Source organism: Lontra canadensis, unplaced genomic scaffold (genome assembly GCF_010015895.1).
Source record: "Lontra canadensis isolate GAN:19392208 unplaced genomic scaffold, GSC_riverotter_1.0 scaffold39, whole genome shotgun sequence".
Lineage (NCBI taxonomy): Eukaryota > Metazoa > Chordata > Mammalia > Carnivora > Mustelidae > Lontra > Lontra canadensis.
The window spans coordinates 14,704,999-14,849,177 of NW_022631033.1; the positions used below are offsets into that span (position 1 = coordinate 14,704,999).

General features: G+C 45.0%; 1 protein-coding gene and 1 long non-coding RNA gene across 5 annotated transcripts; one reads left to right on the plus strand and one right to left on the minus strand.

Moving 5' to 3' along the window:
- Positions 1-30,171: 30,171 nt before the first annotated feature.
- Positions 30,172-112,460, minus strand: IRF2 (interferon regulatory factor 2). Of its 4 annotated transcripts, none has more exons than XM_032869884.1 (9): positions 112,252-112,460; positions 70,486-70,578; positions 62,408-62,507; positions 61,025-61,201; positions 60,675-60,721; positions 50,996-51,113; positions 39,858-40,022; positions 32,829-32,875; positions 30,172-31,547 (listed from the first exon to the last, which is right to left on the minus strand). In XM_032869884.1, the coding sequence occupies exons 2-9, from the start codon at positions 70,570-70,572 to the stop codon at positions 31,239-31,241; spliced, it is 1,050 nt and encodes a 349-aa protein (XP_032725775.1). In that variant the 5' UTR covers positions 70,573-70,578; positions 112,252-112,460; the 3' UTR covers positions 30,172-31,238. The 4 variants fall into 4 exon arrangements, with proteins under 4 accessions (XP_032725775.1, XP_032725776.1, XP_032725777.1 ...); XM_032869885.1 differs by lacking the exon at positions 112,252-112,460 and adding an exon at positions 111,833-111,904; XM_032869886.1 differs by lacking the exon at positions 112,252-112,460 and adding an exon at positions 110,732-110,792.
- An 810-nt stretch (positions 112,461-113,270) lies between these two features.
- Positions 113,271-113,873, plus strand: LOC116874872. Its single transcript, XR_004384080.1, has 2 exons — positions 113,271-113,359; positions 113,707-113,873. It is a non-coding gene; the product is annotated as an uncharacterized LOC116874872 (long non-coding RNA).
- The last annotated feature ends 30,306 nt before the right edge of the window (positions 113,874-144,179 follow it).

Below are 144,179 nucleotides of genomic sequence, written 5' to 3' on the forward strand. Positions count from 1 at the left end.
ATCACAGGGGCGAGGCAGCTTGAAGGGTGCAGGAAGCAGCCGCAGTATCTTTAAGTATGAGAACAGGGGTGGCACTGCCTCCTTGGGAGGACCCCTCAGGCCCTCTGATACCATGAGAAGCAGCCACAAGAATGGGAGGTCTGCCAGCTCTGGCCATCATGACTGTGTCAGCCAGTGGTCCCAGAGCCCAACATAGCTCCCCAGAGACGCACCATGTTGGCTGGTGCTGCCATTGTTCTTCTCGACACCCGGAAGTTCATCTATACCCTCCACACTCTTACTTGCACTCCAGGCTCCACTCGAGACCTCCTCCAGGAGGAGGCTTTTCCCACTCCTGCCACCCTTATTGGAACTCCTGGCACTCATTGCTTTTACCCATTATGTCTGCTTTTGCTCAATCTTTCCAAGCAGATCAACATTTGGAAGCAATGAGCAACAAGGGTTTCAGAGTTAAATAGAAAGTTTCAGCACTAAATGAAAACTTGACAAAAAAGAAAGTTCTAAATATCTTGCAGAAGTGTCTCCCATCGGTGCACGTAGGAGCTAGTTTTACAGCTTCAAGGAACTGGACTTTCCAATGTGTCTGGGGAAGTCATGAGTGAAGATGAAGTCTTTGCAAAGACATTTCCCCCAGTGCCTAAAAAGAAACGATCGACCAGCAAGGCTATCTCAAGACTGTACTGTTTATTTTAATGAAGCAGGTCACTATCAGAAACAACGGCCCTATGAACATTCCATTCTTGAGGAGAAAGCACAAGCCTGGGATGGACTGACTGATGGAGATGCCATGCCAGTGGAGGTTAACTGCGCTGACATTTTTATTAGCACTGTTATCGGTTTTATTAGTGCTCTGGTTATAAATTCAATAAGCTTCGAATGATCTACCCCAACCATACTTTCCCTTTATAAGCCCAGTTATTCTTCATGCTTGATTTTTCATATGTAAGGAGTTTTTGTGGGGGAGGGGAGAATATATATATGGAATTATAGTAGAAACCCAAGTATTTGAGAATTTGTGGCTATTGACTCATGACACCATTTTCTAGATTCTTGTATCATTTAACTTTGTTGTTTGTATTAGTTTCTATTGCTGCTGTAACAGATCTCCCACAGGCTTAGTGGCTTAAAAACAACACAAATGTCTTATGGTTTGAAGATGAGAAGTCTAAAACGGGTCTTCCTGAACTAAAATCAAGGTTAGATATTCCCTTCGGCCTTTTCCGACTGCTGGAGCCTGTTTTCATTTCTTGGTTCATAGCCAACACTGGCCAGTCAAGTCATTCTCATAATGCATAACTGACTTTCTTGCCTCCCTCTTTCAGTTAAAGGGTCCATGTGATTACATTGGGCCCAGCTGGATAATCCAGGATCAGTTCCCATCTCAGAACTTTGATTTACTCATATCTGTAAAGTCCTTCTTGTTGCGTAAAGAAACATATTCAGTTTCCAAGGACTAGGGTGTGGACATTTTCGGGGGTGGGGGGCGGTCATCATTCTGCTACAACTCAGTTCTTTACCATTCTGTGTGTTCATACTTAACGAGGGCACTGTTGCTTTGTTATTTTGCCTTTTTATTCCCCACAGCAATTGCCCAACTCAGATAGTCTGATGGCATTTTTATTTTTTTAAAGATTTTATTTATTCATTAGAGAGAGAGCGCGTGCACACGCAAAAGAGAATGGGGTTGGGGAGCAGAGGGAGAGGGAAAAGCAGACTCCCTGTTGAGCATGGAGCCTGACTCAGGGCCTGATCCCAGGAAGCTGGGATCCTGACCTGAGCCAAAGGCAGACACTCAGCCGACAGAGACACCCAGGCACCCCTAGAGGTTATTTTTAAATGAACTTTCCTTCCTGACTCTTAATTTGAATAACACCCAGGTGTACTGCTAGGTTGAGGTTGTGTTGACCCAACCATGGCATCTTACATTCTTCCTAGGTAGGATACAAAGATAATTAACGATTGCCCCAATTTTCAATAAATTTGAAATGTTCGAGATGACTGGTCAGCATCCAGGCTTTTAAAAACAAGAGTAACACATATAACTAAAGATAGAAATAAGTGTGATACAAGATCGAGCACAGGTTTTCAGAGCAGGGATAGAGCTGGAATTAATGGAGCCGAGGACCAGGGAGAAAGAGAGTCAGAGTGGGTCCATTCTCCCCACATTTGGAATAAGGTCTTGGGGGAAACCAAGGCAGTAGGGAGGGGCCAAGATAAAGTGTGCAAAGATGTAATGGTACCGAAATGAGAACCCAAAGGATATCAGAGTATGTTTATGCCTAAATATATCCAAAGAGCAAAGGAGTGCACACTTTATTTAAAGCGATACAAATAAAATGTTAAGATGTAGAGACTCTTGGAGGGAAGGGGAGGGCAGGAGGAACTGATAGAAGCAGCTTCCCCGTCTTTTGCTTTGTCAGTCAAAGGCCCAAATGAATCCAGGTTCCATCAACAGTTCAAGTTTGTCTCCATCTGTCCCTGACCGGCTCTCCAATACCATAGTCACATGATGTACTCACCTTTCCCTGTACTTCCCACCTCCCTGTATTTATGTGTTTATTTTTATTTTAAATCAACTTAACTAACAACTAGTATATTATGAGTGTCAGAGGTAGAGTTTAGTGATTCATCAGTTGCATACAACACCCACTGCTCATTCCATCACGTGCCCTCCATAATGCCCATCTCCCAGTTACCCCATCCCCCCACCCACTTCCCCTCCAGCAGCCCTCAGTTTGTTTCCTATCTTCAATGTCTCTTGTGGTTTATCTCCCTCTTTAATTTTGTCTTATTTTATTTTTGCTTCCTTTCCGCTATGTTCATCTGTTTTCTTTCTTAAATTCCACATATGAGCAAAATTATATATTTGTCTTTCTCTGACTGACTTATTTCACTTAGCATAATTCCCTCTAGTTCCATCTGTGTCATGGCAAATGGCAAGATCTCATTCTTTTTGATGGCTCAGTAGTATTCTATGTATATACACCACATCTTCTTCATCTTCTTTACCCCACCTCCCTGTATTTAAAAGTGCTGTCCCCTCTTGCCTGCCATATCTTTCCAGGTTTAGCTAAAATGCAACCATAGATGAGTAAAGATTCTTCCCCTCCCGGACCCTCAGAGCACTTTCTTTACAAAATGCGGAGCACTGACCACGTGTGGCTTCAAATTCTGCAGCACAAATGCCCACACAACCTCTAAAAGCTGATTCTGCTGTGGCTGTTGGTATTTTCCAAAGATGAGAAGATGACAGCTTCTACCCAGGTACTTCCAGAACTTTGCCACTAACCTGCCAAGAGGTAGTCTAATTCTCTTTCCTTTGACTCTGGGCAAGGGTGTGGCTTGGCTGCAAAAATGGAACGCAGCAGAAATGAGGCCGCAGGACTTCCAGGTCACAAAGGCCATTCACTGAGCTTTGTCTTGCTCCTGAAGCACTTACACTTTGAGCCCTGACCGTCCAGGTTAGACATGCAACTACCCTAGGCTGCCATGCTGTGTGGGAACCACACCACAGGGAGAGGCCCTGGACGGATCCTCAATGAACTGTGCTCATCTTCAAATGCTCCCAAATCAGACACCAGATATGTGAGTGGAAGAGTCTTTAGATGATTTTTCTCCCAATTCCATATCCCCCAATATTATGGAACAGTCATTTCTGCTGTCTCAATTTCAAAGCCCCAGAATCCATGAGTATAATAAGACCATTGTTTTAAGCCACTGAACTTTGGGGGTAACTTCTGTAGCAACAGTGACTGGGTTACCAGGTATGAGCTGTATATGCATTTTCACAGAATTTACTGTTTAGGAGCCTTCCCGAATCCAAGTCATTACTCTAGCCATTTTGTCATCAGGTAGATTAAATTAGAGGACAGTCAGCAACTTCTCCAGAGCCTCGGGCACTGTGAGGGATGAGAGAAAGGCATGATAAGGTTCAAGAAAAAAAATATTTGGAGGGCATCTATCACTTTTCTAGAAGAGAAAAGTGAGCAGATGTGGGTGCCTACAGTCTGCTGAAAATAGGCACAACTCCCTCCCCATTATCTTCCTGGGGTGAACTGTCCCCCTGCTCTCGGGAAGACCACCACCCAGCCTGGGCATGAGTGGTCACTGCGGGAGGAAAGGAGCAAAGGAAGCATCTCAGACAGATGAGGAGTTTCCAGGCAGTCCTGAAAAACGTCCTTTCTGTTGCTTCTCATGTATGCCTTTTTCATGCCACATTGTGAGTGACACACACACATACACACACGCGCACATGCTCCTGCACAGCTGACAGTGCACAAGACTTCCCGGGGACTGGACAAAGTAATTGTTGCTGGGAAGAAAAGGGAAGTGCACGCTTCCGGTGAGTTTTGCCCTGTGTGGCTGACGTGGGAGGAAGTGGGCAAACTTCCCAGCACAAGGAGTCTTTGTGACAGGCTCGCAAAGGAGAGGAGAATTATCCCCAGCGAAGTTACTAAAGTGAAAGTGAGCAGTCCTCACAGGGAACCCTGTGCTGATAGGGGAAAGGGTTGAAAAGAAAAACAAAAGTCAGTAGGCATTGTAATGTTGTCTCCACAGTTAAGGAGTCATCGATCAATATCGTTAAGACATTTAGAAATCCAAGAAATTATTATTCAACTACTATTTTTTTTCTTTGCTTAAGACAACTGAATAATTTTGCCCAGACCAGGACAGGAATCTGAAGTTCTTGGATGTTATTTCCCAATTAAATTAATCAATCAAGAAGTAATTACTGAGCAGGAAACTCCAAAACTGTTCATTTGGATAAAGAAAGTCCAAGAACGAACTTCTTGAAATCTGTAGTAAATGGATGTTTCCTGCTGTATTAGCTGTGGTTTCTTATGCATTATAAATCCACTCAACATTCAAGGCTCCAGACTTACATATTAAATTACCAGGCTTCCCTCCTCTTATCCCAAAAAGCGTAAACACAAACAGAGTATTGGTTTAAGGCACATAGGTGTTTCTTAGTGTAATCACCTATCCTACACCCTCAATTATGTGATTACCAAATAGACAAATCTCCAGCATGCCTGTGCTGACATTCTGGGAAAAGTCAATTACAAATCATCTTATTGGGGCACCTGGGTGGGATCGTCAGTTCATTGTCTCTTAGTTTCAGTTCAGGTCATGATCTCAGGGTCAAGCCTTGCATCAGGCTCCATGCCCAGTGTGGAGTCTGCTTAAGACGCTCTTTCCTTCTGCCCCTATCCCCCACGCTCCCTTTCTCTCAAATAAATAAAGCTTAAAAAATAATAACAACAAATACATAAATCACCTTGTATTAGTTAAGGCGGTGTTGGTTGCTATCACACATAAATCCCCAAAAGTCAGGGGCAACACTGTAGTATTAAATATAAAATTTTACTTACGAGGTTTATTCCCCCCTCATGTGGCATCCAATGGACACAGGGCTCCACTCGACACAGCCCTGTGGAGACCCCAGCTCGAGGAGCAAATGTGTGAGTCCTCAGCACACAGACCCCAGTGCTGCCCTCTGACATCCGACCAACCGCCAGGTTGCGGAGACAAGGAATCATGTTTCTAGAGGCCAACACTGGAATTGTTTACATCCCTTTTGGCTGCATGCTAATGGCCAGAACTCGTCACGTGGCCCAAATTAGATGCCAGTGTTTCTGGGCAGTGTTATCCCTGGCTGAGTGTCCACTTCCCAGCAGCACAGAAGACAGCATAGTTCTTTGGCAAACAGCCAACACTTCTGCCTACCAACTTGTTTCCACTACGCATGCTATCCATCCCCAAGCCCACAGAGTAGTGCCACGGATGATCAGATCAAGCCTAGTCCCCACCAGATCCATGCTTTGCTGCCTTGGTCGGCATTATATTTAGTTTGGAGCAGTGCCGTGGAGCTGGGAGATGGTCCTCCCGTGACGACATGGCACCCGTGGGTGAGGTCGTGCTGTCCAGGTCACACTTGTAGCATGGTGATGCTATGACTCTCCATGTTCCCAGGGTTCATCTACTCAAGGGGTTCTCCCATATGTGCAAGGACTTTGTGGAAAAGGAGAGTGTTCCTTCCGTCCTCAATGACAGATGGACACATTGACATGGTTGGTGACTGTAGGCCAACTTTGGGAAGCCAGCACCAGGCGTCAAGAAGATTTGCTATGGGACTAGGCCCCTGCCAGGATCCCACCACCTAATAAATTCTAGCTGCCCTCATTCTTCTGCGAGCAGCCACTAATGACGTAATGCCCAGGACAAATAGACCTGTGTAAAAACCTGTTCATTTGCATAATAAATTGGTCTACTCTGGGGGCCCATCACCCTCCTTCTATATAGATCTAGGTTATTTTTTTTAAAGATTTTATTTATTTATTTGACGCAGAGAGAGGGATCATAAATAGTCAGAGAGGCAGGCAGAGAGAGAGGGGGAAGCAGGCTCCCTGCTGAGCAGAGAGCCCGATGTGGGGCCCGATCCCATGACCCTGAGAACATGACCTGAGCCAAAGGCAGAAGCTTAAACCACTGAGCCACCCAAGTGCCCCAGATCTGGGTTACTTTTAAGTAATGGCCGTGTAAACCACATTTATTGTTATCCCATTATACTAGGCACTGTACAAAGTACAGTATGAGGCTTTTTATCTATACTAGTAACAATGGTGACATTATTGGTTTTGTTTTTAAAATGAGGTACCTCAGCAAGGTCTAGTAAGTTGTTCAAAGTAAATGAATGGCTGAGCTGAGATTCGAGTCTAGAACTGTGTGACTCCCAAATGTGCCCTCCTGCCACCGCGCTGTCCACCAGCTGCCCCAAACACACCACAAGACGCTGACCACCAGCTGCTGGGAGCACATGCTAAGCACACACAAGGCGAACACCAACCCTTCATCCTTCCCTGGCAAGACTCACCCGCAGAAGGCCTCTCAGACTGTTCGAGGCCAGCCTGTGGCCTTCACCTTGGTTGAGTAACCCCCGTGTACAGGCAGTCTGATGACAATGGGTTCTTCGCAAAGCGAGTGTTCATTGTACACAACCGTGCACAACAGCCTACGATCAGCGGCCACACCCTTTCCTTTTCAATCTCATGCGAAGGGTGAGCCCCAGAGACATAGCGGCTGTTATGGATCATTGTGTTCATGTCATCATTACAAGGCCTGCTTCTCTTCCCCTCACACGTCTGCTTCTTCACCTTCAACAGTCAGGTGTCCCTCCTCCATGATTCAAACAGTGACAGAGGCAGCCTTTTTTGGCAAGCCACGGAATATTCTAAAAGACGGCTCCTAAAGCCAAGAATCCCTATCACTTGGCACCTTCTCTGGGGGCACATTTGTGCGTGTTTCTTTGGAGACTTTAAGCAAAGGCAGAGCCTTTTGGGGTTGGACATCACAAGAAAGAAAAGAATGCCACACGGTCCCTGAGTGCCTTCATTAAAATAATGACTTCATTTATCGGAGTACTTAGGATTGCCAGGCCCTGGGCAGAAGGATCTACACATACTCTCTTATACCATCTTCACAGTGATCCCACAAAGACTGTATTCTTATTTCCATTTTACAGAAGAAAAACACAAAACAAAACCCAAAGTCAGATTAGGTAAATTCATCACGAAAGGGAGCCGCAGACCTGGACCCCAGGTTTGTCTGTCTCTGAAGGCCATGCTCCTTTCCCCGAACCAGCCCACCTGGAGGTCCCAGAGCTGTCTGCAAAGAATACCAGCCCGAAGGAAATCCTGGCGTGGAGCAGAAAGCCTCTCCAGGGCTGTGTGGCAGGGCCTTTGTTGTGCAATTACAAGAAAGGGAACACAGTGTTCTGAAATTGCACAAGGAATGTAAACAAGACAAATGGAATCTCAGAACTGGTGCTAATCCTTTGCTAGAAGTTGTTTCCAGAAAAAAGGTCTTTTGTGTAACATTTGACAAGGAGGATAGGCCCCCAAATTGCTGGGAAAAAAGCGCTGACAGCAATGGCTGAGTTTTGCAAAGGTGTGTATCCCTAAAGGAAATTTATTTCTTCCTAAGCAAATGGTTTCCTTGTTTAGACCAGATCTCAAATGCTTGCTGAGCTATTTAAGAATTCCAAGGAAAATGAGAATTAGCTTTTATAGGGAAGATCCCAAAGCCAGCATTAGTTGATGAAAGTAACTTCAGAAGGTGTGATGGAATGATCTTTGTACTTCATAGTGAACCCCAATGGCAGCCACTTAAGATTCATAACCACTTATGGGGACACCGTGGGAGGGAGTTTTGTGAAGGACCCCTGCCGTATGTCTCTTCATATACAACAAATAGAGAGATCAAGGCCATGAACTCCCCAAGAATTGCTTCAATCGCTTCAAATGAAAAGGTTCACGTAAAAATACCTATCTATTTGGTCATATTTTCTTTGTAGCAGAAGCTTCAGAAACTTACAGTACAAATGAGTTCATAAGATGTAACCATTCATGGAGCATTTGCAATTTGTTAGGTCCTACACATAGTATTTATTCAATATTGAAAATACCCTATGAGTTTGTGGACAAAGGAATTCTCATGTCCATGCTACAGGCCAGGAAACTAAAATCTGGAGAGGCTAAATGATTTTCCCCAATATCAAATGACAAAAATAAAATGATAATGCGTTTGATGTCCTTTATTCAAAGGAAAATGATCCCCAGAATGGGGGAGTACAGTTCTTCTCAAGCAGTAAAGTACTCTTCCCGAGGGAATCTGGGCAAAAATAGATTGTTTAGAGAATAAGACACAGTAACTCAGAAACAGAGCATGATTGGCTAGGAGGTCAGTGACTTCCTTCTAAGGCAAAGAGTTCCTATTTTCAAAGCGAAGGTAGGCTAACGAGGAAGGATTGTGACTGGTGTGTGCTAGGTTTCTTTGACAGTGATGCATTTCCCTTACGTGTGACTGACTTAGGTTTCAGTCTGTGTGGTGGGCCAGGCCACTTGGGCGGCCCCCATTTTGTGAGTCCAATAGAATTACCTTTATCACCAAGATCTCATGGTCGTGGGACCCAGCCCTGCATCAAGCCCCATGTTGGGCTCCACACTGGGCATGGAGCCTGCTTAGGATTCTCCCTCTCCCTCTCTCTTAAAATAAACAAACAAACAAAAATCCAAGGTTTTATATGAGGTTCAAAGATGAAGGAACATAAGACCATATACACGTATATACTTATATGTATATATAGCTCCTTCCCCACTCCCAGAGTTGTAGAGATAGATAGACAGATAGACAGACAGACAGACAAAATGAGATATAGATTCCCCTGAATGAATTTACAAATATTACACAAACTAGTATCTGCCCTGGGGTTTCTTAACAGACCACCATCTTCATGGGGCAGCTCATTCTCACAGAAATACCCAGGGCACTTCCATTCGTAGACTCAGCACCAAACTGAGCCACCACTTCAGAGACAGGGAAGTTGTATCCCTTCATCTCAACCCCAGGCCCTTATCTCCTGCCGTAGAATTTATCTTTTGCCAGGATGATTGCCAGTTGAGATCATGACCTGAGCCAAAATCAAGAGTCAGATGCTTAACAGATGCTTAACACCACTCAGGTGCTCCTGGAGTAGAGCCATGTTAAACGCTATCATGTTGTCTCAGCCATGCCATGAGGAATTAATGAAAATCCAGGCCCATGCAGTTGGTAGAAAGAGTATAGAATGCAGTGTCATCTCCTCCCTCAGGCTGGTACCAGGAGCAATCTCTGGGAAAGGCCAGGTATGCCCAGTAGGGACATGGACATGATCCTAGGGCGGGTCAATTGCAGTGTGACCAGAGGTCAAGACGGAAGGCCCCGAGAGACCTACCCTTGAGTTCAAGTCAGACAAAACTTCGGGAAATAACCATGAATGGCCAGCAAACAACTGTGAAGACAGCCAGTGTGTTGCAATAGTATAGCCAGGGGCCATGTCATTAGGACTGTCACTTGGCTACATTGTGCCCTGCTGAAGACAACCAGCCAAGGGGGTGAGTTTGGGCTGAAATCTAGCCTGTGTTCCACTTACCAAGCATGCACACTTGCATGGGGCTGTGTCCATCTGGCAGAAGTGGGTGCATATTTCCGATTTTCAGAGAGGTGTTGTATGCACTAGGGCAGCCCAAATGCCATTGTAGTTTGAGTTACACTTTAAAAAGTACAACTCTGGGGTATAGTTAACAGAATAGAGTCTATGTCAGGGTGAAGAAGACTCAGGCCCACGTGAATTGACCCATGAAACAGGTTCGAGTAGAGAATTATCAGGGGGCTTGGGCAGTGGACAAAAGCAGGTGGCATATCTCCTGTCAGAGAATTGGGAAGAGACATATATATAGTGCCATTAGCCAGTATTTGGAGTGCAGGGTGCCTTGGGCATTCATATCTATGTGCCACAGGATCCAGGAGAGCTGACCTCAGAGAAAGGCCTGTGCTGTACCTTGGCAGCGAAGACATCTTCATAACCTTTTGGAAAATTCCAGAAACACCTAGACTTGTGCCAGGGAGAGTCAGAGCAATATAAATCTGTGACTACCAGTTGGATCTCATAACCCAACCCCCATCACCATTAGTGGCATAACCTAGGAATCATGGCTTACATCTAAGGTGTGTTGGAAGGTTTTATTTATATACCTTCTCCCATCAAGACTTCCTTGGGTCAGGGATCATGTTCCATTCATACTTGTATCCCCCAAGAACTCCTCTAGTTCCTGATATGCAGTAGATGCTTAATCTATGTTTGTTGGTAGGGCAAAGGATAGAAAGCTACAGGATGTGATCTCTACAGAGCTGGGCATATCGTGTTCCCACTTACTGATTTCTGGCTGCACACAAGTTTGGGCCACCCAGTCTGACACTGCTGCAGGGCTAGGGAGCTCAGAAAAGGCTAAGATGTGAGAGAACAGCTGAACCACTCTTGACAATCATCCTGGGACACTTGAGCACTGAGGATTCTTGACTCATCATCTGCCCAGGCTAGCCAGTTCTCTGACTGACGAGCTGGGTGTAGACAGTTTGCTGAGCCAGGCAGACGACCAATGAGAGGAGAGAGTGCACAAAAACCTGAGTGCCAGAGTCCACTGTTTCTTCTAGTGATGGATGCAATCCAACTTAAAGACAAGAGTGGACTGGGGGCTCTCCTCTCCAACTCCTTGATTTCATGACCAGTGTACCAAAGGAGAAGACACAGTTGGGGGATATGGTTGGTAGGCTTGGCCACAAACTCCTAGTTTCACCTACAAGTTCCAGGAGACCGAGGTGTGAGCTTCATGTTTCCATTAAATATCTTCTTCCCATTCAGTCAGGAACTGTGGGCAAACTTCTCTTTTTGACATTTGCCCTTGGTGCCTGGATAAATGGAGAGTTCACATTTAAGTGAACTGATGTAAACACCTGTTAATTTACTTTAACTGAATTCAACAGGGGTTTAGAAGCAGGAACTAAGCACACAACTCAATTCATCAGTGGACTTATAAAAAAAAATCTAGGATATCAGGGACTTTCACTAACTATCCAGGTACAGAAGTAGAACTTTGGAAAAATCTAGAAACAAAAAAGGCAGGATGTGATCAAGAGTCCCCATGAGTGGCCCAGTCACTGGGGAGGTCTGAGAAAGATCACTGTGGACTGGGAAATGCTCCCTGTGGGCATGAGCCATACAGCCAAAGCTTGGTGGGTTAAGGGAGAAGAAGGGAAGGGGGAAGGCATTTCAAGCAGGTAGAATGGCATGAGCAAAGGTTTGGAGGTATCATAACTGATACCTCAAAAGTGTTTCTGTTAGGAATAGGAAACAAAGGGAAGTAAGGTTGAATGAGTTGGTTGCAAATAGATTAAATGGTCTACAGAAGAGTATATACTTGACCACATGTACAGGCCAGCGTTTGGCAAAATATTCTCACTGGAAGACTAGCCTTGTTATCTTGAACATAAGAAAAAAGTTCCATGGTCAAGTAAAAATCACAGCCCCTGCTATCTTCCCATTGGGTAGTTCACACTGTGCATTAACGTAGTGCTGCAGTAAAGAAAGAAATTGGTTTCGCTTGGTTTAAAGCCCTTTTAAACATGAAAAGATATGCAACATCGTTAGTAGTTGGGGAAGTGAAAATTTAAAACATAGTCCCCTATTAGAATGACTTAAAAAAAAAAAAAAAACCTGGCAATACTAGGTATTAGGGAGGATGCAGAGCAGATGGAAATCTTGTACTACTGTTGGCCAGAGTGCAAAATGGTACCACAACTTTGGGAAACAGTTGGGCAGTTTTTAAAAATAAAGTCAAATACATACTATCTTAGCTCAGGGCTGCCATAACAAAATACCGTACCCTGGGAGGCTTAGCCAACAGAAATTTATTTTCTCACAGTTCTGGAGGCTGCAAGTCCTAGAACAAGGTGCCAGCGTGGCTGTTTTGTGGTGAGAACTTTCTTCCCAGCTTATAGGTGGCCACCTTCTCTTTGTCCTCAGGTTCAGTCTGTCATCTATGCTTACTATACACCTAGCAATCTCACTCACAGGTATTCACCCAACAAGATGAAAACTTACATCCACGTGAAAGTAGGAAACAAATGCTTAAAACATTTTATTCATCATCACTTACTAACAACCCAAATGTCCTCTGAAGGGGACAAGGATAAGCTACTTTGGTATAAGGATTATGTTGAGCTGGAGGCAACTGAGAACGAACAGATGAAGAAAGAAGCCTTCTCAGAGCCGCCCCTGATTAAGAACAGAAACTTCTGAGAAATGAGGACTGCTATAAGTCCCCTCTCCTGGGGGAATTTTATGGCCACAAAGAAGATAGAAAGTCGGCACCAAGATGGACCTGCACAAGCAAGTCGTACTATATAATCCTTATCTTCCATTAGTTTCCCCATATATTTACCTTCCCACAATTTACCACCCCTCAAAGCTCAAACCCTTCTCCTTTGTCTTATTACATCTCCACAAACTTATTGCCCTTTTGCCAAATTGACATATAAACTTTCAGGTCTGACTGCCTCTTTTGGGTTTTGATTTCTGTGAGGCCCTCCTTATGCATATGAAATAAACCTTTTCTTCCCTGTTAATTTGTCTTTTGTCAGTTTAATTTGCAGGCCTCCAGTCACTGAACCTAGGAGGGTAAAGGAAAAAGTGTTTTTCTTCCCCTGCACCTTTGAGGAATGAATGGATAAACAAACTGATACATTCGTACAAAGGAATACTCCTCCACAACAAAGAAGAATCAACTACTGACATGCAACCATATGGTTGAATGTCAAGTACATTGTTTACAGGGAAAGAAGCCAGACTCAAAAGGCTACATATTGTATAATCCTGGAATAGGCAAAATGTGTAAGAGTAGAAGGCTGACGAGCGGCTGCCAAAGCCTGGGAGTAGGGTGAGGGTTGACTAGAAAGGGACAAGAGGGAAGCTTTGGGAGTGAAGGAGACTTTTTACATCATGATGGGGGGTGGGGTGGGGTGGCTACACAATTGTGCATTTGTCAAAACTCACAGAATTGGATGCATTTAAAAGGTTAATTTTATTGCATATAAGTTGTGTCGCAATCATTTCTTTTAAACGAGCATAAAGGAAAAAATGACACAGAATGAATGTCAAACGAGTAAAAAAAAAAAAAAAGTACCTATTCACATCCCTTGGAACTATGTTTACGTGGATCATAATTTGTAACTCGGGTTTGAAATCATAGATGAAGCATTCAGACAGTTACACCAGGATCCATCATTCATTTATTCATCCCACAAATATTTAGTGAGTACTTACATATGTGTTGCTCTAGATGCTGGGGTATTTGAGGGCACATGCAAATTAAAAATAAGAAGCTTAATCATTCTTGTTGAAAATAAGAGAAGAGACACATCACCCTGTTCTTTCAGAATTTCTTTCTCTGTTCTTTGCCACACTATGGAAGAAAATGCAGGAAGGAGATTACAGGATGTGAGGAGTATAAATTTGTCACTGTTAATATGGTGTTGAAAGAAAATCCCAATAAGCAATTGAAATTTAAGCAAAAACTTGTAAGAGATGAGGAAGAAAGCCATGAGGCTATCTAGGGGAAGAAAGGTCTGGGCTAAGGGAACAGTAGGTGCCTAGCCCCTGAGGGAGATTGTACACCTGATCTTCAAATGCTCACATCTCCCTGCCTTTTCTTCTTTTGCAAATGCTGCTTGCTGATCTCCCTATCTGACCCACTCACCATGCTCACAAAACAAAGACTCACCCTTTGGAGGAAACTGGCCTTTGCTTATGTCCATCTGCACTCAACTTTATTATGGTGATTCTATTTCTTCAGCATCTTCTCTAAAGAGACCCAGTAATCTCACTTGTTTGAAGTCATCCCCAGTCCTTCAGCCCATAAATCTCCGCTCAAGCAATCTGAGATGCTATTTCCCCAATTCTGAGATGTTACTGATAGTAAAATGCTCTGGCACTTAATAGCCTTTCAGTGGGAAAAAGAAATGAAAGAAAGAAGTAAATAAGAGAAGTTAGGAAGAAAGGGGGAAGGGAAAAAGAGAGAGAGTGGGGGCTAAATTTACTGTATATTCTCTTAAATTCTTTAGGACTTGCTTATCTATGCAATTACATGGTGCTATTATTTTCCTATAAACCAGCAATGAACAGTGGATGTTGAAATTAAAAACATACTACTATTTACACTGTCACTCCCCAAAGTGAAGTACTTAGGTACAAATCTAACAAAATACGTACAAGATCTTTATGAGGAAAACTATAAAACTCTGAATAGTATTAGAAGAACTAAATAAATAATAAATGGGGGGATGTTTCATGTTCATGGATAGAAAGACTCAAGGTTTTCAAGATGCCAGATCCATAAGTTCAAGGCAATCCCATTAAAATCTCAGCAAGTTATTTTGTGGATACCAATAACCTGATCCTAGAGTCTATATGGAGAAGCTAAAGATCCAGAACCTCCAATACAGTATTGAAGGAGAAGAACAACATTGGAGGACTGACCCTACCGGATTTCAAGTCCTGTTCTCAAGCGGTAGTAAAGAAGAAGGTGTGGTATTGGTGAAAAGAACAAGCAGATCAATGCTCAGCAGGCCAGAGAACCCAGAAACAGACCCCCATCAACATAGTCAACTGATCTTTGACAAAGGAACAAAGTGATACAATGGGGGGAAAGACAGTCTTTTCTACAAATGGTGCTGAAACAATGGATGTCCACAGGCAAAAAAAAAAAAAAAAAAAAAAAGATTCTGGACACACAGATCCTCCACTGTTCACAGTTACCAAAGCCTCACTCTGGCTTATTTCATAATCAGAGACTATTTTTCCAGATCATTTTGGAACCCCCCCCCCAATTATTCATAATCTTGTGGGGACTTGCTGCTTTTCAGCCACACTTAAGACCTTGGCCTTAATAACACATTTAAGATTGATCATGTAATTTGGAGGCATCGTGGAGAATCCTAGGGATGTACTGGCATTCCTCTTTGGTTAAAGTGATAATTTTGTTTTTCCTTTTTTAAAGGTAAACATAAACATAAACCTTCTACCGAAAGTCACTAGAAATTTTCTGTAGATTCTGGATTTTGAATAACAGGGTTTGGTTTTGTTTTAACAAAAAACCGCATGAAGCGGTCATAACAATTTCCCCTAGCTTTGAAAACTTTTTAACCCACTCTGTGTGGTGAGGCAATTTGTAATGTTTGGTGTGTGTTAGGCAATCTTACGCATACATGACGTATGTTTGTTTCAACTCAGTAAAGCAGTGTAATCTTCGTGAAGTCACTTCCAGGGACCATTAGGGACCCACATCTAAGTTAAGAGTATGTGGTGCCACCAAATAAAGAAACAGAAGTGACGAAGTGAAGAGGTACTTGTATTTTGGCTCAGTCTGTGTGGCCATCGGCAATGCCAGCCACACGGGCACCTCACCCTTCTGCGCAGCCACTGGGAAGTATTTTTGACAAAATGTGCAATACAATTCCATAAGAGTTAACGTATAGAAAAAAATAAAGGGAGTCTTGAACTAGAGGGAATATGACAGCTCTCAAAACTCACAAGGCCGGGGGTGACTGGGTGGCTCAGTCAGTTAAATGTCTGCCTTTGCCTTAGGTCATGATCCAGGATCTTGGGATCGAGCCCTGCATCCGGCTTTCTGCTCAGCAGGGAGTCTGCTTCTCTCTCCCCCTCTGCTGTTCCCCCTGCTTTATGCTCTTATGCTCTCTCTCTGTGTCAAATAAATAAATAAAATCTTAAAAAAATAAAATATTAAAGAAAGTCACAAGGCCTTGAGAATTCTCTTTAGCCCACAGAGCTGGAACCTTATCTACCAGCTAAAAAGTTATGTCTACCTCTATACTTTCTGTATTCCCAACTCCCCCTCCAGCTCCAACCCTGGAGATAACAGAATTCAAATCACCCTTTGGAGGGAGAAACAATCTAAAAAGGAAAAAGAAGACAATAGTTAGTGTTTATTTTAAACTTCCTGCCTGAAATACCACGAGACTAATTCCTTTCAGATCAACACTTGGTTTCCTGAAGGCTCCTGGGCAAACATGTATTTTCACGGCTTTGCTAAAACTTGGAGTCTCCCTTTTCTGGGGCATTGAACCTCACTTGACTTAGTGACTTAGTTGTTGTGAAACACCAAGTCACCTCTGATAATAGGAATTAGGAATTCATCCTAGAAAAGTAGCCTGCCTTTTCGTGTGTTCATGTGTATGTTTTGTTTGTTTGTTTGGGGTGTATTTTGTTTCTTCCTTTTTGAATAAAATAAAGCAAGAAGCTTTTAATCATGGTTACAAGCTCTCCTACGGCAAAACCCCTCCCTTCCTGTTTCAGCAGTAAGAGCTTTGCCTTGCTGCCTCTGGAAAAATTCCCAGCTTTTAGAAAGACAAGCCCCCTCCGCCCCGGTCTAGAAATATGTGACAAGAACCTGCACAGGAGGGCAAAACCAAACCAGGACAAGATGCAGGTGTCTGGAAGAAAGAGTCACTTTTGGGGGGACTCAGTGCCTTTGCCTGAGAGCCAGCCCCAGGGTGAGAATGGGGGTGGGGAGCTATACTCTGCAGCCACAGACAGAAGGAAAGCAAACAGGGTCATAGGCCTCCACTCCACCCACCTTGGTAGTGTTTGGTTACTGGATAGAAAAGAACAATGTCTCTTCCGGGGCGGCTAGAAACCCTTTCCTGTCACGTCTGGCCATGAAATCCTTTACATTCGACGCAAGCTCTTGGATATCTCTTACTTATTCCAGTTGATTTCTTTTACGAGAAAAGGACTTCTTTTCCATTACCCACTGTCTCTGCATGGCACAGCACACTCAGAGGTCATGGAATTTTCTGGCCACCGGCACGGCCGAGGCTGAGCAGCAGTGCCACCCCCCAGAACCGATGGCCCTTCCCAGAGGCACCGCCATTGAAAATGAAAAACATCATTTAAGAAGAACAGACCTTTGATGTAAATAAAAAGTCAGCACTGCGTCACAGTGATGTACAGAAACGCATCTTTTGTACCTACTGGTGTTAGATCGCCGTCTTCAAGCACAATCCTCTCAAAATAATTACTAACTTTTGACGTTGATGCTGATCGTTCTTAAGACAATTTCGTCCACAGGTTTTTTTGCGGTCAGTCCCTGGCTGGATGGTAAATGTCAGCAGAAATTTGGTGTCAATTACATTTCATCATAACTTCCTTGAGAATGAGGAAATCACTAATATTTTTTTCACTAAGCATGTACTTTGTAAAACTCCTATTGCTCTCCAAATTGTTTATTATAAAAGAAAAAAAGGAATTACTAAATGTCAAAATAAATAGTTGTGGATTCACAATACAATATGGGACAAAACCACGTGGTCTCTGTGCTGTGGGAGCCCCACTCAGCTTTTGTTTCCTGCCCACAGGACACATCAAACCAACCTGTAGTTTCCCGAGTCTGCCACTGCCCTTGCCGAATGGCAATGGGATGACACCGTACATCTCACCGGCCACAGCGCAGACCACCCGGCACGACCTCGGGAGGTCTGGAGACTCGGAGGAGTCATCACCCTCTACACACAGGTGTCTGAAGGCATTTTATATTCTAAGCATCCCACAAGCTGTCCTTCAAAAGGAGGTATTCGTTGTGTTGTGTCGGGAAAGGAAGAGCTCGTTTCACTGCCCATGCGTCTCACGCAGTAAACGCAGACGTCTACCAGACTTGCCCAGGTTCACTGAACGCGACTCTAAGTAGAAGTATTTGACAAAGTTCCCAAAACAATCCACGTTCATTACGTTTGAAAAGAAGACAGAATCTCTATTATGAGGGCACAGTATTAAATATATATACAAGTTCTACCTTATTATTTATTAAGTTGTTCCAAACATTTATATCTTTATTTTCCTTCCGTTATACCTGTTATGTCGATTGTGTCATGTTAAAATCTGTTTTCCATCTTCTTCTATTCTCATCTCACGTAATTTCTGCTTTATGCTGGTTGTCTTTGTATTATATGGTACATAGATGTTTATAATTTCTCTTCATTGTAAATTGTGGTGATCAGCCTTAAGTGTATTTTTTGGTCTCTTTTAAAGCTTTCTGGCCTGAATTCACTTTAATTATTATGAGTCATTACCCTGTCTTCTTATTGTTTTTATTTTTCTGGTGTATTTTTGGCCATTTCTTTATTTTGGGTCTTTTGAATCACTCTGTTTGGGGTGTATCTATTAAATATAATATGGGATCTGCTTTTGTCTTGTGAGCTCATCTGAGAATTGGCTCATTTGTCCCTATAGCAAGACAAGAGAAGAAACCAGCAAAGTCCATTCTATTACCTAATATGATTTACATGTTTAGTGTCAAGCCTATTAAACTATGGTATAATTAGGTATGTGTTATATTTACTGTATTTCCTACTTAGTTGGGCATATTTTCTTTGCTATTTATTTTCTTTTCATTGTTTTTGCCATTTCACAACGTTTGTATGTTTGTTCCAATGGCTGTCTTTCTATTTGTTCCATTTATGGTGCCCTTAATCTCCTTTAATTTTTCATACTGAGACTTTGCCATCTGGTATGTCCATTTGTATCTTTCTTCACTTATTAACTATACAACTGTCGATTTTACTATTCTACCTTCCTATTTCTCTCCCTTCCCTTTTTTTGGCTGTTTTATTTTTACTTTTCCAAAACATAAAATATAGAGATGCTGATCTTCAAACCATATCCTCACCCTTGTTTTAGTCTTAGCTGTGCAATTAAATATATTACAACATAGATCATATAATAATTAACTAATATTGATAGGCTAATATGATAAAATTACATCATAAAATAGATTTTTACCACTAATTCTCTGGCTAAAGTTTTCCAGTCATCTCTCGGTTAGATAAAACTCTTCCTCTAGGGATGCCTGAATGGCTCAGTTGGTTAAGTGTCTGACTTTGGCTTAGGTCATGATCCCAGGGTCCCTGGATCAAGTCCCACCTCGGGCTCCTTGCTCAGCAGGGAGCCTACTTCTCCCTCTGCCTGCCTCTCCCCTTGCTTGTGCTTGGCACATGCTCTCTCTGCTCTAGAAAAGCCCTACAGCACATGTGTACAGTATTCCATGAGTTACTGCAGGTTAAAACCATTTCCTTTAACCTTGGTATTTGAAGGACAGCTTGGATGGATAGAAAATCTTTGGCTCACACTCTTTGTTCTTGGGTTTCTTAAGAATGCTGTCCTTTGTTGACTGGCTTTATAAGTTGCTCATGAGAAGTCTGATGTCAGTTTAATATTCTTACCCTTATAAGTGATTTGACCATTTAGTTAGGAAGCCCTGTAGTGGATTGAAGAGTGACTCTAAAAAGATACATCTATCCGAGTCCTTGGAACATGTGAATGTTACCTTATTTGGAAAAAGGGTCTTTGCAGGTGTAATTAAGAGTTTTGATATTAGATCATCCTGGATTACCCAGATGGTCCCTAAATTTAATGACACATGTTCTTATAAGAGAAAAGACAGGGACATAAATTTGAGAGGCCGTGGAAGAAATACAGAGGGACAAAGAGGAGAAGGCCACATGAAGACAGAAGAGAGGTTGGAGTGAGAAACACCGGGAGTCACCAGAGGCTGAGAAAAGCATAGAGGATTCTCTCTTAGAGCCTTCAGAGGGAACACGGCCATGCTGACACCTTGATTTTGGACTTCTGGACTCCCGCACCATAGAAAAAGAAATTTATGTTGTTTTAAGCCACCAGTTTGAGGTATGCTATTATTAACACAGGCATATTAATACAGGCTCTGAGGATTGTGTTTCCGTGTGTGTGTGTGTGTGTGTGTGTGTGTGTGCATGCGTGTGTGTGTGTGTGTGTGTGTGTGTCTTTAAAATCTCATGGTTTATTAGCAGCTGTCTCAAAATGTCTCTTTCTAGATAAATTTTCCTAGATATGCAGTAGCCTTTTCAAATACTGATTTACAGTTTTCCTTATTTCTGGAGAGTTTTCTTTAATTATAGTTATGTTTCATTGCTTTGTTTTTCTTTTTTAAGAGCTGCTACTGTATGTATGTTGGACCTTATTTGCCTGTCTTCCATTTCAATCACATTGTCTTCAACGCTGGTAACACCTTTCTTAATTTTATTTTCATTCTCTCGATTACTTATCTGCCCTCCTCCAATGCTGAAATCATGCAACACCCAAATCTGTTTTCTTTTGAGCACTTTGTATTTGTTCTTCATTTTTGAAAAGTTTTTGTATTTTTCTTCAGTTTATTTCCCTAAGTCAATCAACTCTTACTGCATTTCTTCCTATTTTGTACCCATGTATGGCCTTAATTTTAAAATTTATGATTTTGGTGTTTTCCTAAATATCTCCCTTACTGAAGTAAGAAAGTGTTACTGTACAGTTTTCTTCTGCTTTGTGATTGGTTTGGGGTGGAGAATTTTTATCAGTTCAATTGCTGTGATTCTCATTTTCTGTGTTCTTCTAATAGCAACTCTTTACAGAGTTAAGTTGATTTTTCTTTATTTTCCTGGGCATTTTGTAACAGAGTTTCTAATTCAAGAATGTTCTCAGCCCTTAACTGTCAGTGCAGTGGAGCAAAATGTTGTTAGTGGACAGTGAGGGGAGCAGAGCCATCATGCCATATTTATATGTCATTTCTGCAAGATGCTAAGTTTTCTCATTAATTCCTTTCTGTGTCTCTTTACTCTTTTCCCCAGAGATTTTACGTCTCTTCTCTCCTACACTCTGTTCCCAGCTTATAGTGACAAGTGATAGGAACTCTCTTGGGATATGGTGTTCATTTCTCTACTTATCAGTAATTTGAAGTTTGAGGTATTCTTTCTTCTAATGCTGAAGTCATGAATCATGGATGGTTTTCTTTCCTGTTGAATTTAAGGTCTGTATGAAGAGATTTGATTTCAGGTGGCTGCACTTTTCCTCCAAATATGGAAACTCCCTTGATGAGTGCTTCTTAACACCTTTGAACCCGTTTTCTCTTTTTATCATCATAAAATCTCATACACTATTGAAATGTTTATAAAATGCCAAATAGATGAAATCAGGTAACTAAACCAAATCAAAGCTATGAGACAAAGCACTATTTTCTTTCTAGACACACACTTTCCTCTCCTCAGATTCTCGTGTGTGAATATTTCCTCATCCTCTGCTCCAAATCCCTGAACTGAGTAATTTCCAGAGTCATTGTCTTAGTCCATTCAGGCTGCTATACCAAGAATACTATAGACTGAGTGGCTTATAAACAGCATAAATGTATTTCTCACAGTTCTGGAGGCGGGAAATCCAAGATGAAGGCACCAGATGGCTGTGTTTTCCTGTGTCCTCACATGGCGGCAGGGAGAAGGAAGCTCTCTAGAGCCTCTCTCATCGGGGCATGAATAGTATTCATGGGAGCTCTACCCTCATCATCTAATCACCTCCCAAGGCCCCACTTCTCAATACCATCCTATTGGGGGAAGGGGCTTCAGCATATGAATTTTGGAGAGACACAAATACTGTCTGTAGCAGCTGTAATATTGGATCAAGATATTTTGTCATAGTTGTTTTGATGCAGGAATATTTGGATACTTCTAGACTTATGCCTTTTGTAATACTTTTGGTCTCTCTTTTTCTTGTTACTGTCTGATCTGTCCATTTTAAGTGGTTTGATAGGACTTTCCCCCCATAACTATCAATATCATTGATAGAATGACTAATACAAGAGAATGAATAATGAATGCGACAATTGTCCCTTCTCTTTCCCTTCTTCTACCATTCTTCCCCCTTGGCCAGAACACATCCTGTTTACATACTATTATTTGATCACGTCCCCATCCTTGTTTTGGTCTTTGCTACACAATTACATACATTCAATGTTCACCATCAGTGTTTTTGTTGAACTTTCCCCATTTATCCTTTGCTGGAAGCAGCTCATCCTTCAAGAGAGTTCCCTCAGAGAGCCTGTGTGTGTGGTATTGATTCCCTGTAGGGTGTTCAATGTAGCACTAAGAGAAGTATTGCTTCTGGAAGAGAATCAGACACACAAAGAAGCAATGGTGGTCTTTGCAGTTCTGAAAGTGAAGAAAAAGACAAGAGGGGAAGTCTTGAGAATCTTGAAGAAATGAAAGAAATACACTTTTACATCATTATGGTCACACTACAATGTTTTTATCATTCGTTTGTAATCTGAATGTCCCAATGTTTCCCAACCTTTATACAAATGATGCCATATGCCACATAGACTAGCTGTCCTAAACTTGGAAGTCCAGCCTATGCAACCTAAGGCTTTCAGAAGCATAACCCCTGCCACTACTACCACCAGTTTTTGAGGTCCCTCTGGCTCTAGTATCTTAGGTTCTCTGCTTTGTGTACCAATCTACTAAGTACACTTCTGGCATCTTTAGTCTTGGAGCTGCTGCTTCCTGTGCCAGCTGCCAGTCCTACGGCCTTGTGACTTTTAGCCAAATTCTCATTCCTTGGTTATGGCTGCTACATGTTCCACTGATGTGATCCTACTCCAGAGTGTCTGAGAACTTCTCCTGGCCTCCTGCCTCTCTCCTTTCTAGGGTAGTTCTTGTCATTCTACTTGATCTGCCACTCAGGCTCAGGCCACAGCTCCTCTAACCACTAGCTAAGGAAATAAGGAGGGTGATGGGTCCTCAGGTGGTAGCTTTCCACACCTTCACCCATTCTCTCCTTGGGGGACACACACTGCTCAAGCGTGGCCAAGTGTCCTTACAGCCTCAGGCAAGAGTCTTGACACTACTGAGAGAAGCTCACCTGTTCACCTACCACTTTCAGAGTCCTTTTGGCTCCAGCTGGTCACATCGCAGGATCTAGTCTCTGACACACTCTTCAAGCTCTTTTTCCAGAGCTTTCTCAGCCCCAATGTTAATCAATTCAGGCAAAAAGAGGCCCTGGAAGGCAGTACTCCTGCCCTCCTACCTGGTATATGTTTGGGCTCTGACGAAGCATCTGCCATGTAAGTTTCCTTGTCCCATCCGCAAGGCAGGGTAACATTCTAGAAGAGGGTAGGATATATCAAGAAAGCACAAAAGCTTAATTGTTTATTAGGCTGTTTTGTAAGTATGTTGAAGTACACCTACTTTTGAAATTGCTGAGTCAAATATCAAGCATCACATGCATCTTGTGGGAAATACAGAGCACATTGGTCTGTGATGGATGGGTATTATACTGCTGACCCAGAATGAAGCCAATCAGAGCAACCTCAATAACCAAACATTTATTTAATTCCACTTGGTGGTTTTATAAGGCATTTAAAAAATTTGGTTGGGTCTATGTTGTTAAAATTGAAAGTAACTACCAGCAGGTTCTGACCGTTTCAACTTTTACCCAAAAAGAATGTTTTCTTAGCTCCTTCTAAGCCACTAATAGAATTAGCTTGTCCCCAGAAAGGATAATCCAAGATCTTAAAAAACAACCAAACAAAAAAATGAGACCCACTGATTTTAGCTACGTAGAAACTGGGGTCATGCATTTGAGCTCTGGGATCCTCGGTGGCAAATCCTTGAATTAATCTAAGTCTGGGAAAGAATGGGTAATTTGGAATCAGCCCTCCAAAATACAGATATTAGCTATTTTATATACAAGTTGTATGGCTGATAAAATTGAATGCCTACAATATGCCCCATATTTTTATAGCATCATCTTACTTAATGCTTACAACATCCTTCCAAGTGAGGTGCTAATACCCCATTTTATATACAAAGAAGCCAGTTCTCATAGATTTTAGGAGATTGCCCAAAGTCATCAATAAGTGTGAGCTGAACCTAGGTTTATCTGATTTCAAAAACCTAACGTCCTCCCACTACACCATGTTGCCTTCCCATATACCCTGGCTACACAGGATGAAGTCTCCATTCCCTGGACAGTCTTACCTGGGATTTCCTACTTTCTTTGGTGTTCTTGGCAAAGAGTGGCCTCTTCGAGGTGCATAGATGTCCTGAGTAAGCACTGAGTACCCATTCCCAATTCCTTCTAGTATACCTTTCTCTAGTGGAGAGCTTGGAAACCTAGCACCGTGTTTCCTAGTCTTTTTTGTATCTGGGCTTCTAACTGTGAGTGATGTTCAACTAATTAAATCCATTTCCATGAGACCGGAAGTCAGCATGGCAGCAAAATCCACCTTCCTGCTGATTTGGCTGTAACCCTTGGCGAACATGACTGTGGAGACACTGGGGCTTCCGGTCACTAATTCAGTGGGTGCCAGGAGATAGTCAGAATGGGGGTGACAGGAACTTCCTGATTCTTCTATTTCAAGGACATCCATGTGTTTCCAGGGACAGCCTCCTGATCGCCAACCTTCACAGCCATGGCAGACGTGAAAGCAGCCTGAAAGCTGGCTCCTCCAGCCTTTCACACAATGCTAGAAACACCTGCTTCTCTCTGTTCAATGCCTTTCCGCTTAAAATAGCTAGAGTGGTTTCTGTTTCCTGCAACTGAACCCTGCTGATACACACTGTTTCCCTTCTTTCCCACTAACTGCGGGCCTTTGCAACTGCCATCATTTCAACTGATCCTTTAAGCTCTAAAATGAAAGTTTAAATATCCCCCATTCACTCCCTATCTCTCTTATCCAGCTTTATTTTTCTCCATAGTTTATTGTCACTCAAAGATGATTTATGGGTTGAATGTCCACCCCTCCTAGAATTTAAGCTCCACTGGAATAAGGACTTCGTTTTGTTCATGTCTATACAATTCTCTAACACTGAGAACAGCTCTGGCAAAGAGTGGCAACGTAGTACACGGTGTTGAATCTATGAAACCAGCCTGTGATTTCCTTCCCATATCGTGGCAGTGTTGAAAGTGATCCCTGAACCCAGCAGGTGGAATTTGGGCAAAGGCTTTGAGCTGTATTTCACACTTTTACCATGATTCCTGTGTCTATCCCCTGGATGTGCCAGAGCTCAGCCTGGGAAATGAAATCTCTTCTGTATTTCAGAATTGCATTAAAACTATGATTCGTCAACTTCGCAGAGAAAAAAGGTGCTGCAGAATTTACAGCGCGAGATCCCATGGGGAATGAAAGAGAAGTCAAAGTCCATAATCTCTTTGGGAGTCAGAAGAGTGAACTCCAGAGAATATTTTTATTTTATTTTTCCAGGTGTGGGCAGAGGGAGAGAATTATAACCAGCCTCCACATCCAGCATGGAGCCTGACATGGGACTCGAACCCATGACCCTGAGATCGTGACCTGAGTTGCAACCAAGAGAAGGAGGCTTAAATGACTGAGCCACCCAGCCACCCCTAGAGGATATTTGTCAATGTTATTTCTTTTTTTTTTTAAGATTTTATTTATTTATTTGACAGAGATCACAAGTAGGCAGAGAAGCAGACAGAGAGAGAGGAGGAAGCAGGCTCCCCGCCGAGCAGAGAGCCTGATGAGGGGCTCGATCCCAGAACCCTGGGACCATGACCTGAGCCGAAGGCAGAGGCTTTAACCCACTGAGCCACCCAGGTGCCCCTATCAATGTTATTTCTAAGCCATTTCTATTTCCTGATAGATTAGTTCCCTAATGCCAAGGAACTCACCCCCTTTAGCTGCCATGGTTTCCTGAAATTTCAGACAATGGGTTCAAACATAACTTGGGGAGGGGTGCCTGGGTGGCTCAGTGGGTTAAAGACTCTGCCTTCGGCTCAGGGCATGATCCCAGGGTCCTGGGATCGAGCCCTGCGTCGGGCTCTCTGCTCCGCAGGGAGCCTGCTTCCTCCCCCCTCTCTCTCTGCCTGCCTCTCTGCCTACTTGTGATCTCTCTCTCTCTCTGTCAAATAAATACAATCTTTAAAAAAAAAAAAAAAACATACCTTGGGGATTGGAAATGTCAGCACCTTTGAACTAGTGCATTAGAGAGAATCTGGAGAGTATAAGCCTTCTCTGATCTCTGACCCAGGTTCCCGGCAGATGGAACATCTTGGGTATTCTCTTTCCCTGATGATTCACGGGGACGGGTGTTTGGGTGTTTAGATTTTAAAACATTCTTCTCAACCAAAACTGAAACCGAGAGGCGCAATCACTCTGGAATTTTTTGCACCTGCAAAAACAGCCGTGTTACGAAAATCAGCTGCTTTTGCCGTGCAGGCTGCGGCGTGTGATGGTGGTGTTTCTCCAGCCATGTGTGTTAGGGGTTCACCGCGGGGCACTCACACGGTCCCGGCATGGGACCTCTCGTGGAGCCAGCATTCTGTGTTCCTACGCGTTTATCAAGCAGATCCAAAGAAATGGACCAAATCTCCAAAGAGCAGCTCGATTAGAGCAACAGAAGTTCACGTGCAGCTTCTCTCGGTAAGAAATTGGTCAGAGGACTCCAGAAAATGCTTTTCAGACTGTGTGCACTCTGAAATGTCCTACATCTTGATCCTTCCACAGCATGACTCAAGTTCTTGGACTGACTTAACATTTCTGCTAAAACCAGCTATTAGGCCTGGCCACTTCCTTCCTTCCTGGCACTATTTTCAGGAGGAGAGACCCGGAGCCCCTGCACCTGTTGCTGGTGCGGCCACAGGAGGAAACCTCTACAAATCCTCATTTGTCCCCACAGCACAGCCAGGGGTGCCCGAGCTGCAGCAGGGGCCAGTGTCGGTGTCCAGAGGGGCCAGCTGGGACTCCGAGGCCAGGCAGCCTCAGGAGGGAACATTTCCCCAGGCACTTCTGGGTCTGCAGCTGGCCACGTTCCCTGCGGGCGCAGCCAAGAATTCCAGCCCTGTTCTTTTGATACTGGGACGGCTGATCCCATGGAAGGAGGAGGAGGTTTTGGGGGTGACTGCCAACCTTGTTCGTCATGTTGGGATGCAAATGTGACTGAGACGCAGCTCTGAGATGCTTACAGTCCCTCCCTCGGGCCATGATGCTCTTAGGGAGGGGTCCATTGCCCTGGGAACAGATGGCAAGCTGGCTCCTGGCCCCCTTGGCTGGTCAAGGGTCGGGTCCCACTGACTCTGATCATCCTGGCCCTGGATATGCCACTGCGTGGAATTTTAGCATGAGGTACCTGAACACCACCAGGTCAAAACCGATTTCTGCTTCTGTTCTCTTTCCAAACCAAAACTAGTACGGAGACCTCGGATATCTGGCATTGCATGCCAGGGACCCATCTTGGCAACCTCCTTGAAAACCTCTTCCTAGCATGCTTTTTGTCTTTCTTCAGTAGAAATCTGGCAGAAGAGCGGGGTTCTTATTCTCACCTTTTATCTGGGTCTGTTTGTCCACAGCTAGAATAACAGGGGCTTTTAAAAAACCTAATGAATTCAACGTTCAAAGAATGGCCTCAAGCAAATGGAATGTCTAATGGTCCCTCTCCCCGGCTTAGGGCAGCAGGGAGGCCACAGGGGTTTAACATCATTTTCATTCACATTCAAAATATTTCCAAAAGCACAAGGTTTTTAAAATTTAGCATCCTGAGACTGAATCCCCAATAATCTTCCTCATTCCTAAAATGTTTTTCTCAGTAGCGGGTCCCTGATAGTTTTAATATATTTTAGATGTGAAGAAAAAGGGATGGATACCGTTTGGGGGTTTTGATGTCCAGTGGATTTGTGTGTATTTCTTATCCATGTGTATTTCTTCTTCTCTATAAATACATTTGAATAGACTAAACACCTCCTTTGGCCAGCTACTTCATCAAAACATTGAAAAAATGCTACGCCTGAGCACGGATTTATTTAGATATTTGCAAATGGGGTTCTGGAAGCCCTCTGCAGTTCGAGGATGGGCTGGGTTCTCTCAGCCTTCTGACTGGGAGGAAGTTGCTGTCACTGGATTCACAGTTCACAGTTATACCAAGCTCCTGTTATCAGGGGAGAGAACCGAGCGCCAGCTGCAGAGAATGGAGATGATTGTCCCAAAGGTTGCTAACATTGAACTTGCTACTTACACACGCACGCACACATGCCTATCATAAAAGCCTATCAGCTCACACAGACGCTGGCCAAATGAAGCACGTGTCCCTAGTACTTCCTCTAACTGACAACAACAAGGTCTGAGGGTTGCATCCCTGAGATGCCCCATCTCATCTGCCTTTCTTCCTCAGGTCAACACTGGGCTTCGTAGAACTAGCTTGCCTTGCTATACTCCCAGCAAGTAACACTTAGAAATGATGTAGCAGATGATTATCTTTTTAGTACTTCAGTTGTGCACTCCAAATCCTGAATTTTCTTTCAGCTGGTACGCTTCTCTGAGTGTGGTTACAGCCACAGAGGAGGAGGGCGCAAGCGGGGATGGCGTCTGGGAGCTGCAGGGCTGAGGAAAGGGGCAGGATGGCAGGATGTGAGCTGGTTCCTCTGCTTTCGGAAGGGGAAGGGGGCCCGGGATCAGGAGCCACCCTTAACCCTCTGACTGCCAGACCACGTGGCTTAGGGCCACTTTCTGCTATTATTTTTTCAATTTATTTTAAAACAGGATGACTAAATAAGAGCACTTAGAAGTCACAAGAAACCGGGCTTCTTTATTTAGGACTCGGCCAAAGAGCAGGTCTTCACTGAAGAACAGAGGGCTTAAGAGGCTGGGAGCATCTCCTTCCTCTTCAGGGCTTTTTTCACTAAGAAAGTGAGGCTTCCCCATGAAATTGAGGTAAACACACAGTCAACAAAAGGGTTCCTCATGGGGGCGCCTGGGTGGCTCAGTGGGTTAAAGCCTCTGCCTTTGGCTTGGGTCATGGTCCCGGTGTCCTGGGATCGAGCCCCACATCGGGCTCTCTGCTCAGTGGGGAACCTGCTTCCTCCTCTCTTTCTCTGCCTGCCTCTCTGCCTACTTGTGATCTCTGTCAAATAAATAAATAAAATCTTTAAAAAAAAAAAAAAAGGATTCCTCATGGAAGCAGTCAACCATCAAGATATGGCATTTCAACCCAACACATCAACCAGTAAAATGTTTCTGTTAATTTCTGTTCTGAGCTGGATAATTTTATGACCACTAATTATGTCTGCAGCCACACATGGAGAAAGGCATAAAAATAGCTCTCTGTCCTTTCACTGAAAGAACCTTTTCAAAGATTAACTTAGCAGTCTCCTCCACAATGCCCAGGAGTAGATGGGCAGGTAAGTCTTGGTTTTCTGATTTTATAGACATCATGGACGCATGAGAGGTTCGTGCAGTGGTTCTCCCAAGGTCAGGGACACACCTTGAGATGACAAATGGGTGATGGAGTCTGGAGTTCTATCATGCAGAAAGGCATGGCCTAAGAACCAAAGACGGCTTCTCTGGGGCCCTGGGTCCTGGAAAGAAGACTGAGGCAGACCAGAAGCCCAACGTGTATTTCCGGTTACTGGAAACTTCTTGCCAATGGGCCTGCTGTGACATAAATACAAAGTTTTCATCATACATATAAGCCCATGGATAAGAACAGGAAAAGCACAGAGGTGGGTGGAATGTGCCCGCAGTAGAGAAGGACATAGTGGGGTGGCTTTGGACTCCTTCCATAATCACACCAAACTTGGCCTTCACTCACGCCCTTGACTCTTATGACCCAGGTGACCTTGAGGAAAGGCATTTTTTATTTGAAGCCTCCATTTCTTCCACGTGAAATGGAGCTCGGTCCCTATCTGGGACATGACCTTGATGAGTGAAGAAGGTAGCTCATCCAAACGTGCAGCCGAGCACCTGGCTCGGGCGAACACTCCAACACTCCAAACAGAAGGCTATTTGATCTTCGGAGTCAGGACCCTTTCAGGGCTTCTTGTGGTTGAAAAGGGAGAAAGTTTTGATCCCCAAGAAGCACGGACGCTTTGCCACCCCCTGTCCCATCGTGGTACTCTCAAGCAGACACAGACAAAGTCAGGCATGATGCCCATTAAAAATTTAACTATATATCATATTCATTTATTATCAATCCACAGGATAATTTGATTGCTACATGAGCTCATAAAAGCTTTTTCACCTTTACAAAATTAAAAAAAAAAATGTGCCACAAGGATGTAATAACAACTGCTGATAAACAAGAAAAGGAAATCTTAAAATTATAAATTTGCTGTAGAAAAGATAAAAAACAATTATATTTTCTTTAGAATTTTACCTTGAATAAAATATTCCCCTGTATAAAAAATAAAAAAGCTTGCTCTGGTTAGAATTAGAATATTTTTGTCTTCAAATCTGGGAATTTGCATAATATCTCCATGATAGTTTTCCTTTGTACCGCGTGGCATTCAAGCACAGCAGATTAGATTTTCTTTTTCTTTCTTTCTTTTTTTTTTCTTTTAAAGCAGTCTTAAAAATGGGATCTCCGTGGAGAAGCTCCTTTTCTTCTTCTCCTCCTCCTCAGGGATGTGGAACACAGCCTTTGCGGGGAGGAAAAGGAGGAAAGGAACTGGATGGGATGGGCCGGGAAGCGGGACAAAGGGCCATGGTGGGGAGGGGGGGGAGGGGGGCGCTGAATGTGCTGAGAAATAGAGCAAGGTCACAAGAAGAAGGTCTATCTGTAAGTGCTTTAAGATAAGGTGCAGAAGCAGACGGCCGCGTCGCTAGTACTGCCCTATGTACATATTCACAAGAATAAAAAATTCCAGCTAGTTCACATTTTCTCATCCGTTCTGAGGCACCCACTCCACCATGCTGGCCTTGACCGCAGGCAATGCAGCACCTCGCCGCCCGTGAGTGTTGGTCCTATGACGTCCTTGAACTTGAGGGAGCAGCCCTGGGAGATCCAGCAGGCTCTAGAGATACACGTCTACCAATGGGCTGGAGTCCTGAGTTAAGAGAAGCCCCAATACTGGAGTTGGACACAGCAATCAATGTTCTATTGTCAAGGCTTTTTCCCTTAGATTTGTCTAAAATAGGTGTCAGAGAGGAAAAAAATAAAATACAAACAAACAACAAAACAAAGCCAAGAAATCCCAACAACCACTGGGGGAAGTCGAAGGCCTAACAGCTCTTGACGCGGGCCTGGGTGATATCCGATGTCTTCTTGATGACGCTGGCCCGAGTCTCCCGGTCCGGCCGACTGCTGCTGGGCGCTGGGGTCACAGAGGGAGGGAGGGGGAGGTCTGGTAGAGTGGGCCACGAGCTGTTGTAAGGCACCGGACAGCTCTCCTCTTTGATGGTGACCTGGAGGTCAGGTTTGTTGGAAGTCACGAAGGTCGCCATGCTGGGAAGCAGGTAGGTGCTTCGTGTCCCCATGTTGCTGAGGTACTGTTTGCCTTCGATGTTCCTCTTCCGCCAGTGTGGTCGTCCCTTTCAAAGAAAAGAATCAAGAGACATATTTCTTTCCTTTGCCTTCTATCGAATGGCTTAAAAAAAAAAAAAAACCCTGTTCCCACATGTCGGTGTGTTAACTTGAGTTTCTTAAGAGGCGTGGAATGAACAGAGGCTTAGCGACTTCACGTCCCTCAACCGAGACCCACACCCAGCTGCTCACATCCCAAACAATGGTTTCTTTTATCAATTCCCATTAGCTACCTCCCAGAAAAATAGGCAAAACAGTTCTATGAAGGCAGGAAAACAAGGCAGCAAGTTGCTTTCTGGTTCCCCTCTCCTCCGGCCCCCCAGCCTGATCAGGAGGTAGGTGTTAGGTCATCCTGGCTGGTCTGTCATAGAGTCTTGCTTCCTCACTCATGGCCTAGTCCAGTCTTTTGAGTCAATCTGTGCTTTCAGAGAAAGGGAAGTGAGGAGGAACTCAGAGGGCAAATGCCTTCCCACTGTGTTCAAACGGGTGTGGATTTAGAGCTCCAACGTGCCAAGCAAACAGGGGGTCTCAGGGGTGACTTCACTCAAAGAAGGAGCTGGAATTTCTGACCTGGAAGAAACAGGGTTGGAATGTCTGTGAGCAGTTACACTTCCTGTCTTTTCAGAGTTCCTGGACTCCACTTGAAGTGTTTAGTACACCGGGAAATCACGAACTGAAACCACCATCAGTCTCTCTGTCTCTCTCAAACACAGACACGAAGCAGGCGGTTAGAGCCATTTCCTGCCATTGTGTGAGCCCAGCCTAGAGCAGGGGAATGGGAAGCAGGAGACTCTGAATCCGGACTGAACACACACCTAGCCTCTGGGTACGGACCGCCGAGGGAGGGGAGCCCAGGTACACGTGGAGATATTTTTGCTGAACCCTTTCTGACGGTGACTTCCAGTCCCTGATGTTGGCCACTCGGCCCTTCTGTTTCTGCTGGTGAATCGGGATGTGTACAGTGGTGAGAATATCAACAATATCAACAATGGCCTCACTTCAGTCTCCATTTCCTGCCGTCAAAGCCTCTTTTCCTAAAAGGAACACCTTACTGTCTCTCCTCCCATTCAGCCCCCAAAGCTTAAATGTAGAATCCAAAATCCAATATGGCCAATTTTCATGTTATGTGTATTTGATGACAGCCCCCGCCCACCAACACAAATTCTTCTGGTAGAACCCATGATCGGATATAGAGAAACGTAACCAGCAGCGAGGAACCCGAAGTGGTGGGGTGGGGGAACGCTTTTCCACAGCGTCTGTTGGAGCCAAGCGGTGGCCGCCATGCTTACCTCGACGCTCTCTTCATCACTGGGCACACTATCGGTAGTTTCGCTTTCTGTTCACGGAGAGAAAAACACAGGGCCATCATTCCTGCCGCTCAGACCGTGGTGAGGCTTAGGCAGTGTTTAAAATATATATCCACAGTTCTCTTTTTAAGAAAAATGGTCAGTGAACTCATGACCTTCACCCCCTTTGTGAGGCTCAATAAACACGTGTGCTTGGGAGATGCTAGAGTGGATTTTATTTCTCCGATTTTGGCCGTTCATCAGAGAAAGGTTTTAGAGTCGGGGGTAGCTCCCTCTCTGAGGGCCAGGCTATGTCTTCTCATGGCCACTACCTCCCAGGATTGGGGTGTTGGCCCCCGCGGTGCCAATCCGCTCCCTGCTTCCCAGGACCTCTGTGCACCCCCTTTTCCTCTATCCACATACCCCACGTGTGCTTTCTCCTACTTCACATCAGTCCCGACTCAGAGCCTTCCTGGATCACCCCCACTTATTTGGATCCCTCTTTCACCTCACATCCCTTTCATACTTCTATCTCGGGTTTATAAAGTTGCCTCTTCCACCCAGGTTACGGTGGTGGACAGATTCTGGGGGGGCTCCCATGATCCTCCTCTCCTGGTGTCTACTCGCTTGTTGGGACTCTCTCCTCTGGAAGGTAGCTGGGACCTGTGACTCGCTTTGAGGCAACAGAACACAGCGAGCAATGGGATGTTACATTAAGTAACTGAGCCCTGTCTCGTGAGGAGACTTTCTCCCTTGCTGGCTTTGAGGAAATAAGGAGCCATGTTGGGAAGGTTTGGATGACCAAAAAAAAACAACAACAACAACTAAGAGCTGCTTCTGACCAACAGCTGGTAAGAAACCAAGGCTCTCAGTTGGACAACCCACGCCTACGATCTACCCCAAATCATGTGGGCTTAGAAGTAGACCTCCTCCCTGCCATTCTGCCCTCAGACGAGCTAGCAGCCCTGGACCGCACCTTGACCACAGGTCTGTGCGTGCAGTGGGCTGAGCAGAGAACCGCGCTCAGCCATGCCCGCACTCCCGACCCTCAGAAGCTGGGCTGGGATCATAAATGCGTGTTGTCGGAAGCCACAGAGTTTCTGGTTATGTTGTAATGCAGCAACAGATAACTAATTCGCTTATCATCCTGAGCTAGTGTGCCAGCTGCGAGACACAGAACAGCTTCCCTGACTCCACAGAGTGTAGCTTCCTCATCTAAGATGCGAGTATGAACATCTTCCAGAGGATCGAGTGATGAGTCCGTGGGAGGATGTGTGGGAAAAGGCCGAGCACAGGGCCTGGCCCACAGCGTACACTCAATGAGCGACAGCACGCCTTCGTCCTGAGCTCATCGGCCTTGCTCAACATTGGCTTTGCACAACAGGCTAGATGAACAGAGTCAAAGTCAGTAGCTAGTGATTACACATCATCTGTACGTATAATACAAGTGTTTTTAAAATAGAAAATTTTAAGTTAAAATTTTTAATTTTTTAAAATATTTGTCATTTCTTTAGATAAAAAATTGATGGTGGGCAGCTCTTCAGTGTCTACGGCAGTGGGAAATGAAAGCACAGAGGGTAGAGAAATACACTGAGCCTTAGGGATCCCTGAGTCTGGGTCCTTCCTCTGCAGATAGGGCCTAAAGAGAGCATCACGGGGAACATTTATAGAGAGCCGGGGGCCAGGGCTGTACCCCTGCAGAGATCCTCAGCGGGAAGCAGCTCCTACCACCACCCCTGCCCCTCATGCACAAGAGCTCAGGTGCTCTAGCACCTTCTACCTCCTTCCGTCCCAAACCTACGGAGCGGCTGACCTCCAGTCTCCCATCTGGCTGGTGGCACAGCAGGGACCAGACGCCTCGGCCCAGATGGAGCCTTTTCGACCATTCAGAGCACTAGCCCCATAGGACTTAAAGGCTAAAGAACAAATGGCCAAAGTGAGTCCCAGGGTCATCCCTTCAACAATGAAAACGAGAAGGCTGACCATCCTCAGCCACTCTCCAGGGACGTCCCCTGGGCATGAGTGACCCCAGAGGGCCCACTGGGAGCAACCAGAGCTCGGGCCTGTCCTCACCTCTCCTCAGACCTCTCCAAAGCCTCTCTAGCTGGGAGCAACAGCCGCCTGGAGGAGGCTTCGTCTTAGCTGACCATGGCCGTGACTATGCTGACGGCGACAGCAGCCAAGCGCACAGCAAGGTAGGAACCCTGCCCCCCTAACCCTCATGCTGGCCCAGTATCCCACAGAGGCGGCAATCTTCCTGGCCACTCCCAGGAAGAATGAGGAACAGAGATGTTGAAAACCCTGCCAAAGCTGCGGCCTGAGTCAGCACGGAGGACAGAAAACAAAACTGCACGTCCGACTCCAGGGCCCCGGCACAGAACACAACAGCTCCGCTTCCCGCCGCGCTCCTGCCTCCCCGGCTGAAATTTCAAGATCCCCTTTCCATTTTTATGCTTAGCTCTCTCTGTGCCCTAAAGCCAGGGTTCCTCTTCCTCCCATACATGTCTAGACCCTCTTTGCTCCTAATTACCTTCCATAAATACCGTCATCTTCTGTTCCTTTTCCCCCTTTGAATAGCAACAAGCAAACAGACGCCAACAGACATGGTGGGGGGGTGGGCAGGGACAGCTGGAAATCCGTGGAAATGAGCAATTACCACCAAGGTTCTGGGATCCAGCCCCAGCCCCAGCTGCGGGAGGAGGTGGAAGGCAGAGCCCCGGCAGACTCCTTGGTAAGACCCCACAGAGACCATGAACATGACCGGCATGCTCACTGCCCTTAAGGACCCAGCTTTCAAAGCTTCAGGGAACCAGTCTTGACAAAAAAAAGACATACATGTTCTGTACTGACATTTTCGGCTAATGCAAATGTTCGTCAAGAGCGTGCCTTCTAAATTAAGATCACCTGCTTTTGGAGTGACTCTGAAGGCTCTCCACATTAGCAAGCTGAGATTTCCACCTTTCATTGCTTAAAACCATGGTCCTGCATGCCTTTCCCCCAGGAGCACGAGATGCCTCAAGCTCCAGCCTGAGGACTCAGAGACTTCTCTCTGGAGTAAGCCTGGCTCTCACAGTGCCCCGACACCACTGGCTCCCGGGGCTTTGCTGAGCACGCACAGACCCGTGTTCCTCTGTTTCTCTGGTTCTCCTTCACTGTTGCTGTTCTCAACATCCCTTCCTATATCGCACATGGGTTCACGGCAGCTGCTGCGTCCAGGTCAAGGCCACCGCCGAGTATCAGTGTGCACTATTATTTCATTTTCCCTTTTGAAGAGTTTAGATCTGGTTTTTTGTTGTTTTTTTTTTTAATTGATGGTGAGTACAATGGAATAAAAAGAAACTGCAGTTGCTTCCGTAGCGTGGCATGACTAAGCAGAAAAGCTGGTATATTGAGTACCTGTAAGAGGTACACGAGTAGCTCCGTTTTAACACTGTGGTCCCAGTGTCCCTGAAAATGACTGGTGAGAGGGAAGGGGATCAACCCCGGGACTGGCTGATCTCAGAGGTCCTTCTTCCCGAGCTGTGGTTCTGGGGAGACACTAGTCTTCGCTTCACAAGCCCCTTCAGCCCCATTGTTCAACCACCTCAGGAACATTCTGGGGAGGGAGACAGGAGGCTTAGTGTGAAAGCCTTTTTTGCATTCTGACATCCTGGTACATTTTCTGGAAGGCTCTTGTTCAACAAGTTTTACTAGTAAGATTGGCAAGGATTCCTCTCCCTCAGTCCTTTTCCTCAACTCACTAGAAAGTTCAATCAAAAGGTCCGAATCAGAGGCTTCTTTGTTTCAGAGCACTTTTACCTTTGCCCCACCCAGCAAAAGGCAAGGTTTCTCTGGTTTCCATGGAGACTCAAAGTCTTCATTGCTAACTGCTGGTCAAGAGGCAATCTCCACTCTCTGAGTGACAACCAATTAATCCTTTCTACTACGCTCTCTTCTCCATCCCCTCGCCCAGTCCTCCATAAAAATCCTCCTTGGGCTTTCTTTTATTAAACCATCAATAATCTAGTAAAATCTTGGGGTCAGACACACATCAGTCAAGAGACCACCATGCAGAAGACCTTGAAATAGAAAATGACTGTCCTCCGGAGTTTCCCAAGGCTGGGCTCTGGGATATCTCTCTGCAGCAGGAAAGTTCTAATAATCCAATGAGAATCTTAAATTGTCTTAACACATCCCATGCAAGTACCTCCACTCAGGGAAACCTCCTCTCTTCTTGCTCACCACTTAGACCATAGAGAAGATGGACTTGCAAAACAGACTGTGGTTTTGTAATACTACTGGATTATACTTCAGTGATCAGTAAGGATTAAAAAAAAAAATCGCAAACAACAGCCTCCAAATACCAGTTTCCTAAGCAAGTGAATGAAATGGTGAGAGGAAGCTGAAATTCAGTTGAATTTGAGTCCAAACAAAGGAAACTTATCACCAAACAAACAAACAAAAAACCCGAAAAAACAACAACAACAACAAAAACACCAAACAAACCAAAAACCAAGCAACAACAACACAAACCAAAAACCAAAAACAAAAAACCAGACAAGCAGTAAGAGGGGTGAATGACAACCCAAAAGCTGCCTTTCCCAGCAGAAGGCTATAAAGTTCCTCAACCAAAAGACCTCAACCAGCCACGGTCCCTAACAGGTAAACTTCGTGTCTGTAAGCTATGGAAAAGCGGCAGCGAAGAAACATCTTGGCTCCAACCAATAAGCCTCACTCCAGAAGGTTCTGGAGAATTCAGACAATGAAAACAAGGGAGAGAACTAAAGGCCAGACTGAAGAGCCAGCCTCCGACAAAACTCCTGCTGCCTGCCAGGCTGGCACTGCGATCCTTCTTTTCTAATCTATGCAAATGTCCTGAAAAGGGTAATGAAATTTTCATCTCTCTCTGCACGGCTCAGCTGTTCCTGGGATTCTTCTGCTGAGGCAAAATGCCACTGAGGGCAGAACAGCAAGACGACGTCTTTGCAGAAGCCTCCAGAAGGCTTCAGGAAGGCTCTAACAGATACACAGAGAAGTTGGTTCTGAAGCTCCAACCCTTGCAAAAATTTGCAACAGCCACATGGGTTGGAATAATGCCCACAGCGGCACCATGGAGGAGAAAGTCACACATTTCCAGCCATAGCTGTGCAAAGTAGGCAAAATAGCCTAGTGTTATCTCAACTGTAAAACGAAGGCATAAACATGCTACTCTGGCCCCTTTGGTGGGTCCTGAAGATGTGGGATGAGGACGCGTTCTGCACCACAGAGCACTGTGCACGTGTATGGGGAAGGGTAACTGGGGAAGGGTTGAGCACAGGCTTCTGGTACCAGCGACATGTAGGGAGTATCACCGTTCCTCTTCGGACACGCTGCCTTACCCACACCGGCCTTAGCTCCCTGACTTTTAAAGAGGGACTAATGATGATACCCAGGCTGATGGGGCACAGCTCCCAGGGCACCATAACCCTGCAGCAAATAGGAGTTTAGATCTTGGCAAAGACCACCAAGGATCTCAAACAGGTAGGGGCTCAAAATGTGATGACGAAACAACCCGCGACCAGCTTATCCTCTTTGACAGATTATAGGCTTCTGTAGCCAAGAGTCGCTCTCATGTTCCTTCTACGTTCTAGGCATAGAAGAAAGTCAGGATCTTGATGACCTTAGGTAGAATCAGCCCATCACCAAAGGACAAGCACGGTATGATTCCACTTCCGTGACCTACCCAGAGTAGCCAAATTCATGGAAGCACGGTATGATTCCACTTCCGTGACCTACCCAGAGTAGCCAAATTCATGGAGGCAGAAAGTAGAGTGGGGCGTTGCCAGAGGGTAGGGGGAGGAGAGAGGAGGGAATTGGTGTCTCACGGGGACAGAGCTTTAGTTGTATAAGATGAGAAAGTTCTGGAGCCGGACGGTGGTCATGGTTGCACAACAAGGCGAATGCACTTACTGCCACCAAAATGTGCCCTTAAAAATAGCAAAAATGGCAAATTCTGGGCTATGTCCATTTAACCGCAATTTTTAAAAAATCAGCTAAAAATATAGAAAGTTAGTGTTCAGAAAGTTGAAGGTTAGATCAGTGGTTGACAATTCACGAAGACCCTGTCATTTGAAGCAAACTAATTCTGACTGTGTGCCAGCCACCGGAGGGGCACCCAAACTAAAGAACACTGTCTGGAGGCACGTAACGGACACTGGGAAGATTCCTGAACATGTACGAGAGCTGACTACAGTTCCTCGGTACAGGGCCTCTGTTTTCTATTTTTAATGTTTGCAAGCAGTAACACTGACTCAGAATTTATATTTCTAATTATAATCGAGTCCCCAGAAAATGAAGCAGAGATTGTGGGAGAGCATAAGATGACGTAATGGTGGTAGACAAGGGAGCCACTACTTTGTTCTGTGAAGATGCAAGAGCCACCTGAATCCAGTTCTAATCCTAGGGCTGCCTGGGTCGATTCCTGGGTCGTTATGTGGTCCTTCCCAGGGGAATCAGAGCCGGGCCCAGGCACCTGGCCTGATGAGAAGCTGCACTGAATTGAAAGAGAAGGGGAAAGTAAGTGGGAACTAGTAAACAGGGTGGGATGGAATGTGGCTCCGGGTCTCAAGGCTGAGTTCAAGTCCTGACCCAAATATTCACTGGCTATGTGACCTAGGACACCTGCCTTCACTTCCAAAAATTCTGAAGGAGCTGAAGGAATGGTCTTTGAGGTTCTATCCAGCTTGATCCGACTCAGATTCCACTGAAAACACCCTTCCGGATTTCTGATCATTTATGCAAATAAAATAGACATCGATAAACTACTTCTCCAAAGAAAAATTGTTAGTCTTGCATGAAAATGTTATGAGTGACTGAGTCAAGAAATGCTGTGCCCATAGTCTTCTGAGAATACAAGTACCCAAGAAGATGTTCATGGAGAAAATAAAGCAAGAATAATTCCCAGGATGGAGGAAAGGTTCTTTGCTGTGTGGTAAAGCGGTTGGCCCCACGGGAGGGGCTGCCCCCTGCCCCTGAACCTTGCTCAGCTCTAAAGGTTCCCTCCGACCCTCTTACCTGCATAGGAAGACACGGGGGAAATCTGCAGAGGGTAGAGCTCACTCATGCTGACCGGCTGTTCGTCACTCTCGGTGGTCACCTCTACAACCTGGCAGATGTCCGGAGGATTAGCGACAATCTCTTGATCCTCGATGTTGCTATCCAGGTGTGACTGTCCTACAACTTCAAAGACAAAACAGCCATAATGCACTGATGCCTGACTCCCTACACTAGCAGGCACTCTCAAGAAAGACAACCTTTCCCCAAAGAGTTGAAGAGTCAGGAATCAAATTCTCAGTCACCATACATCATTGGCCATGAAACTGAAGAACCCAGCCTTAGCTTTGGGTTAATATCTCCAGAGAAACAGCTTTGCCAGGAACCTGGCTCCCCGGGGCCATTTCCAGCATGCTGGCCCATGGAGCTTACATGTGGCAATGTTCCAAACTCAGTCTGGTATAGCCAAGCCTGCAGGACCAGAGGTTGCACCCAGAACTAGCCCTAAGGCAAGACAGACAGTGCTTTGAATTTGACCCATTTCTGTCCTCTGCTCTTGCTCTGAAGGAAGCTGTTGTGCTGTGTGCCAGGTCCTGGGTCCAGAGAGACAAAATCAAATCTTACTAAGGAGAAAGGACCACCAGAATGCACTCCATTGTATCATTTCCAGCTGTGGGGGCTCTGTTCATGCTCCCAGTCCTTTCCTATCCTCCAGGCAATGTAACCAGGGGAGGAAATACCAGACAATGGGCCAGAATGCTTGCCCGAGCCTCACACCCACTAACTAGGACACTGAGAAGATGAATTCCCACCACCTGGTTCTGAATCCTGCCTCAACTTTTTGTTAATTAAACTTTTTAGTCGTTTAGTTCGTTGTAGATTCACATACAATTGGAAGAAATAATAGAGACAGATCCTGGGTACCCTTCATCCAGTTTCCACCAATGGAAACACCTTGGAAAACTCTAGCACAGCATCAGGGTACTGACACTGGTAACAATCTACACATTTTGTTCAAATTTGCCCAGTCTCACTCGTACTCCTGTGTGTGTATCTGTGTGTGTGTGTGTAGTTAGTTTTATGCAATTTGATCACATATGTCATCTCATGTGTTCACCAGCACAGTCAAATTACAAAACAGATCCATCATCACAAGCATCACCTATACCCACCTTCCGTCGGCCTCTCCTCCCCACGGTCTCCAACCCCTGACATCCACTCATCTGTTCCCCAGTTCCATAATTTTTGTCCTTTCAAGGATGTTTCATAAACGAGCTCACCCAGTAACCTTGAGAGAGCAGCTTTTTTCACTCTGCCTAATTCACTGGAAATGCATCCTTCCTGCCGTGTAGTGCATATTAATAGTTGGTTCCTTTCCACGGCTGAGTAATATTCCCCAGTGTGGATATACCACAGTCTGTTTAACTAGTCAGCTCACTGATGGTCTTCCGGGTCATTTCCATTCTTTGGCTATTATAAATAAGGTTGCCAAGAACATTGGTGTATGGGTTTTGTATAAATGTAAGTTTCCATTTCTCTGGGATCAAGGCCCAAGAGTGCTGGATCACACGGTAACTTCACGTTTCCTTTTATAAGAAACCGCCAGACTATTGCTTGGCGTGGCTACACTGTTTCACACTCCCAGCAATGTATGGATGACCCGAGTCATGCACATTCTCACCAGCTTTTGGTGTGGTCACTATTTTCCTACTTTGGCCACTCTGAAACCTCTCAGAGTTTTCACTGTAGTGGTATCTCACTGTTGTGTTAATCTGAAAGCCCTTAATGCCCTCCCCTACTTTTAAACAGAACTGACCTTATACTTCGTTGGCAACGGACTGAATGAGATATCCTTGAAAACTGGTACCGATAAACAAATGGAAACAACAAAGCAATCACAATGTTTTCCCAAGGGCCTCAAAATACTTGGCCACCATAATCACTGTTTTACTCAGGCCTGTGTAAGTTATTTTAACATTTCGCCCCGAGAATGATAGGCAAGCCATCCTAATCCTTTTATCAATGAAGAAGCTCAGGCACAGAGAGGTAGATTAACCTCCCCAAAGTCACACAGCTCAGGTCCTGAGCAGGGCTCCTCATCCCTCCCGCTTTCTTGACCATCAGGTTAGGCTAAAAGGCCACCACGTCCCTATCTTCTTGAGAAGTCTGCCATCGTGGACAAGTTCTTGTCTTAACCACTCAGTATTTTAATTGCTCCAGTATTTTTGTTTATAAATGAGTTCCTGTTTTAATTGCTTTTTGGAGAGAGATGAAATGACTAGCACGAGGTAAAGAGAACATGACCTGATTCTATTCAGAGAAGCCTTGAGAGGGGAGTGAGAATTCTCGGGTTCTGGAATGAAGAGAGGGAAGGCACCCAAGAGGCTGGGGGAAGGAGATGTGGGGATGTGCTAACCGTCCACAGAGCCACAGCACTTCCTCAGAGAGGAAGGGAAATGGAGTGTTGTTCAGGTTCTCCTGGGGTGCAGGGAGATACAACTAAAGAAAAGGCAGACAGGCTATAAGCGGCAGGTAGTCTCCCAAATTCTTTTTTTTTTTTAATATTTTATTTTTATTTATTTGAGAGAGACAGTGAGAGAGAACATGAGCAAGGAGAAGGTCAGAGAGAGAAGTAGACTTCCCGTGGAGCTGGGAGCCTGATGCGGGACTTGATCTCGGGACTCCGGGATCATGACCTGAGCCGAAGGCAATCGTCCAACCAACTGAGCCACCCAGGCGTCCCAGTCTCCTAAATTCTTATTTTATCCCTTAGACTATCCTACTTGAACACGAAGAGCATCAGTTACACTGTTCACCAGACCCAGACTGAGCGCAGACACTGACCTCTCTCAAGTCTCGTCTGCTTCTTCTCCCATGGAAGATAAAATGGCAGGAAAACAAGATTTCCCAAGTCCTAAAAGCAGTCGGAGGATAGAAAGCAAACAGGGTGTGCATGCGTGTGTCTGAGGAGGGCTTGGTGACAAGCGACACCCTGCCCACTGAGGCGACTGAGGTCTTCTATAAACTCGATTTAAATCAAAGCCGCTCTCACTTGCAACCCTCTAAAATTCACTTCTCTTTTGCCCTGTCATTCCAAGTACGGCAAGCGAGCCAGGAGCACACATAACGGCAGCAACTCAAGTGTCTTCCTATCCTCACAGCCCCTTGCTCTGACCAGGAAGTCTCTCCCTCACTGCTTCTCCTCACAGTGCCCAACTCAGCCAGTCATTCAACTCACGGGAGATTTACTGAGCACTTACTTTGTGAGGGACATTGTTGTCAAGTATGAGGAGGGGCAGAGCACCATCAACCCAGTCAAGGGCCTGGTTTGTGAGAACTCTGGTGGGGCTCTGGGCCAGCAAAGAATGCTCTAGAAGTTAAGTTTAGGACAGTTCTGAAAAGAAGCAGAAGGGAAGGGGGCCAGGGAGAGGCCACATGAAAAGAGTTGAGAAAGTGATTTTTTTTCCAGTCTGAGGACTCAGAGGCTTCACTGAGGCAGGAGCACATGGGCTGGAGGGGGGGGGGCGGTGAGCAACAGGCAGTATTCAGAATGCCTCTGCTTTCTCTTCTCCTGACCACCCCAGAACAGAAGGACTTCTTCCAGAGCGCCTCTCCCTCACTGTCCCCAGTGCTCAGCTGAAACTACAACGTGACACAACCTTGTTCCACTTCTTGACTTTCTGCCTCATCTCAAGTTAATTCTGTATCTCTTCCTGTAGCTTTTTACTTGTGTGCCTCATCTCCCAACCAAGCCTTGGCTCCTGAGAGAGTTGAAAAGCAGGATTAGAACCTTCTGTACCAAGTCCCAGCACAGGCTCATGGCCTCTGCCTCAGGCAGCCCATGAAGCTCTGCTAAACAGACCGACCTGAACCCAAGTCCCGCGGGAGGTCACGGTCACATGAAGACACGTGTAACAATGAAAGCTTCCTAGTGAATTTCAAGACTTCTGGCAAGGGGGCTTTTCAGAACCTAGAGGAAGTGATGGAAACAGAGGGGGCCATAGTAGCCAGAAACTGGGGGAAAGGGGAGGAAATGTTTCAGAGGGGAGGTGATCAAATGTCCTGGGTCTTAAACATAGTGGTGGTTACACAACTGAGTGCTTCTGTCAAAATTCACAGAACAGTACACTGAAAGGGGTTCATTTTAGTCTATTTCGTGTAACATCTGAAACATCATGGGGGGCCCAACTCACAAGCGGCAAGCCCAAAGAAGCAAGGACTTGCCAGCATCTGAGATGCTCTCTGGATGCTCTATAGGCACTAGCCCTAATCATCTGACCGATCTCTCTCTCTCATGAGTTTCCTGAACCACCAGCCTTTGCCCCGAGTGACAACACAGACAGCAACACTGACTCCTGACAGTCAAAAAGACACACGCATCGCAAGCCATCAGCAATCTGCTACAGCGAATCAAGTCAGAACGGACACCGTGTGGGGCGCCTGGGTGGCTCAGTCATTAAGCATCTGCCTTCAGCTCAGGTCATGATCCCAGAGTCCTGGGATGGAGCCCCGAGTCAGGCTCCCTGCTCAGCGGGGAGCCTGCTTCTCCCTCTGCCTGCTGCTTCCCCTGTTTGTGCCCTATCTCCCCCACTTTCAAAAAAATAAATAAAATATATTTTTTTAAAAATGGCACCATGCAGGGCACCCGAGTACCCTGACTGATAATTAAGGGTAACAAAACCAAACACTTCCTGAGCACTTACCTTTGCCTTTCCCACTCTCCCCTGACCTCCCACCTAGAAGGCTCCACAACCCCACAATGATCACCCCCATTCTAGATGTAAGGAAAGGCATCGTGGAGAGTTAAATTTTAATTCAAGGTCAGAGGGCCCGTAAGTGGCAGAACCAGGAATCAAATTCCACTCTCCCTGACTGTGGCTCAGCTCCAATGCTCTGCCGGGCGGTCTCACCCAACCAAAAGGGCTCAGCAAGTTCCCACCGGGCTGCTCCCACCTTTCTAAGCCCATCTGAGGCTAAAAACTGATGACTCTCACCTTCATGAGACTCGGGGCTCATAACCAGTAGGGAAATTGCTTTTTCGGCAGCTCTGTACTGGGTGCCGAGGAAATTCTCTAATGGTTGGAGGGGCTAGGAATCCACTAGAGCTTCTCCAGCACAGTGGGTCAGCCCATCAGGAAAAGAGTCACCCACAGGAATGCAGTTTTATCTGGACCTAGTTGCTAAGAATTGCAACAATATTATTCATGGCTGCTTACTGATGCACCAGTTTGGTTCCTTAAAAGGTCATTCTGACTTTATGAACAATTGCTGACCTAGTGTGGGCCTCCACCTGAAAGAGCTGGTGCTGCCCCATGCCCCACAGAAAGTTCTCAGAGCAGAGACTATTAGAAATGAAGACCCGGGCTCTGGAAGAGGGGAGTGGGGTGGTCCTACCACTTTATAGCTAAAGAAAGTCGAAGCCCAGAGAGGCCAGCCAGACTGCCAAGGTCACCCAGGTCGCTGTAGGGTTCAGCATAAAGCTTATTAGCGGGCATACAAAATCATGCTATCCACGGTACTGTGGAGAGAAATTTCTTCTTGAGCCTATCCAAAAGTTCGAGAATTGAAACTGTTAATATTAGTGCTGACGATGCAGCACAGACGAGGCTACGCTCCCTACTCAAATATATTTCAATATAATTTTGATAATATCATAATCATAATATTATTTTGCCACCTTCTAACTACACAGTGATTTTCCCACTATGCTCATTTTGTGCTCCCAACAACCCTGGGAAGTAGGTAAGATCAGGATTATTATTATTATTACTTCTGTCTTATATTTCAGGAAATCGAGTCTCAGAGAGGCTAGGGAGTTTGCCCAAGATCATGTGGTAAGTAAAAAAATTGTGGGAGTAGGTCTAGAGACTATGTCTTGTGACTCCTAATCTTTGTGCTTTTTATTTTATTTTTTGCAATAAAACGCAGCCATGATTTGGGTTAGATGCCCATAAGCCACGGTGGGAAAGACGGTCACTATGGGGTTAATGGAGAATGGACCTCTGTCCTTGCATGGGCCAGGCGTCCCAGCTGCAGCCTGTGCCCACCTCACCAGGCTGCTGTAGGTCAAGGCAAAGCAAGAGCGTAACTGGGGCAGTATACACTCTTCACTCCCACGAGAAAACAGCGCTGCGTGCTACCGTAACAAAGGGAAGCAAATAATCTGTCCCAGTAAAATCTCAGTTGAGTTAATCAACACATCTCAAGGCTCGATGGGCTGGGAGCGGAGATGTGGATGAGACTTCTTGGGGTAGCAGCTTACACTTCCCAGCAGAATTGCCAAATGTCCATGTCTTTCTGGGTCATGTGGATGAGCCCTCACGGCCACTCCGCAAGGACGACACACACAGCCCACCTAGCTTTCTCAAGGGACAGGCACATGGAAGTCAAAATGTTCAGAATAATTCAAGTTCAAAAACAAATATAAAAGGGGTCAGCAGGGACCAGGTAGCAGGGCTCTGGGGACACAAGAGAGAGTCGGGTCTTTGTCTTGCAGGCAATGGTGACATGGCGAGACTGGCATTTAAAAAAAAAAAAAATCCCAGGGTGCCTGGGGGTGCTGAGCCGGCTAAGCATCTGCTTTTGGCCCAGGTCATGATCTCAGAGTCCTGGGATTGAGCTCCTCCTCGGTTGGGCTCCCTGCTCAGCAGGGAGTCTGCCTCGCCCTCTCTCTCTGTCCCTACACCTGCTTGTGCTCTCTCTCTCACAAATAACTAAATAAGATCTTTAAAAAAAATTTGTGTAATTTAAAAATTACAAATTAAAGAAAAAAAATCTGTCCATGTGGAGAATGAGTGGGGAGGGGCAGAATGGAAGCAGAGCCCCGGCAACAGTGAAGGTGACTGGGGGTGATATCAAAAAGAGAAAGAAGGGGCTGGATTTGGGAAGTATGAGGGGAGACAGGAGGAGCTGATGGTTAATTATAAATGAGGGGGGTAGCAAGGGAGAGGAGAGGGTGAGAAATATATAGCCTCATAAAAGAAGACGGCAGGTTTCTTGGGCAAATAAAAACGTCTCAAGGTTGAAGGGCAACAGCCAAACCACTGGCAAGCCTCATGCTGCACATGGCAACTGAGAGCGTCCCGTGCAGTCCCGCATCTGTGACCAGGCTTCCCCAGGTCCAGTCCCCTGAAGAAAGATAAGGTGCACTATCGGTTCTGGGTCTGGGTCTGGATCTATTGTGACGTTTGGGTTTCACATCTCACATGGAGTTTCATATTGCTTAGAGTTTTCGAGGAGTTCTGGTAAAATTGGATGGGCAGAGAGCTCAGCCCTCCCCCAAGGCGGCACGGGGCATGGCACACAGCCCACCGAGAAGGAGCATGGAAGACCTTCACTCCCTCCCCCTGCTGAGGGGGGGCGCCTTCCATCTAAACATCTACCTCAAGCTATTTTGTATCTTGTAGATGGAGTTTTTGACATGGTACACACCAGGAAAAATAGCAAAAAAGAAGAGTGGACAAAGGGGCTGGAAAAAGACGAAGACACAATTCTATAGCCTAGCAGCACTTCTATAGCCTAGCAGCACTTTTGGCCACCCTCAAATCATTACGAATTCTGGTACCCGAGGCTGCCAACCTTGAGTCACAAGCACGAGGCCCCCGTAGGGACCCGAAGATGGTCTCTACGTTGTGAATCTGTTCTCTTGCAACTGCAAGTCCTCTCTGGTTATACCTGAGTTTCTAAGCTTGTCTAAAAGAGCTACTCAACCTTTACTTTTCATATCAGTCCAACTTGGGAGCTATTACCAAAAAATGTACATCCCATAAGGTGCACTGTGGGCAGACAAAAATCCAAATCGCATTATTTCCTAACGGCTGTATGTCTAGTCACCAAGAATTGCCTGATTGACCTGGGAGTACTGAACAGCCTCCCTGCGTGCCAGCAATCTCTGCGTTATTGAAGGGTGGGGTCACCTTTCACCAAGAAACACAATGGGATTATAAAGCACTGCCCAGCGAGCCTGACAAAGCACCCGCACCTGCAAACTTTTTACCCTGGCCTGGAGATGATTTCCAATCCAGCTCAGCAACAGCTCTGCTAACCCGGGCAAGACGCCAGCAGGGTCTCGTCAGAACCATTCAACATGTTGCTGGCGTCTTCCGCTTCCTAAAAACAGAAGTCACTGCACACAAAAAAGAATTCAATGCTAAAGAAAAGTAAAAATAAAAATGAAGAGGTTTTTCTGCTTTGTTTTGTTTTGTTTTGTTTCTTTTCTGCCACCCTTCAAAGGAAAGCAGGCTTAGGCCTTTGGGCCGGCTCACCCGGGCCGTTTCATCATCCAGGGGAGACGGAACGTTAGAAGACAAGACTTAAGTGCTGAGACACCGCACTCCTCTTTGGGGTCCCAGCACAACTGGCTAAATCAGAAAGTGCGTTCGGCTGTCAAGGACAAAACCAGGGCCCAGCCCACCAACAGCCACAAGCATGCACCTGTGTGTGTGTGTGTGTGTGTTTCTGCTGGTAATTCATGGCAAAAATAAAAGTCAACCACAGCAGCCATCAAATAAGGGTTCTCCAGTCACAGCGACTGTTTCGCTCACTTGCTGAATTCACTCACAGCAACCTCCACCCGGCCTGGAATGAGAATGTACTAGGCAGGCGGCCTCTGCTAGCTAAACTTACTAATTTTCAATCTATTTTCCTCGCTAGGAACCGAGACACCATGTGAAAACCTGCTACCAACAAAACACTCATTTCAGTTCCCAATTTAAAATATTATCCACATATATGCTTATAAAAGCAGAATGAAAACACCCAGAAGCTTCCTTCTTGGGGCCTGAAGACAAAACTGGGATGAACTCAGGGCTCAGAGACGCATGAACTGAAAGCAAGGAACGGTGTCATTTTTAAAAATCAGGCATTTTTAAAAGGTCAAGAGAGAGAGACTCTCTCAAATTCCACCGTGGCCTTGGGAGTCAGAATCCCTGTGCTCTCATCTCGGTCCACAAATCACAAAGGCTGGGGATGGCTAATTAATGGTCATGGCAGGAGTGGACATAAAAGCTCTAGGAAGGATTTAAAAATCCGAGGCAGTGCTACGGTTCACAATGATCACAAATTATCCCCTTCTTTAAAATACTTGCATGGATCTACTTGCTGTATTATTATGTACCTTTGTAAGGGCCACCAGCTAATTAGAGATATTCAAACTCCTTTTACTGACCTCATTATTATTTTTTTATTAGGCCAAGGAAGAGACTCAATTAATCCAGCAGGTGATTTTCTAACCAAACTGGGCATCCGGCTACCGGCTTTGCCCCGGAAGTAAGGACTCATTAAATCAGCACCAACCCCCATAGCAGCAATCATACCAAAGGGCAAAGAACAATCAACCTGACAGAATTTACATGCCAAAGACTCAACCAGATGGTTTGTGTTTTGTTTTGTTTTTTAAAGGTAAAGAAAGATCTGCACTACTGTGACTTTTGTTCACCATTTTATACCAGGCTGAATTCACCTCATAATTGAAGGAGAGCTCCAAACCAACCAGCTCACTCAACAGAGCTGAATCTTAAGAAAAAGTGCCTGGAATCTTGGCAAATATTTTCTTTCTTTCTTTTTTTTAAAGGGCTCATTGGGCAAGGCTTTCCAGAGGCTGCCCACTGAGGACAGGAAGAGCGTTGAGAACCCAGGAGGGCTTGAAGCAGCTCCAGTCGATGATGACCTGAGTGCTGGTCACTCCCCAGGGGAGGTGAGAAGCCGACTGGCAGGCATGGGCTCCCATCCTTCCCTCACACTGCCTCTGCCACAGCCCTCAGCGTTCAAGGGAGTCCTTGCATACACCACCCTACTTCCCAAACTCCAAAACCCAGGGGAAGATGGGGAGGAGGGACTAACATTTGTAGCATCTGAGGGTCCAGAAGTGAAGGCACCTGGACAGGAGGTTTGCGCTCCTAGTTCTGTGTGATCTCACTGGTTTTACCAGCATCAGAAGCTCTGACAGTCTACAAAATGGAGAAGAGTTTAATGAACCACAAGGTGCCCAAGGGCAAAGCCTGATTCTGGATTCTGGGGCTGGCGCTGGAAGATGAGACCACTGTAAGGCCTCCACCGTCCACTCAGAGCCATGGCCCAGTGGGATCTGGCTGAGATGAAATTCACTCTGGTCCCCCTCCTGCCTGAAACCCTGCAAGAGGTGGGGTTTACAGTGTGTGTGTGTGTGTGTGTCTGTGTGTGTAAAACAGTTGTGTACTTGACTGTCTCTCATACTTCAATTAAAAAAAAAATTTTTTTAAACACACCCTCCAGCAGTTAGGGAATAAAACCCAATGTCCTTCCCATGGCCTGAAAAGTCCCCAGGACCCCACCCTTCATCCCTCTCTGACAGACCTTTGTGCCCCTCTCCCTAAGCTCACCCACACTCTTCCATTCTGGACTTCCTTAGCCCTCCAAGCAGGTTCCTATGTGGGGATCCATGCCAGGCCATCCCGGGGCTCCCCCTCACCCACCCACTTCAGAGGAAATACCACTCCTTCCAGAAGCTTCCAGAAGCCTCCCCTCTGACTCTGGCCCCAGATATTCTCCCTTGTTCTCTTCTTTGCAGCATTTCTCACACATGCTAGTGCGGTAGTCATCTGTGGCCGAGGTGTTTACTGTCTCCTTCCACGGAACTAGGGATGGGGCTTGTCCTGTTCCCCAACCTATTTCTAGCACTGTCTGGTCTGTGGAAGGTGCTCAACAATCTTGGTGGAATCAAACTGTGCCATCTGGGCCACAGGTGTCTGTGCCTCAGTTCCTTCATTTGCAAGAAGAGCTCCACCTTTGTGGCAGATTGTGCCACGGACCGGGTTCTGAGAGGACCCTCTCCTTGTTCCCGAGTCCAAAGAGTTAATTATCACTTTTGTCCATGGGACTGCTTACTGAAAGATGGAGAACCACTAATCATGAGGGCAGAAGAAACCCATTTCATCTACTGGAGTCTCCTGGGAAGTCACTCTTGGCCTATTTTCTTGAGGCTGACCCATCAAAAGTTCCTTTATCTGGTCCTCAAAGGCCTTTATTCTTCAGCCTTGAAATCCGGGGGCTGGAACTTCACATTTTGAGATGGTTCCAAGACCTCCTCCCACTGACTATGTTATTTCAAATCACGTTTTACAAATTTTAGACCCCAGGGGGCTGCTGGTGTAGATAAAAAATGAGATGTCAAAACAGTTTACCTATGATGTTCACCGTACTATCCACTTCATTTTTTATAGCTGAAGTCAGGACGGCATACTCAGGAGAAAGATCACTTACTCCATTACTAAGCCCCAAAGATGACTCAACTGGTTCTTGCTAGGAAGAAGAAAAGAAAAAAGAATTGAGAACACTTCTTTCCCCCTCCTTTTTCTTAGCTTAAATTCTACCCTCTGTCTAATTATTATTTATTTATTTATTTTTTTACTGCTATGGTCACGTTCATCCCCTGAATGCATTCCCTGGTAATCTCAATCAGCCTGGAGCTAAAGCAGCACATTTCTGCACGGAATGTCCTGTAGGTATTTCCCTGCTTTCATTTTCCTTGGAGGAAATGGTAGGAGCACATCTGGTCGGCTTTTCTGAAAGGCTTACACCTGTAGACAACAGTCTGGGGGTTCAGCGGGGCTATGCAACTATCTGTGGAAAGAACCCCATGCCCAGCTTCCAGGTGGAGGGAGAGAGTGCTCAAAAGGGTCAACTCCTGGCTTTTTAAGGAAGAAAAGCTTCCGGAAGCTTCCTTTACAACAACTTCAGAGGAAAAGGTCTGCCTCCACCATTGCCAAGAGCAGGAAGCCGGGGAGACTTTGTGAATAACTTTTCCTCAGTTAAGGTTTGCCCTGGACGCTGGCCACCTGATCACTTGTCACTGAGGGGGTGGTCGGTAATGAGCCAGACTGCTCAGAAGGCCACCTCCCCCTGTGGAGTCTAGTTGGGCAACTCCAGAGCCATGGCATCCCGCAAATGCCTTTCAAGTGTCTGAATGTTCCAGACAGCCCAAGAGGCTATTCGTTCATACTAATGAAATGATGCAACAAGTTCCTCATCCTTAGTGTAGCTCTCACTTCTGGTCAAGTGCCCTGGAACCCTCCCACCTCTGAGAGGGTTGGGGGACTTTGAGGGAGCCAGTCCTGAGGTACACATGGACTTTCAGGACGTTGACGAGAAGAGTTTTTCCTCATGGGAAGACTGCATCTGCATCTATGACAGCAATCGAGTCAGACAAAAAAAGCCACACAGGACAGCTCCTTGGGAAACCAAGATGGAGAACGGGAGCAGAAAAGAACACAAGACTGGAGCAGAAGATCATCAGAGTTAGACATGCCTATGATTTGAAAAACCCAGAGAGGTGGGTATCTCGCAGGCATACAGGGTGTTCTTACCATTTATGGGCTACCCGGAATCAGGGATGAGCCCCCAAAATCCTAGGGAAGCCACACAGGAAAGGAGAGGGAAAGCACCTACTCCTTCATGATCCCCACCTGGCAAACTCCCATCATGAGAAAGAACTTCAACTTGGAAGACATCACTTCAATATACAGCTCAGTCCTAAGAACCCTCCCACACGCATACTGACAAGAGGCACCAAAGGGCAGGGGAGGGGCCCAGGACCCAGGCCAGCCCCCCCACCCCCCCAGGTGGAGTCTTTGCTCCTTTCTCCTGCAGCACCTTGCATTTGCCCATTTTTCGAGGACTTTCTGGGGAAAAGTCGCTTGCCTGGGACTTGAGTCTCCATCCTTTCTCCTCCTCCCTTATGCCCCTGCTAGAGCCTGTGGTGGGTGGAGGCCACCACTCTGGCCTTGGCCTCAAGCTCCAGGCTCCTGGGGGGCTGGTATGACAAGCCCATTGTCTGTCAGGCTTTGCTGTCACGCAGGGGTCAGAGCCTGGCTCCTCACCTCGCGCTGGATGCGGGACCTGACTGAACCTTCTTGGAGCCTCTCCCGGGGCTGTGCAGACAGCAGGAACCTGAGGACAGAGTGGACTCCCCTCCCAGGGACCACGTGAAGATTGAGATAAACAGGCACCTGGCACTTACTATCAAGTTAACACTTTCCACTACCCAAGCATAAATAAATGACGCTAATAAAACTGCTCTCAAATACAGGGAACTGTCTTCCAGGTCTGTCACCCAACCCCACACACTGACATCCAACAGGGAGGAAGGACTGCGCTGTCCCTCTTGACAACGCAACTGTCCCATGTTACCATAATTCTCCGCCTTCTCATGGCACCTGCCTCTCTCACTGCCTCCTCTGGGGGCTCCTATTCCAGGCCTCCCCGCAACCCCCCAGTCATGCCCCAGATTTCATTCTGCTACTTCCTTTTCCTTGATGGCCCCAAAGAAACCATGTACAGAACATCTAAAGGAATTGTCGAAAGACCCCCCTAATCTGTATGGGTTCCTTCTGTTGTCAAGTTATTATTTTTTTTAACTCATTCTGCTTCTAGGTTTCTGATAAAAGTCATGAGGCAGTCAGACTTGCATATATTTAAAAACCTAAATTATCTTGCTCTCAGCTGAAGGCCACTGTTTCACATGATCTACCATTTAATTAGTGGCAAGTAATACTTCTATCACTTTCCACTTGAGAAAACTATGACTCAGAGACTAAATTAATTTTCTAAGATCACACTACTTCTAGCCTAAGGAGATACAAGAACTGAGCTCAGTCTTTGGTCACGCGACATGAGCCCATTCCAGGAATTTTCTGCCTTAATGAACCCCGCGTGCATCCCAACAGAAATTCAGACAGAACCATTTTCCATGTCGCTGTCCCCAACTCACCCCGACCTTGTGTCCTGCACTACTTCTCTGATGGAACCCTATGCCCTACCACTGGAGACCGTATTGGACTATTTTGGACAAGGTTTTATTCCTCCCATCCTGCCTCAAAAAATGCCCTGTTGCTTTCAAAGTCTCCGGTGCAAACCATCTTGCGGGTTCTAGCACTCCGGAAGGACTAGTGAACTGTCCCATGAGGGGCAACAGCCAGCATCTCTCCGAAAGTTCTCCACTCAGGGTGCAAAACAAGGATCTTCACTCATCTCAGGCCTCAACTAGACACCTTTTTTTTTTTTTTTAAGCAAGGAACTCAAAATTACAAAAAGGGGCACACAGTTCTCTGTGGAACATGCACACGGAGGTCTCTGTCCCGTGTCTCCCGGTCCTGTATGGTGCCCGCTCCCGCTCTGTTCCCTGCCTTGCCGTACCATGGCCTGGCCTGACCGACCCTCAGCCAGACGCCCTTCTGTTCCCTTTCTGGCTTTAGACATAGGCTCTCCTGTGAATCAACTAGTTTTGGTTTCTAATCCACCCCAGAGAAAGCCAAACCGAGACCATGCGTAAGTTCAGACCCCTCCGTGGTACGTTAACTCTGCCAAATCTTTATGCCCAAGAACCTTCCTTCTCCATGTAGAATCTACACTTTGGCCTACAGTTTAAGGGGTTTGGGGCAAAAGCAAACTGGCATGAGAGAGAGAGTCCAAGGGCAGGAGCCTCTCTCTTTAGACCTCTAACATCTCAAAAGCTGAGCTTGCTGGAGGGGGTTGGGGTGGGCCCGAGTCAGAGGAGAGCAAGGCCACTCAGCCTCCACTCCAAGTCCAGTCCATCTCATCCCTGTGCCACAGCCCCTTGTCTAGATGTCCCTTGCCTAGAGGCAAGATACAGTGGCCGTCTGAGCTTTTCTGTCTACAATCCAGTCCCCTGCTGCCAGAGATGCCCTAATTCATCTATGCAAAGCCGGTCTCTCTGCAGCCCAATTGAAAGACATCTCTAGATCTCTCTACTAACTAAAATTTCAGGCTGCCCGCTGGCCTTCATAAAAGTAGCCTGGGGGTGGGGCGCCTGGGTGGCTCAGTCAGTTGAGCATCTGACTCTTGATCTCAGCTCAGTTCTTGATCTCAGTGTCGTGAGTTCAAGCTCAGTATGGAGCCTACTTAAAAAAGTAAAAAGTGGCCTGGAGGGGTGGGGTGGGGGGTTTGTACACTCCTCACCATGGGGCTACTAGTAAAATAGGTTGACGCCTCCTACCCAGTCCTATGACATCTTCCTTCCTTCCTTCCCTTCCTTCCCTGGAACTAGACTGTCTTCATCTTCTTCCTATTCTCATTACAACCTCCCAAACCTCCCTTTAACTTCTCTCCTTGGCTCCCTTTCCTTTTTATCTTGTCCTTGGGGCTCGTGTTCTTCTCATCAGCTTCTCTTCTTCTTTTTCTACTGTCAAGGCCCCCAGTGTCATTCCTGAGTACCTGACCACACACCTGCCATCCCACACCTACCCGAACTCTGGGCCCGTTAGATCCCACTGTCATCTCACACTCAACATGTTCCAAGTTAAACTCACGTCCTCCTCCACAAAACATGCTCCAGTCCCAACTTTCCCTTCTATAAGGCTTGAAACTTTGATCTGCTGCTGTCTACACCCTCTGTATCCTCTCCAACATCTCCCCCTCTCCATTCCGAGGGCCCCCAACTTCATCTACACTTGCACTGCGCTCTCCTCCCCTCCATTCCTTCCCACCGCCATGAGAAAGACCTCCCCCCCTTAAATATCAACTCCACTGTGCACTGCTCTTACCCAAGGAACTCGAACAAGCCTCGTTTCACATCATCCCCCGAGGTTACTCAGCCACAGAGCCTCCGGACTGAGCTCTGAGCGGTACCCCCAAGAGCCACCAAGAGCGGAAGGAGGCAGCAGCCCCAAGCAGACAGGCAGGCGGGCCCTCTCTCCTGCTCCATCCGGGGCAGCTCTATGTCTGCTTGTGTTTCAAGCGGGCTGCCAGTCTGTGTTTTCATTTGATTAAGGTCTGAAAACTGAAGACCTCTTCCAACCAATGATGGGATCGCTCCAGTACCAGCCCTGAGAGGTGGTCTCTGGATAGTGACGGGGAGCATGTTGCTTTTAATCCAGCTCAAGGTCACCGTTAGAGTCAACAGCTTGATCAGAAAGTTCTGCTAAAAGCCAGGACCTGCTTTTCTGTAACTTCTACCCAGAGGTCTAGGTTCAGAACTAATACAGACCGGGCCTGTTCTCTCCCAGGTGACTTGAGACACCCTCCTAGAATACAGTTCCCAACACAGCACCAATGCTTTGATCTGGAAGCAAGTTATAGGTACAAAGCATGCATGTTTCACTGTCAAACAATCCTAGGAGGCAGGAACTATTCATTTCTAACCCTCCCCACCCACAGTCTTTTGTTTCCCACTGTTGCCTCACACCGAATCCTGCTCTAATTAAGCCAGTTTCCTGACTCATCTCGGGAAGACCAAACAGCAACTCTGACTTCCCGGCCTTTACGTCATGCTCCTGGTGCTGGGCACTGACCGCCATGTTACTCTATCCATGCCCAAAAGCCTGGCTCAGGTCCCACCACTTCCAAAAGGCTGAGAGGCACCAGGTGTGTTGAAAGAGTGTGGGATTTGGAGCTGGATTGACCTGGATTTAAATCCCAGCAGTGCTACCTTGGAGAAAATTACTCAACCTCCCTGTGCCTCCAATTCCTCATATGCAAACAGGAGATGACCCGCCTATCCCAGGAAGAGTGAGATGACATATTAATTAGAGCTCAGAACTTGGTAGGGGCTCAAAAATGTCAGCTACCACTCCTCTGTTTATCCCCTTCTCTCTTTACTGATCTTGGCCTCGGTGACCTTTTTTTGGAAACACACACCGTATGGGACTGTCCACTCTCCTAGGTCTTAAGTCTTATTTCCTTAGATGGGCAGTAACCTCCACAAAGGCAAGGCCCGGCTCAAGTAAAACACAGCGCACTGAGTTCAGAGCATATATATTCACAACAGAGAACATTGAGGAATATCGAGGCAGAGTTTCTGCACCTACTACATGGCCGGTAGGCCTCGGTTTCCCAGTCTCGGGGGAAGCGATTTGCTGAGGGAACTTACAGCATGGAGATAAAATGCCTGAGTGACTTCAGAAAAATTCTGACACTTAGCCCACAGGTTCTAAACCTCATTTGCTAGTTAAAACTTCAACTCGAACTGAATGAAGATTGGGAGGAGTTTGTTGCAATAGCAAATTTTCCCACCTGGTTCCTACACAGAAGACCAACGTTCTCAGTGGGAGAAGCCTATCCAGTCTCCCCTGTCACACACTGGCATGGGACCTATTAACTCAGAGCTTGGGCACTGTGACAACAAAAAGTAATGTATTAATAGCTCGGTAAGGATAAAGTCCTTCAACTGTACGATTCCAGACAAGTTGGAGAGATCCCCTGGGAAACGTTCTACCGAAACATTTTGTGAATGCAAAGGCATTCGCTGTCGGGAGCCACAGAGCTTGGGAAGGCTACTGGCCTTATCTACGTTCAGAGGCCACACTGTGGGACAGATATAAGCAGATTTAAAGTCAGAAGTGAGGCTGTGCTTCTTTCTGATGAACCGCCTGCCTTCTGCTGAAGGGACAATGTCCCTCTGAGGGACCACATTGTTGTCACCGGAGGATTTCATAGTATACACTTTGCTGGGGGCTCTCACTTGCTTCCCTGGGCCACCATGGCCAAGCCTCACCCGGGGATGTCCCTTCCACCCCTTGCTCAACTGTGCGGCCATAGGGAAGACACCGCCACATCCCATGCTTATGAGAACAGCTCGTGTCATCAACTAGAAGAGGCGCATCTTCTCGGATGTCCCCAGCCCTGAAACAGAATGTGCCTTGTCATCAAGTGTGGGCCATGGTCTCACCGCAAGCAGTTTTTCTTGCTCAGACAGACCTAAACTGACGGTGTTCTCTTACTGTGGGATCTGATATTTGATGGGGCATGGAAGGCATGTTTGAGCAAGGTTTGCTGACGGCGAAGGTCGGTTACTCCCTTCTCATTGTCTATTAACTGAGATGAGGAAATTAAATCTGTGCTGCGACGTAACACCCCACTCCGGCCTCACGCATTCTCTCTATTTATGTATCTACTTGGTGATCGAATATGTACTGATTATCTGTTCTGTACCAGGCACTGAGCTAGATGCTATGAAAATAGTAGTAAATACGACACAGTCATACTCAAGATTGCAGCAAAGTCTTCCAAGTCACCTATTTGTGCGGGATGTCATACTTTTCTGACTAAACAATACTCATTAAAGTGTAGGGCCCCGCAAAAAATCCCAACTCTGGGAAACCTGATACAAATAATAACTAATGGGTTTTTTTTTCAATTGCAAGGAAAAATCAATTTTTAAAAAGATTTTATTTATTTGACAGAGAGATAGAGAGCACAAGTAGGCAGAGCGGCAGGGAGAGGGAGAGGGAAAAGCAGCTCTCCGCTAAGCAGGGAGCCTGATGTGGGGCTCGATCCCAGGACCCTGGGATCAAGGCCCGTGTTGGGCTCCCTGCTGAGTGGGAAGCCTGCTTCTCTCTCTCCCACTCCCCCGCCGTTTGTGTTCCCTCTCTCGCTGTGTCTTTGTCAAATAATTAAATAAAAAATCTCTTTAAAAAATTAATAAATAAATAAAAAGTGATGTTAAAGGAGACCTACAGATTAAGAGAAGACTTAAGAGGGGCACCTGGAGGGGCTCAGTCAGTTAAGCATCTGCCTTCAGCTCAGGTTGTGATTCCAGGATCCTGGGATCGAATTCCACATCGGGGTCCCTGCTCAGTGGGGAGTCTGCTTCTCCCTCTGCCTCTGCCTCCCTTTCTCTGTCTGTCTCTCATGAATAAATAAAATCTTTAAAAAAAAAATTAAAATAGGGGCACCTGGGTGGCTCAGTGGCTAAAGCCTCTGCCTTCGGCTCAGGTCATGATCTCAGGGTCCTGGGATCGAGTCCTGCATCGGGCTCTCTGCTCAGTAGGGAGCCTGCCTCCTCCTCCTGTCTCTCTCTGCCTGCCTCTCTGCCTACTTGTGATCTGTCTGTCAAAAAAAAAAAAAAATCTTAAAAAAAAATTAAAATAAAATAAAATGTAAGAGACACAATGTGTGAAACTTACATGGATTTTAATTCCAGTAAATAGACTGTATAAATATGACATTGTTTATGAGACAACTGGAAATCTGAACACTGACTATTTTTTACAATATCTGATGAGACTGAGGAATTACTGTTAATTCTTCAGCTGCAATAATGCTACTGTGTTATTTTTAAAGAGTGTCCATATTCTGAAGGTAATTGAACCAGTAATTGGGGAAAAATATCATATAATATGGGATCTGCTTCAGAATAGTGCGCTGAACCATACGAAATGGTTTGAGTCAAAAAAGGCTGAATATTGGCCACTCTCATGGGCTGGAGGGACGTGGATGGCGGCACCCACTCCCGAAACAAAAAAGTCCCGAGCTATTAATTGGGGTGATGGAAATTGGGGTGATGGCCACAGGGCAAATTCTCCTCAGTTGTCTCCTTCTTGTGCGTATAAAATTTTTCCACAATAAAAAAGTTAAAACAAAATTAGGCCTCAGTACTGTGCTGTATTTAAAATAAGTCGCAAACTAAAAATATTTAGGATGAAACTGGACATGTCACTTCTGAAATATTCTGCTGAAAGTATTTGTTTTCCACTCTGATGGGAAGATGAGCATTTCTGAAACTTTAACAGTCTATCTCAGCTGCCCCTCAAATTCTATCCATCTTCACAAGTCTCCCTTTATCTCAGAAGTAAATACTGTTGTGTTTTGTCTACTGGGACTAACTGGCTTGTTTTTAAACACCGTGCTGTCTGGATAGTTGGGGTTATTCCTCCAACAGCGATTCTGGCTTAGGAATCAGAATAGTTGGCATTGGGCGCCTGGGTGGCTCAGTGGGTTAAGCCTCTGCCTTCGGCTCAGGTCATAAACTCAGGGTCCTGGGATCAAGCCCCGCATCGGGCTCTTTGCTCAGCAGGGAGCCTGCTTCCCCCTCTCTCTCTGCCTGCCTCTCTGCCTACTTGTGATCTTTCTCCGTGTCAAATAAACAAATAAAGTCCTTTAAAAAAAAAATTCAAAAAAAAAAAAAAAGAATAGTTGGCATCACCTTTAAGTTCAGTTCTAAAGGACCATGCCACTTTGGCCACGTGTGCCACTGCCCTTGGACCCATGTCACTCAACTCCCTCGAACCTCAGTTTCTCCATCTGCAAACCGAGTGCCGTGAGCCTTAAGACAATCTGACGATCTTCTCTCTGACGGTCTGTAGAGCTGGGAGTGTAGTCTGCTCTCTTCTCAGCCATCCTCAGTTTGGCACAGGTATCTGGCTATTCTCTGACTGTTTAACAAGGCCATGCCACGTAGGCACAAAGACCCTCACACTGCAGGGGGTTCCAGACCACACAGCCTACTGAAAGGCTTGCACGTGCGTGCGCACACACACACACACACACACACACACACACATATCCGTATGGAAAGGCTTGGGGAGTCATGAGAGTTAGTTCTGAGATGGGACAGAGAGAGACTAGTGAGAACCACACGGACAGGGTGTTGTTCGAACAGAACTCTGTGCCCCCAACCTTAGGGCCTGTCATGGAATATAAGCAGAACACGGAGATGATACATTTTAACATAAGTATATAATACTTAATAGACTTTAAGGTCTGTTTACAAGCCCGAAAACATAATGATATTGTCAGATAGTAGCTGGTTGCTGGAGCTCAGCTAGAACTAAGGGACCAGCTGGCAACAGTAGTGGGGACCAGATGGAGGCTGGAGTCCAGCTCAGTGTGAATTTGCAACTTCATTCATAAACTGCTCAGTGACACTGGATTAAGCAGGGGGTACTGGTACCAGAGTCTGTGCTAGGGGATAAGCCAAAGAGGAGACATGAAAAGCACATACAACACAGGAGCCAAAGAAGAAAGATGAAATACTTCACAGTGATCACGTTGCTTGTTTTTATGAGACAGAATAGGAATCATTAATATGGTCAAACTTTGGCTTTCTCTCTGAACAACAAAGATTACCTTGATGTGCTTAACTCTGTCTTCTTTTTCTGTCTTTGGTTTCTTTCCTGTGGCAACAAAAAACAGTCTGGGGTTAATTCATGAGGAACATACAGAGAACAGTTTCCCCTCAATTCTTTCTGGAACTTTCAATGAACCTGTACGTGCTTTCACCCACACATGGCCAAGTTTCTCTGACTGCCTTCAGCAACCTGATGGTCACTTCCCCCAGCCAGGCAAGGGGAGGACTATTACCCACAGTGTGAACAACTGTTCTCCCCTCAGAGTGACCACAGATGTGGAAATAAAGAAACCACAGAGATACTATAATATATATGACATGACCATTGTTTTAGTTAATAAATATCTACCTTTCTTCGAAGGTCGCTCAGATAAGGGCAACATCCGGTATACTCTGAATGCATTGTTTCCCTTCTTTATACTTTTATCCTTGACTTCTTCAATGTCAGGCAAGGAGTTCATGGCACATCGAAAATTCGCCTTCCATGTTTTGGGATCAGGTTTATCTACTCCGGGCTGATGCTTTCCTAACAAAAGAGCCAAAAGAATGAAGGTTAAGAAAAAGAGCAGGGAAAAATAGAGCGTAGAAGTTTCTGGAAACATATAGGCTTGCTGGCCAGATAGTGCACACATCCCTTTTTAATTCCAGGCTACTACAGTGACCAGCCATGCTGCTTTGTCTGGGACCAAGACCAAATTCCTGGGATGTGAGAATTTTTGTTTTAAAACCTAGACAGTTCTGGGCAAACTAGGACAAACCGGTCACCCCACCTCTACCTAACAGCTTGAGAAAAAAACTAATAATGGTAGAATGGAGAGTCAAGGTAAGTAACAGAGAAAGCTGGCAGGCTGGGGAGGTCTTCAAGCCCAGGTAACTAGAGTGCCCTTTTTCATCAAACTCTCAAATATTAGTAAAAAGTCTAATTCCTGTAAATAGCATTCCATCCTTAAATTCTATTATAAATAAATATATTCTTGACTACATTTTTGAGAGAGAAATTCAAACCAAGTTTACCACTCCAGAACAAATAAGTTTATGGGGAACATGATCAGAACCCCACATTCACAGGAAATTTAAGGACTAAGTGTCACTTCTGAGCAAAGCATCCCTTCAGAGTGAGGAAGTTCATGCCCCCCCGTGTCCTGGCTGTGCCTGGGGACACGCCACAGGTTTTTCAGAGCTGTCTTCACGAGGCCATAAGCCTTATGTGTATAGTAAAAAAGAAAATATTTTCAATGGTTAACACTGTACTGTGTAATCGAAATTTGCTAAGAGAATAGAACATCAACGTTCTCACCAAAACCAAAAATAATAAAAGGTAAATATGAGAGGTGATAGACGTGTTAATTAATTTGATGGGGAGAATCTTGTCATAGTGTAGACGTCAAATCATCACGTGGTATACTTTAACTATCTTACAATTTTATTTGTCCACTATATCTCTAAAAAGAAAAAAAAAAAAAAAGACACTGGGGCGCCCGGGTGGCTCAGTCAGTTAAGCGTCTGCCTGCAGCTCAGGTCATGATCCTGGGGTCCTGGGATTGAGTCCTGCGCCAAGCTCCCTGCTTTATCGTGGAGTCTGCTTCTCCTTCTCCTGCCCCTCCCACCACCCATTTGTTCTCACGCTCTCTCTAATAAATAAAATCTTTAAAAGAAAAAAAAAAAAAAGAAGGCATGAAATCAACAATAAACAACAGTCTGCTTCTGTGCCCCCATGCAGGGGCTTTAATACCTGTGTGGATTGCCCAGTTTCGAAAGAGGGGCGCATCTTTTTCGACATCCCACCCATGTCTAGCCGCGTGCATCCAAGGGATCTGGAAAATCTTCTTTTCCTAAAAAAAAAAAAAAAAAAAAAAAAAAAGTAAAAAGTGAAGGAAAAAAAAAAACAAAACCCACAGCCATGGGGTTCAGGCCACCTTTGCAGAAGGCTCTTACATCCTAGCCAGTAAGATGCTCTCCTATGTGACACTGGGTTTGCGAAGCATCTACAGTAAAATCCACTAGGAACCAAACCCACCTCCCCCACTGGGCTCCAGATCTCGACAGCCCATTCAGAAGAGATTCAGAGTCCTGTGGAGTCTGGCAGAATAGGAATGCATTCCAAGGTCAGAGGAGTTGATTTTGGGATATGCCAATGTGTTCTCTTATCTGTGCCATTTTTTCTTAAAGGACCACAGGGAACTGGCCACTGACTGAAACCTCTAATGCTTATTGTTATCGTTGGTTTCCATCATTTGCTAGAGAGGAACTCCAATTGCCTTAGGTAAATTAAAACTTGGGCAACTTTCCAAAATTACGCCCATTTGTGCTCCTACAGGGAAATCGGGGTTATCCGAGGTCACTGCCATAGAGATCAAACACCTCAATCTGCTGTGCAGCCAAGAGAATGAGACTGGGTCTACTGCCCTGCATGAAACAGCAAGAAATGCAAATAAAGGGGCGCCTGGGTGGCTCAGTGGGTTAAGCCTCTGCCTCGGCTCAGGTCATGATCCCAGGGTCCTGGGATCGAGCCCCGCATCAGGCTCTCTGCTCAGCAGGGAGCCTGCTTCCCTTCCTCTCTCTCTCTGCCTGCCTCTCTGCCTACTTGTGATCTCTGTCTATCAAATAAATAAATATAATCTTTAAAAAAAAAAAAGAAATGCAAATAAAGATGTATTAAATGTTTGGAGATATTACTTTTTTAGAGAAAAGTCTCTTGGTTCAATTTCTACAACAGACCATTTTCCATCTCTTTTACTGCTCAAGAGGTAACTCAAAATAGCTTACATCAGCCCTGGCCTTTAAACACAGGATTAGAAACCAGTGCTTTGGAAACAAAGTCACACTCAAGTGCAACTTCTTCAACCAGCTCTCTCCCACCAGTCTCAGCAGTTAGTGATTTCCCACAGCACTTTACATGTGACCGCCCATGTGTTCACGTGGTCTTGGTTTCATTTTTTGCAAGAATCTACAGAGTTCCATGGACATCATTATCTCTGCCCTACAGGTGAGGAAACTGAGGAACAGAACTAGATTCTATGGCCAAGGAAATGATGGTAGCAAGCATCTGAATTCAAAACCAGGCCACGTGATCCCATCCATATTCAATCACTGTATCACACCACACATTGTCTCCCAGTGATCAGACTGAGGTTTCCCATCTTATGACACATCCGTTGTCTTGACTTCTGTGGAAACCAAGCCCAGGAAAACTGTCCATTTTTAAGCCCCAAAGGTAGTTCAGGTAGTTTCTAGGTATGGGGATCTGGGGGAGGAAAGAAAATGTCAGTAGGGATTTTCCACCACTTTGGTCTCTCACACAACGAAAGACAGAAACCATCCCAACTGACCCCAAAGGGACTTGATGCCTCTATAGAAGCCTGAACTAAAAATATTTCAGAATATTTGAGAGTTCCCCAAAAACCGTTTAAAGGGAACATTCTACTGTATTTAAAACTCAGTTAATAAAGAACTGAAAGCAAGAGACTTTTCATAAACCCCTCCTCGTTCGGTCTGCCTCACCCACCGAGATAGCGTGGTTTCAGGTTAGCCATTTCCAAAGAGCAGTGATCAGCCAAGGGCTGAGGGAAATTTTATTTTTTAACGCAGATGAAAATCAGAGCGCAAAATCATTTAAGGCAGTTTTTGATGTTCACGTGAAAATGAAAAAAAAAAAAATTATTTCCGTGAAAGAAACTTCTCCCGAAAGAGCGACCAGATCTAAAGGTTTACACTTAAACAGGCAGACCCTTTATAGAACCTGCTGTTGCATATTTCTGTAAGTCAGGGGAGTTCAGAGGGGACACAATCTAAAGTCTACCTCATGAAACACAAAGTTGATGCTGGTAAGTAGGTCTTTTTAAGCATTTGCACGTGTGCTATTACATGCACACATGCATGCTCTCTCACACACACACCTACCAAATCAAGTCTCAAAGAAACTGTGCCCAAATCACGAACCCACAAACAGAGCGGCTAAACTTAGCAATTATCTACCATGCATCCACGGATTATCTTTCCTGGGCAAAGGGTCTGAGGGGAACTTTCTCAAAAGACGGTAACTAAATGGCCAATAAGCACATGAAGACGCCCCACATTGCAAAGCATCAGGCCAGTGCCAATCAAAACAACAACGAGATACCATTTCCTACCCCCAGGGTGGCTAGATTAAATTATTTAAATAATTAAATAATAAGTTGGTGGTAAGGATGTGGAGAAACTGGAGCCTCCCTACATTGCTGGTGGGAATGTCGCCCAGCATAGACACTGTGGAAACCAATTTGGCTATTCTTCAAAAAGTTACACACAGAATGCCCACATGACCCAGTAATTTCACTCAAAGACTTATAAACAGGCATTGAAACAAGTATTTATACATGAATGCTCAAAATAGCACTACTCACACTAGCCAAATGTCCACCAACTGATGAATGGATAAAGGAAATGTTGTACATGCACAAAATGGAATATTATTCAGTCACAAAAAGGAATGCAGTATTAACAGGGGCCACAACACGAATGAACCTTGAACATCACGTTCAGTGAAAGAAGCTTTCTACAAAAGGCCACATCGTGAACGGTTCCACTTAAATCCAAAGGGGCAGAAAGCAGATTAGTGAATGCCTTTGCACAAGGAAAGGATGTGAAATGCCTTGCAATGGAAAGTGACTGCTTAATGGCCAAGTGTTTCCTTTCGGGGTGATGACAATACTGGGATTATAGTGATGATGACTGTAGACAACATTGTGAGCAGAAAAATCCACCAAATTGCACATTCAAAAATAGATAAGTGGTAAATTAAACAGAAATCACGTGTAACTTTTTTTGGGGGGGAGTTATAATAGAATTTATTTTTCTTCCTTATCTTTTTTTTTAATTTATTTTATTTCTTTTCAGTGTTCCAAGATTCATTGTTTATGCACCATACCCAGTGCTCCATGCAATATGTGCCCTCCTTAATAAGTGTAACTTTTAACTAGTTTTTCATATTGCAAAAAATAAACTGCTACTAAACATATCACATCTCTCTCTCTCTCTCTCTCTCTCTTTTTTTTTTTTTTTTTAAGATGGTGCTGAAAGACAAAGAAGGTAAAACTGGAAGAGATTCTGAGCAGCAAACATTCTGGTCTTCGATCAGTGTGTCCTATAGGATGGTGACGGCGTTGCTCTGTGTCTGTGTGGACCCCGGGCCATCAGTCTGTGCTACCAGAAGCCCTGGGTGCCTCCTTCACAGAGGCTGTTCACACCATTTGGAGGGACAGCATGTTCTAGACTCAACCCATGTTTATAGAGAGAGAACTGTGCCTACCTGAGGGAAGGAGAGAGAAGCAGTGCTTGAGTTGACAAGAACATTTACGATTATCTTGAGGAATGCAGAACATACCTTGGCCCTAAGTGGCAACTAGCTCTCTTCATTTCCTCTGCCTCTTCTCTCCCCCAGTATTTAGAAGATGTTCCAATTTACTCTGCTGTTTTGGCTGGGGCTCCTCACCTTGTTCTGAGATGACCTAACATTTAGACAAGCACGAGCCTGCTTTCAAAGTGAGCAGAAGGATAAGGTCTGAAACTACCTGGTGACGCCATAGGCCTGGGGAGTGGCCTCGGCCGCCAGGGTCCAGGCCGATCTCCCACATGCAATGAGCACATCAATAACCAGAGTGGAAATCGATCAGAGCTCCAAGAGAAACAATGAACCTGGTTGTGGCTGCCTCCTTCATTCCTCAAGAAAAGGCCCAGAGAAATCACAAGCAAGCATTTGGACCAACCCAGCAAGGACCTGGTCTCTTCGACAAGTCAAAGGCAAGAAGGGGGGAAAAAAAAGGAGGGGCTACTGTTCATAATCAAGGACAATCAGGAGACACTTCAAGTCTCAACAGCCTTCTCTGGATTCTGACTGAACAGATCAATTGTAAAAAACACATTCTGGGGAACACACAAGGCATGCTGAATAGGGACGTGCAGTGATGATATTAAAAGTTATGATTAATGAGGAGTCATCTATGGTTAGTTGATTGATAATGGTATTGTGAATATATAGAAAATGGCCGTAAGTCTTATAGACAGACATATGCTGTCACAGAGTTGCTTTCAAATGCCCCCACCCACATGAATATTCTAAATGTCAATAATCTTTAAATCTGGATGTGAATTTTGAAACCACATGAGAATTTGCTATACTATTCTTTCTAGTCATTGGACAATTCAAACCTGCCATGTATGTTTATAAATACTCATAATAAAAAGTAACGGGCCCAAGCCAAGGCCTTCTGCATGAGCTTGTGCTAATGCATCTTCGCCAAACTTCCTCACTGCTCCCTCAGAGGACACGTGCCATCACCATCCTCCTCAGCATGCAGATGGAGACCAATTTAAGGCATTTATTAACACCTATTTGTCTCTTACTAAGAATGTCCCAAATATAATGGACTCTCCACTTGACAGAAACATGCCAACTGCCAACCTAATGTTCTTAAGTCCAATTATCTTCACAGAACAAAGACATGGTCACCAATGTTGCTCCTCTTCAAGTACACATCGTTCTCCCATTTACTCATGGAACAGTGCTCACCCAGAACTTCCTCAGGTGGCCTAGCACTGAGCCAGCGAGCAGCAACATCCAAGACAGGCCTGGCCCGCCAGCTGGGGCCATCCAGCAGGAGTAGTTCACCCCCAACACCAACACATTCTGAATAAGGCAGCTGAGGCGTAAGTGAGTAACAAAGCCCCACAGTGATTTCTGAGTTATAACCAGTCTTCAATGGGAGAAGAGATTTTACAAAGACTTCAAACCACTCAACACACAATCGGGGATTCTTAGGCAGAATGCTTCTGAATAAGAAGGAAATAATAGGGGGCACCCGGGTGGCTCAGTCAGTTAAGTGTCTGCTTTCAGCTCAGGTCATGATCCTGGGGTCCTGGGATGGAGCCCCACATCGGGCTCCCTGCTCAGTGGGGAGTCTGCTTTCTCCTTCTCCCTCTACACCCCCCCCCCGCCAGCCGCTCTCTCTCATATAAATAAATAAAATCTTAAAAAGAAAAAGAAGAAGGAAATAACAGTAAGGTCTCCAGTGAAATCTTTACATGGGCAGAAGAATGCCAAAGCCAAAGTTAATAGAAACCTATAAAAAGATGGCCTGAGGAGGTGTAGGTATGGAGAGAAAACATCCACAGTGACCGGGACAGCCCTGCCTGCACGTGCAGACACAGCCACAGGCACATTCCGCCCAGGCCTGTGCACGGCCTGCCTGACCGGACCCCCGGCGCCCCAGCCTCCCGGCCTCATGAGACACGTCATCTGCTGAAGCCAAGGTCCGCTCACGTTGAGGCCAGACCAGGTAGGTCAGAGGTCTCCTTTCCCCCACCGCTAGAAGAGACCTCACAAGCCAGGGGCCAGGAGGGCCACCTATGAGGGCCCAAGTGTTCCCACGCCCTTTCCAGTCGTCTATTAGAAAAACAGGGACAGAGTGGACGGAAGAAAAGGTGTCTTAATGGAGAGTCCCGGTGAGGAAGCAACCGTAAGAGGGTGCATTCGTTTCCCAGAGCTCTCCTAACAACTGCCACAAAGCGGGCAGCTTACACCACAGGAATCCATCCTACCACAGGGGTGGAGGCCAGAAATTTAGAAGCAAGATGTCAGCAGGCCGCCTTCCCCTCAAAGGCTGTAAAGAAACCCCAAACCAAGATGTCGGCAGGGCCACATTCCCCTCACAGGCTGCAAAGACAATCTTTGCTGGACGCTTCCGGCTTCCGGTGGTCCCAGGCATTCCTTGGCTCATGGCTGCGTCTCCGTAATCTCAACATCTGTCTTCACAGGGCCTTCTGCTCTTCTGTCTTACGTGGACACTCATCACTGGACTGGCCCAGCTAGATACTACGGGGTAATCCTTAGATCCTTCATCTTTTCCAAAGACCCTTTTTCCAAGTCAGCTCACATCCACAGTTTCCGGGGCCTAGGATGTGGATATATTGTTTGTGGAGAGAGGGGGTGGGAGGCACAATTCAACCTACTACAGTTAACTGCACCGTATCAAGTGCCTTCTCGTGCAGGGGACACGATAACACGGTAAGTTTGCCCCTGCATCAAGGCAGCCAAAATTGGTGGATGTATTTTTTAGAAAGAGAAAAAAAATTACTTCTCTTCAGAAACCAGGAACTTCTGTTTCAATGCCTCACTCTAAATCAATATAGGCAATGCCATTTTGTTCTTTAAACATAATCCTAGTTGGGGCGCCTGGGTGGCTCAGTGGGTTAAGCCTCTGCCTTCAGCTCAGGTCATGATCTCAGGGTCCTGGGATCGAGCCCCGCATCGTGCTCTCTGGAGCCTGCTTCCCCTCTCTCTCTCTCTCTGCCTGCCTCTCTGCCTACTTGTGATCTCTATCAAATAAATAAATAAAATCTTTAAAAATATATATATAATCCTACTTAATGTCTCTGTGTCTTGGCTTCCTTGTCTATAAAATGGAAAACATCACAGCATCTCCCCCATTGTGGGGATTAGGTGAGTCAATGCACGTGTCTCCCTTAAGAGGAGCACCTGGCACTTCATAAGCATTCATTTTTATGATTATTATCATTATCGAGTACCCCATGTTTCTTCAATTCTCCTTGACGACAGTCTCCCCTCCCCTTCCTTGTACCACCACCTGTGGCCTGCTAACCAAGTAGGCCAAGACCCGACCTGACTTCTTGTTTGCGTCTTTGGAGCAGGCTAATTACAAAACCCCTCCAGGATACAAATCAGAAACGCCATGGATATAGCTTGCCTAGAAAAAGAAACTATTTGCCGAGAGACCTTAAGATAAGGGGCCAGTTCCCACGGAGCGACCATATGGTTTACTTATTTCCATTCACTTGTTACCCCCACCTTGTTTCAGAAAAGGACCCACTGAAACCGATGCACTCAAATACAATACCATTACAGTTAAAATAAGTGAAAAAAAAAAAAAGTGGGTGAGGGAAAAAGAGATAAGGCTCGAGAGATATCTAAAAAGATAAGACAAAGCCAAGAGAGAGAGGAGTAAGCACAATGTTACAGGACCCTCCACACTTGTGAGAAGTGGGCCACAATCAGGCTCGAGGTTCTCAAGCATTCCATACGAAGAGAAAGCCTGACCAGCTGAATTATTCATCGGGTCCTTGAGATGAAAATGAGGAGGAGGCAGAAGAGGAAAAAGAAATTTACTCAGAACTGCAATATTCCTGGTAGCGGGAGAGAAACTTCTCCCTTGGGCCCTCTTAAAGAAGGCGTGATATATTAGTGGCTTTTCTAGGTGATAACTATATATTTTCAGGTGTTCTTTATTTTGACAACCACTCTCTCCCTGTTTCACTCCTCTAACAGGTAGGATCAATCAGATTGAGAGTCTGAGGTTGGTAAAGTAAGGGAGGATCTATGTACGTGTGTGTGGTGTGTGTGTATACATGGAGGGTTGTAAATGACAGCCTGCTTTCTTAGGACCACATCACGTGTTTCACGATAAAAAGAGGAGACTTTTTTTTTAAGACGAAAAACCAGAAAGTTCTCTTTACACAGACAATACTGAGAAGAGAGCCAAGAAGTTTCCTTCTCAACACAGAACCCCAGAGTTTCCATGTTCTCCAATCCTAGAAGCCAGGAGAAGCAAGAGAGGAATTTAGAGGAGGAAGGGGGTCAGACTCATTAAAGAATAACACAGATCATTTTAGGTTGGTTGGTTTTGTAATTAACAAGCGTAAGACTTTGAACACAAAGAACACAATTTTACTTTTTAGCCATTTCCAGGCACATCTTTTAGTAAGTATCTCTCTCTCTCTCTCTCTCTCTCTCACACGCACGGGCACCCGCACACGTACCTTGTTAAGCCACTTCAGCCCAGGTATCGTATTCGAATTGATCTGCTCCTCCAGCCACGGGCGCATTCGCATCCTTTCCACTGGCATGGTCCCCTCTGCAGAAGAGAAACACAGCATTAGGTAATTCTGCTAGTGACCGTCAGGTGTGACAAGTTCTACACCCCTGCCTGACCCTCTTCCACGTCCCCTTCCCCAAAAGCGCACAGCTGACATGCACAGGGGATCGGAGGGCCAGGCCGGGCGTGAGGGGTCCCTGCCCGCTGGGGCACACTCAGTCCCAAGGAGCCGTCTCAGTGGGGACGATGGTTCGGGCTAAGCCTGCTCTCAGCTGAGAACGTCCCATGGGTGTAGGTGGCCTGGACTGGCAAAAAGCCTGGACACCCAAGTGACCTGGCCTAAAGAGAGATAGCCCTATCCCAACCCGGTCGTGTTGACAGCAGACCCCTTCGGTGTATCAGGCGGGTATTGGGGGGAACAGAAGTTTACAAGTAACTTTTGGGTGTTACCTTTCCAAGAGCCCAGGGTGGCCCCAGCAAAATAGTTGTGGGAAACAGTGCTTAGAACCAACTCATGGCTCTCAGGCATCGAGGTGACACAAATGTTCTGAACCACAAATGTTCATACTTGAATGTCGAAAAGCATCCATTCACTTGGTATGCTATCTACTTTCAGAGCCCAGCGGCATCTTTGGCCTGGCTTCAGCTCGGGGCTCAGGTTCATGTCCTCTCTTGCTCCCTCCCTCAGGGGTCTCCCTTCATGGCCACCTCCCTCTGACCCGAGATCCTCCTCCCTTTCCTTTAACTAATCTTCCCTCTGGAAATGGCTGCCTGGTCTAAACACGGTTCTTGTACCAGCCTGCCCACTGCCTCTCTTCCCTCCTTGCAGATACATTTCTAGATAGTCTTTCCCTTGGCCGCTCAAATACATCCAGAGTTGTCACTGACGAAGGGCTGTCTAGCACTCATCTTCATCCTATTTGCATGTAATTTAAATGGGATGTGGGATTCAAAAGCAAAGATGAGGTCCATTCAAGCCTCCCCTCTACAAAACTTCATGGGCAGTGGGACATCATCTTCTTTTCAACCCTTAGCTGTGTCTTCCTTCTTTTACTCATTTCTTGCTCTGAAAATTCTATTGGGATGAACTTGGGCTGCAAAGATCAAAGTCTTGGTCACTCTCTCTTCTAGCTTGCAGGAAACTTCTCTCCCCTCTGTGCCTCCCCCAGCTCATGCCAGCGTGCAAGCATCACTATGTGAACCATGTATGACAGCCTTGGCCTCGAGAGCCTGATGACATTCTAGAACTCGACTCTAGAACCTGCGTATCTCTCCCAGTTCCGATCTGTTGCAGGTGCCTCGGAATCCTTGCTCACACGACGCTCTCTGCTCCTCCTTCCCAGGCTCTGCCCCTCCTCCCCCATCCTCCAAGACCCAGTTTCTGCCCTCCTTCTCCACAGGCCTTCCCAGACCACTCCAGCCTGAAGAAATTCTCCTCTTGGACTTCCCCAACGGTCACTGATCTTACATGGCTCATTTGAAAATCAAACATTGCTTGAGAGCAGACATGCCATGCTGTCTTTATTCTGTTCCGACTCTTGCCTGAATTATAAACTCTTCCACTGTGTACACCTCTCTTCCTAACCAAACTGTTAAGTTCTTTGAGAGCAGGAACTCCACCCCTCGTAGATCTTTTTATTCCTATAAAGCCCAAACGCTGTCTTCCACCCAGGAGATATTCAAACAAGATCCAGGCCAGTTCTGAAGGTCAGCCAAGCTGGGCTGCCATTGCTGGTTGGCCTTGTCCACACATGTGGAGGCTTAAGGCCACCATTCTTTGAGGTAAGTAACAGGAAGCTCAGGGACCCCAGGGGGCCCCCCGGCACTGCTCCTCTGAGTGGTTCGCAAGTCATTCTAGTCCCTCGTGCATTCAATCCACCTTTTCAAGATCATTTGTTGAGAACAATATTCTAGGAACAGGAAAAGGCAAGATATCCTCTAGCATCTAAAAACTCCTAGTCTAATAGGGGACAGGAAGGAAGAGATGACCATACCACACGAAGAGTCCTGCATACAGAACGATGATACTAGAAAGCAGTTGGCAACAGGGAGGGTGCCAGAGACAGGGCCTGGAAAGCCATGCCTCAGAATTGTGTTCATCATCCCAAAACTGGAGGGGAAACTGAGGATTGATGAAAATGAATGATACAATCGATTTTGTGGGCAGTAAAGGGAAGTGTGGATGCCAAAATCCAGACCAGTACACCACAGCAATACACCATATTTAACGGGCACACAAATATTGACTTGGCAGGTCTAGGTGAGCCCTGTGATTCTCTACTTCTAATAAGCTCCGAAGTCCTTGGACCAGACTCTGAGGAGCAAGGCTCTAGATCGACTTCTATTTTTAATTACGAGCCACCTGCTCATCTGTGCTCTTCCTGAAGAGTCTGGTCATTCTGGCAGGCAGACCCCCTCCATTATGCTGAAAGTATCACATTCTGTATCACCTGTCGGTCCATCCCTTATTTACATGCTGTGCCTTTCTAACAAGGACACAGCTCAGCCAAACTTCGTGTTCTCACTTACCTAGCCAAAATACCGTGGAAATCATACACGTAAAAAATGTTCTAAATCTTGAGTCAGGACTGTCATTAATCATAAGCAGATTTTTAGGAAAAGCAAAGATAGCAAGTATTGCCTTATGAGAATAGGTTAAGCTCTGTTACAAAGGGCTTATCTTATTTCAGGTTCTACATTTCATCTTGTTTTAAACACCTAGGACTTCCCCCAATATTACACACCAGAAAAAAAAACTAATCCTTTTACATGAAGCTACTTCTTCCAATTATACTTGATCTTACAGCCTGGTCCTATGTCCCACACACTAAACAGGTAAAGAATGACCAGTGGTCTCGCCATATGACACAGAAGAAAACAGGTTCCATCTGACATAGGTCTCCCATGATTATCACAAGTTGAATGCACGTCCTGACTTCTGCAGAAGAAAGCGAAGGTGGAATTCTACACTGAGCCTAGTTCCAGAAACTCATCACTTAGTTTGATACAAAAAGTAAATAAAATTTCCAAAGATTAAAAGGCTAGGAGGATAGTCACAGAGAGTCAGAGGCTAGATACTGAGAAAAGAGGCTTCCTTGGCATGCATTTTCTAGCTTCTGTCAATGAAATTCACGGTGACAGATGGGTCTTCCTTCTGGAAGGCAAGTTTCCCATGGGCACCCGGTTGCATGGGCCACAGGAAACTTGAACAGAGTTGGGAAAGGTGTGGAACAGGTTTAAAAAGACAAAGATGGGTGCCTGGGTGGCTCAGTGGGTTAAAGCCTCTGCCTTTAGCTCAGGTCGTGATCCCAGGGTCCTGGGATCGAGCCCCATGTCGGGCTCTCTGCTTAGCAGGGAGCCTGCTTCCTTCTCTCTCTCTCTCTGCCTGCCTCTCTGCCTACTTGTGATCTCTTTCTGTCAAATAAACAAACAAAATCTTTTAAAAAAAAGACAAAGACGTGCTATTTTTGGCAAGAGAATCATATTCCACCAGAAATCAAAGACACTCGTGTCCCAGTCCTGACCTTGACATTACTGGCATGTTTCCTTGGGCTAGTCACCCACCCTCTGGTCTGCACTTCAATGATGTAGGAAAATGAGAGGTTTCAAAAAGATAATTTCTCAAGTGATCTACAACTCTAGAAATTCTTTTGTGACATGAAGGCTCATAATCTGATTTACCTTTTGTGTAAGCTTCTATGCTTATACACTGGGTTGTTTTTAAGAGTGAAATGCTTGGGGTGCACCTGGGTGGCTCAGTTGGTTAGGCCTCTGCCTTCGGCTTAGGTCGTGATCTCAGGGTCCTGGGATCGAGCCCCGCATTGGGCTCTCTGCTTGGCAGGGAGCCTGCTTCCCCCTCTCTCTCTGCCTGCCTCTCTGCCTACTTGTGATCTCTGTCTGTCAAATAACTAAAATCTTTAAGAAAAAAAAAAAAAGAGTGAAATGCTTGGGGCGCCTGGGTGGCTCAGTCAGTTAAGGGTCTGACTCTTGATTTCAGCTCAGGTCATGATCTCAGGGTCCTGGGATCGAGCCCCACATCCAGCTCCTCACTCAGCAGGGAGTCTTCTTAAGGATTCTCTCTCCCTCTCCTCCTGTCCCCCTCCTGATCGCATGTGCTCGCTCTCTCTCTCTCTCTCTCTCTCAAATAAATAAGTAAATCTTTTTTTTTTAAGTGAAATGCTGAAATTATGGCCCTTCAAGACTAAAATATGAAGCATCTACCCTCAAGCCCAACAAAGACACTTTCTAAAATCACCTATCATTACTCCTTTGAGATGTGGGACTGGGATCATCTTTTAAAACCATGGCATCAGCCTCTACATCAGTTCAGTACACGGTGGGTATTTAGAATATTACTGGCACCGGTGTTGCTGCATGAACGCATGCAAGCTACTCCCTGAGACTCCTAGGAAGTGAACAGCGCCCCGTGAAGTTGAAAATGGTAGGGTCATGCTCAGAGCCAGTAATGGCAGTCATGAATTTTAACCTAGATAACTGAATTTTGGATCTTGGAATCATAACAGCAATGGCTACTATTTACTGAGCACATACTATATGCCAACCCATTAAAACCAGAGTTTTTCTGAGTTTCTTGTGTAATTTTTACAACCCTAGAAGGTAGGGACTTTAGTGTTCCGTATTATAGATAACAGGATAGGTAAAGGAAGTGCTGAAAGGCAATCTGCTAGTCAGTAGGAGAGCCAAGACTCTCATTCTGATCTCCCTGAAACGCCCAAGCTTCAGAAACCCTAACAACCTGCTTTTTTCTTACTCTAGAAAGCACTCAGTTATGTTGGTCTTTTAACTCTTCTACTTTAACTGAGCCTTTCCCAACTCCTGTCTGTTTTGCATACCACTGACATATTAAATTTCCTAAAATACCACTTAAATCATGTTAATGTTCTGTTCCAGAGACTTCTAAACATCCCTGCTGGATTTAAGATAATAAAATCCTTGGCTGGGGGAGGCAGTGTGCTTTTGGTAATAACACAATAGGTAATTCAGACCTAACTCTCAAGGTGAATAACATGAAAACCTACATAAAACATGTTTTTCAAAATCTGTTTAGAAGAATCAGAGAACTAACAAGGCAGTAAAGAATTAGGAGAGGAGGATCTGGGAAAAGAAAGAAACCCAGGAAGGTAAGCCTGACATTTGGCACGTTCTTCTCCCAGCCTTGGGGCATCTGCTGATTCCTCAGTAGGAGGCTACAGGGCATGTAGAAACTGAGCAAAGCTTCTGATATGTTCGTTCATTCGGGGGACCAAGGGGGACAAGAAGTGAAGATTAGGACCTAAGTAGGAAAGGGAGTGTGGGAAACCAAACACACACACACACACACACACACACACTCACTTCATTTGGGATAAAACTAACTGGAAATAGACTAACCGCAAAGACAGAAGCCTAGCTTTGAATCACTTCAATCCCTGATCCAATTAAAATGATCTGAAACTCCCAGAAGTAAACGTAATCATATCTTGAGGAAGACAACATTATCCTAGGATTTATATTATCTCTGGAGTTTTTCATCCACACAATCAATATAGTTGAGAATACAAGGATAAAAGACAACAAAATAAAAAATCAATGAAATATGGACAATAAAAACAGACCCACAGGGATTCAGACACAGGTCTTAAACAGATTTAAGGGATACACAGATACCAAAAGTTTTCAGACACAGTTTTTGAGACAAATATGTCTAACGTGTTCAATAGCCTTTAAAACAAGTACGCCTACATAACAAGACAAGATGGCCAACGTTGGCCAAGAACTAGAAACGAAAAAAGAAATTCTAGGACTAAAAGGCAAATAATTAAAATTAAGAATTCGCCAGATGGTTTTACTAATAGATTAGACACCATGATAAGAAAAAACAAAAAGAAGAAGACAGGTCAGAAGGAAATAAACAGAATGAAGCACTTAGAGACCAAAGGGTGAAAATGTTATCTTCCAACCACAGATTTAATAATTTACTACAAACCCCAAACAGACAAATACAAGTAACACCACACTACAGTACGCATGCTGGAAAACAAAACCGTAGCAAAAAGTCTTAAAGACAGCCAGAGGGAAAAAACAGGCATCACCTTCAAAGAACATATAACAAAACCCCAAGACCCAGAAGCTTTAGGGCGGCTACTCTGCAGAAACCATGGGAGACAGAAGACAATGGAAAGGTGTCTGTAATGTACTGGAAGAAAAAGTTGCTATTTTAAAAATCTGAGCTACGGCAAAAACAGCAGCCCCACAGCTCATCAGTTCCCAGTTGTACGGGCACAGGAGGTGGGTCAAAATTAGGGAAGACGGTAGGCGAGTATGGGTGCTATGCCGCAAAGATGAGGGCTTCAGCCTGAGTCTGACCACAGCAGCGCTCCACCCTGTTTCTTCAGCACCTGAGACATTGATCTGCTCTTATTAGTAACCTGCCAGGGCTCTTGTCACCACACAGCCGTGTGCCCACCCCTCCTACAAGCCTACAGAAATGCAGCCCTTCTAACAAAAGCTAGCTCTAGTCTCTTTTCATCTACGAAACCTCTCACCGCTCTAACCAGTGGACCCTCTCTTCCTATGGCAGCCCAGTCATCCAAGGTATCAGAAATATTTATTATTAAACACACGTTTATTGCAAGGAACTCTGCTAAGTGTTAGGGAGGATTCAGAGAGTGTGAGACACGATCACTAGCCTCAAGGAATTAGTAAGTTAACTGAGGGTATGAGACATAAATTCTATAAAGCGACCTAATAATACTCTAATTACGATAATAAAAGACTGCACTAGAGATCAGAAGGCAGTATACGATTAATTGCCAACTACGTGAACTAGTTCGTGAGGAATCCATAAATCGTCATGGGATGCATTGGTAAGGCAAAGCTTTGTGGCACAGTTAGCGCTTCCAGGATGGGGAAGAACAGTCCAGGCACGACAGGGCGGCAAGCGAGCCAGGCAAAGGCGAAGGCTGGTATAAAGGGCAGAGGCAGGACAGGGTAAGATGGGTTTGCGGATGTGGGCGGAGTAACGGACTTGGGCACCGGTGTGGGCGGAGCTGCGTGAGAATCAGCGAGCAGGTGAGCAGGTGAGCAGCGCGGGCTGGGTGGTTTACAGAAATCATCGCTCACCCACACACCGGCCGTTATCAGTTACATACTATTATCCCCATTTTAGGGAGGAGGAAAAGTATAGCTTGAAAAGGTAACTTAAAAAAAAAAAGAAAGAAAGAAAAGGAAACCATGTCCCAGCCACCTAAGCCCCTAGAAAAGGGACGGAGGCTTGTACCCCATCACCCAGCTTCTGTACAGAGGGTCCAAAAATACTGGCTGTGCGCCTGAGATTAGTCGTGTGCAGCAGTCACACAGGGGCAAACCGAGGCAAGGAGATGAGCCAGAGGCGACTGCTCTCTGGTCCAGGGCGCTGGCCGTGGGAACGCAAGTGGCGACACCCGCGCAGGAATGTACTTGGGACATTTCCTAATAACTTTTCCTGGGCATACGGTCATCTTTCCCCAAATGTGAGTGACTCTTGCATGAATATTCTACACTCCTCACACCGACCTTTGTACCCTTTTGGCAAAAGCTGAAAATTCCAGCTCAAAATTATGTGAATTGAGAGGAAGCTGGCGTTGCAAACTAAAAATCCTCACCATCACCATCATCATCCTTGGCCCCATCACCTGGTCCAAGTGCTTCCTGGGAATTAGCCCTAGGCCAGGGCTTTTCATGCATTACTTCATTTAATCTTCAAACACGCTAAATGAGGTAGAGTGTCTTATCCCCATTTTACAGGTGACGAAATGAAGCTGCTTACCAAGCTGCACAGCTATTAGGCGGTCAAGCTAGGATCTGAACCCGCATCCACCTGATGCGAAAGAAGATGCCAGAAACCCCCCAAGGCCAGTGTTTTTCAAACGCTGTGTCATGAAATCAATGCATGGCACTATAGTTTTCAGGTATGTGAACACACAATACAAACGATGAGAGTTCCCCCAATAAGGGTAAGGTGTTTTATTAAGCTTTTTTTTAAACCAATTTTATCTTATATTATCCTGGTACTATGGTTAAAAAGGGTATATAAAATGCATTTTACTGGGCCGAATCGCTCCCCAACTGTGTATACAGATGTGTGTGCACCTGTGGGTGGCGGGGGGGGGGTCATAGTGGAAAGTAGGAAGCAGAAGAGAAGGAAATAGCAAACCTTAGAACCCTAAAGACTCCTGGAAGAAAGAAGTGAAAAGCACAAGAGAAGTTTAACAGCAAGTGTCCGGCATGAAAAGACTGTGTTCAGAGCTAGGTAACAGACTGGGGTTTGAGACCCACCCAGTTGGCAATCCTTAACACTTGTCTGCCTACAGCATTCCCACCACTTGGCACACTCTGGTGGGACCCTGGAGGATGAAGTCAACAATTCCAGTCATGAAATCAGGAAGACATTTTAACCCTGGTTTGAGCACCAGACCCAGAAAAAATGTGCCTCTCGCTGTACATGTTACCTGCACCAATGCAAAACCAACGTCAAAAGTTGTATTAAACTGCAGGAGTGTTGATATGCAAGGGAAATCAACTGTGGGATGCCTATCGTCAGTGATGTAACCCTCATTCCAGGCACTTACTGTTTTATTTTACTAAACTTTCGAAGATGCGCGTCACAGATTCCTTTAATAATTTTAGTCTCTAAGCCACTTTTTATCAAGGTTTTAAGCATGAATTCTCCATTCTCCTACTATGTGGGTTTTTCAAGAGCTCAACCTTGGAGCACCTGGGTGGCTCAGAGGGTAAAGCGTCTATCTTCAGCATAGGTCATGATCTCTGGGTCCTGGGATCAAGCCCCGCATCAGGCTCCCTGCTCACTGGGGAGTCTGCTTCCCCCTCTCTCTTTCTTTCTCTGCCCCTCCTCCCTGCTCATTCTCTCTCTCTCTTTCTCTCAAATAAATAAAATCTTTAAAAAAAAAAAAAAAGAGCTCGACCTTGAAAAATGGGGGCAGGATTACCAGAAATGGCTACCCTCAATGTATCAGCACCACTCGTTATACTTTTCCATTCACCTATACCAGCACCCCCAAAAATGCCTGTGCTACATTAGTACCAGGGGAATTTTTTTTTTAAGATTTTTTATTTATTTGACAAAGAGAGAGAGATGACAAGTAGGCAGGGAGGCAGGTGGGGCAGGGGGAGGGGAGAAGCAGGCCCTCTGCCGAGGAGAGAGCCCGATGCGGGGCTCGATCCCAGGACCCCAAGATCATGACCTGAGCCGAAGGCAGATACTTAACCTAACCCACTGAACCACCGAGGTGCTCCATTACCTGGGGAATTAAAAAAAAAAAAAAAAAAAAAAGACTCCCTGGCCCCATCTTAGACTCACTAAATAAGAATTATTAGGGATTAGGAACCAGGGATTTTTTTTTTTTTTAAATCCCAGAGCAATTTGGATATGCCGCTACACAGATATCACAGTCATTCAGTCCCATAAGCTCAATGGCCTTCTAGATCCCGTATATATAATAAACATCTCCAAATGAGTCATAGGAGAATGAGGATGCCAATGGTGAATAGATTTCACCATGAATAGAATATAAATACATATGAAATTAGAATTCTAAAATGCCTTTAAATACCACGGAACAAGTTTCCCATACTGAGAATCATCCAAATTATAGTTTTGCATATTCACTGTTCCACCCATAATTTTCTTATTGGATGTGTTTTCTATATCCTTTCAGAAGATATTACCATAGCTATTTTTAAAATATTTCCCTGTCTCTGACCACAAACTACTCTGGTACCTGCAACAGTGTGATTGAGCCTCTGATAGTAACTCTGACAGCATCACTGCAACCGAAACTGACTGATAGCCTCCACGTGTGTGCTCAAAAGACACCAAAAGGTATCACTGGTTTTCCATACTGTTGGTGAGCCAACGGTCATTCTAGGAAATAGTTCTCAGTGCAGCCTAAAGAGAACAGGGGTTCTCTCCATCCAGAGAGCAAGCCTGGAAGGAAACAGGGGACACAATCTATGTAGACCTGTGCTTTTTGGAGAAGGGGCCCAGAGCCCTGCCCTCCATCCCTGCCTAACGACCCCCACTCCCCTGTCCCCTCTCCCCAGAGAACACACTCTCTGACCCCACTCTCTGCCCAACACAGCTACTCTAGCACTTCTCCCCTACAAATGGGTCTCACTTCCTCCCTCTTGCTTGCTCATGTGGCACAAACTCATGCCTGGGCTGAATAAGGCCCAGTCCTGACAGCACCATGACACCTTGATGGTTTATCACCTCACCTGAACATTCAAATTCCTGCACGTCTTTTTTGCTTCTCCCTCATCAGCCCCTGTCGCTGTTCCCCACGGGAGTGATCTCAGATCTTTCCTTCCTCGTGCTGCCTAATTCACCTTCACACTCATTGATCCCAGCAAAGGCTCCTGCCTCTCCCTTCAGAGAGAAAAACAGACGCCACCGGGCTCTTCTTTCTGAATTTCTGACTCCTCTCCCGCTTCAAACTTATCTGGACTTCCATGCCCTCCTTTTTTCCTTCTCAGACCAGGCAGGTAGTGATACCATTCTTTGCAAGGGGAATGTGGAAGGTTTAAGAGGAGAAATAATGAAATTGGTTTGGGTCTATTGGCTTTGAGATATCTTCGGGATATCAAAAAAAAAAACAAAAACAAAAAAAACAAAAAAACAAAAAAACTCTAGCCTTAGTTCCATCAAGGCTAGAGCTCTGGAGAAAGGCCTAGCCTGGAAATAGCCAGCCACCCCACCCTCTTTGCAAACTTCCCTTGAACTCCTAAACACTGCCTCCAACATATATCCCATGCTCCTTTCAAGCTGGACACCTGGGTTAACATTGCTACATATATTAGCATGTACATCTGTGTTGTCTTCTACTTTGCATCCAGCAGGCACCTGATAAATACAGACCAGCCCTATCCTGCAATTCTGCACACGTTCTGTCCCCACACAGTCCAACAAGGGAGCCACCAGCCACATGTGGCTCCGGAACACCTGAACTGTGGCTGGTGTGAATGAGGAACCACTGGTCCCCAAAGACGAACAGGGAGTTTCAAGGCCAGTTCTAGTTTTTCCAAATCACAGTGAGTGCTCAGGTGTCTGGTCAAAACAAAATGTCTGCCTAGGACACCCTAGTGGGGTTTTTGAAGAGGCAGGTTTGCCACCTGACATTGAAACTGCTCTATTTTGAGAAAAGCCTGGGGTTTTTGCTGTTGTTGTTTGCTTGTTTGTTTTTTCTGGTTTTTTGGTTTTTGTGTTGTTGTTTTGGGGTGTTTTTGTTTTTGTATTTGTTGTTGTGGGTCTTTTGTTTTGTTTTGTTTTTGTTTTTTTTGAGAAAATTCTGGTTTTAAAAGGCCTGACTCACACTCTGCAGGCTTAATCACCTTTTGGAAGGCAACCTGTTGGAAAGTGAGGGAGCTTCCGTGTGAGTAATTCGTATCCCTGTTCCGACCTGCAGGCCCCTGGAAACACCACCAGCTGGCAGGTCCAGAGCATGCAGGATCCCATGCTACGGGACAAGATACGAGCAACAGCCGGTGAGTCTTAAGTGCTCAACAATGTCAGGCCAGTTCTCAGCTTATTGTGAGTATTAGTTCATTTGATTTACCTCCATCCTGAATGGCAGGAGCTCCCAGAATCTCCATTTTACAGATGAAGAAACTGAGACACGAAGGTTAACAAGTAACTTGCCCAAGGTCCCAGATCTACGGGAGTGGCTGAGTTCACATTTAAACACAAGGGGTCTGAGGCCCTTACTTGACCTTTGGACCAGGAGGCCAAATTAGGGTCCACATAACGAGGCATGGAGGGCCCAGTACCTCCCAGTCTGACACAGTGTCCGCACTGGGAGCCTGTTCTGAAGGGGCTCCCTGGGCCAAGACAGCCCCGTGGCCAGTAAGCACTGCTCCAGCCACACTGGTCAGTCCGATGCATAGAAAGAAGCTTCCCGACCTCCATTATCCGGCACACCCCCCATTCATCCGTACTTCCTGTCCCTCTTGCTGCCTATCCTGGCTGGTGGAAATCAGCAAGACGTACTGCATATCCTGTCCAGCCAGAGCTTCGTTTTTGCAATTTGTACTGGGCAAACAGTAGTTCGCCACTCCAAAATAGAACCATCTTCCTCGGTTCCACCGTTCACCTCTACCTCCGTGTCCTCTTTAAGAAGCAACAGGAGAGAACCAGAGGGTTTGTTATCTGTGTGTCTGGCACTGGCTGCATTCTCCCGTTGTTTTCCTTTCTGCTTCTGCCATAAGGCAGGGTCACCTGGCCCCAAGCATGGGCCACCTGAGTCCTAGGTGGTCTTTAGAAAAGAGGGGAGGAAGAAAGTGAGCTCTGCCCAGCCTATTCTTTTTCCTTCTTCTTCCTTTTACTTTTTTGTAATCAATTAATTACCATATAGTGTATCCCTAGTTTCAGAGGTAGATTTTAGAGATTCGTCAGTTGTATATAACTCAGTACTCATTACATCCTGGCCCTCCTTAATGTCCATCACCCTGTTACCCTCATCCCCCCAATCCTTTCCCCTCCAGCAGCCCTCAGTTTGTTTCCTAGAGTTGAATCTCTTACGGTTTGTCTCCATCTCTGAGTTCATCTTATTTTTCCATCTCTTCCCTTATGCTCATCTGTTGTTTCTTTAATTCCACAATGAGGTATTCTTGAGCCCCAAGAACTATTTCGGGAGCACCCATAAGACCCACAGACACTCTACCTCAATGCACATTTTGCATGAACATTTCTGTAAGGTCCTGAAAACCTCTCAGGTGGTAAGCATTTGGGGTATCTGTCAATTTCCAAGCTGGCTGTGTGTATGCTGAACAAACATGGGCCATGAAGGCATTTTGCTTCTCCCTCATTTTTAGGATCAGGACCTCTAAAAAAAGTCAATCCTCATGCCCGCAAACGCGATGCCAACCTGCCTACATCCATACATCCCTCCGCACCATGTGTGTCCTACATCCATCCACACCAACTCACTCCCCTCTTGGAATGAAGGGCCAGTTTTAAATCCACCCTTCCCAAAAAGCTTTCCCTGACCAATGCAGGTTCAACTCGTATGGCAATAGCCTTCCTGCTCGTACAGAGAGAACGGCCCCTAGAAATAGCTGGATGTTAATGATAATTGATCTTGTCTGACTCTTCGCTAATTAAGTTGACCTGGAACTTCCCAATAAGTGATTACAATTGCCACAGGACCTAGCACTAACCTTATTTGTCACTGACTAGCACAGTGGCCACAATGCACGGCTGACAGGCACCATGACTCAGGGACAGCATGACCATACGAGTGGGGTGAGACCTGGGAAGGCCTTGGAGGCTCCTGTGTCCCAAGGAGCTAGTGCCACATCCTTATCACCATGCCCTGTATGAGACTAGAACTGAGGAGTTGTGACCCTAACTGAGAATTCAACCTGTCATTCCTCTAAAAAGTCAGAAATCTCTTTAGTCCCACTACTTTCTCCACAATTAGAGGGAGCACACAAATCTAGAAGTAGTTGGCTCAGCAACCCTGGCCATTCCCCAGGGCACTGCCTCAGGAACCAAATGCAGAGGGGAGCAGAACCCCAGATCCTTAAGCCTCAGTATTCTCATCTGTAAAATGAGGACAGTTTGTGGTAGGATTAATAAGATGTATAAAGTGCCTCACCTACTACCCGGTCAACAGTGGATATTTAATAATTAATGGTTTCTACAGACACAAATTTTTGGTCAGGGGTATCTGATGGAGTGTCATTTCCAACACCCAAAAATGTAAATTGATCCAAATACCAGACCGTAGGGACACAGCTACATAATATGCGGTAGACTCAAATAACGAAAAACCATGACTCTAGAAGAGTATTTCATCTGCATGGGAAAGTGATCAGCATACATATATTAACACAGAGCTAATATATTTAAATATATATTCTATGTATTTTTATCTATTCCATCAAAGTGATATATAAGTTAATATAGTTCAGAACATAATACTAGTAAATGGAAAAAAAAGAAGCAAGCAAGGCAGCACACTTCCAGAATATGCTGAGTTGGGGTGCGACACAGGGCACCCCTCTTGACCACAGCCAGAACTCACCCCCCACACATGCTCTAGCCGACTCCTACAGCAGCCGGCGCCTGAGAGAGGACGAACCCTGTGCCTCAAGACACAGCTGTTTGGCCTGGAACTGGGTGGCCCGGGGCCAGGGGAGTCCCCCAACCCCAGCGGTACCAGACCAGGTGAAGAAGTTTGCTCAACAGTGAGTAAAATGCTGTTCTCCATTACAGCACAGGCTGTCTGGGGGCAGGGTACAGAAGGGGAACAGTCCCCAGGAGGAATCCTAAAGCCACATCCTAATGAGTGCCATCCTGTGTTCACTCCAAGCCCTGAGGTTTCCAACAGCCCTGATGGCAGCACACTGCTCTAATTTTAGATTAGAGAATATGTACAGTATGGCAATAAAGAACATTCTTCTCAGAATGACAGGGTTCCCATCTCGCCTTCCTCCCCTCACCCTCCCTTCACAGATGATGTCGTCCAAAACCCTGTTAGCCGGAACCATGCAAAGCAGATGTACTGTGTTGGAAGACTGCGGCCCCCAAATTCATGTCCACCCAGAACCTTACATATAACCTTATTTGGAAATAGGGTCCTTGCAGATATGATCAAGTTAAAATCAGGTCATACTGGGTTAGGATCCAACACGACTGGTGTCCTTACAAGAAGAGGGAAGTCTCAGGGCGCCTGGGTGGCTCAGTGGGTTGAAGCCTCTACCTTCAGCTCAGGTCATGGTTCCAGGGTCCTGGGATCGAGCCCCACGTCAGGGTCCCTGCTCACGGGGAGCCTGCTTCCCTTCCTCCCTCTCTGCTTGCCTGCCTCTCTGCCTACTTGTGATCTCTGTCAAATAAATAAATAAAATCTTTAAAAAAAAAAAAAAAAGAGGGAAGTCTGGACAGATGACACACAGAGAGGGGAGAAGGCCGTATGAAGACAGAGATGGGGGTCAGGGGGAGCCTCCATAAGGCAAGGAATGCCAAAGACCCCAAAGTGAGGAGAGAAGCAGGGAGCAGTTCTCCCTGAGAGGCCCCGGAAGAAACCACCCTGCCAACACCCTGATTTCAGACTTCCAGCCTGAACTGTGAGACCATGAATTTCTGTTGTTTAAATCACCCAGTTTTGTGGTACTGTACGGCAGCCATAACAATCTAAAAACAGACATTTGGGGAGTAGCACAAAAGCATGCTAATGTGGGGTCCTGGCATAAAGAGAGGGTCTCCCCTTGACATAAAGAGAGGAAGCAGTGGCACATAGCATGGGGAGTAATGAAGCCCATGTGGGGCAGCGAGGATAGAAACTGGGGAGGATGGCAGCCTAGAATGGGGTGTCAGGGCCCAAGTGGGGTGACTAGGCTCCTGTCCAGGGGCAGCTTTCTCATCCAGAACAGAGCAGCCTGAGTAATGAGGTGGGGGGCCAAGCTCATTGCCATGGGGAGGCCGTGGGGATGTGCAATGAGATACATAGAGGTAACAGAGTAATTAGTTAACATAGTAAGGATAATAGGAGCCAGGTTTATCACTTTTGGATAGAGAAGTTCAAATATAGAAAGAAATCTAGAATAACTCTGGGTGTTGGAACAGAGTAAGGGCTGAATTCATAGTTCATCATATATCTCAATAAATACAGAACTAAATATAGATGTAAAAATCTGTGTCTGGGGGTGCCTGGGTGGCTCAGTAGGTTAAAGCCTCTGCCTTCAGCTCAGGTCATGATCCCAGGGTCCTGGGATCGAGCCCCACATGGGGCTCTCTGCTCAGCAGGGAGCCTGTTTCCCCTCCTCTCTCTCTCGGCCTGCCTCTCTGCCTACTTATGATCTCTGCCTGTCAAATAAATAAATAAAATCTTAAAAAAAAAAATCTGTGTCTGCATACAGTACATACACTCCCTGTCTGCTAAGAGGTCTGAGGGCGGCAACATACCATTGTTGAGTACACATAATGTCCCAATCTTAGTTTCTAAATAACATTCTCCACTCGAAGGAATCAGGGCTTCTTGGGAAATGGCTGATTGCAGGTCTAGGGCATGGAACGCAAAAGATGAGCGTGAACCATTTTGGGGGACCGGAAAGAAGTGTCCAAAGAACTCTGGGGACACAGCAAGAGGACAGAGCAGGCAAATCAGGGACAATCTGAACATTGAAATTCTCATAAAAGTGTGTTAAGGTCCACTGAATGAAATAGGGATCAATGAAAAAGTAAACAATATAAAATAAAATATAAAGCAGAATGCCAGGCAGTAAGCATAAACAGAGTATGGAACCAGAAATCACCACTTGACAGCTACCAAAGAATAACCACCAGCAAATGCCAACAGATGCTAAAATGAGGGCATGAAAGACTCATGAGGACTGGAACACTTACAAGGTCTTGAAGTACCTCCCACAAAATATCTTTTTATGAAAGGCGTTGGGGCAAAGGGAGAGAATCTTAAGCAGCCTCCATGCCCCCCATGGAGCCGAAGAGGGGTTCGATCTCATGACCCTGAGATCACGACCTGAGCCAAAATCAAGAGTCGGACGCTTAAGGGACTGACTGAGCCAACCAGTGGTGGTGGGTGCTGCCCCATCCACAAAATATTTCTTATTACGAAGGGAAAAAGAGTAACCTTACAAGGGAGAAACCTAAGAGACCTCTTTAAGCCAAATGATCAGATGAGTATCACCAGTAAAGTCAAGGTCATTCACCACCTAGAGGATGCAGTGAGAATGAAATCCCATGTCTTGATACTCTTGCGGAAAACACACCACTCAATCTAGTCACGAGTGAATGTCCAACAAGCCCTACGGACAGGCATTCCGTAAGACAGCAGGGCTGGTCCCTGTCAAAAATCTCAAGGTCACAGGAGTTACCGGAAGATGCAGGGCACAGGACACCTGAGCCTAGGTGGGATCCTTCTGCCATGAGGGTCCCTGTTAAAACAACAGGCAGACCTGAACGGGGTCTGTGGATTAGGCGGCCCTAATGGCAACAGCCTGTTTCTGCCCGTGATCAGGTTGCAACGTGCCCCTGTTTGAAGGAAAGACAGACTCAAGCATCCAGGAGGGATGGGATGTCGTGTTGGCAAGTGACTCTCTTTGGGGGGAAAATGCTTTTTTTGCAGTGTTCTTGCCATCTCAGTGTAAGTCTGAAATTAGTTGGGAGGAAAAAGACTTGGTGAAAAAGACAACAGCAGAGTACATGAGTGATTTGCCGTCCAGAGGGGGAAACAATGGCAAATACATTTTTCTGCAAATGCAACAAATTCTAGAAAGTCCCTCTCTGGTGCTTCAGTTAAACTGTTGGCAGTTTTTTCTCATCCAAGTACCACGACTGGATTAAGGACGCGCAGCAATCATGATATCCGTCCATCCATCAGGGGCAGCGCCATCAAGCACCAATTAGCTCAATGAGGAGCCTGGAAACTTCATTTCCTGGGGAAGATGAGGAGTGATGGTCCATAATTCACTTAAATTGCAAGTTGTTTGGAAAACCAGACGTGACCAGGAGCTCGTCTGCATAGTTTAGAGAAGGATCTCGGAGTTAAGCATGAAACATTGACCTCCTAAATTCTGTACTAATATTTAACAGCAGTTAGCAGTTATCTAAACTCGAAAACACGATGGTGGTGTCCCAGGGACGTGGCCTCACCCCGACAGTGAAGTTAGCAGCAAAGAAAAGCGGTTCGAAGCCCCCAGGCCTGGGCTGCCCCCGACTGCCTTTGCCAGAGAGCCGGCCTTCAGAGACCCCACGCCAGTGTACCCTCTGGAGGACATTTCAGGCCCTCGATTGTCACTTGGTGCCCCCAAAGCTGGCATTCCTGGCATAGTTTCATCCCTCTGGCGAGGACGGCTCCCCCTCCCTCAGCCTGTCAGGCACTTGGCTCCCGGAATGCCCACGGTGAGTAAGGGTTTTGCTGCTTGCTTCTCATTGACAACTTTTCCTCAACTTGCAGAATTCAGAAGCGGCAATACCCTTCAGTTCTACTTGCTTTAACTTGGCGGAACACTGCGGTAACAACTTTGGCCTCAGAATCAGGAGCACAGATTTCTAAGAGAGTAACTCTCGCGCTGGGAGAATAGAAAGTGCCACCCGTGGGTCAGGAACAATTCCTTCCTTCAGCAGCGCCAGTCCCAAGCAGCCATTCTGTGAGCTCTGCGTTCCAGCCCCAATGCGAAAGCTACCCGGCAGCCAGAAACACCCCCCCCCACCACGTTTAAAGCCCATTGTTGCCTCTCCCTCCACTGTCCTTCCTCCCCAAACCTCCAGCTAGTGGGGCTGCCCCAAGGCCTCTGCCCCTCCATCTCAAGAGTGTCCCCTTTCACTGCCTGACCTCACATTTTCCCCGTCTTAGCTCCCCAAACCAGCTCCTCCAGCAAGCCTCCAAATCCATGTGGCCCGCTTGATGAGAATCTCCATGAGACCCCAGAGCTCATCATGCTCTATATTCCCAGGTTCTAGACTATGGCAAAGGCTGAGGCTTCATAAATAAACCATGAACTTGGGATGTATGCTGGGCATCATGGGCAATCATGACGGGGGGAACAGAGAGGGGCTTGCAAACTACGAAAAACAAGGCTAGTGCGCAAGCAGTTACAATAAGGGAAGCAAGGATATGCCATAATAAAAAGGTACACATACCTGCTGTGGGGAATCCCGTCTAAGAAAGCAGTGGGGTAGGTATATATACCTTTTAAAATTTTTTCCTTGTAAACAGCTTCAAATTATTGTACAGTTTCAAGATGTAATGTGGAACCTTGTTTATTTCAAAGCTGTATATATGACAGCTCACTAGAAACTGATCAACACCCATCACCTCCGCGCAGCCGTCCCCAGGAACTTGCTGATGGTCGGGATGGCAACCAAATCATTTACTGTTAAAAACGGAACAGTTCTAAGCATGAATGGGGCCTTATTAATAGTTATACCTTGACTCTGAACAGATGTAAAGCGGGGCTGTCCCTGGAAAAACCAGGACATGGGGGTGTTCTTGTTATGGGAGGTCAAGGCTCTTTTATTCAAAATCCTTAGACCAGGCAGGTTTCAGAATTCAGCCATGTGGGGATATTAGAGGCAGAATATGTTCTGCCTCACAGAACCAGAACACCCCCAGGAGTATCTAGAATAGAACCCCTTCATCCAACACAGCAATTACTTCCGCAGTAAAACATGAACGCTCACACTGATTGGATGAGAGAAAGCTACAAATCACTGTATGCCAGATCGGGGCAGACCATCCTGCCAAATGAGTCATGACAGAAACTTTTAGTTTGCAGGGCTTTTTGGATTGCAAATAAAAGATGTGGGATCTGTAATTAATTTCAAGTTATTTCTACCCTTGGAATATATTAGTGTTCCCATATTATACAAGGAAATCATATCTTCTTCCTTAAACTGTACTTACATCATAAATTAATCTGGCATGCACTATGCTTAAATTAGCGAATAATAATAGCACAGTTTTAGTCCTGAAATGGGAAGGTTTCATGCAAACTTCTTTTGCACGTTAAAAAGTAGGGAAATACTTCTGCGGAATATTTTTATAAAATTTGCAATCTTAAGCTGCCATTTAAAAATTATTCTTGCCTTTATGTCAGACCTCCCTGGCAACATGGATATATTTTCACTTTACCACTCTTATATATAAAATATTTATTTGTTAAATAAGAAAACCCTTAAATAAGATGCAAAATGTCTTTCAAATATCCTCCTTAAGCATTTGTTATTTTTTAAGATTTATTTATTCAACAGAGAGAGAGACAGCAAGAAAGGGACACAGGCAGGGATATTGGGAGAGGGGAGCAGCAGGCTTCCCACTGAGCAGGGAGCCCCAAGCAGGGCTTGATCCCAGGACCCTGAAATCGTGACCTGAGCAGAAGGCAAATGCTTAACGACTGAGCCACCCAGGCGCACCCTCCCTAGGCATTTGCAATGACATTGTTCCTTCTCCCATAATATTTTAAATATTTCATTTCCAAAATGAAATTCATGACCAAAAAATACTTTTACGTGTGTCAGGTTAGAACGAGTTTGTTTTATTATTGCTTGTGTCATCTGAGCGAGGACTGCACCATCCATGGACACACATGGGTACAGGAACTACGCTCCCATCTGGCTGAAGCTCTTTCATCGCCAGAACCAAAAGCACTAAATACTCAGCGTGGCACAAAAGCTCATTTACTCGAAGAACTGTCTGGAAAGTTTACCTGCTCCATATTTTTTAATCACTTTAAAATAACTTTGAAGGAAAGAGCCTCACTGTCATGGCCAAAGGAGAACTACAGTACCCGCTGGACTTGGGCAGAAAGTCAGTTCTGAGATCCGGAGGCACACAGCTTCTCCGGCGTGAAGGTTTAAGAGAGGAAACACACTAAGGCTAATGACGGTCAAGGTGAAGAGCCCCCATAGAGCTTCCTACCCTAAGGGCTAAAGCACTTATACCAGCTTTTACATTTACTGACTTGAACTGTTCATAAATTTCCACGATAAAAAGTCAAAACTTGCTTAAAAAAATAAAGCTGTCCTGATTCTTTAGCAGATAACGATGGTGGCGTCAGTGGATGGCAATGACTATTTCTAGAGCACCCACGATGCACCTGGTGTTAAATTCTATGCTTTCTATACATGATCTCATTAACCCTCACAGGAACCCTATGAAGCAGGCGCTGCAATCATTACCATTTTAGGAACAGGAAGATGTGGCTTAGCCCTTCCTAGAGCTGATTCCATCCGTGCCCTCCTCCCCGCCCCGAGCTCCATTATCATGAGAACCCAGCGTCCCAAAATAGGCTCCAACCTTGAGTGGACAGTACTCATCCCCGTGTGCCCTTTCAGTCCTCAAACATAAATGCTAGAAAGCTGGTGTGTTTCCCAAGCTTTCCTTGGGACACTGCCCTCCGTCTGACAGTTGCCTCCTCCAGTCAGGATCGTTTCAGGAACAGGAGCCTTCAAGTCAGTCACCCAGGGCTTGCCCGTCAGAAAGAAAACACAGAGGGGCACCTGGGTGGCTCAGTCAGTTAAGTATCTGCCTTTGGCTCAGAGTGCTGGGATCGAGTCCCCACACTGGACTCCCTGCTCAGCAGAGGGCCTGCTTCTCCCTCTCTCTCTGCCTGCTGCTCTGCCTACTTTAGCTCTATTTCTCTCTGTCAAATAAATAAATACAATCCTTAAAAAAGAAAGAAAACACAGAGCAGAACTGTAGCATTTCCTAACACTTTCTGTTTCACTGGGTCTTTGTTCTGAGCGAGGTACAATTAAGAACACAAATTACCCACAAACAAGGATGGAACAAGGAGATAAGTGAGATGTCTGGAGCTTTTTCTAAAAGAGGGAGCCATTTGGCGCTGTGGGACTCCAGGGCTGCGCTGATGAAAACACTTGCTGGGGTGTGTGACCTATGGCACCAGATCCAGCAGCACAGATAAGCAGGGGCTTAAAACCTGACATCCCTAAACAGAACTTTGAAGAACCTTCCCCGCTCTCCCTGGCGCTGCTGGCAACCACGTGATGACAGAGGCACCAAGAGGGGTCATCAGGGTACAAGATTTCATGCGGCCCTGGCCCTTTGCTTAGCCTCCAGCCTGCAGCACGAGGCAGGGGAGAAATGAGGAAAGGCCTCATGAAGAAAGGTGCTTCCTTCCCGAAAGTGACTGCTTCTGAATTACACACTTTCCTTGAGAATGGATAGACCGGATGTTTTGGTTTAGGGAAATCGTTCTGCACCTGTCCTACCTGCTGCATTAGGAATGAGGGCGAAGGAGATTATAGCCATACCTGGGAACTCCCAGGAGGCTGGAAAAGTCTCATCACAGCATGACTTTGTTCATTTTCTCCCCGCCAGCTGCCATGAAGGTAACAGAGCAGAAAAGGTCACAGTGTGCAGTATGGAGGCTGGCCCAGATGCCTCTTCCCAACTCTAGCTCTATTGCTTCTTATCTGGTTGACCTTGGGCAGGTTACTCACCCTCTCTGTTCTCATAGGCTTTTGCAAGGATTAGATGAGGAAACGTAATACCTCTAGAACAGCTCTTTCTATCTCTCATGGGTTATAGTATAAAAAGCCACAAATTTTCCAAATAGCAGCTTGGCCACAGGTATCAAAAATTTTATTTTATTTTTAAAAATTTTTATTTATCAGAGAGAGAGAGAGAGAGAGAGTGAGAGAGAGAGCACAAGCAGGGGGAGCGGCAGGTAGAGGGAGAAACAAGCTCCCTGCTGAGCAGGGAGCCCAATTCAGGGCTCAATCCCAGCCAAAGGCAGATGCTTAACCGACTGAGACATCCAGGCATCCCAGTATCAAAATTTTAAATGATATCCTTTGACCCAGCCACGCCACTTCTAGGAATCTTTCCCAAGCAATTTAAACAAGCTTGTGTAAAACATGTTTTCTTTAAAAAAAAAAAAAAAAAACAACTACAATAATCATGAAATCTGTTACAGATGCAAAGGTAATATCTGATTCTTACTTAAAAAAAAAAGAAAGTTGCATATGGTTGCACATATAAATTACTCCCCAGATACATCTAATTAATGAACTAAGGGCATTTTTAAATCCATCACCTTTTTCAAGTATTTTCCAGAAGAATTCATAGAAGGACCTCAAAGGACAGAAATCACGCTGTGACTTCTGGGTGTGTTCGGGCCCAGACCCCAGTACCTAGATGGCACTGATTCTGCAATTCAGCAAAGCAAGAATCGTGGACAGATTTCCAAGCATATGGACTCAGGCTCATCCTGCATGTTCAAACCTTCTTTCCATATGGAAAACAAGAAAACAAGCGACCCTAATTTTCCCTTAATCAGCATGTCCTCTGAGTACTGCCTTTGCAGTACAGAAGTAAAGCACTCTGAAAGGCAAGGTTTCTTTGGGGAGTTAAGTAAAAAGTTCACTTAAGACTGTCCCTCATTCCATGAATAGGTTGGTGTCCCCAGGGCCACTGATCTAAGTCAGCAGAACGAAAGCCTGGAAAAGACATCTTGGTCCTCAGGTATGCCAGGAAAGTAGGGAAGACGTTCAAGAAGAGGGTGCATGTCAGAAAAGTGTTGACAACAAAGTGGGTAAGTAGGCCACGCTCACACTCGCTTGGGGAAGGGTGCACGGCAGCAGATAGCAAGGACCTGAATTCACCGATTTATTGCTATCACTCAAGTCCCTGTAACACTCTGCAGACCTCCAGTGGGCATGCTTGGTCCCGACTGGGAATACAGAAAGGTCAAGGAAGGGGACACAAGGAAAGAAGGGAGGGCAACGCTTTCGAGGCTGAGGTTTGAACAGACAAGTCACCGGGATTCTCAGGAGGGCCAGCATCCTGGAACCATCTAAGAAAACCTGTCTGCCATCAAATGACAAAACGGCCATCTGATTTCAAATCCATTTGTGGCGGACTATGTTGAAAACCAATGCCTTCCCAGAAAAAACAGGTGCCTGAAAATAATTTGCTCTGAAAAAGGTTGACTTTGAAGGGCAACTGCCTATCTTTCCCCCTCGATGAGAATAAAGGTTCCCTTCCCTCAGTCCACATCCACAGGCCGTGCCTGAAGTCCCTCTTGCTGCCACTTTTCCTTTGAGGATTTCCTTTGAGTTGTCCCCCTAGCCAGTAAGCTCTTAATAAAGGTTATTTCTTCTTTTTCTTCTTCTCCCTAATATTATTATTACTACTACTACTACTACTACTACTACTACTGCTACTACATCACCTGGTGCAATGTCTTCCAGCAGCTGCAAAAGGCCGCCTGAATAAAATCTGAGCCACAACTCAGCCTGTCCCACCTTCCCGTCTTTGTATCCCACTGATTCCTCCCAAAGCTCACAACCTCATGAACTTGAGAACGGGCGTATCTCTGTATAAAGTCCTTGTGAGCAGGAATCTCATCTTATTCATCTTTAAACCTCCCCAGATATCAAGCGCAGCGCCTTGCAAATAACTTTACATAGTAATCGTTTACTGATAAGTGTTGGAGAAGGTCACAGAAGAGCTGGAACTGCTGGCTGAACTGTGAGCTGGAACCCAGCAACAGGACACTCCTCACCCCGTCCCCTGTCCTCCGAATGTGCATTCTCCTTGCCTTTCCAGCTCCCAGAAGTTCCTCCAAGGTCACAGCCTTGAGATAGTGATGTGATGTTGAGAACACCTGCACAGTGTATGAGACTGAACCCAGTTAAGGCCTCTGTAGAAACATGTAAGGTTTGGTGGGCAAGTGCAGAGATCCAATCGTCGTGCTGCCCGCAAGACAACCCTAATTCCCAAGTTCCCTTGGCTTATTAAAACTGCCACCTACCAACCTGGAGTGGCCTGCTTCGTTCTCCATCTCTCTCTGCCCTCTAAGTAGAGGGGTCAATTTCAGATCACTCCGGGGAAGCTCCCTGGAGAGTTGCAAACCAGCCAGGAGGAAGTGGGAGGATCCCTCCATGGTGGTCAGGGATGGCGGGGGGAAGCAGAGGATATGAACTACATGTTGTGATGGAAAGAACTTATTATATGAGTAAGTGATAAAAAGTAGGGGGGACTAGTGATTACAAAAAGCATGCAACCCCAAAAATAATAATTTTACTATTTTCATGACATTTCCAGAAGAATTGAGCTTTGTATGTTAACAAAGCTCTGAATTACATTTACTCAACTTTTCACTCAAAAAATCTTATTGAGCCAGGTACTATAAAGAGCCCTTTGTACCAAGCACAATGACAAAATTTGGGGTGGGGGGTGAGGAAATGAGGACATGATCTCTGTCCTCAGAGTTGACCCTGTAATGATGGACCCAGGCACATAAGCACCCAACTCCAAAAGGAGGTATCTTGTCCTTAGGTAACACTAGAGAAACAAAAGGAGGACAGTAGAACTTTCGATGATGCACTTCAGGATCTAAAAGGGTCTGTGATAACTGAACAGGGCATTCAAAACCCCTGGGCTGTGGTTCGTTCTCCACATCAGACTCCCCTGTCCCCATCACCATTTCATCAGCCTCACAACAGTGTGACCCTGAGCTTTATAGAGGTGAATTTCTTTTGCCAGGCATTTTGGGGGAGTTCTACTGTATTATGTAAAATCCCCAAAGAGCTAACTCTGGAAGACTTCCAAGAAGAGGGGGCATCCTGGAGAGGGAAGGGATCCTCAGGTGAAAAGCAAGGAAGAACATTCCAGACAAAAGGGGGAATAACAAATAAAGGCAAGAGGGAGGAAGTGTGCATGGCATGTTTGAACCATTAGTAACAGGGAGAAGCTGTGCCCCAGGGAGAGGGTGGAAGTGGTGGAGAAACAGCTAGAAGGCTTGTCTGAGGCTGGCTAATTAACAGAGAGAACCATTTGTCCTCACACCTTAACAAGGGTCCCTGTTGACTGATGAGGGGAAACACCCGATGCACCCCAGGGCACATACAAACATGGCTGATGCACTCTCCACCTGCCGTCTGGTCCTGTTCCTTACTAGGCAACACAGCACATGAGTCCTGTTAGCTCTAAGGTACTACAGATGGGCCCGTGTCTGGACAGGAAATAAATGGAGAACTAGGCCAATCATTACAATTAAATGCAGCCAACATTTACTGAGTATTGGGTATATGAAGTCATCTTGCTGAGCCCCGAGGAACGCATGACAGCACTCCAAAATTTATCAGTGGAGTCGAGAAGGCAGTCATTAATAATAGATGTAGAATGTGATATATTATAATATAACCTAGAAAATTCTAGGGCCTTTGAATAAGATCTTCAAACCTTAGCCCGACAGTGAAGTGGAGAGCCCAGCAAAGATCCATTATATGCTCTCAAGGCAGTCAGTCAACCAGGCTGACGTGGCCTCCACCCCGGATGGAGGGAGCCATTTTGACTGCAGCCGTGCTGAGGGAATGCAGATGGGAAGGAACCTTCCTGTGGCACGGCCAATCTCACCAGTTTCCTCTGGGCTTCCTGAGTCCCTGTAGTTTAGGCCTGACCCTAATGATCCATGAACCAGCCCTTCCATGGCCTTGGCCTTCAGGAGGGGGAACTCAGAGAATGTGAGCCAGTGTACCTCACGCGTGGGCGGGGAGGAGCTTCCTAACCCAACCGCCAATCTCACTCCTGAGGGGAGAGCGAGATCCCCATCACTCTTTGAGCCAAAAGGACACCCTAGCCTGAAAACTTCTGGCACCCTGCCATCCACTCTCTTGGTTCTCTTGGGTTTCTCATCCATATTAAGGACAACCATCTACTGTAAACCTATTCATAATCACTTCCCTCTCTTTAAAAAACAGATCAAAACAAACAAAAGAGAGCACAAAAAAATATTTTCATACCTGGGCATCACTTCCTCTTGGGAACCTATGAAAACACCTCAAAAGCAAGCCTGGTTCTCATCAAAAGCACAATCCGGTCCTTTCTGCAATGCCCTTCATGTGTAGAACGACGCACACACACCCCCTTCCATCTCCTCTCCAGTGGGGCAGGCACACCGCCCCGCCACACCCAGCCAACAGGCATCCCCTACCGCTCTCTAAAATGTAAGGGGGCGATGTTCCAAATCCCCAATCACCTTCCCCCCCACCACAGAAAACTTGGTCTATGCTCAGAACAAAGCCTTTCCTTACTGGAGCACACGACTTGTGGTAGCTGTGGTCCCCCAGACCCAGCCAGTTACTCCCATGATCCATCTGGTCCTGCCCCACCAAACCCCCCTCCACGCACCAAGACTGGAAGGAATCTTCCACCCGTCTTTTCTTTGCTCTGACTGTTCTTTCAACCAAAGACGCCCTGTTCACCCATTTGCCACCAGTGGCCACAGCCGTCCTCCTGTGGTAGGTGCAAAGTCCGTGGTGGAGCACAGCCTCCATTTCTCTGGGCAAAGACACAGATCCTTTGGCTTGCTGGGCTTGTATCAAGCACACATTTCATTCTTCTTGTTACGACAGATGGTTATCTACCGCCTGTCTCTCTAAGTAAATGATAAGCTCTTTGAGAACATGAAATTGTCGACTTTATGTCTCCACAACCACCAGGCTTCACACACACCGGTTCTTAAAGGTCTGTTGAAGGAATTAATTCTCCTGAGAGTTTCATTTAAAATATGTGCTTGCAGAAAGGAGCCTTCAACTTTATTTCATCACGACCGTATTTGTTTTCATAGTCCTGGAGGCAAATTCTGAGGACTCTTTAGAAAAAGCCTGGGCCCCCAACCTGAAGGGAATATAAATTCCACCACCACCCCGCCCCCCTTATGTCAGAGACATTATGTATCTTCTTCCCAATTAGTCACAAGTTGCTCTTAGTTATAATCCGTATGTTCTCTTGGCGGGCTGTATGATTTAATAAAGACCAACTCCACAGGAGGATCTGTTGAAATGAAAAATCTGAGCACAACGTAAAAGCAAACCAAGAGTAAATTTGCTACTGTACATTTGTGATATTTCACTGAATTTCCTCATCTCCTATCGCTCGCATTAGAACAAATAAACGGGGCGCCTGGGTGGCTCAGTGGGTTATAGCCTCTGCCTTGGGCTCAGGTCATGATCCCAGGGTCCTGGGATCCAGCCCCGAGCCAGGCTCTCTGCTCAGCAGGGAGCCTGCTTCCCCATCTCTCTCTGCCTGCTTCTCTGCCTACTTGTGATCCCTTTCTCTCTGTCAAATAAAAAAATAAAATCTTAAAAAAAAAAAAAGGAACAAATAAATGGTTCCTTATTTGGTCGATAATTCTCAATAAATATACAGATGCTTTCATTTTACTTTACAGATCTGTTATTAAAGCAATAAATTTATTTTTCATCCACACAAATAGTAGTATTAAGCCATTACTGGGTGCATTACATTTAAATTCTCATGCCCCAAGTGTTAGTCTAAGGCTCCTTTTACTCACTTTTATCCTAATACCACAGTGATGATGAACCTGAGCGTTTGTTTACTGAGCACCATAGGAAGAGCCCACTACAATTAATTCATTAACGTGTTCAAGCACTGCTATGACTTTCCTTGTACCAGAAATCTTAAAATTCAAACTACAACACTATGAAAAGTTAATTCTTTACTACAGAGTTCAACACGACATACCAAGTACTTCATCTGGCCACAAGATCTTGGGCAGGTCATTTGAAGTCTCTTTTTAAAAACCTAAAGCAGCAGACCATAATCGCTAAGGAAACTTCCAATTCTAGTACTCTATTAAAAGATTAAATACTTTTATCTGATTCCCTGTTTACCAAGCCACCTTGATTTACTTCATGCAATGTAATTTAATTCCTCAATGAGCACATTTTATCAACTTTACAACATCGCAAATATTACAAATGATCTTATGCCCCATACTATATATACTATATGAGGAGGGATCGTTGTTAGCTTTTCAGATCATCTAGCATGTCATTTTGGAACCAACAGGAAAGAATGACATAATCCTACAACTCAGCAACCAAAAAACCCAAATAACCAAATCAAAAATGTGCAAAAGATTTGAATAGACATTTCTCCAATGGAAATATACCAATGGCCAAGAACTTCATCAGCTATTAGAGAAATGCAAATCAAAAGCACAATGAGGGGGTGTCTGGGTGGTTCAGTCCATTAAATATCTGTCTTTGGCTCAGGTCATGATCTCAGGGTCCTGGGATCAAGCCTCATGGCAGGCTTCCTGCTCAGCAGGGAGTCTGCTTCACCCTCTCCCTCTGCCCCTTCCTTACCATTTGTGCTCTCTGTCTCTCTCAAATAAATAAAATCTTAAAAAAAAAAAAAAAAAGCACAATGAGATACTGCTTCACGGCCATCAAGAGAGCTAGTATTAAAAACAAAAACAAAACCCCTGAAAAACAGAAAATAGCAAATGTTGACCAGTATGTGGAGAGAAACCGGAACCTTCATGCATTCCCAGAAGGATACAAAATGGTATAGCCACCGTGGGAAAGTTTGGTAGTTTCTCAAAATATTAAAAACATGCAATTACCATATGATCCACTGGACTGAAAGAATGGGAAGTGGGAACTCGAACTGGTACTTTGTAGACCAACCATCACAGCAGCACTCTTTACCATAGCTAGATGGTCATGGTAACCTGAGTGGCTATCAACAGGTGCATGGATAAACAAAATGGGGGAATACTATTCAGTCTTAAAAAGGAATGAAGCTGGCCACGCCTGAGTGGCTCACTCTGTTAAGCGTCTGCCTTTGGGTCAGGTCATGATCCCAAGGTCCTGGGATGGAGCCCCACATGGGGCTCCCTCCTCAGCCAGAAGCCTCCTTCTCCCTCTCTCTCCCCCTGCTTGTGTTTCCTCTCTTGCTCTAGCAAATGGATAAATAAAATCTTAAGAAAAAAAAAAAAAAAAAAAGGAATGAAATTCTGGCACCTGCTACAACAGGGGGAACCTGAACCTGGAAGGTGTTCTGCGACGTGATAAAAAAAAAACAGACACAAAGATACAAATATTGTATGATTCCACTCACGTGAGGTAGCTGGCATCATCAAGTTAATAGAAAGTAGACCGGTTGTTGCCAGGGGTTGAGGGTAGCAGGGTAATCGTTTAATAGGTACAGAGTTTCTGTTTGACATGATAAGGACGCTCTGGGGTGGATGGGCTGACAGCTGCACAGCATCATAAAAGCGCTTCACGCCACCAGATTACACACTTAAAGATGTCTATAATGGTAAATTTTATGTTATGTAACCTTTACCACAATTTAAAAAAAAATAAAAAATAAGTAGGCATTTACGAATTCACTGCTGGTTGCACTGCTTCCTTCAGTCCTGTCACGGATGATGGTGATTCTTTGATTCCAGGCAACCGGAAGTTTTCATTAGCCAAACGCGTGCGCGCGCAGCCAATGGGCGCATGCGCACACACCGAGCATGCGAGGAAAGAGAGGGAAGCGAGGGGGGAAATGAGGATTTTCAAAAATTAAGTACGGGCCAATTTCCTGTTCCTGGTGATGACGCCTCAAACCAAGTGAGGGGAAAGCCTCTCCTGGCCATGTGCACGGTCAGCTTCTCCCAGCACCCACCTCTGGGGAGGGAAGAGAGCAGTGAAATTGATTAGCAGTGCTGCTAGTACAGCGCCTACCTTGAAGGAAGGCAAGTAGAGAGCCGAGATAAAGATCAGGACTTCCCCCACGTGGTTTTCCTGAACGATAAAAGATACCAAGCAACAGTTGAATTCTACATGCCAAACGAAGTGTGGAAGGATTGTAGAAAAACAAGAGTGACAACAAAGCAGTATGCTGTTTTGTGCCTGTTATATGGCTTATTATTAAGAATCTGTCTTTTAGGGGTGCGTGGGTGGCTCAGTCGTTAAGCGTCTGCCTTCGGCTTGGGTCATGATCCTGAGGTCCTGGTATCGAGCCCCACATGGAGCTCCCTGCTCAGTGGGAAGCCTGCTTCTCCCTCTGCCTGCCTTTCTCCCTGCTTGTGTTCCCTCTCCCGCTGTGTCTGTCAAATAAATAAATAAAATCTTAAAAAAAAAAATCTGTCTTTTAGGAATTAAAATGTATATACCCGGCCAAAAATGTGTGCTATTGGCGCTGCTGCTTCCCCTAGGCTCTAAGACAAGGTCATGTGGCCCATGAAGACCTCCAGAGGGGATTCACCCATATCGAACAGCTCTTCCGGAAGTGCGGCCTTCCCAACTGCTTGATTCTGTTTTATATAGCTGTTAAAATTAGTGATCTCCTTGCAGTCATATCCTGGTAGCTAGGAGCACAGATCCTCTACCTAGCTAACTCAAATCCAAGCTTATTACCTTGTTACCTTTTTCAACCACCCTCTCCATAGTTAGCACTGAGTAAATAAATACCCGTGAAATACATTAACTGAATGAATGAATGAATGAATGAATAATCAAAATAGTCCACGGTGCCAGTGGAATGCCTCATCTCAACCTAAATTGCAACCTGACTTTAAAGAATTTTTTTTTTAAAAATTCTTAAGTCTTAACGTATGAAAAGCACCTGTAAGAGAGGCAAATCCTCCCCCGCAACATTGTAAATTCATCCTGACTTCTCCACTCCCCAGTATGACCACACCCAGAAGTGGAAATGTAGTTCATCTGTCTACATTCCCCCCTGGGGCCTCCTTGGCAGGCTCCCCATTTCTGCTTTCATTTTATAACCCAGAGGAGAAAGGGGAGCACTGCCATCTGTGCTGGGTCTCTGGGAGCACCCAGAACACCCCCCACAAGCCTACAGTGTCCTTTTGGGGCAAGAGCCTCATGTCTGACTTCTCTGTCCCCATTCTATCCTGAGAACCTTAACTTCCAAGGTCAGCTAAACAGTGCACACGAGTGAAGTTTTTCCATATGAACAAAATCCCAACATTCCCCAAAATGAGTCAATAAAGATTTACCTTCAGGATTACTATTTTTTAAAGTGAGATTATACTTTCCTGTTCTTCTGTCAGTTGCAAATCCCCAAACCTACTAGAATTCACTTAAAACTAATCTGCAGTGTTTTCATTGGTAGAAAGCAATCAGGAAAGCTCTGACCCACTGAGCAGCTGGGAATTTCTATGCTGAAGGTTTGGTTTAGTCTTTATTTTTCTAGCTGCCGGCCCTGCTAACATGATTCAGTGAAGGTCGTATTTAATCTCACGGAGAAAAGCTACCTAAGCAGTTCTTAGGTAGGCTTCAGTAAAAATAAATTGCCTTGGCTCTGTGGAGAAGAAGTCTGTTGCTTCAACCCAACAATTATAGTCAGAGGGAACAAATGAAGGCAACTATAAAATATTGTACTTGATTTTCAAAGAATTTCACTGCTTACACATTATGGCTAAGTGTTCATTAATAATAAGGTTATTGTTAATAACTAACCCACCAAGAAAGGAGCAGCTCCCAAATACCCCCAAATTCCAAATATCTCCAGTTTATCAGTGCCTATAGCTTATTTATATGTACAGGGAGCAATTAGTACACTCGCTGGAACTTAAATGTCAAAGAAAAGGGCTGGTAAAATTGTTTTAAAGTCCTAGGTACAAAGGAGAAGGAAAAAAAACAACTTTTCACCTTCTGGATGTTAAACCCCTAATACAAAGCGACAAATCTCGATGTTTACGTGCCCAGTACATATACCATTAGGTTTCTAACCCAATGCAGCTCTGGCCCATCCATTCTGAACCGGAATTCAGCCTTCTGAGCTAACCTTTGCTTCGGGGCTGAAAATCAAATCAACAAATATTTACCTACTTCTTACTGCGTATCAAGTACTGGTGGGGAACACCACCAGCCTAGCTCACAAATCACAGGCCGTGTAGCTGTTATACATGGAGAAACCCAAGGAATCGAGGATTGTCTTAACAGTTCAAGGGGCCAGAAATGTTCAGGATGTTTGAGGTTGATCGCCAAAGGAATGGCACATGCAGAGTGTTGCTTCTAAAGAAATCCAGAGCGTTTTGGTATCTTAAGCTGAAGAGATCAAGGTGGGGTTTGTCTGGGGGAGGTGGGGGGTGGGGGAGGGCCGTGCAGTTTTCACCGGATGACCGGACCACATCACCAAAATGACCGCTCAAATCTGCTTTCCCTCAGTCCTGTTAGGTTCAGTCCTCCAATAACAACTTTTCCCCATACTTCTCCTCATGTCCTAATCCTGTACCTCACCTAACATGGCAGCCACTTGCGGCCACCGCACTCTCGAAATGCGGCCAGGCTGAATTTAGATGTGCTCTAGGCACAAAAGACACACTGGATCTCGAAGATTCTGTACGAAAAAGGAACATAAATGACCTCATCAGTATTTTCATATGAATCACATGTTGAAATTATAATATTTTGAACATGCTGAGCTATATTAAATAGTAAATCTAATTTTTCCACTTTCTTTTTACTTTCCTAACATGGCTACTAGAAAATTAAAAATTATGTCTGCAGCTCATGTTTTATTTGTATGGGACAGTGTTTTGTTTTGTTTTTTAAAGCTATGCTTTGGTACTCTGCCTCTGCGCCTGGTTATATCCAATACTAGCTCATAACAATCCAAAAATGTCTCCAGGATCTACAAAGGGATGAAAATTATTCTAAACTTTTTTTATTTTTTTTCCAGATACAAGTCAGGGATCTGGAGGTTTCGGCAGTTGTGAGAAATCTTACGCCACACTCTGATGGAGTCGTACACAAGTCATTCTCCAATAAAGGTTGTTGTGTGACAAATAGAACTCTGCCGGATTCCTCAGTGGTCCTGTGAGATACTCCATCCCGAGACCCAGGAACATGGGCAATACAGAGAATGTATAGGACACAAAGATAGGGCATGTCTGCATTCACTTCCCCTAGAAACATTTTATTCTTCAATGGGCCATGAGAATTCGATCTGCAGCCATTTGTCTAAATTAATTGCTCTGATCCAAGAGGATAATTGTACTCTTACCCGCTCCAGGGGGCCAACTGGTTACAGCTGGGACTAGGTCCCTGGGTTAAGTTCCCAGGGTGCCAGAAAGACCTGTCTCTAAGCATGGACATTTCAAATGCAATGAAGCCCAGATCTTAGGAATACTCCTAGAAAAAGCCTGACATTCCAAAAGGTTAGGATGAGAACCCTGAATCCTTTCCATCCACTCTCATGGGAGCGTAACCCACACCCACGTTCCACCTGCTCTCACAGCATCATCTGAGGGTCTGGGAACGGCTGTCCATTGCCACACCACCACTCTGGCTGTTGACCTGGCCATGATGATGGCTAAAGAAGTCTTTTCCCCTCCCCCAGTGTCTTGTTTCTGCCGTATTCATGTACATAAAGGAGGTATCTGTGAAGTGCGATAACATTTGTGACCCCCCCACACACACACAGTTTTTGACAAAACATGTCCCACCCTCACCAAGGAGCCCTCAATCTCAGTGGCTTCAAGTACCAAAAGCTGAAACTGGGACAAACGCATCTCTCAGCATGAGGTAGGAAAGCCCAGCTTCTAGAGCCTGGCTCCATCCATCAGGGCAAACAGAGCTCAAGAATGGCCACATCCAAGGGTGCCTGGGGGGGGCTCAGTTGGTTAAGCCTCTGACTCTCCATTACAGCTCAGGTCTTGATCTCAGGGTCATAAGTTCAAACCCTGCATTGAGCTCCATATGTGGGTGTGGAGCCCACTGGAGAAATAAAAAAAAAAAAAAAGGCCTTATCCACGTACAGCACCCTCCTCTGCAATGGCCCAATCTTAACCTTTATCAAGGTGAGGTCAGATGGCACACTTCAGAGTTGTCGTGAGAATACTTTCCCGGTTATAAAAGCAATTGTACTGCTATATTAATTTGGAAACTCCCAGTGTTTCAAGGGGAGAAAAAAAGCCGAGCACCCTTGATCCTACCATGCAAATATTTTCTGCCAGTTATGTCTTTAATGATGTATATACACATACACACACATTTGTAAAATAAAGTTAGGGTCACAGTTAAGTATCTCTTTTCCTCCACTCAACATACATCACAAGCACTTTTCCATCATTAAATGCAAAAACATGAATTTGATCAGCTATCTGTCCTCATCGTTGGGATGTGCCGGAGTTCATTTACATGCATCCCCATTGTGGGTACTTAGACTGTTTCCAAACTTTCACTATAACAAAAGCTAATTCGATGAACATCCTCACAAAGAAATCTGTCCCATGTCTGGTTACTTCACATGAGTACGTTCCTAGAAGTGGGATTACTGGAACAGAGAATTTAACATTTTTAAGACTTTGAGAATGTAACATCAAACTGCATTCCAGAAGGTTTACTTCAACATACAATCCCAACTGCAACACGGAGTGCTTACTTTCACCATCGGTGACCTGCGGGCCCCAGTGATGGCATTTGGGGTTCAGCCTTAACTTTGCCACCTGTTCTTTGGGGGGACATGGAATCAACCCTTACTGCTTTCCTGATTCCTAGTCTCCTCCCACAACCTGACCCCAAATAGAAGAGCAGTGAGGAAGACCAGCATGGGTCTAAGAGAAGACCAGCATGGGTCTGAGAGAGCGATTCCAATATTTCTAAAAATTTGTATCACCATGTATCTTCCTTTCGGGGCCCATGGTTGCCTCCAAAGGCAATTCTGGACGGAGTCTGAGAGAGGCTGAGGCCTCCACTCGGGATATCAATTCCCCTAGCCACCGCAGCCCCAGCACTCCTACCTCAAAAGGCTTCAACCAAGCCTAAGGGACCCACAACCTCCTGTTCACTTGCCCAAAGTCGGCTGATGCCTAGCGGTTTTCCCATCAAACTCTATGTCCCGCAGGATAAAAAGGCTTAATTCCAAAGTCAGACATGGGGCTGGGGGGGGGGGGCTTTTGTATTTCAACTTGACCTTGCATTCCTGTTAATTAACTACCAACTTGCTCCCTGCTGCCCTGAAATTCCCTCAGTGATACCTGTAATGAGACAGAAAATCTACCTGCCTGAGTCCCTCTTTTCTCTCTCTCCTATTCCAGAATTCAGGAGGCGCTATTCCGCCCTACACCTTATTCTGTTTTTTCATCATCTCCCCCTACAAAAGTGTTACCTTCCAAAGCCCGCCCAGTCCTATCCCACCCATCCACACACCCACTAACACTCCCTATCCAGGTGTTAGGACGCTCATCTCACCACTGTAATTCTCATCCGGTTCAATAATTCTAGGGTAAGGAGAACAAAAAAAGCTCTCTTCAAAAATAACACGTTAGGTATTAGTTGGGGGGGAAAAAAAAAAGCAATTTGTATGCAGTCCCTTCTCAGTCAAAATGTCAACCTCATGAAATGGTAAAGTCAGTAGGATTCTAAGATTATGGGGACAGGACAGTGTATTCTATCTATAAAATATTTCTTTAGATCCTACACAAAGCTGACATTTATCAGCTCAATAAGAACAAATTACACGGGAAGCTCATCTTTCCTTCCATCACACTGGGTGTGCGAGCATAGTAACAGATTGCTCAGTAGGCCTGAGAAGAAATTATTTATGAAAATTACACAGCAAGTACTTAACTCCCAAAAATATTGGTTTAATGAAAATTAGAACTTTATCACACAAAATCCTAAATTAAGATATTTTGGTAAATGACACTGGCCTTGCCCTTGAGATAAACATGCTCAGAATCCCTCATCAGAAAGAACCACACAAGCCTTGTTTCTCATAAAAAGGGGAACGATGCTCGAATCCACGATTTTCTCGTTTATCGGAGCTGAATACCACACTGATAAAGGGGGAAATGAGCTGTAACAGAAACAAACACAAAACAAACCCTTAACTTTTGATGGCCTTCCTAGACCAAGAGACATACCCACAAAACAAAGCCCTTCTTGCCTCTTCAGAATGGAGAATTCAAGGATCACAATCATCACACTAATATCACATTCACAGGACAAGCAAGGTCAACGCAAGCAGGCCAGCGGAGAGAGACCATGGATTCCCTACTCAAAGCCCTGTGTAAAATGTGGGAAACGGGTCTGCATAGCACGGCCCGAGACAATACAAAAATAAACGATCAGGCCCTAAGAAGAGATACCTGATTCAGTGGTTCTCTGCCTTTGCTCTGGCCCATGCATCTAAGGGACAGAGATCCAGGAGGCTCTGGTACATAAAAGGCTTGCTATAGGGGTGGGGGTAGTAGGTTCTTTGGGTGAAAGAATCAAGGAGAGGAAGGCACTGTAAACACTCTTAAGTCTAGAAGTTCTTTGTGGCTTCTGAAAGCCCCCTTTCCCCAGGTGATGTTGAGGCCATACCCCGTAGCAAACAGAACCATGCAGCCCCATTTTACAGATGTGAAAACTAAGGTGCCAAAAGGAGAAGTGATCGGGAGAGTTAATGAAAGGGAGCAAACTCAATTCCGGGCCTCTGGACACTTGAGTTCACTGCACCAGCTCTACACAGACCCTTGAACAAGTATTTAATAAACTAGTGATAGACGGTTACATGTGTGTTTTCATTCAATAAAATAACTGCCTGGGTTACTACAATGGTTCACATCCTGGGATCCCTGGATGAGTTCCCCAGCAGAACTCAATGTTCCTGCCGCCAGCAGGGGTCCTGGGCTAGTTGCAGAACTCAGAAAGCCTACGGGGACTGTGAGTTTTAGATCAACCAGATTTGAGGATGCTCCTCCTCACAGGTCAATCAGGAGTTCTGCCTAGAGTTCTGCCTAGAAGTCTTATGCCATTCTCATAATAAACACAGGCCTCAAAGTCTTCCTAACTAAACACAATTTATTTCAGGCACAGTTTGCCAAAAGATGGAGCTGGTGAGGGGGAAAATCACTCAAAAAGGATGCTTGAAGGCAAAATGCCGGCAGCTAGGGGCCTGCTGCCTATAACCCACGGGGCCTGACGGAGTCCCCAGGACAGGATAGGGCTTGGCATCAGCTGCCCCAGGGCTGGATTTGCTGTTGATATATTATAGGTAATTTATCAATCTTTGTTGAAAAATCAAGATTTATTCAAACTTCCTCACTTCCGTTTCCAGCATCCACTTCCTTGAGTGCCATCCCTGAACCCTGCCTTGGGCAGACATTCTGCACCCAACAGCAATCACACTCAGGACAAAAGCAGGACACATCTGGGGCAAATGAGCAGAGGGCCCTGACCTCCTACCCCATATGAGAAGGACCTGGTGTCCCATACAGACAATGAGAAAAACTGATTTTATTCTTAATAAAACTGACACTTCACAGCAATTTACATTCTGTTTATATATTACTTTATGTACTTTTAGATGTTATAGTTTATTAAAATATACTACCCGTTTATTATATTAAAATTTTCACATATGCAGCGTTGGGCATACAGTAAGCATTCAATAAGTTAAAGTTAACTGAATTCCCTTAAAGATGTTACAGCTAGGAGCGCCTGAGTGATTCAGTGGGTTAAAGCCTCTGCTTCGGCTGGGGTCGTGATCTCAGGGTCCTGGGCATAGGGCTCTCAGCTCAGGAGGGAGCCTGCTTCCTCCCTCTCTCTGCCTGCCTCTCTGCCTGCTTGTGATCTGTCAAATAAATAAATAAAATCTTAAAAAAAAAAAAAAAAAGATGTTACAGCTAGATACTAAAATCAGCTAGGGGCATACCCACAATAAAGATAGTGAATTAGAGAGTCTGAAGCAACTGTGAAGAAAATTCACACTAAAGCACCTTGAGCCTGAGAAGATGGAGAGAGAGAGAGAAAAAAAAAATACATTGGCATCACTGTTATTTCCATATCATTTGGTCTCCATGGATACCATCTAACTTCTCTTCTGACAGGAAAAAATTCACTGACAATATTATATTTCACTATTAAGTTCTTTGAGGCTTTACATAAAAAAGCTATGCTGTGTTAATTCCTTGCCATTATCCATATACTCTCAGAAGAAGTTAATCCTTTTTGCTGCAGTCTGTAAGAGAAAGTCACTGTTCAGTCCTGATTTCCTGGCTTTTTCCACATTAAAAATAATGACAGAATTCTGAAAGTTAATGCCTTACACATTTGTAGATTGCTGTAACTTATATAACCTTCTTTCATACCCAGTATCTCATCTGTTCCCCAAAGCAACCCTATCAGATAGGCATTTAAGTATTATCATCACCTTCCACAGAACTAACCCCAAAAGGTAATCACCAGTTGTGTATTATCAGCTCACCAATTACAATAGAATTTCCCCAGAGGGTAAGGAAATTCTTCTCCTGTTCCAAGCTGAACCCGCAGAGCCTAGAACTGTGTCTGGCGCTTACTGAATATCCCAGGAATACTTATCAAATGAATAAATAAGGTCCTTCATCTGCTTTACTCCCTTTTTTGGTGTAAAGCACAAAACAGAACCATGTCCCAGATACCCCATTTAGAGTTCTGCTCTCTATCAAAAGGAAACTGAGAGAAAATGTTCTAGAAACAACAGAGCTCATATTTGATAATCATAAGAATAAAAGGACAGTGTCCCTGCAAACATGAAGCAATGGGTGCCCACCAAAAGTTAAAAATCCTATATCTCAAATGTTCCACTACTCCTTGTGAGGTTCACAGCCTGAACTCACTTGGTTATATTCAACATCTGCCCAATAAAGGACCTCAGAAGGCAGAGGAAGAGAAAAGTGAGGCCATGGTTCATAGAGCTGTTAGGACCTTAGGACAACCATTTCTTTGCCATAATTTGCTTCCAATTTAACTACAAACTCTAACTCTTGATTACCATGACATTTTTACAGGTAAGTCTGAAATATGCAAAATTATCTCCAACTTGTGAAGATCAAAAGAAAAAAGACAAGTCACTGAGAATGAAGCATATAAGTGTTTAATATTAGGAAGCAATTACAAATCATCACAGAACAGAACTCCTGAATCCAAGAGGCCAAAATCTAACTTCTTACACAACAGGCTGCGTTATAAATTATAATCATTCACTAATTAGGAAATTCTGGACTTTGCCATCCATCAATCAATAGACGTTCCAAGGTTACCCCGCAGAAATGCCCGTTTAATTTCCAAATATTCCATCTCCGAAGTTTCCTTAGAAAAGATAAATTTTTCTAGGATTTTTTAGGTTTCTATTTCTACCCCCTTCCCCCTCCAAAAAAAGAAAAAAAAAAAAAAGGAAGGACATGGCGTTGGGAAAATTAGAGAATTCTGAATCTGTGTGCACCCCGAAGTGAAACAGGGATCCCTTCCAGGTCCTGGTCGGGGAGCGCGCACTGCCTGACATCAAGACGACCCACCTTTCGAACTCAAGTCTGTCACCAGACTTCTGTCTGCACCTGCCCAGCGAGCACCAAAAAGTGCAGGCTCCTAAGTTCCAGTGCCATTTGCAATCGGTCTGAAAACTAATAAATGACGGCAGGCTTGACAGCAGCCTTGGCGATTCCTGAAAATCCACAACAGGAAATGTAACTATCCTCCACCCTCCCTAGCCATTCATCAAAAGCAGACCGAGTCGAAGCAACAGAGGCCAGTGACACAAGGCAAACGCCAGCAGTTTTCCTCCTGGAGAAAGACTCTGCGTTTTCTTATTCCGTGACCAAGGACGGGGAGCCCTACCCACCGGCCGCACCAGAGGGAGGAAGCTGAAGAGGGACGGAGCGGCTAAAAAATGTCCCCAAGTTCCAAACACTCCACTAAGGGGTTGCATACGAGTGAACGCCGCCCCGCTCGTGTGTGGCCACCCCGACTGCCAGTCCCAGGGGGCACATGTACAGCTGATGCCCCAGGCTTCTGCCTACACCCCCGGACCCGGGCGCGCGCCCGGAACACCGTCTCTGCGCCCGGCTCGGGCTGCCAGCCTCCTTCCCTTCTCCCCCTCTAACAGGGCAAGGGGGTAGGGCGGCAAACGTACCGAGACCTGGGGCCAAAGACAGATGCCGGCGTGTCCTGGCGAGGGGACGTAGTTACACCCAGAGGCCCCTGGAACTTGCAGCGGCTTCCCGAGCCCCTCTCGGGGGCCGGCCCCCAGGCCGGGGCATCGAGCGCTGCCGCAGGCGGGCGGGCGCCACGATTGGCCGCGGCGGGCAGCGCTCGGTGGGCGAGCCCGGCCGGCGAGGCGGAAAGGAAGTGGCGGCCACGGCTGTGCACCAACCACGTTCGGCCGGCGGGCGAATGCCACTCGGCGCCCAGAGCGGGGTCGGAGGGCGTGGGGCGGGCACTCGCGTCCCCACCCCGCCGCTGCCCGCGCCCCTGGACCCCCAGGGGACGCCCGCCCCCACGCCTGCCAGCAGGGCGCCGCTCGGTCCCCGGAGGCTCCCCGCCCCCACCTCGCCCGCTCCGTAGCCGAGGCGGGTCAGGCCCAGCGCGCCAGGCCGGCCCGGGGGCGCCTGTGGGTACCCGGCGGCGCCCGGCGCTAGGCCGCGGCCGGGGCGGATGACCCCTCCGCGCGGCGCCCTCCCGGGACGCGCCGCCGGAGCCCCTCCCCGCGCGCCTGGACAAGTGCAGTGACAAAGCCCCCGGGCCAGGCCGGATGATGGCCGGCGGGAAGGAGGACGCGGCGTCCCTCCGGAGCGGCGCTGGCGGCAGCGGCCCAGCTCCCAGGAAGCCGGGCGTGCCGGCCAGGCCCGGCGCCCAGACCGGCTCGGAGCCCGCCCGCCGCCTCCGGCCGCTGGCACCCGACGCCCGCGGCCGCTCCCCCAGTCCCGCGGGCGGGCGAGCCCTGGGACCGCTGCGGGGCGCCCCACCAAGTTTCTTTTGGCCGCGGCGCCAGGCGCCTCTTCTGGCCGGGGCGCGGGGCGCAGGCGGCGGGGCGGACGGCGGGCTCCTGCTTGTTTTCGCTGGGGCTGCCCGGAAAGAGGCGCCGCCGCCGGACACCGAGAAGGACGCGCTCCCCTCCTTCGGATCTGGTGGCGACCGCGTCTGTAAACACACACGCACGCAGACACATGCACACGACAATTTTGTTTTAAAAGGAGGCCCGACTCCGGCGGACCTGCACCCACACACACAACACCTGGGGCGCAGAATCACACAGAGCAGGTCTGTGTCCATGGAGCCACCTCTCCCCGTCTGCAAATCCAAAAGTGAAATTAAACCTCCACCAACCTCCTCCTCCTCCTCCTCCTCCTCCCTCTCTACCTCCTCCTCCTCCTCCTCCTTGCAGCCTCAGCAGCCCCAGTAGCAGCAGCAACAGCAGCAGAACCTGCTTCCCCTAAAATCAGATGATCCATAAGAGCTCCGACCGTTCCTCCAAAAATTGGTATTAATATTCATGAACCCCAGCATTTTCCGCCTGCAAAACAGTGTCAAACCATCAGGACGCGCGCGCGCGCGCACACACACACACACACACACACATCCCCTCCAGTCCTCACAAACATGCCCTCGAGAAAAACACACGCACAGTCACAACTATTATTTGAAAAATGTTACCTCTCGGTGTGCTTTTTCACACTACCAATACAATTCCGCAAGGTTTAAGTGTTGCTAGGGTGTGTGAAATGGAAATGAAAGCCCGTCAGTTGAATAATCGCAGGAGCAAAACTAAAAGTTACTCCCCGGCTTGCCTGAGAACAGTCCAGATCGAAAGCAAAACAAGGAGAGGAAACTGCGAAGAGCTGAGGCTGGAAATCCCCCCACCCCCCGCCCTCCTCCCTGCCTGGCTCCCTCCCTCCCTCGCCTCCCCCCTCCGCCCTCCTCCCTCCGCCCTTCCTCCCCAGTGTTTGTTTCGAGCTTGTGCAAGCGGGAGGTGGAGGCGGAGGGAGGGCGCGCGCGGCCAGGCCGGGAGGTGCGGAAGTTCGCCGCCGCCGCTCATTGGCGGGCCGCGCCGCTTTCATCATTTCTCGGAAAAGTCAATTTCATTTTCACTTCCCCACGTCGCGGCAACAGGAGCAACAAGCGGCTGCTCGTGAGTCTGTTGTTGGCACACTGGGACGCACCCACTAGCCGCGCACACCATCGAGGCTGGGTGGGAGGGGTGGGGGTGGGGGTTGAAGGGGGTGGTCCGGGAGCGACCCGGGCGCCTGCTTTGGTTCAGGCCAGAAGCTAGCGTTGGTAGGAGAGGAACGCAGGTACCCGAGCCGCCACCCTCGGGGTTACCTGGAGGTTGGGAGGGAAGGAAGGAAGGTAGGGGGAGGAGGCGGAGGGCGGCGAGGGGAGCAAAGGGGGCGCTTGCCTTCCAGCTGGTGGGGCAGGTGTGAGTGGTGTTGAGCACCGCTGTTTTCAGGGGGGGTGACAATTCACTCTGTGACATGCCCGCCTCCAAGGAATAAAAGGAACAGTGAACTGACAAGACAGCAGTACTTCGATAGTCACGCAAGAACTGGGCCCGCCGAGGACCGGCGACCTTAACCTTAACTGAACCGTCGTCAGGAGTTGAGGGTGTAACCATTTGGAGGGCTGCCGCCATCTCTGGCACCACCTGGCGCTCTGTTCGGGAGCGAGGGCGATAAAAATGGGTGTCCCCCTGGTCGGTCTGCAGCAGCACACGCGAGACCGAGTTATTGCCGGTGCAACAGAAGTTCCTTTACTGCAGGAGGAGGTGCGCGAGGGTGTGAGTTAATCTTACATCCAGATGGCTTAACCGTGGCCGGTCCAGGAGAGAGGCTTCCTACTGTGATAATGTTCGTTCAGCCAGATTGAGATTTGGCCCCTTTAACTTAGTAGCTGGGCCTGCTCCGTCAAGTTGCTCGACCAAAGGCCTCGGTTTTCAATGCTGTGAAACGGGGATAAGTGATAGAACCCAAGAATACAACTACAGCACCTGTCCCCTTCAGGGTGTGTGAGCTCACAGCAGCACAATTCATTTGAGACCTACCGCTTTGGGGTCCTTTGACTTAACAGTATCAATTCTCATCTAATTATACCTCTTTCTTCCCTCAACTGCAGTTTAACCAGCCTTCTCCCAACTTCTCTCTGCCACCAAGAAAGACCCTTCCTGGGAGGCCGTAGCTATTGCATGTGAACACTTCTAAAAACATAGCTCCAGCATCCCTCTTTGCCGCTGAAGTATTGAATTCTGTGGATTGGAAGAAATAAAAGTCTCAGTGTGCATATGTGATGAGGAGACGGCTGAGTGTTTAGGATTCTGCTTCGTGGCTGTGATCTCGGAAACAGGTGTCACATACGCACATTGCTGCTTCTTCCCTCTCCTGTAATACTGTCTGACACAGACACTTGCTTCCTTATTTCATAGAACATTGACCACTCCAGGCACTGAGAGTCCTTATAGACAAAGTCTGTAGGGCAGCTGTCACCCTTTACCCACCTAGGGACACAAGTTAAAAACCCAGTAGTCATTCGTGATGTCTTCTTTCCCCCAACGTACATCCAATGGGTAGCACCCTACTGACCTGTTGATGCTAGTACATGTGGACCTGGCCCCTTCTCCATCCCCACTGCACTCCCTGTGACCAGTTAAGGCAGCTGTCGCCAACCATGGGCTCCTCCGGGTTAGCAGCCACGCTGTTGCCAACCATGTCGCCAACCCTTGGGCTCCTCCGGGTTAGCAGCCACGCTGCTGTCCAATGCAGTAGAAAACTGACGTCAAATAAAGCATGATTCTAACCCTAACTCTGCTTCTCATAAACCGCTCTGTAACCTTCAGAATAATGTCCATATTTTTTATTACATATTTATTTATTTGGAGAGAGAGAGAGCACAAGCGAGGTGTCGGGGGGTGCTAGAAAGGAGGCAGGCAGAGAGAGAGAATCTATGGCAGGCTCCACACCCAGTGTTCCGTCGGACACAGGGCTCCATCTCGGAACCCTGAGATCATGACCTGAGCCGAAATCAGGAGTGACTTCACCGACTGAGCCCCAGAGGCGCCCCATCAAGTCCATATTATTTAACAAAACCTATAAAATCCATTATGACCTGGCACCGAGCTACTTTTCCAGCCTCATCTCCTGCAACTGCCCCCACCACCGCCAGCTCTCTGCTCCTCCCTTTTGTCTAATCAGCTGTCATTTCTTTCTGTAAATCACCAAGAGCCAGCCTCTTTGTTGTTTTATCCGTCACAGGGTACCCAGCACACAGACACTCAGATACTTGTGAATTAATAATCACCTGCCCTTTTTTTCTCATGAAATATTTTAGACTTTCCAGAGTATTTTATTTTTTAATATATCGTAACTGATATTTATTGTACAGAATGCAGAAAATGCAGCAACGTTGGGAGAGGAAGATAAGCCACCTGAAATGTCACCAGTCAGAAATTGGGCTGTTGATATTTTTATGCATTTCTTCCTTTAATTTTCCTAAAGGGCCATTTCCAGCCCTCGTTGGCACAGTCTCTCTGTATCATGTAGAAATGCCCATTGCGCTGCCTATTTTCCATGATGTCTGAGTGACTTCCCTCTGTCCTGTTCTATTTCTTGGCCGTCTCCTCTTCTGCTGCCAGCCCCCTAAATTATGGTGTTTCCAGACATTCCATCTTAAACCCTTCCATTTTCTCATTCCACATGCTTTCCCTTTGAGAGCTCTCATTCAAGGCCAGAGCTTCAGATAGCTTTATTTGGTGTTGGCTCCAAAATCTGTAGCTTCTGAGGGCTGAATGCATGACCTCCTGGACGGTCCTTGGGTTCAATGAATTATGCACATCTAAAACTGAGCACATCACATCTTTCCCAACAATCTTGTATATTTGTCACCTCGCTGACCCACCCAGCAGACTGGCAGACATCCCTGACTCCTGCCCTTCCTGAGCCCCCTGGAGCTCCCGGAGGCATGGGTACTGTTTCCAATTTTTCAGGCCCCTGAACACATAAAGCATGGGATGAATTTCACTCTGTTCTTATGACCTTGATGACGTATCGCTACAGACCAAAAGTATAAATACGCCCCCCAAATCCACATGGTATTGATATACACAGTCAAGAAATATTTCTTAACCCTTTGATGAGATACATACACTCATAAATCTCTGGAAAATGGATTGATGTAGCAAAATACAATCTTTTTGAAAGTCCCTGAATAAAGTGACCTTTGCCATTCCAAAGAAATTTGACCAGACACCTTGGTCTAATGCAAAACCATTGTTCAAGCAGTCTTCTGTAATGAAATGAGAGTGATCTCCTTAGTGAGGCCTGTTAATGATTCACCTGTGGAATGGAACCTTCTAAAAGATCAGTCTGCATGCATTAGAGCTAATTTCTTTTCAAGGTAGTTGAATAAGAGCAGTGATTGGTTGGGCCTGTAGTGATTGATCTCTGTGCGGTAAAGGATTTCAACTAAGGAAGAAATTTAAAGATACATTCAAGGTTAACCTCTTTCAGATGGGTTTTTCATTTCTTCTTCTAACAAGAATGGTTTGATAAAATAATCACTCAAATAGCAAATATTTATTAAATGCCCACAAACTTTCCTCAGCACTGGGAATACAGTACTGAACCAAAACCATTGGAAATCTTGGCCTCTGGAGAAGGTTTCTTATAGTCTAGTAAATTGGCATGTTAATTTCCATTACATTGTCCCCTCCATCTATAACCACATTAAAGTTAAGAATGTGCAATACAATGGCTGGCTCACTAAAGTGTTAAGTATTTGTAGTTCTGATTAAATCAGTAGTCTCTCATCCATCGGTCAATGGATGTCCCAATCCTCTCCACCTTATCAATGATACCACTCTGTTTTGGTCACAAAGCATCTCCTTCATGGTGTTATAATTCAGGGGATTATAAAATCATAGAAAAGTATTCCACATGTGCAAGAGCAGTTGGACCAATACAGAGTCATAGACTATAGTCCTGAACTCCAGAGAATATTATTGTGAAGTCCATGTTAAATAAATATACAGTCAAGTTGGGTTTTTGTTGAGACAATAGAACTGTGATGACATTGAAAAGCACTCAAAGTTCAAGGATCAGAGGCATCAAGTTGGAGACATTCTTTTGTTTTTTTTTAAGATTTTATTTATTTATTTGACAGACAGAGATCACAAGTAGGCAGAGAGGCAGGCAGAGAGAGAGAAAGGAGGAGGAAGCGGGCTCTCCACTGAGCAGAGAGCCCGATGTGGGACTCGATCCCAGGATCCTGAGAGGATGAGCTGAGCCTAAGGCAGAGGCTTAACCCACTGAGCCACCCAGGCGCCCCAAGTTGAAGAAATTCTTGACTATTACCTCATGTAATGCTTTCTCCCACTTCACTAGAAACTGAAATGAGGTTCATTTTGTTGCAATTATTCTCTGAAAGTCATGAATTTAAATTGAGTGATATATTGCCCAGTACTTAGTAGTAAATATTAATTTTGTCCTGATGAAGTAAGGGAAAAAATATTCTTTAAAATTGCCAGGATAGGGCACCGCACCCTGGCTGGCTTAGTTAGTGGAGGGTGTGACTCTTGATCTCAGGGGGTATGTAAATTCAAACCCCACATTGGGTGTGGAGATTACTTAAAAATAAAATCTTTAAAAGTAAATAAATAAAAGGAAAAAATAGGGTGTGTGTGTGTGTGTGTGTGTGTGCATGAGAGAGCGAAAAGGGGAAAAGAGATTATCTTGTCTAAAACCAAGGTTTACATTTTGAAAACTTCGTAAATCGTTTTTTGCTAAAATTTCTCTATTCCATCCCACATAGCTTTGAAATATTCATCACTTCTTCAAGGTGATAAACTATAAAGTAGTACTTTTATTTTTCAAGTCAGAAGGAAAAGGTGTCAAAAAAAAAAAAAAAGGAAAAAAGGAAAAAGCATCCATGGTTCGTTCTTGAGGTTCTTCAGAAAGAATTACTATAATAATTTCAAGTATTAAAAATATTTTAAACAAGAAATAAATTTCAAGTTTTTAATGCAAACCACACAATTCACTGGATCTGGATATTTAGAGAATTTTTTTTTTTTGTTTTTTGGTGTTTTCAAATGACTGACTTTATTTTTTTTTAACTGATGCTTATTTTTTTATATTTTTTTATTATGTTATGTTAGTCACCATACAGTACGTCATTAGTTCTTGATGTCCTGTTCCATGATTCATTGTTTGCATATAACATCCAGTGCTCCATGCAACACATGCCCTCCTTAATACCCATCACTGGGCTCACCCCCCCCCCCCCCCCCCGCAAAACCCTCAGTTTGTTTCTCGGAGGCCATAGTATTTCACAGCTGGTCTCCCTCTCTGATAACCCTCCCTCTTCATTTTTCCCTTCCTTCTCCTAAATTCAAATCAAAACCACATTGAGATACCACCTTACACCAATTAGAATGACCTAAATTAACAAGACAGTAAATAACATGTGTTGGAGAATATGTGGAGAAAGGGGAACCCTCCTACACTGTTGGTGGGAATGCAAGCTGCTGCACCCACTCTGGAAAACAGTTCTGAGATTCCTCAAGAAATTAAAAATAGAGCTACCCTATGACCCTGCAATTGCACTACTGGGTATTTACCCCAGAGATACAGATGGAGTGAAAAGAAGGGGCACCTGCAACCCAGTGTTCATAGCAGCAATGGCCACAATAGCCAAACTGTGGGAAGAGCTGAGATGCCCTTCAACAGATGAAGGGATAAAGAAGACGTGGTCCATATATACAATGGAATATTATTCAGTCATCAGAAAGGATGAATACCCAACTTTTGCATCAACATGGATGGGACTGGAGGAGATTATGCTATTTAGAGAATTTTTTGTTACAGCTTCCACTCTTTGTAAGTTCCTCACTTCCAGCATATGAAGTGTGATGACACTCAGCGTGTTCTTTCTTGCATTCTGAATGACACCCCTTTGTTCTACTTGCAAATGTTTGGAAATTTGCCAGTCAGACAGGAGAGTGTCATGAAACAAAGGATTGAGAGTATTTTTAAGTCTGACTTACTGGGAAAAACTTCACCTCCGCTAAATCCGACATGCACGTCACAGTTCACACACACACACACACACACACACACACACACACACACCCTTGAAGGTGGTAGGAACAAGACAAGCCCCTGCTCTCCCAGAGTTTACATCCCAGTGGGGGTAATGTCAACAGACAACCCAACCAATAAAAAAGTTACAGATTTGTCTTGGTGTTTTGAAGGAAATAAACAAGAGCTTTGACTGAAAATACCAGTGGATCTAGGTGGTCAAGGAAGGTTCCTCAGAGAAAATGACAGTTAAGCCAAGGCTTAAAGAACAAGAGGATAGGGGCACCTGGGTGGCTCAGTTGGGCACCTGCCTTCCTGATCCTGGGATGGAGCCCCACATCCACATCAGGCTCCCTGCTCAGCAGGGAGTCTGCTTGTCCCTTTCCCTCTGCGGCTCCCCCTGCTTGTGCTCTCTCTCTGGCTTGCTCTCAAATAAATAAATAAAATCTTAAAAAAAAAAAAAGAAAGAAAGAAAGAACTAGAGGATCCTGTGTTAGTTTCCGAAGGCTGCCATAACAAAGCACCACAAACCAGGCAACTTAAATAAACAGGAATGTACTGTCTCCCAGTTATGGGAGCTGATAGACCAAGATCAAGGTGTCACAAGGAAAATGTTGATTCCTTCTGAGGCTGAGGGAGGGATTAGCTCCATGCCTCCTGGCTTCTGGTGGTTTGCCAGGAGTCTTGGCCCTTTTTGCCAAAGATGATCTCTGATCTCTGCCTTTATCTTTACATGGTGTTTGGGAGTGTCTCTGTGTCCAAACTTCTCCTTTGTATAAGGACACCAGTTATTGGATTAGAGGCCCACCCTACTCAGTATTGCCTCATCTTAACTAATGACATCTGCAAAGACCCGTTTCTACATAAGGTTGCTTTCTGTGGTACTGAAGGTTAGGACTTCAGCATATGAATTTGGTTGGGGGGTGGAGGATGGGGAGGACACCATTTAACACATAACAAGTTCTACTCATGCACTAAAGTCCTGGGGCAAGGAAAAGCGTGGGGACAGAGGCCCTAAGAAGCGGAAGGGTCTGGTGAATTCTGGAAAAAAATGACTGAAGATCAAGGAGTTTGGGTTTTATTCTAGGATCAATGGGAAGATTTCCATGGGTTCTGTGGTTTTAAAAGGTCATGTTATAAACTTCCCAGTTGTCGCTTTAGCACTGCAATGCAAAGATTTCTTAATTTGTTGGTTTCTCAGGAGAATTTGCAACTGTTCTTTTTTTGCCCTCTCAATTCATTATGTGTGGAATTTGCTGAGGAAATACAACATATTTATGATATTCTGAAAGTGCTATCTTTTTTATTTTTTTGAAGATTTTATTTATTTGTCAGAGAGAGAGCATGGGCACAAGCAGGCTAGTGGTACCACTAGCCTACCACAAGCAAAGGGAGAAGCAGTCTTCCTGCTGAGCAAGGAGACTGACAAGGGACTAGATTCAAGGACCCTGGGATCATGAACCCGGACTGAAGGCAGATGCTTAACTGAGACACCCAGGCATCCCCAGTTTTGTCTTTTTAGATTCATTTTTAATTTCTCAGTTAAAATATTTATTTCCGGTTAACTTTCTCTCTGATTTTCATCTCCAGAAATGAAGTAAGTTTTTACTTCATTCTTTCTATCCCTAAAGAAACTTTCCTTAAAGAAGAAAGAAAACGAGAAGATATATTCAACTATAGATTCAGGCATTTTCCTCAGACTGTTTTGAGTGAACAGTGATCATTTTCAAGAGATTTTGTCGCCACAAAAATCAATATTCATTCCAAAGTTCAATGGCTCCAAACTATTTCAGTGTTTTGATTTCTAAAAAATTTCAGATTTTTTTCTGTCAGAAACTCCTCATGTAATAAATCATTTTCACAAAACTGAATTTTTGTTGGCAGAACAATCAGCATAAGTAAGACTTCATGGTTTGCCTTGAACGTTCTGTAATTTGAAAGCAAATATTGGTTTAAACAGCCCCTCACGTATTTTCTCAACCTGCAGTTGTGGATCCTGATTTCTGCACCACTCCTCTCTTGGCAACCAAAAAAAGGTCAAGTTTTTTTCTGTTTTATGTATTGAGGTTCTGAGTAAGCTTTAATTTAGGGAAAAGGCTCTGTTGCTTTAAAAAAAATTTTTTTTTCAATTTTAACACTAACAGACACAAAAACTGGTTGTTAGTTTTACTTCGTTTTCAGATAATCGGAGAGAAAAAAGAAAACACAACCAACTGTAAGTGGGAAACCACTAAAGACTGAAGGAGAGAAAGGAATACAGACACCAACTGACAGGAGGCCATTGTGAATGTCCATAGAACAGAGCCAGGCCCCTTAGAGGTACCAATGTTCTAGGTTCATCAACACTTGACTTGCTCAGGTGTTGGCTCCCATTTTTCTTTGTTTTTATTTCCCATCTTGATGAGACCTCTCATGACAGAACAAAAGAATCGTGACCACTTATTTTCATGTATGCAATTGAGGTTTGAACAGACATTTTTCCCTCATTGAGAAACTGGAAAAAAATTACCCCCCTGAGCCTGTCATCTTTCATAATGCTCATGCATGTTTTACCACATATGCACTTTTTCTTTTGTTGGTATATTTGCTTATGATGAACTTAAGTATGATAGTAGGAAATATTTATACCACATTGAGGGGAAAAGGAAAATAGAGTTTATAGGTATGGTATGACCACCCCAAAGATGTCTTATGAATAAGGCCAAATGGAACTGCATCAAAACCTTAACAGTGATTGTCTCTGAGCAATGGAACTATGGATGATTTTTGTTCCTATTGAAAAGTTAATTTTCATTGAGAATAGATTTCACTTTTATTAATGTAAAATTTTAAATACTACTATATAGGTGATTTTGGAAAAGTGTTTTTTGATATATGATGTTTATATAAATTACTTGTGAGTTTTAGCTAGTTTTTCCATAGAACTTCAAAAAAGAAAGCACTGATGAATGTGTCTTATATTTTAGACTACATTCTTTTAAGAATTTTTAAACCTATATCTCTTTAAATTACATGGAAGATAATTTTTTTCCTACAGATAAATGCCATGGAGCTTCTCCTAATCTTTTATTTTATCAAAACATTCATCTTTTAAAACCCATTTGTGTTTTTATCCCAAACAAATAGTTCAAATAGTGACTCTCCCAACAGAACATATATGAACAAGCTTATAATGTGTACCCAGATAGGTAGCTATTAATAAATGATACATCCCATGACCATTAATATTTCAATAACCTTTTGCTTTGATTCACATCATGGCTTAAATATGCTATTTGAAAGCAAATAAGAATTAAGAGAAATCCATAACAACTAAAAGATCTTTTCTAATTATAAATTTTCGTTTCACTTATATGCAAATTTCAGTTACTATATTCTTAGCAATCAAATTCAAATTCTTAGATCTCAAACATGAATGAGGACTAAGAAAAATATCAAACTTCTATGTTAAATTTGTTCTTCCTGCATCTCGTCTTTCTGGCACTTTCATATTTAGTCATCACATTTCCTTTTCTGCTTGCTCAGTTTCCACATACAACCAGATCAGCAGAAGGGGAGGGAAAACATCTCATTTGAGCGCAGTGAAGGAAAGAATCTCTCTTTATCTATCCGTCTCTCTCCCTCTCTCCTACATGCGCGCACGTGTGAGTGCGCGCGCACACACACACACACATAGTAAAGGAAGGTTCTCTGCGTGCAAATGCTCCTTTGGAATTCAGAATGTATTTTACCACAGAAATAATAAGAAACTATAATAATGTAAGTAATACAGTTTACCTTCATTGTGGGTTAAAATAAGAATTTGTAGGCTGGCTTTGGAAGCCAGTTTGACGACACTACATATGGGAAATTTCCAGTCTGAAATCTTAACAGCTGTTTTCCAAGGACGTTGTTAGAGTACTTTGGATTGTGTGGGTCTGGGACTGCCTGCCCTCTGCAGTGCTGTGCTTGGCAATTTGGAAGAGAAGAGGAGGAAGGAGGCCTGGTTCCTGACCTCAAGGCATTTGCAGGTTCCAATGGGAGACAGGGCCTGCAATGAAATTGTTACTTCATCCCAGAAACAGGTTGGTGGCTCCACTCTCAGATATCATTTTAATACATTTATTTGCCTGTTTGTTTAGCAAACAAGTTCAGTGTGTTTCTTGACTCTATATTTGCTTCTTACATAATATTTTCTAATACAAACGTTACGTGATTATACTAGAATATTACAGCAATACAGACCTATTTTGTAGTGACAGAATTGGAAAGCACTTGAATGTCTATCGGTAACTAAATAATGAATAAACCGTGTTGATCTATTCTATGGGATGTTATGCACAAATAAAAGGAACACGTTAAGACTGTCTGTTAAGCTAGGAAGGAGACCAGGGTGGGGTTTTTTTTTAATTTTTTCTTAATTTTTTTATAAACATATAATGTATTATTAGCCCCAGGGGTCCAGGCCTGTGAATCACCAGGTTTACACACTTCACAGCACTCACCATAGCACATACCCTCCCCAATGTCCATAACCCCACCACCCTCTCCTTACCCCCCTCCCCCCGGGCACCCTCAGTTTGTTTTGTGACATTAAGAGTCTCTTATGGTTTGTCTCCCTCCAGATCACATCTTGTTTCATTTATTCTTTTCCTACCCCCCCAAACCCCCCATGTTGCATCTCCATTTCCTCATACCAGGGAGATCATATGATAGTTGTCTTTCTCCGATTGACTTATTTCGCTAAGCACAATATCCTCTAGCTCCACAGGATGTATTTTAAAGAGAAAATGACAATGCAAAGAGCTGTTCATATTATGATCTTATTTTTGCAAAGACAACAAAAAATGGTTTGAATTAAAAAAGGATACAGGTATATATACAAAGCTGTTAATATTGGACAAGTGGGTTACTAATTTTTTTAATTTATCTCTGTGTTGAGAAAAAAATGATATTTTAAAAATGAAAATCTGGAAATACAGAGCAGATTTAAGAGAAAAAGTAAAATCACTTTGACTTCTGATTTTTATTTTGTTAAGGTGGTGTGTGTATGGGAGAGAGAGACAGAGAGAGAGAGAACAAGTCTGGATAATTGATTATTAATAAGTAGATTTTTCTTGACTGTCCACTATGTTTATGTCACTTCAAGGGCCTTCTGGCAAAAGTGCTTTAATCCAAAGCCACCTGTAGACCCAGAGGGGAAATGCTTCTAAGCAGGCAGGCATTTCATTTCCCTTTGGGATCTGCCTACTCTCCCTGTGGGAATGGCCCATCTTAGCCTGTTCTGTACATCTCTCCTACCTAAAGGGAAAGGAAGACTTTCCTAATGTGTAAAACTGTGGGAATAAAGGGTGTTGTTCTCATACCAGTATGAGCCCTGCTCTTGTTAATGGTTCTCTGCTTCATATGATGAATTTTCCAACATCGTCGTAAAGAACCAACATGACTTCCCACCAGGCAAGCTGGATGTACTCACAGGAAGGAAGCAAGCAGATAATGGAGTCCGGTCTGCTAACTACGTTTTAAGAAAATGCTGTATACATTTCTGCTCACCATTACCTTTAAGCCCATGACACAAGTTCAGTGAGCTCTGAAAAAGGAGTAGCTTAGTCCAGTATTCTCTATATTTCTTCTGAAGAATTATTCACCAGGAGGTAGATAACCATTATATCAACATGACACTTTCATCAGTACAAAACTGAACAATTCCAGATAGTAAACAACAAAGCATGGCCAGGATTTCCAAAGGAAAACCTAGTAGGCTTCCCTAAGGTTTGAGCTGTATCTTAAAGAATAGGTTAAAAATAGAGTAATTAAAAATATATATTTGTGTGTGTGATTAATAGCCAGCATTAAAAAGCCTTGACAGAAGCTTTCAGACTTTAAAATGTCCTCTCATCCCACAGAGAACACCCATCTAACAAACTCATCTGGTCCTATAGTCCAAGCTATTTCTGTATTTAAGCCAAAGAAATTTTGTCAAATTATACATTAAATGTATTGATAGGGTTAGGAACTAACTTCTTCCATTAAAAATTGGAGATGTGAGTGGGGAGAAAGATTCCTAGATCCAACATGTGGAAGAAATAAACATGTGTGTTTACTATGATCTCTAACGCAGATCTTTAGCCTCTAAAACTATAGATGGAAAACTATTTCCCTGCAATATTTTAACTGATTCCTCGGGAATGAAAGAAAAGTTACAGTCACCAGATGGTGCCTGTAGATGTGAATTTCTTGGATCCTCTTAGGGCACGCCGCGATGGACAGCTGACACTATGATGGTGATGAACCTATTCATGGTCGTGGTCAGGATGTACAGAAGAGTAGTCTCAGCTTGCTTATCAACTCAGCATTCCACTCACAAGTGGCTTTGATTACAAATCTGTGTCTGTTCCATGATACCAAACAGCTGGTGGAAACTTAATACCTTTTGTCTAGATGTTTAGCTTGCGGTCATATAGGCAAAACACCTGTGCACTAACCTAGCATTTCATCCAGATGTTTGATGGTGTGTGCCTATGACCCTTTCACTATTTGCTTTATTTCTTCCTGTTAGCCAATATAAAGCCCAGATTAGATTAAAGTTCAATTTATCTCCAAGTTTAGGGTTTAATTAAACAAAAAACAAAGGAATGCTAAGAATCCACATATGGTGAGCCATGTTTTCTGCCATAAAAATGTGAGAGACTCTTGAGTTCAGAATAACAGAGTAAACACATAACCCACCCAAACAACTTTTGTCAAAATTCACCAACCAAGAAATTCCAGGGAGAACAGGTAACAGAAATGTGTATCAATCATTAGGAAGCTAAATGATGTCCATACAATATATGGAAATAGATTTTAGAAAGAGGAATAACAGCAAGTAGCAAAGGCTGAGCAAAGAGAAAGAAAGTCAAACCCTAACACCTGTGAAGAATTGGAGGGATTGCTGTGAGAAGTGGGCTAATTTTCCACACAGGACCCAGAAAAGACACAGGAATAGGAAATACTGGGAAGGGGGCAACAGGATTAAATTAAGTCTATCTAAGGAGCAGTTAGATCCTTACACTTCTCCACCTTTTCTAATTCCCAAGCAGTTTGTTGACTTCTTTTTTCCCTTCAAATACTGAAATGGGCAGAGGTAGAGTTCCTTCCAAAGTCAGTGAATCGAGGTAGTCTGTTTGCTAAACAGTGAAATCTCCATCTCCCTTCCAGTCTCAGACCCAGAACACCACCAACATCCAGAATCAAATTCCTAGATTGGACATTGGAGGGTGTTACCCCAGAGGAGATACTGGCCAACAATATTTGGAGAGCCTCAATAGAAAACCAACTGGTCCCCCCAAGTTTGCCTCAGTGAAAATCACCAGCTCCTGTTCAAAGAGCTTCTGGCTGGGTCAGCTTTTTGGTGCCTTAATCTTAAGAGTGAACACCTTAACATAACCACAGTGAAAACAAAAAGAATAAAGAATTTCTGCAACAAAGATGATGCAGGAAAGAAAACATTTAAAAAAAAAGTTCATTAACATCATTAAAGATATGAGAAAAGATACTGCATCTATAAATTAGGAACAAAATGATATAAAAAGGAACCAGTGGAGAACAAGAACAAGTTCCTAGAAATTAAAAATAAAACAGAATGTTTAAAATTCTATAGAATAATTGGAAGACAAAGTCAAATAAATCTTACATAAAGTATAATAAAATAATAAGAGAAAAGGAAAATAGGAAAAATGAATGCTCCCAAGACATCCAATATCTAGAAGAAATTCCAGAAAAATGATAATTAAGATAACAGTGGAGAGAAAATTAGTAAAAGTATAAGAAAATTCCTCAGGACATTTTGAGGAACATGATTTTCCAAATATAAAAGGTATATTTGTCTAGCACCATGTGGGAAGGAAGATACTTGATGATCTATACAAGGATTATCATCACAATGAAGAACCAAAAAGACAGTTTGGCAATGAAAAAGTAACAAGGACTATACCTGACCTTCTGCAGTAAGCAGCTAGAAACCTGGACAAAACATGGAACAACTTGTTTCAGGCATTGACTAGAATCCTTGAGAAAAAAGGAAAAAATAAGCCAGCTCTGTGCTCTCTGTTAGAGGCAATTTCCACACTGTGGTTGCAGTGATGGGTGGGGGGAGGGGAACCAAACAGAACCAAGAAAGGGAGTAAAGAAATAAATAAGATAGGTCAGAGAGGCTGAGGGGCTGGGAGTTGTGAGGCAGAGCTCTCAAAAAAAAGGTAGTTATAGGGGCACCTGAGTGCCTCAGTGGGTTAAATAAAGCCTCTGCCTTCGGCTCAGGCCATGATCTCAGGGTCCTGGGATTGAGCCCCACATCGGGCTCTCTGCTCATCGGGGAGCCTGCTCCCGCCCCTCCACCGCCCCCACCTGCCTCTCTGCCTACTTCTGATCTCTGTCTGTCAAATAAATAAATAAAATCTTTAAAAAAAAAAAAAAGAGGTAGTTATATAGAAAAAAGATTTAGAAATGTGTATGGTTCCCTTTAGTGTTTGCTGACTCCTGAACCAGGCATGTGGAAACTAGTACTCCAAAATGCTGGACAAAGAATGACTGGCAAATTAAATGTTCCCAGAGCTCACACAGACCTTGAAATTGAACATTCAACCCCCAACAAGCAGAATGAAGAGGACTCACTGATCATCCAAAGCATTTACGCCTCTCAGGTTGGGCTGAACAATCCTGGGAGTAAAGGCTACTTTCAGTATGTCTTAGCAAAGCTTAAAAACAGACCTTAAAGGGATGAAGCTGATATGGAAGTAAAACTACCTGCTCAAACAAAGCCAAAAACTCATTACGGTAAGACAAAAATCAAACAAAATCCAGACATTCAACAACATAAAATACACAGTGCCTAAAATCTAATAAAAAATTACTAAATATGACAAGAAGTTAAGAAAATGTGACCCATAATTAAGGGGGGGGGGCGATCAAGCAATAGGAACAGACACAAACAAAAGCCACAGATGATGGACTAGCAGACAAGGATTTTTTTTAAGCTATTAGAACAGTGGACACATTGAAAGGAAAATAAGAACTCAATGAGGAAATACATGGAAGATATCAAAAAGAACCAAATAGTGAAATTTCTAAGATACAGAAGTACACCATCTGAAAAGAAAGTTTAACTAGATGAAACCACACCCAGATCTTGGCTTCTCCAATAGGAGATCACCAACCCTCCTTGGTGATCAAAATTACTATCATTGCTCATAAGTCAATGTGGATAGCATATATCCTTAATATGATGTGATGAGAATGGCACTTTACCTCTGTGGTCTTCCTTCCCCAAACCCATAACTCCAATGTGGCAGACAAAAAAATAGTCCCCCAAAATGTTCACCTTTCAAAGCCCAGAGCCTGTATATATGTTACCTATAGCAAAACAGACTTTACAGATGAGATTAAGGATACAGTCTTTGAGATGGAGAGATAATCCTGCATTATCTGACTAAACACAATCAAATTGCATGAGTCCTTAACAGTAGAGACTCTCTACTGGCTTTGTGGTCAGTAGAGGGAGAGAGAGAGAGAGATGTGACAGTGGAAAAAGCATCAGAGAGATGGAAGGGTCAGAGAGAACTCCTAGGTTTGTAGATGGAGAATAAAACTACCAGCCGAGAATTGTAGATGGCCTCTGGCTGCAAAAGACAAGGACACAGAGTCTCCTGAGAGCTGCCAGAAAGGTTCACAGCCATGTTGACACCTTGATTTTGGCCCAGTGAGACTCATGTCAGACTTCTGACATACAGAATCATAAGAAATAAATTTGTGCTATTTAAACCACTAAGTTTGGAGTAATTTGTTACCTCAGCAATAAAAAATAAGTCTAATCATGAAAAAAAATCAGACAAACCTACACTGAAAGAAATCCCACAAGATACCTCCCCAAAACTGTCAAGATCATCAGAAAACAAAGTCTGAAAAACTCACAACCTAGAGGAACCTCGGGAGACATGATGACTCATGTAATGTGGTATCCTAGATTGGAAAAAGGATGTTGGATAAAAACTAAGGAAATGTGAATGAAGTATGGACTTTTATAATAGTAATGAATTGACGTTGGTTGATTATTTGTAACAAAGGTACCATGGTAATGTAAAGAGTTAAGAATAAAGGAAAAAATATTATGTAGAGAAGAACAAAAACAAAGAAGACAGCAGACTTCTCATCAGAATTTTGCAAGCCCAGAAGACAATGGAATGGTACGAATTAATAATCTGATTGATGAATTCAATTTAAAAAGCAGCACAATGCAAAAAAAAGCATAATTAAACAAGTGTAACTATAAAAAGCTTCTGCACAGCAAAAGAAATCATCAAAAAAATGAAAAGGCAACCTATTGAAATGGGAGAAAATAATTGCCAATCTTGTATCCCATAAGGGGCTAATATCCAAAATATATAAAGAACTCCTATAACTCAAAAGAAAAAAAAAATCAAACAATCAGATTAAAAAATGGGCAGAAGATCTAAATGCATATTTTTCCAAAGAAAATATGCAGATGACCATCAGACACATGAAAAAATTTCTCTACATCATTAATCATCAGGGAAATGCAAATCAAAACTACAATGAGATATCACCTCATACCTGTGAAGACGGCTAGTATCAAAAAAACAAGAGATAACAAGTGTTGGCAAGGATATGGAGAAAAGGGAACCCTTGTGCACTGCTGGGAATGGAAAATGGTACAGCTGCTATGCAAAACAGTATAGAGATGTCTCAAAAAATTAATAATAGAACTATTATAAGATGCTGGAATTCCACTTCTGGGAATTTATCTGAAAAAAAAAAACCCACTAAACTCAAAAAGATATGTGCACCCTCATGTTCATTGCAGCATTATTCATAATAGCCAAGATATGGAAACAACCTAAGTGTCCTTTCTATGGTTGGATAAGAAAATTATGGTATATGTACAATGGAATGCTATTTATCCATAAAAGAGAATGAAATCCTGCTATCTGCAAATCTATGGATGGACTTCAAGGGCATTATCTTAAGTGAAGTAAGTCAGACAGAGAAGAAGAAATACTGCATGATCTCTCCATATGTGGAGTCCAAAGCAAAACAAAACAAAAGAAGACAAGGCCATAGATAACAGAACAAATTGGTGATTGCCAGAGGCAAGGCACGGGCAGTGGAAGACAGAGGTGAACTGTTCTTTGTTTTCTTGTTTAAATAAATGGACTTTGTATTTTATTCTTCTTTAAGATTTAATTTATTTGTTTAACAGAGAGAAAGAGATAGTGAGAGAGGGAACACAACCAGGGGGAGTGGGAAAGGGAGAAGCAGGCTTGCCGCTGACCAGGGAGCCCAATGCGGGGCTCCATCCCAGCACCCTGGGATCTTGACCTGAGCCAAAGGCAGATGCTTAACGACTGAGTCACTCAGGTGCCCCAATAAGTGGACATTTTAAAAACCAGAAAATGGAAATTAAAGTTTTTTTTTTTAAATGATATTGTAAAACAATAAGAAGAAAATATCTTGGAGTGGATAAAATCAAAGTCTTGGAAGTCACTGAAGAAAAAAATTAATAAATTTAACTACATATAAATATTTTTACATTCAACATGAAAAAACAAAGTAATAAGACAAATAGCAAACTGAAAACAAATATTTGCAACATATATAACAAGGTCATGATTTCTATGAAATAAAAAAATAAATAAGATTTCTTCCTAAGTCTACTTATAAAAAGACCAAAACTCCAATAGAAAAAATGACAAGTACATAAACAAAGGGAGATATTTCATAGAAAAAAAATGGGTACTAGACACTTTATAAAGATATTTGATGGCAGCTATTATGAAATAAATGATCCTTAAAGTAAGAATTTTTTTTTAAGATTTTATTCACCTATTTGACAGACAGAGATCACAAGTAGGCAGAGAGGCAGGCAGAGAGAGAGGAAGGGAAGCAGGCTCCCCGCTGAGCAGAGAGTCCCGACGCAGGGCTCGATCCCAGGACCCTGGGATCATGACCTGAGCCGAAGGCAGAGGCTTTAACCCACTGAGCCACCCAGGTGCCCCAAAATAAGAATTTTTAATAAATGATTTTTGGCAAAGATCAAAAAGCCTGATAGGAAATAATTTTCTGCAAGTTCAAGGGAAAGAGATGCTCTCACACACCTGTTGTAGGACAGAAAATGGGTGCAACCCCTTGGGAGCGCAACTTGACAAAACATATCTTATTGTAAACTTCCCATGCCCTTTAACCCAGCGTCTCTGGAAATTCATTGTATTGCTCCTTAGTAGATATAACATTAGGCACTTGGTATTCATTGCAGCACTGCTGTTCTTATAAAAATGTGTAAATAATCCAAAACTTAAAAAATAAGAAGCTCTGTAGTGGACACAAAACTTACAATTTAGTTAAAAAGACAAGATTTGGGGCGCCTGGGTGGCTCAGTGGGGGGGTGGGCCTCTGCCTTGGGCTCGGGTTGTGGTTTCCGGGTCCTGGGATCGAGCCCCGCATTGGGCTCTCTGCTCAGCAGGGAGCCTGCTTCCTCCTCTCTCTCTGCCTGCCTCTCTGCCTACTTGTGATTTCTCTCTGTGTGTCAAATAAATAAAAATCTTAAAAAAAAAAAAAAGACAAGACTTACATACTGGAATCAATTAGAAAATAATCCTAGGGCAATGTATCCGCTTGCACATTGTATGCAGACAAATTATGCTGCTGATCCCCTAAAGTAACTTTTTTAAAAAGTACAGAGTCCACCATTGTCATGGGTTAAATAGTGCCGCCCCCCAAAGACATGTTCATGTCCTGACACCCAGAATGTGTGAATATGATCTTATTAGAGACTGGGCCTTTGTGGACATGGTTAAGTTCAGGAAATTGAAATAAGATCATTTGGGATTATTCTGGGGGGCCTAAATCCAAAGACAGGTGTCCTTAGGAGAGACAGAAGAGAAGACATACTCATAGAACAGAAAGTGTCAGGAAGACAAAGGCAGAGAGAGACTGCACAGGGGATACTTGCAGCTCCAGAAACAGAAAAAAGAAAAAGGAAGGATTGTGCTCCAGAACCTTTGGAGGTCAAGAACTATGGTCATTTTTATGTTTTTGCTATATGTATGACGTTACTAACTACTGATTAACCACCCCTACCTTTCAAAGTCCACAAAATCAAATAGATGTAAGATCCTTAACCCTACAACTGTCCACATTATTCCGCTGAACACCCAGATTCTGGGTTGCATAGAATTTCATCATACCACATCTCAACTTCATGGACCCATGTGGTCCCATATGGGGTTCTGGGTGCTTTGTCCCCTTTCCAAGTTGATCAGTTGTCACTCTCAGACAAATGTCTGACCTTGGTGTTTTTTCCATCTTTATTCCTAGTCAACGCCAGGAGAGATCAAGCTATTGGGAGAAAACGGAATGGCACATAAAGATTAGTTTTTGCTTTGTTTTTTTTTTTTTTCTCTCTATGCTTACAAATAATTTTTAAAAATCTTTTTGCTATATTAATACTTCCAATGAAAACAACTAAATAGATTAAATGTGTTTTCAGAGGAACAATAAGGCCAGTGATCTTGATAAACCCTATCAGTGCACACATTTTAGCTATTTCACAGGGCTCAGTAAGAATAATGAATGCACAACCTTGAGCGCCCCCCGCCACACACACAGGTGTCCTATCGCAGACTCATTAACAAAACTTAAACACTCACTCTAATGATATTATCTGACCTATTTTTCATAGAATGACCCATTTTTCTAAAAGACTTAGACCAAACCAATATTCCCAGGTTTGGGACCACAAAGAAGGAAGGAAGCGGACAGAACTAACATTTACCGAGTGGATGTTACGTGACAGGCTCTCTTCTAGATGCTTACCCACACTCTCACCCTGAGAGCTCATTCCCTTTGAGGTTCAGGCTCTAATTCCATTTCAGTGTTTTATCATCTCTGCCTGGTCGGCTGGAGGAGGCTTCTACTTTGGTTTCCTGACAGCCCATTCTGGACTCGGATGCACCAGAGTGTGATTAAAATAGATCGCATCGCCTTCCTGCCTAAGCCCCTTCAGGCACTTGCCATAGCAATTAGGATGAAATCCACACTCCTTTCAATGGCCTACAAAACCTCGGCTTGTGGTCTGGCCTGCACCCTACTTAGTTAGCCCTGTCTCACTTCATCTGGGACGACTCTCTTCCCCACTCACTCCCGAAGCCTCAGCTCTGGGCTCACTCAGCACAGTGCAGCCCACAGGCAAAGAGCTGACCACCAGTCTCTGAGCGGTCCCTGAGCTCAGAATGGTTTTTCACATTTGTAAAAAGTTGGAAAGAACCAGAGAAAGAACACGATTTGGTGACCCGGGGAAATGACAAGCAAAAAAAAAACACATCAGGGGCCATAAATAAAGTTTTATTGGAACCCAGCCATGCTCATTCGTGTATCCATTATTCAGGGCGGTCTTTGTGCTACAAAGAGCTGAGTAGTTGGAACGAAGACTGAGCAGCTCACAAAGGCTTGAAATCTCTACTAGGTGGTCCCTTGGCAAGAGAAGTTTGCTGGACCCTGCTTTACTCACACTGGTCTCCTTTCCGTTTCTGAGACTCACCCCGTGCATTCTTTCCTCGGGGCTTTCTATTTCCTGTTCCCTCCTCCTGGAATGTTCTCCAGCTCTCCGAGTGGTTGGTGTATTCTCCTAGGGTCTCATTATCATGGACAAAACCAGCAGAAAGTCACGTACTGTGAGATTGTATCTCTCGCCTCTGAAAGGGTCAGACTCCGATCCCCGGATAAAGGATTGGATTTCAGATTCTTCCTTTCCTATCTGGCAACGGCAAGGAAACAAGAAGCCTTTTGGAGGCCAAGGTTGGCTCTGAACTGGTGATTCCCTCTGCAGCCGGTGGGAATGGATGTCCCTTGCCGGTCGCACTCAGGACTCTAAGAAGCTAGAGGAGAGACTGCGTGTCCCGTCTTCCAGACTCGAGGGAACAAAGGAGGCTTCAGACACTCTTCTCATGCTGTTTCAGCCACATCTCAGTCCCAGTCCAGCCAGCAAAGCAGGTGCACAGCCCAGAATTCTTAGTGTAATCTGCGAACATGGGAACACAAAGGAGGATGAGGTTTCTGTGATTACAGCACACTGGTACACGGAAGACAGTAGCCCTCAGTATAAAAGGTAAATACATTCGGTCTGCGGTGTTGTTCAAGTGCACAGATCTTGGATCAGGAGACCGCCTCTCCCCCTATCAGCGGCAGGATCGTGCCATTTGTTGACCCACTGAGTCAGCTTCCTGTTCTGTAAAATACCAACTTGCTTAATCCGCTTTCAGATTCCTAAGGATCAAATGAGAAAACATTTGTAGAACTGCTTATGCAAACTAAGTCTTAAAGAAAAAGTATTTCACGAGCCCTCTCGTAATGCTATGAAACAAGAGAAACATATTCTGCTTAACAAAGTCCACTGTGACAACTCCCACAATTTTGTGCATATTTTAAGACATTTTAATTAAATTGGTATGTGCTTAAATGTTATTTTGTTCTGAAAATAGGTAAAGAAGGGGCACCTGTGTGGTGCAATCAGCCGAGCATCTGACTCTTGATTTCGGCTCAGGTCATGATCTCTGGGTGGTGAGATCGAGCCCCATGTCAGGCTCCATGCTCAGTTCGGAGTCTGCGCGAGATCCCCTCTCCCCCACTCCCTCCGCCTCCCCCTGCCCCCATTCATGCTCTCTCTCTCTCAAATAAATAAATGAATCTTTCTAAAAATAGATAAAGAGAAGATACATATAAGATTCTAGGGGTTGTCAGCTTAAAATGCAAGTACATTCAGTGAGATGCAAGAGGCAGCCCGTCTGAGGTGAGGCCAGGACAGGAGATTCTGAAAAAGAAAGCCATGGAGATAACAGATCAAGGTCAAGTGGGAGGGAAAAATGCACAGTACTTCCTCTCGCATTCATGTGGCAGTTTTAATTTAAAAACAATATATTTCTCCAGGCGCCTGGGTGGCTCAGTGGGTTAAGCCTCTGCCTTTGGCTCAGGTCATGATCTCAGGGTCCTGGGATGGAGCCCCGCATCAGGCTCTCTGATAAGCAGGGAGCCCGCTTCCTCCTCTCTCTCTGCCTGCCTCTCTGCCTACTTGTGATCTGTCAAATAAATAAATAAAATTGTTAAAAAACAAACAAAAAAAACCAATATATTTCTCAAAGCAATTGGGTGAATGGGATGTGCTTCAGGAAGTGTTGCCGTGTAAGTGAGCATACACAGTGCCACGGGGAGCATTCTGACGGAGCCCTCTGAGGGAAAGTGTGAATTGGAAAATAGAGGAACATGCAATAAATCTGTAGTCAGCGAGGACAGCTCTGGGCCAAGAGCCGGTTTTAACATCAACCCGTATGTCTGTTACAACCTGAAAGAGGGCCCCATCCCTGGGGTCCAGAGACGCGGGTCCAAGTGAACGCTCTAGTGCCTGCTGGCCATATGACGTTGCTCTCTGGGAGCCAGCTTTCTCATCTGCGAAATTGGGACAGTCTTCTCTATCTTTCAGAGTGGTTGTGGGTAGAGATAAGCGTGCAAAGCCGCTTGCACTGTACGCTGCGCAAAGGGAAGCCGTTGGGGCCGTTCAAACTGGCCAGGTCTGTAACTACGCTTTGTTCAAACAGCCCCGTCTTCACTGGTTTGCAAAAGATACCAATGTCACAGCCTAGCCAACACTAGAAGCTGATAAGTCATACCTGGGGTCCTGGAGATGATTCATGGTAAAAGCCCTACAGGAATAGACAGAACCCAGGGGCCAACGTCGCAGTGCGGATCTTCATGTGACTCAAGAGTCTAGTGTCCAGGATGTGACTTAGATCAAACGAGGCCAAAGCCCCAGACCTAGAGATGCAACCTTCACTGTCATTTAGAAGGAAAGCCAAATCCTGAGCCAGAAAAGCTGAACGGAGCACCAGTCTGGAAAGGTAAGAATAGGAAGCAGAAAGTAGACCAGGACCCAGGAGAGTCCTGAGCAGGGCGTGCATGTGCATGGTTGACATGGGATGTCCGCGCTAGGGTGTGGCAGGGGGCTCTTTTTTCCATGCCACTGGGGAGCTAGCTGAACTGCCCACAGCTTCTGGGATGGACCCTTGCCCAGCTGTCTGTCATACCCTAGCAGCTTCCCCAGCTCTGTTCTTGTTCTCTCACCTGTAAAGAACAAGAGTACAGAGTAGGGAACAGAAGTTGGCCCAGGTGAGAGGTTGCTAATGCTGGCCAGCAAGTGTAGGTGAGCAAGGAAACTGCAGGCCCGTAGCAGTCTGGAAGGTCTCCTTGGTACAGATGGAAGGGGCGTTTCCATGCATCAAAGGCCAATCTCCTTGCCCACCTACAGACCCAAATCCCTCAGCACAGATCTCTACAGAAACTCACCAATCACCTTTTGAAGACGTGGAGGTGGTGACAGACCAGCTTCATAGACCTGGGGTCCAGGGTGGGTGGCCTCTCCTCCACCTCATGTCCACCTTCCCTTCCTGACCACCAGCCCCAGCTGGCAGATGAGATCACCACGCAGTAGTTCAGTATTCCCAGTGAATGTATAGAAGATGAAAGACAATTTAGGATTACCCATAATGTATAAAACAATGGTGTGTACAAAAGATGATTACTGGACCTTGCGTAATCTTTCATTACAAATGTACTTCGTGAATTTTCAAGAAAATCTAGCATGTAGCATTTATCAAACTTTATTGTACTAATAGAAAAATGTTATGGGCTTCCCAATTCATATGTTGAAGCCTGAGCTGCCAATACCCTAGAAAGTGACCGTATTTGGAGATAGCACCTACAAAGGGGCAATTAAGTTCAAGTGGAGTCATCAGAGTGGGCCCTAACAGAATGTCTTTATAAAAAGAGGACATTAGGACACAGACAGAGATACCAAACAGGTCCAGGCACAGAGAGATGACCATGTGAACACACAGCAAGAAGGTAGTTACAAGCCAAGGAGAGAGGCCTCAGAAGAGACCAACCTTGCCAACACCTTGGTCTCAGACTTCCAGCCTCCAGAGCTGTGAGAAAATACATTTCTGTTGTTGAACCCACCCCCTCTGTGGTACTTGGCTGTGGTAGCCCTAGCAAACTAAGGCAGAAAACCCATTAATATCTTAATGCCCAGTTTGGGATATGCTGGAATAGCACGAATAATCATTTCAATACGATTTTATTAAAATTTATGGTGGATATTTATTCATTTTTATGCATCGGTTACCTAGTTGCCCTGGTTTATAAGCACTAACTTAGCCTTTGTGTGAGTTCTTTGCACTGGACCCGTGCAAATGCCCCAAGGGGCAGACTCTACCATTACAGACAAACTCAGTCTGTTCTCGGGCTGTGCTCCTAATCCCTAGCTGAGGCCTTTGGGACCATGTTGGCTTTGTACCAAGTCCATATGGCTAAGCCGGAACCATGTTTCCCGGAAATCAGGGGGCAACCTTTGGAAGGCGGAAGTGACGTGGAGGCCATGATTGAAGCAGAAGGTCGGTGTGGGTGGCAGCTCGCGCACCATGCAGTGCCTCTGCTGGCTCTCCGCTTCTCCAGTTTCTCTGACTCCTGGATAGGTCTGTAAATAACTCCATGACGAAGTGCACCAGCTCTTCTGCAGGTCTGCTTCATCGTCGAAGTCTCAGGAAAGGCATCAAAGCCCAGTGTGGGACCTACAGGTCCCTTCTCTTCCGCGCAGGTTCCAGTCCTCGCCTGCGCCCCTCGCGGCTCCACTTCGTATCCGTCTTCCCCTCCTGAAGCTAGCCCAGCCTGCTGACTTCAGACCCGTGTCTTGACGCGGGGACAACAGATTGCACAGACTGCTTAACCAGCTCCCATAATCATGTACATTCTAATCCCTACAATAAACTCCTTGTTTCACTCAAAGTGGTTTTGCTTCTCCAATCAAACTTTAATTGATACAGATTTTGGAACCAGAGTGAGGGCTGCTGTAATAAAAACCTAAAACATATGCACTGGCTTTGGGACTGGCCTTGAAAAGTCTGTCAGCAAAGACTTAAATAAACATGAGGAAAATATTATTGGAATCTGAAAGAAAGGAGACATTTTTATGGAGTGGCTTAGGGAAGTTTAGCAACATTGACACCCACGGTAACTTGGAAAGTAGAAAACACACCAATGAACTGTGTGATCTGGCGGAGGAAATTTCCAGGCACAGTGTTGAAAGTGCCACCTGGCCTCTTCCAGCTGCCTACAATAAAATGAGGGAGTTATAAAGATAAGCTAAAGAACAAACAATTAATTATAAAGGTGACAGGACTTGCTGAGTCTGAAAACAAAATGGCTTCTCGTTCCCAGATGGCAAACAAATCTAAAATTAAGAGTGGCTTCTGGATCTCGTTCCAGTAAAGATGGAGCAAGCAGATTCCATAGTCTCTCTCCCACCGGTTACATCTAAAAACACTAGACAGAACATGTAATCCACTAAGGAAAACTCTGAAAGGAATAATACCGGGAGGGTTGGGGAGGGAAATCAAAACTCCAAGAAAGGCCAATAAGGTGGTGAGAAGTCTGGGGTGTTTTTCCTTCCCCAACTCTTGGCATAAACTCACAACTTGAAACTTGGAACAGCTTAAGTTGCGAAGACAGGAAAATATCTCAGAGAAACCCTTTCTTTCTGATCAAAAGAATAGGGAGGGTAGGGTGTCCGCGTGGCTGAGTCCGTTGAGGATCTGACTCCTGATTTTGGCTCAGGTCATGATCTCAGGGTTTTGAGATGGAGCACCTCATAGGGCTCCTTACTCAGCAGGGACTCTGCTTAGGATTCCCTCCCTCTGCTCCTCACCCCTCTCTCCCGTGGGCTCTCGCTCTCAAAAAAAAAACAAACACAAAAAAAAAAAAAACACAAAAAAACGAGAGAGAGAGAATAGAAAGGGGAGTCCCTTCATAAAAGACAGTCATTAGGGAAATCTTCAATTTTGTTTCTTTCTGACCTGTCCTGATTCCATAAAACATTTGAGACTTACGGGTCTTGGGGAGGGGATGAGTGTATTTTGCTTGTGGGAGGGGTGTGAGTCATTGGGGCCAGAGGGCAGACTATAGCTGACTATATCACCTAAAGTCAACCATAAGAGTAACTCCTGTCCCACCTACTCTTCTGACAACACGATCTTATCATCTCTGTTAAGAGATGAAGTCTGTATCTCTTCCCCCTTGAATCTGTGTGAAGCTTTTTGACTACCTCACGCAAAAGTGATACTAACAGAACTTCCAAGGCTCGGTCATAAAAGGCAATGCAGTTTGCTCCTGGCTTATTCTTTGGACACGTGTTTTTGGAGGCCAGCTGCCATGCTGTGCAGAAGCCCACAGCACATGGGGAAGCCAGGCATGAGTGTTTCCCTGCGGCCCTAGCTGAAATCCCTACTGACAGGAAGCGATAACCTTGGATTCCAGCCCCAGCCGCCCCGACTTCAACCCAGCAAGAACAGCCTACCAAAGTCAAATCAACATCTACAATTATAAGAGATAATAATAATAAACATTTATTGTTGTATTATGCCACTGAAGTTGGGGTGGTTTGTTACATGGCGATAGGTCATTAGAATGGGAACCATAAAAATAGCTGTTCTGATTTCTTGCTCAACAGCTCTTTGGACTTTCTCCAAATCTATTCTTCTACCTCCCACTTGGAACAGCCAGCCCTGCATATTGATTGCCAAAGCATTCCCACCTTGTCGTTCTCACACTGTGGTTCACACTTCTCATCTTGATCCTCACTGACTGGGAAACCCTGCAGCCCAGACACCTACACTAGGAATTGCCTCTAAGATCCATCCTCAAGCTTCGCTCTTCAGATGTGGGACCAGCAGAGCAGGAAGGAGGACCTTTCATGACTTGGGGATCATAAGCGTAGAGAGAAGCTAAGTAGGCCCTTGTGAAAGTGAGAGTAAGTAACGGGTATAATTATTATGATTATCACACTACAGAAATCTAGAGAAATGTTGTCAAAAATACAGAGTAAGTCCTAAAGGGAAGAAAGAAAAAATCAGGAGAGAAAAGAGGAAATGAAAGGGACATGTCAAGAACATGAGAAAAATAGACACAGGGTTCTGAAAAAGGGGGGGGATACAATCAGGAGGTAAGAAATGGAAAATGAGGGCAAAAACCCAGGACCAGTGCCTAATGCTTGAAACGTAGCCTAAAAGATCTGCTGAGGCATACAGACGTGCGTGGAGCTCCGAGACAGCCATGGTGTTGTGCAAAGAATGTGCTAGCACTCTACCATATGTAATCTATACTTCATCAAAAAAGTGAACAAGAAGAAAGAAAAAGAAAAAAATCCCTAACTGGACTAATGTATACCTATCTTCTGCCTCTGCTGTCAGAACAGTAACATTCAAATCAGTTATATATCTAATAATAATGCAAAACTATGAGCTTTGGAGATGAGGCCTAAAATTTTGAGGGTATTACAGGAAGAGATTTGACAAGGATGACTCTGCTTTCAACAGTGCCTACAACGTTGACAGAGCATACTGAAGGATGGGCGTTGGCTTCCCGACCTCTGTTGGGATGTTAATCATTTAAGGAACAAAGTGTACTCTACCATTAAATAAATTATGCTGCAAGAAGATGAGAGCCATGACAGAGGTCAAGAAAAGCAATAATAAAATAAGCGATATGGTAGAAAGCAAGAGTCTATAGAACGTGGCCCCACTTTACTGAAGGACCCCAAACCAAAGAAGCATGTTCTTTCCTTCCTATAGCCCTGAATGAGAAAAAAATTATCCTACGAATCTGAGACAGATCCCAAGAGAAAGTAAAATAATCTGGCTTTACTTCTTGTAGCACCCTGGTTTAAAAGGGCATTTGTTGGAACATTCTAGCCAGGGTGCTTGAGCAAATGCGGTACAGGTAGGCCAAACTGTTGAGTCCCTCATCCCTGGGAGAGGCCATGTGCAGCCCCATGCATTTAGCCCTGCATGCAATACACAAATATTATCTATCATTATGATTTTCTATGTGTCTCCAGTGAGGTAGAGAAAACTGAGAGTTGTGGTTGGGTTGATCATTTATTGGCAAGACCTTCTTGTAAGTAACAAGTCTGTGCGTAATCTACCCTGATTCCATCCTGGTTAAGGAGAAGGGAAATCCACTTCAAACTACTTTACTATCCACTTGGAACCCTCCCTCCAATCTGGGATTTACACCCAAATTTATGTGGGGAGAAGTAGACTAAGGTAGGAGAAGGGTAATGGAGTTTACTGACCAGCTAAGTGACCTTGGGCAAATTACAAATATCATCTAATGAAATCCCTTCACTGTATCCATGAGGAGCCCAGGCTGAAGTGAAATGGTTTGAAATATCAAAGCTATGGCTTGGGGTAATACCAAGAATACAACCCCTGTTCTCTCCAGTGCCAGTATGAGGCTGCCCCCGCACTTGAACCAGACTACTGCCCTGCCTGCCATGAGTAAATTACTCATTTAAAGAACAAAAGAAAAAAACCCCACCATGTCACATAGGGAAATCAGCAGGACTGTGGTCCAAGAGGACTGTCTGGCCACCAGGCAGGAAGCTCATAATGGGCGAAGGGCCTTGACCTACTCCTCACATTTAAAGATCAGGGTTTGTTGATCCAGAAACCCCAGAACTGGTTGCATCATGGGAGGACAGACTCACACCAGCTGTCCCCAGAGACCTGAAATATAAACCAGCGTATTCCTTGATAAGGGGGACTAGGTCCTCCCAAGGACTATTTCCGCCATCTTCAGTCGCTCCTTCCAGTCATCTAGGTCCCTTAGGGGCTAAGCTGAAGAGCACGAAATCAGAGCACCCCAGCCTCCATGAGACCTGACAAAAATTCTGCTCATAATAAGGGATCTATGACTACTGCTTCCTCCTCCACACCCATCCCACCTGCTGCTGAATTCAGCCGTCTGGCTCCTCGCCTGAGAGGGCGTCGGCCATCCCACTCCTAGTAACACTCGTCCTTCCCTATGTAGAGCAAACACAATTGATTCCTGGTCCTCTGTGGTAATAATGACGTTCAGTCTCAGATAGGCTTCTATAGATGTCCTGATATAACACAATGATTAGTGGGGGGCATCTCTATTTCCTTAGTCAATAATTGACCAACTATCCTTAGTCTGACTTCCCTCACTATCTTTTGATACGTCCTCACTTAGTCCCAGAGGTGAACTTTATCTCAAAGCTGTGACTTCGTGTTACCGCATGCACTGACTACAGATGCTGTAGTCAGAAGCAATGCCTAGTGACTAGTTCGGGAACCACCCAGTGAATTCGCACCGACCCGATTTTGGGAAATCAGAAAGGTTAACACACATTACAGTTGCTCACTTGGGATATTTTTCCGCGCAGTGGCACAGAAGGGCTGATTTTGTGTCACTGAAGTACCCTTTAGTATGACTTCTCCACTTACCCCTCCCTTAGTCCACTTTCCATTTGTTTTCTTCTTTTTGAATCTTTTGCCTCCTTTGCTCCTGCGTATTTGTAGCGTGACACAACCATTAGCTGCACTGACAAACTGCCTCACTTCCTCCTGGAAAGAGGCAGAGATGAAATCCTTGCCTTCGGTGCTCCACTGCCAGTTCTCAGCCAGGAGACTACTTGGGGGGCCTCAATTTCCTCAACTGCAAAATGGTGACAGTCCCTTTTGTCACCTGTCTTCTTCCCAGGATTGTTGTGAAATTCAAATAAGATAATATAGCTAAAAATAGTATGAGAGGCTTGGCAAGCCACACAAATGTAAGGAAAACATGCAGTCATTTGCAACACAAATAATTAGGCATTCATGTTCATTCATTTAAATGTGGCTTTGTTCCTTTCCTGTATCTAATTAAATCAAGAGAAATGTCAGGTGTAAGATTCTAAGGGAACAGGATTATATTCTTGCAGGACAAGAGAAATATGCCCTCGAGTGCCTTGGAAATAGAATCAACTTGGTTTTCTGTGCTTTAGGATTAAAGCCCTATCTGGAATTCTTATGGCTTTTTATCTTTCCTAACCATTTTGATGCTAATGTAGGAAAGTTCAGCAGGGATGAATATTCTAAATATATATTACTTTGTTTAATGAGTATCTTCATTAATAGTTATGGTTCATCACGTGACCGGCTTTTTTCAAAAGCAAGAGTAGGCAGATAGCAAGCCAACCCTTGTGCTTGCTTGGAGAAGAAAATTCGGAGACCCAAATATAAGTAAATTTAATTAGAGATTTCACATGGAATGATTGCGGGATGCAGGCAAATTTCACCCTGCCTTACAGTAGGAGGGCTTTGTCCTGGTGCATAGCATTTCCAAGGCCCTTGTTCGTGGGAGCCCTTTTCCCCTGCCGCATACAGGCTTTTGCAGCTGCTGTAAGGTGTAGAGATTGCATTTGAAACGCGGAATATTCTCCAGCTTCTGTAATAACCTGCAGCTGTTTGACCACTGGCTGCAAGAGGTTGAATGTTGTGCATTGTCCCTGGAGCTACTTCAAAACCAAAGCAAAATATTTTCCATTTCCGAGAACCGGTGAAGGGCCACCTATTAGTGGAATTTAAAATATTTCTCCAATTAAGCACCAGACCTATAGAGTCAGTTTTGAATGTGAGAAGAAAGGGACAAGGAGTTGCTCTAAAGAAGGCTGTTCTTGAGATGACAAAGCTCGCCGTTTGGAGCAGCCTTCAGCCCTCCTTCTGAATAAGGAAACACCTGCGTGCAGGGGAAATACAAAACCCTCATTCCCTCCAGGCGAAATGAAAGGGAAAAGTTTGTGGATTTTTCTGGGTTGTTGTCGAATGCTCAACACCTGTAAGTGAATGCCTGACTAACAAGTAGTGTGCATCGCGGACAGACAATAAGTTGTTGGTTGAATTAGTAATTAGTGAAAACTGTAACTTTAGGGAGGATTTCCTTTATAAAATTTCTTCCAACCGAGTTCAAGTTTTTCATTCAAATTCTAAAAATACGTGATTGCGAGATGCCTGGGTGGCTCAGTCGGTTAAGAGTCTGCCTTCCACTCAGGTCATGATCCCAGGGTCTTAGGATCGAGTCCCACATCAGACTACTTGGTCAGCAGCGAGTCTGCTTCTCCCTTGGCCTGCTGCTCCCACTGCTTGTGCACTCGCTCGCTCTCTCTCTCTCTCTCACTCTGACAAATAAATACATACATACATACATACATACATAAAAAAAATAAAATAAGACAAAAATACATGGTTGCAAGGTTTTAACATCACTCTGGGAGGAACACCCACAAATTGGGGAACAGTGTATGCTCCTGGCAAGCTAGATTAGTTGAACCAAACCTGACTTGGCAAACTAGATTAGTGGAACCAAGGGTATGACAGCAATCCCAGCAGATATCTCTTATACCCTGTGTCCTTTTCTATCCATGCATTTCCATTCCAACGGCCATTAGACCCTGGATTATTGCTAGGCTAACACTTGTTTTTCTTTTCAAATTGTTTAGGATTGGCCACACTGGAGCTGGTTACATTCCAAATACTTACACCAAATATCTTTAACACAAAGTGTAAAACAATGGTATTTAATTGTGTTTTGGAGGAATATTTGAGT

What these genes read in the sequence shown, in the direction of transcription:
- IRF2 (XM_032869884.1), bottom strand. Translation starts at nt 70,572, where the DNA reads ATGCCAGTGGAAAGGATGCGAATGCGCCCGTGGCTGGAGGAGCAGATC. An exon ending in ACAGAGTTAAGCACATCAAG is followed by an intron (nt 51,114 to 60,674) that starts GTAATCTTTGTT and finishes TCTTCTTCCTAG; the next exon opens with CAAGAACCAGTTGAGTCATC. An exon ending in GTGATGAAGAGAGCGTCGAG is followed by an intron (nt 31,548 to 32,828) that starts GTAAGCATGGCG and finishes TTTCTTTGAAAG; the next exon opens with GGACGACCACACTGGCGGAA.